The sequence below is a fragment of the Martes martes genome (genome assembly GCF_963455335.1).
Source record: "Martes martes genome assembly, chromosome: 9".
In the NCBI taxonomy this organism is placed as follows: domain Eukaryota; kingdom Metazoa; phylum Chordata; class Mammalia; order Carnivora; family Mustelidae; genus Martes; species Martes martes.
In genome coordinates this window covers 67,006,955-67,149,717 of record NC_137896.1, presented here as the reverse complement: position 1 = coordinate 67,149,717, position 142,763 = coordinate 67,006,955, and the positions used below count along the sequence as shown (strand labels likewise).

Here is a 142,763-nt window from a genome sequence, read left to right as displayed (position 1 = left end):
CTGGATGCCCGAGAGGCATGGGAGGCCGTGAAATCTCCCTTCCCAGCAGTGGAGGAAGCGTATGTGCCTGGAACACACACACACATGCACACACACTAGGAGTCATGTTTCAATGTCAACCTTCCCTTTCCCTGCTCCAATTCATGACCAGAAGGGGAAAATGTGTTGGGATCCGAATGATACTCTAGCTACTTTGGTTAATTTCTCATTGGGATTGGGATTGGGATTGAAACCACAGACCCTAATCTGTGGGTGAGGCAGGGAGGTGGAGTGGCCAGGAGAAAGGTCAGTCTCACTAAATCCTGAAGACCCACACTTCAGGAGTCACAGTGACCATCACTCAGGCCAGCTGGTGACACCCCTGCCTCACCCAAGCCATGGCTGGGGTCACACTGCAGAGACAGTGCACCGAGAGAGGCACATATGCTCTAGACCAAGGCCCTCTCATAAGGCCTAGAAATACGGTGTCATGCAATCCCTCTAAAAGAAGGAAAGATGAAAAGGCATCCAATTAGAGGTGTCACCCAGGCAACAAGCAATAACTTGGGGATCTGAAGCAGACAGAGGGGGTGAGAGAGCCCCATGACGGAGGCATCTAGACCATGAGGACTCATGAGCAGGCAAAACAGCAGCCAATGCAGAGGACATGAGCCCCAGCGACAGCACAGGAAGCTTAAGACCTCGCTAATGAGGTTCTTTGAGCTAAACAGGCCAAGGAGGTGTCCAGGGGATCCCACTGACCAGCACACAGGACTGCACAAAGCTGCATCTACACGGGAGGGAGCAGGACCCGCCTCCAGAGAAGAAAAACTCACAACCTTCCCTGGCAGTCTTCTCTGCCAGCAGTGCTTCCTAAAGTCTATCCTAAATTGCTCATGCTGCAGCCTTCGCTGTTTTCACTTCTCCTCTGCTTTGCCTTGGGAAGGAGACAATTGCGAGCAGCTTGAGCAAGCTTCTGAAGGAGCCATAAGCCTGGCTGAGTGGGGACAGGGAAGGGACCCTTCCCTCTCATCAACCTCCCAGAGAAACACCAGCCCTCCAACATACAAAAGGAGCTTAGGATCCAGAGTCATGCTTGTCTTTTTGCTCATGTTCCCCTAGTGCCCTCACCCAAATTCAGTACATTATTGTCCTTCACCTCCAGCCAAGGGGCTCAGTGTCCCAAATGCCAGGGGCTGCTTCCCATGGGAGTGGGGAGAGGCCGGGTTCCCAAAGTTAGGGGGATTGCTGGAGTCCAGACCCCTGCCTCAAGGCCTCTTTGGCATCCTGCTGAGTGTCGAGAACCAGAACTGGGGTCCTACCATCATTTGGGAATAATAATGTTAGGGACCCCTTTTCTTTGGTGCAGTTTCTTCTGAACCTCAGGCTAAGTAAGGCTCCATCCTCTTAGCTACTGTGCCCTCTTCCACCATGTGGGGATCTCCAGTTGGACCCACAGCCGGTAGCTCCCAGCGGTCTATGACTCCCCCTGCCCCCAGCTCCTGGGGTTGCTGTCTCACCTTATGTCCATACTCACCCCTCTCGGGCTGCAGCTGTGGGGCTCTAAGCAGCCCTGCCACCCGCTGTGGCGACACAGAGGCCAGGGTCTTAGTGAGCAGCTGTGGGACTTCTCTAGGATGAGCAGACAGGTAAGGAAGCCTGCCCTCCGCCCCCCACATCCTTGCTTGCTAATGAGGCCAGGTGGTCAGCCTCCTCTGTCCTCTGACTGAAGCCAGAGTCCCCAGGGCCTGGAGAAAGAGTCAGAAGGCTCAGTCTGTGTCAGGCCCTCAGCTTGTGGAAAATGCTATACAGTCCTAGGCATTTGCCCAGGAGCTTCACACATCACCGTATCATGTGTATGTACATGCACGCATGTACACACATGCGCGCGTGCGCGCACGCGTGCACACACACACACACACACACACACCAGCCTTACCAGGAGCTACTAGCCCCTTTCCCCAAGGAAAAATTCCAGTCTGGATCACGTTGAGAAGAAAGCTTTCCCATTTTTAACTCCCTGGAGATCTACTAGGGCCTGGAAAATTCCTCTCTGCCTTGGGGGAGTTTCACATACACTCTGCATGCATTTGAATCTGTGTTTTACATAGAAGCCAGCGTCCAAACCCAAGCCAAACCGTGGAAGATAGCTGCTAAATTTACGCAGGCTCCTCCACCCCTCAGACAGGCCTCCTAACAGACGCCCTCTTCCTGTGTGCTTCGGGGTGAGGGGAGCTGAGCCCTCACAGCCAAAGGAGAAGCTTCTGGGGAACTGAGGCGGATGGAGGTCCACAGAGGTGGCAGCCCCAGGAGCTGTGGGCCAGGCGGGTTCCGTCTTACTGTAACTTTTTACATTCTTAACAAACAAAAAGCACAATTCCACACGCACACTGTCTGGAAAGCATAGCCAGACAGACTGCTTCGGGTCCTTCTGAGTCCGGAAGAGACACTGGGGCTTCTGGGTTGCAGGGCTGCGGCTGGAGGCTGCAGTCTCTGCGGGATGGGGTGGGGGAAGGGTTGCCAAAACCATTCCTGAGCCAGGGCACACTCCTCGGCATGGACTCGGGGCCTGGACTAGTGCCCCCTTCCTAGGAGCAGCCCGGCACCTTCAGGCGCCTTCTTAAGTGCTGAGAAGCGATGAGATTTCTGTACTCACAGGGCCTGAGACCCTCCTCTCCTTTCCTTCAGCCTCTTCCTCCTCTCCCCTCTCCCCAGGGAAGCTCCCCCTTGCTTTACAAATCATTTTCTATGCTACTGTGTTCTCTCAGGAGGGGGGTTAGAGCATGTGGGGCAAGCCTGCAGGGTTTCTTAAACAATACATTTATTTTTCTGAGCAGTACTCCAAGAGAGGAGTTGAAGGGTGTTGAAATTAACGATGAATAAAATGCAGCCTGCCACCCCTTAAAGCTGTTTGCTGTCTGTCTGTCAGAGCCTCCTGCCTCCCCACATCCCTGATCACACCTCCTCTCAGGGGGCCCCAGGAGACCTGAGCTCCTTGAATCAGGCCCCAGCAGCAGCTCCCCGGGGAAGTTACTCAGCAAAACAACAGTGACATCCATCTGAGCTGGGAAGCACCAATGGACCTTGCAGGCAGCTTGGCCGAATTGGGGCTGGGCCAGTTTCTAAGAGCTGGGCCCGGAGAGAAGATGAGCACAGAGGAAACTGGCCCCATGGTGGCAGCGGTTTCCAACCCTGGTCCTGCACTAGATTCTCCTGAGGCAACTTGAGAAAATACTGATGCCCAGCATCTCCCGCCCCCCCCCAACCCCGGCCAACCTCCTTCCCCAGTGTCCAGCCCCTGTGGAGATTCTGATTTCAGTGGTCCTAGGAGGAGCTCAGACAGACATTGGAATTTTGTGGGCGGTGCCCAGGTACTCCCAATGGGCAGCCAGTGTCTTGAACCCACACTCTAAACACAGAGCACTCTCATGGTGTGGAAAGCAGGCTCACTTAGAAGTTAGGAAGTCTGACATCTAGTTCCACATCTGCAGTCACCCTGCTGGCTCAGATCCTCAGTTTTCTCATCTCTAAAGTGGGATAATGATATCGTGGACACCCCATCTCTCCCCCTACCCCAAGAGTCTTATGAAAAGTAAATGAGAGGCTGAGAGCAGAAAAGTGTCAGATCTCCACAAATGCCAAGGGTCACCCTGAGAGGAACCAGGCAGCCCTGCAGCTTCTGCAGTGCCAACCGGGGAAGAAGGTTCCATCCAGATTGCTTCTGCCGGTGGGGCCATCATAATACTGCAAACTCCACAGACCGTCCCCGGGTTACCCTTCTCCCTTGGGGTGCCCTCCCTCCAGCTGAGTAGTTGTTTATGGGTCCCTCAAGTATGGCCCCGGCCACCTCAATCCACAGAATCACCTTCTCGCCCCCAACCCCAGAGGTTTCATAGGACTGTAGTGACAGGCAGCATCTTATTTTCTGTTCTCTTTTGTTTTAATGCTGGTCAAAGCCATTAAATTGATTTCCTGATGAATCACACCCAGCAGTTTGAAAAACGCCAGCCTGTAGTGGAATGAAAGCGTCCTCTTACCCTGCATCCAGCTAAGGCCCATTTGCCAGCTGTGGCATCGGAGGGGCCCGACTTCTGGTGCCCCTCAACCCTCTTCTCTCTCTGGGCCCTGGGCCCCAGCTGTGTGATCAGCTCATGCGGGGGAGTCACCTGCACAAAGGGCTCCTTACCTTCTTTTCAAATGGGAGGTCTAGGAGTCCTCTGCCGGTTTAGACCCACTGCCAGCCATGCCGATGGGCTGCCGACCCTCTCCCTTCTATGGTCAGTTCCCATTCTGTTTTTCTGAAGGACAAGATAAGAAAAAAGAACTTACATTTACCAAGCCAGGCCCTCAGACAAAAGTTTGCATATTGATCTCACTGTCTCTTACCTACCCTAGGAATTTGGTGCTTTCTCCATTTTGTCCTGGGTCAGAGGGGTAAGTAACCTGTCCAATTTAGGGCCAGCCACCCCCCCGTGTTAGGGATGGTCCCAGAATTTTTTTTTTAAGATTTCATTTATTTATTTGAGAGAGAGAGAGAGAGAGCGCAAGCATACAAACACAAGCAGGGGTAAGGAGCAGAGGGAGAGGGAGAGGGAGAAGCAGACTCCCAGCTGAGCAGGGAGCAGGGAGCCTGATGTGGAGCTTGATCCCAGGACCCCGGGATTGTGACCTAAGCCGAAGGCAGGCATGTAACTGACTGAGCTACCCAGGCATCCCGGGAGCTAGAGAGACATGGGTGAGAAAAACAGCATAGCCCTCACCATCCCCGAGCTCCAGGCTCATGAGATGGGGCACCACAGTAAGCAGGACAGGTGCCTCAGATCCACGGGACAGCCTGGGCTGTGGGGGCACCCGGGGGAGGCAGCTAAGGCCACCACCCTCAGGGACGGCCCTCAGAGGCAGGCTGTCCAAACTGAGCATGCTGATGAGGGGTAGGAAGTGTCCCAGGCAGGAACAGTGGCAAGTGAAAAGACCAGAGAGGGGAAGTATAGTGGAGTGCTCTACTGGCTGAAAGAACTGGAGTCTAGGCTGTCCCTCGACAGAATGGATAAAGAAGATGTGGTATATAGATAAGGGAATACTATTCAGCCATCAAAAAACTGAAATCTTGCCATTTGCAACAATGTGGATGGAACTAGAGGGTGTTATGCTGAGCAAAATAAGTCAATCAGAAAGAGACAATTATCATATGATCTCACTCATATGTGGGATTTAAGAAACAAAACAGAGGATCATAGGGGAAGAGAAGGAAAATAAGACAAGATAGAATCAGAGAAGGAGACAAACCATAAGAGACTCTTACTCATAGGAAACAAACTGAGGGTTGCTGGAGGGGAGGGGGCTGCGGGGATGGGGTAACTGGGTGCTGGACAGTAAGGAGGGAGGGCATGTGACATAATGAGCACTGGGTGTGATATAAGACTGTTGAGTCATAGACCTCTACCTCTGAAACCAATAATACACTATATGTTAATTAATTGAATTTAAATCTAAAAAATAAATAAGTAAAGAAAGAACTGACGTCTGGCAAAGCAAATTATATCCATGGCCTCTTGCTGCTCCATTTGGAGGGAAATGTTCACAGAAGGGATGTTGATGGAATCACTAAAGAAAGGCTTAACCAGAGGCCATGAGTGCTCCCTTCTGCCCTGTGACTGCTGCTCTCGCTGGCGGCCAGCAGGCCTCTCTCCCTCCCTGGGCTCCTTCTCTGTGTCAGCCCTGGGAGGGCCAGGCCTTTGGGCTCTGTCACTCTGGGGCTCAGGAGGAGAGAGGGTAGGGAAGAAGTGAAAGAGTCCACGGGGCTGCCTTCAAGAACCATGCTCCAGAAACACCTGCCAAGTGCCTAACCCAATATGGACCATTTGTACCCCATCTTTCTCCCTGGACTGCACGGAGCAGGACCGGCCATCTGGACACAGGATGGAAGGTAGCGTGTCTGCGGTGGGCTGGCCAGCTTCCTGCTGAAAGCTGCAGCTTCTGCACACATTCCCAAGCCTGTGGGAACCTCTGTGAGCTCCAGGCCTTTGTCTTTCTGTGTCCCTCCAGGACCTGTCAAGGACCGTGCTGGATCCCGCCTGGTGCAGCACCCACCAGCCACACCCAGCTATTTACATTCAAATGAATTTAAGTTACCAATTAATTACCAATTCAGCTCTTTGGTTGCAGAAACCACATTTTAAGTGTTGAACACTCACATATGGCTAAAGGCTACTGTATTGGACAGCACAGATAAAACCTATGTCTGTCGCTACAGCAACGCCCATTCCATAAGCTCTAGGGTCAGAGAGCTCCAACTCCAGGGCAGCCACGGGGCTGGGGGGTGGGGGTGGGTATTTATCAAAATACCCAATGAACATGGGAGTTTATAGACCTCTTCTACCCAACCCCCAACCTCTCTGTTCCTCCCCTATCAGATCGTTCCAGATCAGGTTCTTACAGTCCTTCTCCTCCTAATCAGGTCCCAGTTCTGCTGGCTTTCACTGAGGAGGCACAAACCACAGTAGTCGGTCATACCCATAGTTGGGGTAATACAGCCTGCAGAGGAGGGATTAGGGGTTGTTGAGAAGGCCCATCAAAGTACCTTATGGAGCCTTTGCCTTCATCAGTCTAGGACGCTCTCCTGTTCCCTTCGTCTGGGAACAATATCCCTGTCCTGTCCTATTGAAAAACTACCCCATCTCCCTGTGGTCTAGCAGACCTGTCAATCCCAGGATGCCTCCTGTGTCAGTTAGGAATGCGTTCGGCTGCAAGTAACAGAAAATCCAATAGAGAGGAGTTTAAAGAAGCAGAAGAAGGGGATGGTTTGATTCAAATAACCAGAATCTGGTGGCAGTTACTGCATAAGACAGGGAGGCCAGCTCTTCCTCTCTTCCCACTTGCTATGTTTAGCATGTTGTCTCTGGTTCTCATGCTGGTCACCTCAGTGGCAAGGTGGGAGACCTCCCAATCTTCCATCTGTGTTACCAGCAGCAGGCAGTAGGAAGGGAACCTTCCTGGGAAGTGGCTTTCCCAGGCCTCCCCCTCCCTCCCTCCCTCTTGGGCCATTCTGCTGACATCTCATTGACCAGAACAGGTGTGTCACACAATCACCATCCCCTGCAACAGCTCCTCTACAGGAGGATGTAGGGAGTGAGACTGCCTCCGTACAGGACCTGGCACCCTCCCTCTAGGCCAGATCACCCATGGTTCCACATCCTCAGACATGGTTACTGGTCTAAGGGAGGGCACATGGCCAGGCCAGGGGAGCACCTCCTCGGCATTCCAAGGATCCATTTGTAGGTTACAAGCTAAGCCCAGTGCACCAATCAGGGCCAAGTTAATGCAATAGAATCCAGTTCAGCTGGTTTAAGCAGATGCGATTTATGACCAGGGATGAACTCTGAACTGGCCACCAAGGTCACTGACACTGACAGCCCAGCTAAATTTGCGGGGCACTGGTGCCGTAGCCCCCGGGGAGAGACACCTGGACCCATAATCCTGAGATGGGCATCTCCAGCACCCAGTAGGCCCCTTCCAGTCCCCCATGTTTAGACAACTGACAGATCAGTCAGCATCACTACGAGACTTGGCTTTCCTGCTCTGGGACACAGAATTTGCAGTCTTTTGATTTTAAAAGATGTTACCCATTTCTCCTCCTTAAACCTCATCTGAACAGCCTTCCCAGACCCTGTCCCGGATCGTTTCCTGCTTGGCCGTACCGTGTTGTCACTCTTTTTCTGGTCTAATGGCCTTTACTTTGTATTTAACCTGGGCTATCAAATGGCCTGTGTGTCACCAGGAAAGCCAAAAGGACTCTGGGTGATGCTCTCAGGACTGACTCTTGGGAAAGACACACTGAGACAGCCAGGTCCTAAGAGGGTTGCTATCTCTCCTACAATCAGGAAGCAGCCGTTTGTGTAAAGGCCACCCTGGTAAAGAAGTCACTCCAGAAAAATCAGACATACCCCCTTGCCAGCAGCCGACAGCAGGGGCACAGGCTCTCCCTTCCATCTGCTTTTCACATCTTGTGCAGGTGCATCTAACACGCAGAATCGAAATCTCAGCCAGATCGGTAGCTGCAAGAGAGTCTGGGGAATGTAGTTTTCAGCCTCCTAGTCTCTGCAGTACAGGACAGCCCTCTAAAAAAGAGTGTGGAATGGATGCTGAGTGCCTGTCCACCACATCCTGCCTGCAAGGGCTTTGGGGCAGGGACTGTTCTCCCTCCCAGGCCACGGGGAGCCTCAGCCTGCAAGAAGGGAGTAGGAAACCACTCTGCAAAGAGAAGTGGAGGTAGGCCTGCCTTAGCCTAGCGGTGCCCTCTGAGCCTGGCGCCTGCTTTTCGTCCCCCAAATCCTCAGCTTTCTTCCCACCAGTACGAGCCAGTAATTTCCCCCTTCGTCTATGAACTGAGTTAGGTCACCCTGCAACTGAGAAAAATGTGAACTAACATTGTCCTTACCCAGGATAACTCCTTCCCTGCTCTTGGAAGGCTGGAATGTCTTTTGTAGCAATAGCAACTTTCATGGGAAAATTCGGTCTTGGAATGCAGGCGTCCAGGGAGAGAGAGTACAATGACATATTCTCACTAAAGTGTAAATGATTGTCAGTGGAGTCTTTTCCAAGACCAGGTTCTGATGGAGCAGAAGGAGGTGGAAGCCTAGGCTCCTAGCAGATGGAGATGGGAACCCTACTAATCAGTTAAAGGTCACAGAAAAGCCATTCTAGGGCATCAATGATTCACCTTGCTGACTTCGGGCTTCAGAGGACTGAAGATGAATGTAAGCCCTAACACTCCTTCCTTTAAAAGACAAATTCCTGGGGCCCCTGGGTGGCTCAGTGGGTTAAGGCCTCTGCCTTCAGCTCAGGTCATGATCCCAGGGTCCTGGGATCGGGCCCCGCGTCCGGCTCTCTGCTCAGCAGGGACCCTGCTTCCCCCTCTCTCTCTGCCTGCCTCTCTGCCTACTTGTGACCTCTCTCTCTCTCTCTGTCAAATAAATAAAAAAAAAATCTTTAATAAAATAAAAGAAAATAAAGGACAAATTCCTGCAGCACCTGGGTGGCTCAGTTGGTTAAGCCCGGTCTAATGGGCTTTACTTTGTATTTAACCTGACTTTTGATTTTGGCTCAGATCATGATCTCAGGGGCGTGAAATGAGCCCTGTGTCAGGCTCCACACTGGGCATGAAGCCTGCTTGAGATTCTCTGTCTCTCCTTTTCCCTCTGCCCCTTCCCCTCCTCTCTCTCTCTCTCAAAAAAAAAAAAAAAAAAGACAAATTTCCAGCCATTTCACGTTACATTTCTTTTTCTTTTTTTTAAGATTTATTTATTTATTCATTTGACAGAGAGATCACAAGTAGGCAGAGAGGAAGGCAGAGAGAGAGGGGGAAGCAGGCTCCCCGCAGAACAGAGAGCCCAATGTGGGGCTCGATCCCAGGACCCTGGGATCATGACCCGAGCCGAAGGCAGAGGCTTCAACCCATTGAGCCACCCAGGCGCCCCTCACGTTACATTTCTAACAAATACTGTCTCCAGTGTTGACTTAGTATTTAAGGAACTGGGTCTCTATCAGTCCAGCTTCTGATACTATTAACCAAACACCCCAAGATTCACAAGAGTCTCTCAATCTGTCTCCTTCTTCCATGTTCCAACTTCCCTAGATTCTCTTCCGAGCATCCAGAGCTTGGGGCAAGAGGGCAGGAGGGAGGTTTCTACCAGCTAGAGAGTCTCTCTGTTCCAGAAACTGAGAACATCTGCCCCTCCATAGCCCACTTATCCTCACCTCACCCTCTCCAGTAAGGGATTTCCCTTACCACTGGTTAAAAATCAAAATAATAAAAGTGGGGAAAAATTATGTTTATGTCTATTTTATTCATCCTAAACAAGTTAACGGGAATAATGCAAAAGCCCTGGGGGCGGACTTGAGCTTTCTGGCCAGGAGACGTCTTAGGGCACAGCCTTCTCCTGGACGTTGCAGCTCCTCACCCCCTTTCTCTGAAGGTATCAAGCCCCTCGCTGCCTGCAGTCTTCCCACAGTGAGCACCCCCCGTCCTCTGTGGGGCCTGAGTGCGGACTCCAGGCTGGGCTCACGCCCCGCTGCTCCACCACCAATGCCACTGGGAAGCTTTGCTCCTGCTGCAGAAACTCCAGACAGATCTGCCACCAGAGCCCAGTGCCCCCTTCAGGGCAGTGGGAACGCAAGCCAAGCATTGCTGGCTTCCCTCCAGCTCACCCACTTCGCACCAGGGAGACCAGGGAGACAGGGGACACAGGGAAGGAGCTGCCGCTCCCCACTCCCCCAGCTCCAGAGCCTGTGCTAGTCACCCTTTGCCAGGGTTTAGCCTGCCCTCCTGTGTTACAGATGAGGAGCCTGGGGAGGGGAAGGGAAGTGATCTGCTGTCCTGGTTGTATATGGGAAAAACCTAAAACAGAAGCAGATCTGCCTCTGAGGTGAGATTTCCAGGCATCTCCTTTCTCTTTCACTTAAAGAAAAATAACTAACACTCCCTACCAGCTCCTGGTGCTGAATGCCCGTGAAACCACCTCCTATAGGGCCTTTGAAATAAACATGGGACTCAGGTCCTGGCACGTTTTGTTGAGGTCCTCAAGACTACCCTAGGTTCGATGAAGGACTCATAGAACTCAGAAAATCTATGCTACCCACAGTTGTGGCTTATCACAGAGGAAGGGTAGAGATTGAGATCAGCGAAGGAGAAAAGCAGATTGCCAACTCCCGGAGAAACCAGCTGCAAGCACCCAGTGGTCCTCTCCTCGTAGGATCTTGGGGTTGTGCCAGGAAGAGGCTAGTGGCCAGAGTGGCAAAAACAGTGGAAGCCACAGACACCCTCTCAGCAGAACCAACCCAGACCCCAGCCTCAAACACCCTCTCTCCTGCAACAGGGACCTGAGGGGCTGACATGTTCTCTTTGGTGTCCATTACAATGGTCCTGCTCTGGCCATCTGTGGTGGCCTTTATGGCCCTGTGGAAGCCTCACTACGCCTTGTCCCTTCTCCTCCCTGATGCCACACAGTGAGATGGGGGTGGGGGGGGGGGAACAACACACTTCTCTCCCACAGCCACAGCTGACAACCCTCCACTTTGTCACTTTCACACACATCTTGTTTTCCACTTTTTGAGGAGTTAGGATTTCTCTCCCAACCAGCGTTACAGTTTCTAAGAGTGTCTCCAAAAGGGACCTGGCTGTCTCTTCTTTCTCTAGTTCTCTTGCTAAAGTAGCCAGGGATAACGAGGGTCAAAGGGCACTCATAGGGCACCACACAGACACCTTCCCAAAAGTGCCTCTCCCCACAGAACTACAAGGTCCAGCACGAGTGCCTTCAGCCTCTGCCACCTCATGGGGACTTCCTCCTCTACCTCATCGATTCCCTGGTGGAGGAGAGGGGGCGATCTCTTCATCTATTTTGGGGTTGTGTCCCAGGAACCAAGCACCCACTCCAAAGGACACAAGGACTCCTGAGGTCTCTGTACAGATATGCGCCAATACAGCCTGGGCCTGCCAGAGTGGTCAGGCAGGCAAATGAGTCCCCCACAGAGATGCAAATAAAATGGGGTTATAATCACTCCAAAAGACACCATATGTGAAAAAATAATGTCTACCACTGAAGGCCATATGACTAGAAATGAGAATTAGTATTCTCTGACAAACTTTTTTCTCCTTCAGATGACTTGAAGTGTAAATAACCAGGAAGAACGAGTAGGCTGCACTGGTACCTCAAAAGGGTAGGGAGAGGGGTTTGTGGGGAGTTCACAAAAGCTGGGTAGCTTTGCGGTTTGTCAGAAACTCAGAAGCCCCCCCCCCCCTCCAAAAGAGGACAGAGCAATTGTGGCTGCTTGTCGTCTGGATGGGCCTGCTAACAGAAGCCCTTCCCCCCACCCCACGAGACAGCATCTGTGAGGGACAGGCCCACCAGTGCTGGTTGGGATAGACTCTGGAACCAGGATGCTCCCACACGACAGACGGCCATCATGCGGGCAAGTTACATAAAGGATTTGATCTCCAGAACCAAATCCATAGTCTGGGCTCCCAGCCCTCTCTCCTTTGAGAGAGCTTGAGGCCAGGGCCGACAAACGCTGTTCCGGGCAGCCCCCAGCTGGCAGAACTCAGCCTCCGCTCTCCCCTCCTCTGAGGGCTGCCATTCAGGTAACTCTCGCTCTTAGCCTTTACCCTCTTCAGTAGGCACTGAGAAGGGTACAGTTGTTTGCGGGGGGAAGGCAGGGCTGGGTGACATGGGAGGGGAGAAGGCCACCCCTGGTGGCACACAGCACCTTTTTTTTTTTTTTTTTTTAAAGATTTGTATTTATTGATTTGAGAGGGAGTGTGTGTGTGCGTGAACAGGAGGGACAGGGAGAGAGAATCTGAAGCTGACTCCATGACAGAGCCCCAAGTAGGACTGGAACCCACGACCGCAAAATACTGACCTGAAGTGAAACCAAGAATCAACACTTAGCTGACTGAGCCCCTAGGCTCCCCCTCCCCAGCACACAGCATTCTAGGACAGGTATGCTGAAGGCATGGCCACACCTCTCCTGACTCCTCTGGAACCAATGAGGGCAGCCAGTCTTCCTGGGCTGATACTTCGGTCACCCAGGCCTTGGGGAGGCCGGATCCTCCCTCACTCCCACAGCACACCCTCAGTCATGCCCAAACCGGCTCCACCAATCTGCATCCACAGATTTTTGGGGTCAGTGGGTAAGTCACTGGGTTTACGACTGGGTAAACCACATCATAAAAGCCAACTCTCAGTGCCCACTTGGTGCTGGGTTGACTTTTAGAGTGTGGTGGGTTTTCTATTCAGACCAGTCTAGACGAGGGCCCTATTAAGCGAATTCCCTAGCCCTTGGGGCATTAAACACCTTGAAATGAGAAAACAAACCCACCTGACTGCATTGGTGTAGTGATTACTGAATGGTTATAAAGTGCCAAACACAGTGCATAGCAAGGACATTCATTGAATATCAGCTCCCCTTCTCACCTCCCCTCCTGAATCAGCAAGTTCTACTCTTCTCTTCTCGTGCTAACCTGCCTATCAGGGGTCATCCATCCAACCAGCTGTCCATCCATCATGTGCTTATATTACATCATTCATTGAGCACCTTCCATGCATACAAACCACTGCAAATTGTCCACAGAAGTAGATATAGGGACCATCTAGAAGCAAAAATTAAACACTAAGACCAGACACAAATAACTTGGCAGAAAGTAAAGAGTGTCATAAAGGAGGTACAGAGAAAGTGCTGGGAGATGGAACATTCCCAGGCCTCTCTTCAAGCTCCAATAGAAAGCAATTGCCAGGATTACATACGATTTAATAAAACATTTCTTTCTCTAACGGAGACCACCAGGATACTGGTTTTTCCCTTCCTTTTATAGAAGGAAGAAGCCTCGAATTCTAATTATCCTAACCTGAGCAATGGCTTTGTCCTGCTTTTCATTTTACTCTTTCCAGCTCTTAGTTGGTCCACTGAGGACAATGTACAGAGCCCAGATTCCTTCCAAGACTTTAATTGGACTCTCCATGAGGGATTGTGAAACCAGCAAAATGAGCTAAATGAGAAGATGATGGATATGTTGAAGACAGCTGCCTGGGGCCAGACTGTCCCTGGACAGCGGCACTCAGGTGAGCCGGTGAAAGGAGGCTCAGTGGCCTCAGCACCAACCTCCACCCCTTACACACCTCTACTCAGCACGTAGGTCTGGCCCATACTTCAGTCAACCAAAGGAGGAATTAGAGAGACAGTATCTTGCTATAAAAGTGTCTGATAAACAGCATGGAGATGCATCTCTCAACACAAAGGAGGAAAATCTAACAAATTTTGTTGCCACATTGAGAAAGGACTCACCAACATGAGAAAGGAACTGAAATCTCTGCAGACCGCGCAGACCATGATTCACCCCCACAGGAGGAATTTAACTGCAAGATTCCTACGAAGATGTCGTGGAGCTAATGTGGCCCCGATCCTACCCCCATCATCCCAGTGAGTTTGGGCAAGGTCCTCCAGTCCTCTGAGTCTCCGTGTCCTGGTTGGTGCATGGGGAGTGCTCTCTCGGTGAGCACTTCATGGGGGATAGGGATGAGGGGGAGCAGGAGGCATGCAAGCAGCTGTCCCTCCATCACTCAACTCAGTGACCTCGGGCAAGTGACTTCCCTTTTCCCAGCCTCCATTTTGGTGTCCCCACAGATGGCAGGTCTGTGTGTGGATTAAATGAGATTATGTGTGCAGAACGTATGGTGCAGACTGGGTGCTCCATGGCTTTCGTTCCCTTCTCCTAGACTTCTGCTGTCCATGTTCAGCTCCCCTTGGCCCAGGACAGGGTCTCCCTGAGGCCCCAAGCTACTCCTTGACTAATGAAGGCTTAGTAGCTCTTGGCCTCTAGAGATTTTCCAAAACGCTTCCTCATTTCACTCTAGCCACAAATTCACACTCCCATTCAGCATTCCTTTAAAGACTTGAGAATCATTTTTCCAGCGCTGACCTTTGTGAGTTCAGGGATTTTAGCTCTTTGTGCCTCAACACAAAGACATCTTTTTCTTCCAAGAGGCCACTGCTGCTCATACAGGGTCTTTGTGGGAAAGAGAAGGAGGTGGCCCTTGGAGCAGACAAAGCCTGGCCCAGAGCACAAAGGGGACACGGTGGAGCAGGGCTGGCATACAGCCAACTCGGCCACCAGCTGGCGGCCTCATGAAAGTCTCAGAGCACAGCACAGCCCTCCTCCTGTCCTCTCCATTTCCCCCTCTTTTCAGCCCTTTTTCCTCCCCCCGCCCCACCCACCCAGAGCAGCAGCTGACTCCTTCAGAAGCAGACACTGCTCACCCTTCCCCTGCTGTGTCTCTTTGAATGTTCACCTCCTGCAAAGCAGTACATGGACATGCTGTTCTCAGCCCTTGACCCCTTCTTCACTTCTTTGGGTCACGATGCTCCCCATTTCCTCTAGGGAACTTGTCCTCCCCAAAGCAGGGGGAAGGGGTGAAGCTGGACAGCAGGAGGCAGCCCCAGCAGAGCAGAAGGCAGTAAGTAGCTGGGCTGGGGTGCAATGGGAAGATCCAATTGCTTGTGGTCAGGAGGACTGGCCTCAGCATTCGAAGCAGTGAGAGTGCTCGGTCCTTCAGCTGCCTGGGCTAGCAGGGAGCATCTGGGGCTGGAAAGGCAGAGATCTGGAACATCTAGGAAAGGAACCAGAGGGGGTAGGGGCTACATGTGGACGGGAAGCAACTCAGCTTAGGCCAAGGAGGTTGGGACTTGTTTTCCTTGGCCATTGGGCTGCTAGGGCCTAGGCGGGATATACGAGAATGTCTTAAAGCTAATCAGAAGCTAAGCCCCCAGAGCTCCCAGGGGGCGGTGTCGGAGCCGGTCTCTGAGCTGCCACCTGGGACCTCTCTGGCTGACCACAGTCCCTCGCAGGCGTCACCATGGGACTAGCTCCAGAGGGCCATGTGCTGCCTCTGTAAGGCTCACCAGTGCCCCCAGCCCTGAGGATGGAATTGCTCCCTAGCCCGAGACTCAGAGGGCTGGCTGCCTTTGAAATCACAAGGCCAGCCGAGGACAAACAGGAGACCACTTTATGTAAGAAGGAACCAAGAGACAGGCATGGATTAATTTCAAGCAGTCTGAAGGCTAATATCATTAAGCGAGCCACAAATACCTGAAAAAAGTCAGAAGAAAGCAGAAATGGCCTCAAAAAACCAAAAACAAAACCAAGAAACCCCTATGAGGTGACCCCGGGCCTCTGTCAGTGAGATTCTGGGAAGGCAGGAATTCGGCCAATGACTGTGTAAGTCCCGAACTGGCCATTCTTCCCCTGGAGTGTGTTCTCTGGTGAGGTGTCCTTGAAGCACGATTCCTTCCCCGAGGGGAGGACGGTATTTACAGCGCTGCCCTTTAGAAATATGACACAACTCCTAGAAAAAAGAAACTGTTCTTTCTTCCAGCTCATTTATTTTCTGGCTCCTCAGTTCTCAACACTAAGGGGGAAAAAAAAAACAAAAAACTGGTGGGAAGTCGGGGAGAGAAAAGGATCCTCTTAATAAGTATTACAGTCTTCGGGAGTCTATAAACAAGGTACAAGAACAATAATTACCATTTAGACCTGGTGCTCAAAAAATCACTTCAGGTCCATTATTTCCAGCTAAGCTAATCAATCCCAAGAGGAGGGGAGGAGAGGAACAATTTCCGAATACATAAGAATTTATTATCCATTTCTGTTTTCTTAATGATGCTGTGTGACGAGCCTTTGCCTTGAAATCAGTGTCCGACTGAGCTCTGTGGTCTGAAGAGGTGCCTGAGTGTCGGGAGGCCCACCCACCATCCAGACAGCTCTGCCACCAATCAGCCATGAGACTCAAGGCCCGTCTCCACAGCTCTGCATTTTGGCTTGAACACTCTCCCAGTCTGTTCTGTGGAAGGTCATTTTGTTCTAGCCATGCCCACATCCGAGGGCTCCACACCCTTCATGACAGCCCAGGGGGAGAGGTATACACGGGGCACCCTGGAGTCCATGCTCAAAGGGGCCGATAAGCTGGGTTCCCCTGGAGCTTACACTCTCCACACAGGTATGTCCTGAGAACCTATTCCATGCCTACTATGCTCAGGACTGTGGGCAAAACTGACAAGATCCTGAATTTGGAGCTTAGTTGGATTCAGTGGAAACAGGATTACAGAACAGAGTAGAATCTGAAGAAGTTATTACACAGGAAGGAGAACAGAAACCAAAGGACACTTTGAGAGGAAATAAATATTAAAGAAAAGGAGGAGCATTTTTGAAGATGGTGCAAGAAGAGGAAATAGCATTATCCCAAAGCATTTACCAAGCACCAAATTAAAAATCCCCTGCCATTCCTAAAACACGCTTTTCAAAACGAGTTTTGCTCAAGTGCCCCAATGAGGAAGGGCAAACAGCTAAAGATGGTGTTCCCCACCTCCCTCAGCACAGGCACGTGACTTGATTCTGGCCAAGAAGATGCAAGTGGAAACAATGAGTACCACTTCTCCATTTCCTTAAAGTTAGCAAGAACATCCTCCTAAGCACCTCCTTCCTGCTGTTTGAAGTGTGGGTGCATTGGCTGGAGTCCTGGTGGTCGTATTGCGCCATGAGGGCCTTGAGAAGAGATGTCACACACAGTACAGAAACAAGCTCAAAGAATCCAGGGTCCCTGATGTTCATGGAACCACAGTACAGTACTGAGACTTTCTACCTCCAGATTTCTTTTACATGAAAGAAAAAGAGGGTTTTCAGAAATGAAATTGTATTATCATGAGATTCATAATGAAAACAGCAGTCCCCCTTCTCAGTGCTGTCCTGCTCACTGTCCAGAGGGGGCTGCTTTCAGCTCTTAGAATCCTCTGGTATTTGTCTCCATGCTTTTTGTAACATGCTCATACTGCTATTTCTTTATTTTGCAATTTGAGACATTACCTTACAGAAAGAATGTCAGATTTCCTCTCTTACACCCTTCTTTATCCCAAATATATTTTTAAAAATTATTTTTCTTAAATTACTTGTTGGTGTTTAAATTATTATGACTAACTTAATAAAATAAAACAGAGCGGAAATTAGTGAAATGGAAATGGACAAATGATAGGAAAAATCAAGGAAACCAAAAGCTGATTCTTTCAAAAGTTAAATAAAATTGACACAATGGGGCGCCTGGGTGGCTCAGTGGGTTAAACCTCTGCTGCCAACCCAGGTCATGATCTCAGGGTCCTGGGATCGAGTGCCGCATCGGGCTCTCTGCTCAGCAGGGAGCCCGCTACCCTCCCCTCTCTCTCTGCCTGCCTTTCTGCCTACTTGTGATCTCTCTCTGTCAAATAAATAAATAAAATCTTTAAAAAAAAAATTGACACAATGAGCACTGAGTAATGCACAGAATTGCTGAATCACTCTATTGTACACCTGAAACTAACAGGACACTGTTTGTTAGAGAGACTGGAAGTTAAAAACTTAATAAATTAATATGACTAAATGAGCAAGATTCATAGTTGAAACGGGCAGTATATATTTACTTTTTTAAAAAATATTTTATTTATTTATTTGACAGACTGAGATCACAAGTAGGCAGAGAGGCAGGCAGAGAGAGAGGGGGAAGCAGGCTCCCCACCGAGCAGAGAGCCCGATGTGGGGCTCGATCCCAGGACCCTGGGATCATGACCTGAGCCGAAGGCAGAGGCTTTAACCCACTGAGCCACCCAGGCGCCCCTTTTTTTTTTTTTTAACGAAATTTTGATATTCCCAGAGTTAATAATCCCACCCACCTTTCTTCCCAATCACTTTTTCTTTGTAGCTATTATTCATTGAACCCCAAACTCCTCTGCTACACGCAGACCCAGCAGGCTAGCTTTCCAGGGATTCCCGTCCTCCACCTGGTCGCTGTCTGAATTTGCTGAATTTGAAGTTTACTTAAGTCAGAGCGAATTCCGAAGGTCACAGCCTGCTCTATGTCCTCAACCTCACTCTCCCCAAAACCTGGACTTAAACACATGGAGAATGGAAGTGCTGCTTTGATCCAACCACCTAGCCTTTGCTTTGTCAGGTAACCAGAGGTCCTTCCCCATTCCACATCCTTGGGATTCACTGGGTCTTTTTTTCTCCATGTCCCATTCTAGGGAAGGAACCACCAAAAGAGTTTCAGGGAAAAGCATTATCAATGAGTATTTCTACATCTCGACATACTTGGGTGCTAAGATCACAGCTGATAATAGAAAATAAAGAGCCAAGTGTGCTGTTCCTGATGAGAGAATTACCAGCTGGATCAGAAACCTGGTACTTACAGAGGGAGCAAGGAGGACGGGACCCCACGGGGGTAACAACTGGGGTACTGGCGTAGACTACAACAGAGGCTTGAGCCCCTTTTCAGCAAGTGTGCAACATCCATTTCATATAATCAGGAACTATTAGACCACCCCAACGGACACACACTGGTGGCCCTTGGACAAAATTAGACGCAAAGACATATTCTCTTGGTCAGCAGCATTTCTAAACTTTTGAATGCCTTTAGGTTGGCATTAGCCTTCACCCCACTACCCTCCATACCCCGTACCTGCCTGGCCCTGGGGGTGTGGCATTGGAGAACTCTAATAATCCAGTCCCTTTAAATTACAGAAGATGGGGGGATAGCTATCCGAGGAGGGCCAGCTTCAAGTCACGCAGCTAAGCGGCGAAGCAAGGACGAAGCAACTGCAACAGCTGTCCGGGTATGCCACTTGGCCGCTCTCACTCAGCCGCGTGTCCTGGCCTGTGCAGGCTGAGTCATCAGTTTACTCACTAGGAACAGATTAAGAGCAGACTGAGAGTCGCTCGGCCTATTACCCAGAGGCTGGATCAAACATTCCCAGCTCAAGAAAAGACACCCATAACCTGCAAGTCAAGTGATCAGGACGTCTGAGTGCACCTGCTTCAGTGTCCTGCTAGCGAGGCCGCTGACTTATTTTATTTCCCCACTTTGCATGCTTCTGGCCAACCCTCTCATTTCATTTCAGCCTAATCTTTTGTCCAGTGCAATAGTACAGTGCAATCACTTGATTAGATGGCAGCATTTGGTGATGGGTAAGCATCTGAAACAATGTAGGAGCTTCTTAGCTGCCCAGTGTCCCCAGGCTAATAAGCCCTAGATGGCGGCTGACGGGCAGCCGGGCCCTCGCAGATGGAGCCCTCTTGCTGTGTCCCCAGCTGCCACGAGAAGCCGTCCACAGGAGTACTGGCTTCCACCCCAGAATTAGAAATACCTCACATCTGCAGCACACCTCCCTCTATTTTCCTTAACTCCTGTTCCTTTGCCTACACCACTCGTTTTGACACTAAATAATATTTAGAAAGATTAAATTTATCACCAGTGTGCCTTTCAGATCCCTAACTATATTTTAAGTATCTAAATGGAAAGGGAAAAAAAAGCAGATTTTGGAACACGCTCCTGGGGCGCAAATCCTCGCTCTGCCACTTCCTGGCTGTGTGACCCGGCCGAGTCCCTGAACCTCTGAGGCCAGGTGTCCTCATCTGTGGAGCACAGACGGAAGTGCCTACCTCTATGAGCTTTTGGAGGAACCAGCACAGGACCCTGTCCTTTCAGATACCCACCAAGTATTTAATGTTGCCAAATTCTTCACCCAGGTTAGAATACTCAGGATTCATTGTGGAAAGTCATTTTCATGATGTGGCTGAGCCACACAATGTTTAATAATAAAATATCACATTAAAATTGATACTAAATAGAAGTCCTGATCATTATGTGAAGAAAAGATGGAGAAAATAAAAATATATCTTGCTGGATGGACAATGCATACTGAAATTTCAGATTGGTGGCTGAACTGAAAATAGTTACACTGTCCTAGATTTAACTATGCTTAATTTGGCTTTAAGCTATTTCCATTCAGGATTATTTGTAAAATTAAACTGACTGCTAGTTTTAAGTGTCACCAAGATTCTAGGACATAAACACAATAGTAATAGTGTGATGATATAGGTTGACTGCTATGGTTAAACGTACCAGTTGGTTCCGAACACCAAGGGATTCATAGCTATTGTTCTTTTGTCAGAGCTAATGAATTGTCCACTGACAGAATTTTCCTTTCCTCCTCCTCAATTTAACTGTTTAAGGGAGTTTATAATTTCTTTCACCTCTTTGAAGTGAATCAAAGGCAACAGCAGTGTAGTCTTCTGTTAACCAAGTCTAGAAATAAGATCAGGATGGTCCAGTGACAGCAGCCCAACATCCCATATTGTTCGAGCCATTGCTGAACTTCCCACAGAGCTGGATGAAAGATGTGTGTGGGCACTTCTGTTGGACAAACCACAAGCCAAAGCAAAAATATGCTAACATACATTGAATTTGGACCATGTTCTGAATGTTGTCTGACACCATGAAACATTGCTTCCAGGGAAGTGGGGAAGCTGCTGTGTCAAAGGCAAGGCGAGGTCTCCCCAGTTCCCTCTGCACAGGGAGGAAGGCATTGCTACCAGCGACAAGACGTTTCCTACAAGGGACTACTTTCTCTGTGATGCGTGAGCACGGCTGCACAGTGTTCACAGACAGCTGAAGGACACATGGATAAATCCAATGCAGAATTAAGAGAAAGCTGCAGCTCTATCAAGGGAAGTGGAGTGGGGAGAATATCAGGCAGAAAACTATTACTTTAATTTAGGCTCCACTTCCAGTTTTAGCCTCAAACTGTGTGCATCACTCTGGGCATTTTCACATTGGCCACACCCAATACCTTCCCCACCTCCCACCCAAAGACACTGTACCGGGGAAGGCAGTGTTAGATTTCCTTACAAAATCCCTTTTACTCATTTGTTCCTCTTCAGAAGCTGATTAACAGTGTTTAATTTATTTCAGACCAGGAACCAGTTTTTCTTCTGACTGTTCGGCATACCATTTTGATCAACAGAATGTAACTAACAAGCTTAAAGAGCCACTCAATACTGAATCAGCAGCTCATACCATATGCTGTGGGTAAAAACATACTTCCCAAAAAAAGCTAAATGCAGAAAGACCAAGGATAGAAGATGCATTTAATACTTAAGAAGTCTAACAGGATGTGCTTAGTATGTGGAACACTGAGATTTTAAGGGGAAAAAGTTATTCTTTAAATATATCTATCCTAAAACATCTTTCTTCTGTTCTGTTACAATTTTTATCCTCAAAACAGTATTTTAAGGGAAGAAATAAAATTAATTACAAAAACAACTGCATCTTGGATGGATCCTTAGTGCTAACTTTTAAAAAAATGCAAAAACCATGTATTTTCTCAGAAACATGGTTATGTGGCCCACAGACTTCATGGTAATAGTATGGTTAAGTTCTAAATCTTGGAAAATATCTATTTGACTTTACTCTGGTAATATCCAAGTTCATGTCTAAGGGAAGAAAACCCAAACCACATCACAACTAAAAATTTTAAATGCAATGGTCTTTTGCTTTATATTCACCATTCCAAAAGGAAGGAGACTCACTGAAGGCCCGGTTGCTTCATTAGCATATTCATGTAATAAGCCTAGCTTAGGTCTGAAATCTTAAAGGGCTCCATTTTGTTTTTCATTTTCAAAAACATCTTACAACTAAACACTAAATCTCTCTGAGAGAAATGAAAGCCGCCTGATTCATCAGAGCTTGATAGATTACGTTTTCTTAGCATCAACACCCCCTCCCCGTTTCTTGTAGGGCTAACAACTAAAACTGTGGGCTGATTTCCGTTTTATGCACGCTTTTGTGTAGCAATCTAAAAACACTCTTTCCCGGCTAAGTAGGGAATGAAATATTTCACTGGAATTTTAAAATTGCTTTTTGAATGATATGACAGTCTTCCACTTGGAAGTGACTAAACGATTTTGTCACCAATAAAAATTTCCACATTTAACTTTTTTCTAAGTTTACATTCTTCCCAAGCGTTTGGTATCCAGAAAAGAAATGATATAGAACTCAGCCTAAACTGTTGATGATGAAAAAGAGCACAGTAAATCAAAAGAAGCATTTTTATTAAAGGGCCCATTGGGTCTTAAATTTTCATTTGCTCTCCTAACAAACATAATGGCAGTTTAACAGTAACTATAAAATAGCACCTGCACAACTACCACCCCGGTCGGAAGACAGAATGGTGTAGCACTCTGGAAGCCTCCTAGGGGCCGCCTCCCCCTCAGCACCCCAGTCTTCAGAGACAACCACTCTGCTGACTTCCATATTCCATGTTCTTTAGTCTCATCCCCTATGAATGCACCACCAAACAGTATTTACCTACTATTCAACTACGAATGAGTGGGGAGAAAACTATTATTCCTCTCTCTCATTCCTTTTGCTTATTGTTAAGATTCCATCCAGGATGTTTTGTATAGCTGTAGTTCATTTCCGTAGCTGGGTTGTTTCCAGCTAGGGTCTAGCACAAACATTCTTGCATGTCATCGTAGTACAACACATCCAAGCATTTCTAGAGCACGGACCTAAGAGAATTGCTTGGTCCTATGCGTGTTTTCACCATACTAGATATTCCCACCAGCAGTGCTGTCATGTCACATCCTCACCAACACTTGGCATTGTCACACTTCAAATGAGTGTCCATCTGGAGGGGAGGGTGGGGTAACCCAGCCTAGTTTTCATTTTCATTTTTCTAAATGGTGATCAAAGACCTTTTCATGGGTATGGACTATTTAGATTTCTCTTGGGTAAAGTCCCTAACTTTTTTTGAACGAATTTTTATGGAGATATAATTCATACAATGCACCCACTTACATCTCAATGGCTTCTGGTATACTCAGGGTACAACCATCACCAGTTTTAGAACATTTTCATTTCAAAAAGAAACTTCAGCTATCATATCACCTCCCTAGCTACCCATTTTCTGCACACCAGCCATGTGCAACTGCTAAACTACTCTTTTTATATTCCGGACTCTCATATTAACGGAATCATATAATACATAAACTCCTATACCTGGCTTCATCACTCATGTCCATCCACGCTCATCCAAGTTGTAGCATGTAGTAGTCTTTCATTCCTTTTGTGGCAAAATAATATTCAACTGTACAGGTATCCCGCATTTTGTATATTCCTTAATTCATCCACTGGCCTTGGCCAACTGGGGTGCTTCCACTTTTTGGTTATTATGAATAATCCTGCTATGAATTTTTGTGCACAAGTTTTTATGTGGTTAAGTCTCTCTTGGATATATACCTAAGGGATGGAAATGCTGAGTCATATGGTAACTCTGAAAAACTGCCAGGCTATTTTCCAAAGTGACTATACCAACTACATTTCTCAGTGTATGAGAACTTCAATTCCTCCACATTCTCATCAGTACTTGTTATCCAACTTTTGATTTTAGGTGTTCTAATGGGTGTGAAGTGGTAGCTCACTGTGGTTTTCATTTGCATCTCCCTGATGGTATCCTGTATCCTTTCATGTGCTTACTGGCCATGTGTACATCTTCCTTGGAAAAGGATCTCTTCAGATCCTCTGACTTTAAAATGAATTGTCTTTTTGTTACTGAAATGTATTTACTAAGACTCTTAAAGACCACTTTCTTTGTAACTGTATAGTAGTTCTTTATATATCCTGGTAATAAATCCTTTGATATCTTATGTATTACCAATATATTCTCCCATCATGGATCTAGTCTTTTCACTTTGTGGTGCCTTTTAATGAAAAGAAACACTCAGTTTCAATATAGCTGAATGGATGGTGTTGTGACTTAGCACATCCTTTCCAAAACCAAGGCGATCATGAAAATATATTTCCCTGTATTATTTTCTTTAGAACTACAGAACTAAACATTAAAAGCTTTGCAGTTTCGCTTATACATTCAGGTCAAAAATTCACTGGAGTTCATTTTTATATATGGAGCAGGGCTCCAATTTCATTTTGTTCTTATCTGGATACCTCATCATCCCATCACTATTTATTGGAAAGGTGGTCCTCCCCACCCATATTCAGCAGGGTTAGCCACTCTTAACCATTCCAACTCTTTCCTGTAAAATAAGAGAAGTAGACTAAATCAGCATTCCCAATCTGAAAGGTTTTATTAGAATGCAGATTTCTAAGTGTCCCCACAGAGAGATGTGGGAGAATGGCACACAGGGCGGAGGATCACACACACTCCAGGTTTATAATAAATTCCTAATCTGTATCTAGTCAACCTGGCTCCTGCCAATAAACAGACACTGTGGAGACCAATGGAAATTATTTCCATGGTTCCTTCTAGCTTTAGGAGCCTTTAGTTTTGCAAAGTCTTTGGGCGTAACTTGCTTTTTCCATACCATTTTGCAAACATGTATAAAAGTTCTATTATAAAGAAATACAACGCATTTCAAATTCCACAAACTACATGACTTTATTTATAAAATTCAACACACTGCCTACTGCCCATGTCCATTTAAGTATCCCTCAGCTACAGCTCTCATTCTTCGAAAATAAAGATCCTTGACAATGTACTCAAAGTATTACTAAATATTTTATTAAGTTGATATCCCATGGGTCTCAAATTGCCAGCACTATGAAAACAGGGTTAGTAAAAAACAATACAAAAGTGTTGTAGACAACAGCTTATCAGTATTCTCTTTACTCCTTTGGTGGGATTTTCTCATGTAGTAACTTTGATTCGTGAAATGATTTCATTTACAAAACTATTATTCTTTGCTATTACCTCAGCTTTCAGCTGTTTTAACTTCATTGTGATGTTTTCTTCCGACATTTCAGTAAAAGGCACTTGCTTCACCTTGGATAAAAACTCCTGAATAATTTTTTCACCTTGCTGAAAGATATATGAATGCTCCATTAGTCTTTAAAATGTCTTTTTAAAAAGTCAAAATAAATTGTAATGAATTGTTTCATTAAATTTCAACCTATAACATACCACCCAATAGTCAAAGAACATTCTTTAAATTGTGAGTGTGAACTATCCAATATACAGAAGGCCCTTATTTGACTGTATTTCTCCAAAGCAAGTCATTGAAGGATACTTATAAATACATTTTCAGCTGCTAATGAAAATGGGCTCAATATTTTAGTAGTCCCCCAATCTCTCACATTTCATTATTGATATATAAACGTAATTTTCTGGGAAAAAAAGAATTCAAGGTTTATAAATACTGTAAGGCATAAACAGTCACTGAAAATTCAGTACTCAAATATGGACAGAATTTTTAAATTACTATTTTACTGGCCAATCATTGACATTCTGAAGAGCATGGCCATTACTTGCCATGTGACCATGGGGAAATTCCTTAACCCACATTCCTCATTCATAACAAGGGGATGACAGTATTATCAACATCACAGGGCTACTGGGAGAACTGGAGACTGAATATACGTGCTTGGAAGTGCTTAGGACAGTGCCTGGCAAAGGGTAAGTGCTATGTAAATGTTTATCATCACGTATGAAGCAGAACTAAAAGCCTGCTTTTCATACCGGGAGCTAGTTGGCAGTAAGTACCTTAAGGGTTGACAGGTAGATATCCAAATGGTAAGGTAAAGAAGATATATTTCTCTATTAAATAACAAGTGCACTCTTTTTCAAATAAAGACAGAATCTAGACTGAACATCGATAGTTATACATCTCCTTTAAAGTTTTTTTCAAAAAACTTCAGAATTTATTATTTTTTTGTCCAATGTAATTAATGTTATCAAAAGTACATGGTTTCTGCTCTATTTAGAAATTAGGGATTACATAAAAGAGCCTACCTAACCCCAGACCACCAACAGCTGATAATAAGAGCACTCTACAGCAACCTCCCTAACTTAAACTAGTAACAAGATATAACACATTTCTCCTGCCTATCTAGGAACAAAAGACAAAACTATACCTTTTAAGCTTAAAAATCATACACGATCTGGGGCGCCTAGGTGGCTCAGAGGGTTAAAGCCTCTGCCTTCAGCTCAGGTCATGATCCCAGGGTCCTGGGATCGAGCCCCCGCATCGGGCTCTCTCCTTGGTGGGGAGCCTGCTTCCTCCTCTCTCTCTCTGCCTGCCTCTCTGCCTACTTGTGATCTCTCTCTGTCGAATAAATAAATAAAATCTTAAAAAAGAAAAGAAAAGAAAAGAAAAAAATCATACACGATCATCTATTATGATCAACAACTATCTATCCTTCAGGTAAAAAACTCACTGGTATAAGCTAAAATCATGACAAGAAGTAAATGCTGCTGGGACCCAGCAGTGAATTAATTTTATTTTCATTATTGCAGAGAATTACCCTCTACTTAAAAAAAAAAAATACGTTGAGCATAAGCTGTACCTTTCTGTACATCTAAATTTCACTCATCACTCAGAGAAGGCCTAACTTAAGATATACTTCTCCCATGAGAAGTGCAACATCCTGCCCAAAAAGAGCTGTCCAGAGTAAACATGTCATATACTGCATGAACTCTCTTTGACATGTTCAGTAATATCTTCCCAACCAGATTCTAGAAAAATGGAAGGCAGGAACTGTTTCTTTCTTATTCCCTTAACTAAGCAATTAACTGAGTAAATATACCATTAACTGACTTGACCTATTTGTTTATGAAGTAATCAAAAAAGTGCCTGGACATCTGTAACTCCTTTGAATTACTTTAAACCTAGACTAACATTCCTGTCCTCCTACGTTTTAAATGTGGTACTGACATGCTCTCTTTTGGTCAGAAATCAAAATGATACAGATGAAGTCTTTGCCATGCAAAGAAATCAAAGTGAAAGGCAACAATGAATGATCAAGTAAGTATTAGCATCACACGGGACCTGACACGGGGTTAAATAATTACAAACACAATATGACAAACCTCTCTTTCCAGATAGCACCTTTTTGCTGCTGGTTCCGTATCATCATATCCTTGTGATTCTCCAATATTCTGAAACTCCTCTAGTTCCAGAGCTTTCTGTCTAGCACACTCTATTACATGCCTAGGGAAATTTGCAAGCTCTGCAACGTGAATCCCAAAACTTTGATCACAGACACCTACAAGAAATTTGGGGGTTGTGAGGAGCAGGCAGAAAGAGAAAACAACTGATGTAAATAGAACTTATCCACCTCACTTTGTCATTTGGAAACTTAATTTTGTATTTCAAATACATTAGCCAAATGTTTCAGAGTAACTTAGATGAAGGAATTTTAATTAAGCCTTTAGCGGAAAGTAATTATGACTTCGCACACAGTGTTTTATCTTATCCTTGACAAATGTAGTGGGAAAAAAAAAAAATATCCAAAACAAAAAAGCTTGATGGTGAATCCTCAGAGGTCTGGACAAATATCAGAATCTGAAGAAAAATTAACTCAATTATCCCTCTAACGTTTTCCCATTTCATAAGGGAGGAATTAAATAAAGTATGAAGAAAAAAACAAGATAAATGTGTGTCACTAATAAAGAGCATTTAACTCAAAATATACGGCTTATTACTGAACGGTCCATTCTCTAGATCTGCCTACATCATTTTCTAGATAGACTTCAGGAAATTGGCTCAATAAATAAATTTACAATACTAGTCTTAGAAAAGTTACTTACCATTCTTACATAATCTTTTTTTTTTTTTTAAAGATTTTATTTATGACAGAGAGAGATAGCGAGAAGGAACACAAGCACAGAGGAACTGGAGAGGGAGAAGCAGGCTCCCCGCTGAGCAGGGAGCCCAATATGGGGCTCAATCCCAGGACCCTGGGATCATGACCTGAGCCGAAGGCAGATGCTTAACAACTGAGCCACCCAGGCACCCCCCATTCTTACATAATCTTATTCTGATTCTGAACTACTGCAAACACAGGACAATGTAATTTTGGACCCAAATTATTAGTAAATTTTATAGACTAGGTAGCTTATCTTCAACCCTGTTTGCAGAAAATAAACGGAATTATAACATTCCTTCCAGATGTTTAATATGAGTGATGCTCACAGAGTTATCATGGAGCTTCCACTTTTGCCTCAACTATGTATCAGCTGTAAAAAATTTTTTGGCCTAGTTATATAGCCCATGCATTCTGGGGCTGGATACTCCACACAACTAAGAGAAACAAACAAAAACCAAATAGAAGCAAATGTCTGATAAACACCCATAGTGATGCATAGACATATCACTATCTTCTCCTCGGGTTATCTGGTCTTTCAAAACTCTGAACCCAGGGGAGCCTGGGTGGCTCAGTTGGTTAAGAGTCTGACTTTGGCTCAGGTCATGATCCCAGGGACCTGGATCGAACCCCTCACTGGGCTCCCTGATCATTGAGGAGTCTGCTTCTCCCTCTCCCTGCTGCTTGTGCTTTCTCTCACTCCCTCTGTGTCAAATTAAAAATAAAATTTTGAACCCACTTCTTCAGGCACCTGGGTGGCTCAGCTGGTTAAGCATCCAACCCTTGGTTTCGGCTCAGGTCATGATGGGGCAGGTGGGGCCGTGAGATGGAGCCTCACAGCATACTTCAGGCTCAGTGGGGAGTCTGCCTGAAGATTCTCTCCCTCTGCCCCTCCCCATCCTCTTGCATGCTCATGCTCGGTCTCTCTAATAAATAAATCAAATTCTGAACCCATTTATCATACAAAACACAAAACAAAAAGTAAAACTTCAACTTCATGCTAAATGCCAGGTCCAACTAAAAGTATCTGTATCTTATTTTATTTTTTATTATTTTATTTATTTGACAGAGAGAGAACAGGAAAGCTCAAGCAGGGTGAGTGGCCCTAAAAGTATCTATATTTTAAATCAACAATAATGTAAACAGAGTAAGTCAAAAGGATTCCCACTGAAGCATAAGAACAAAGGATAAAAGAACCAAAAACATTTTTGTACTTGTATCAACCAACTGATGCAATAAAATGTGTTCTTGGAAAATCAGATAGCTATCTGAAAAAGCTATTCCAATGACTGGTGAAATGCTTAGGCAGCAAAAACTTTACAGCACATTAATCTCATCAACTTCGTAAATCTCATTAGCTGACAGACCCACAAAATGACACTTCTCTGAAAGGACAGAATGCCAACAAGTCATTCCCTTTGTAAGAACTACTAACAATTTCAGGATCTCTGGAAACCCTATCTTTAAATGAACCTGTTTGTGGGGCGACTGTGCAGCTCAGTGGGTTAAAGCCTCTGCCTTCCGCTCAGGTCATGATCTCAGGGTCCTGGGACTGAGCCCAGCATCCGGCTCTCCGCTCAGCGGGGAGCCTGCTTCCCCGTCTCTGCCTGCTGCTCTGCCTACTTGGGATCTCTCTCCCTGTCAAATAAATAAATAAAACCTTTAAAAAAATAATAAATGAACCTGTTTGTATAATATGCCATTAAAATTCCAATGAAGTAATTATAATAAATGGTTTCTTAAACAGTAACAGAGCCCTAGAACTTCAAAGCTTATTATTACTATCTACTTTGACAAGAAATCAGGCTGCCATGGAGGTATAAAACCTTCTGTGGTAATGTTTAAGAGTATGGGTTATTCTTTCTGTAACTGTCGTCCTACTGTGAGAGAAATATAATGCACCTTGTCCTTGTACCCAGATTATGAATTAAGGATGCCTGGGAGTGGGTTAAGCCTCTGTCTTTGGCTCAGGTCATGATCTCAGGGTCCTGGGATCGAGGCCCGCATCGGGCTCTCTGCTCATCGGGGAGCCTGCTTCTCCCCGCCCCACCATCTGCCTTTCTGCCTACTTGTGATCTCTGTCAAATGAGTAAAATCAATCTTAAAAAAAATTTTTTTAATTAAAAAAAAAGTAAATGCGTTCTGACAAACATGAATAATTCATACTCAGAAGAAGGCAATGATTCATGATGTCATGGGTGGAAGTTTCCCACTGCCACACCTGAATTTACAGTATACCAGTGGTATATACTCACCTTTCTTCACCTGATAAAGCATAGTTAAGGTTTCTTCAGTAGTTAGTGCTGTGACATGTAGATTATTAACAGTTGGTATGTGATTGGCCAAGGCAGTAAGTTCATGAAAATGTGTTGCAAACATGCAAAAAGCACCAATCTTTGTTGCAATGTACTCTGATATAGCCCACGCTAATCCAAAGCCATCATATGTAGAGGTTCCTCTTCCCAATTCATCTATGATTATTAAAGAATCTTTGGTTGCAGACCTGAAACACACAATTACATGAAAATCGCCCGTGATATAATATGTGACAATGAAAAAAAAACGAAATTAAGACAATACAATGGGAATGATGTGCCACAAAACCCAGATTATCTTCATATATAAAAAATTCAATAGTCAGTTAAAAGAAGAAAATGGGCATGGTCATAAACAAGTGATGGAGAAGTATTTTTTATAAAAATTACCAATCTCACAAATAATAATCAAAGAATTTCGAATCATCTATCATTCATTTATTGCCAATCAAACCAGCCCAGACTTTATGAATACCACATGAAGATGGGACAAGGGTGTCATGTTATGGACGTGCAGCTGGTGATCATGTAAACTGGCACGCTGGCTGCAGCCCTACCAATCAGATATTAGCATTCTTCCTTTTCTCTTCTTTAAGCAAATTTAAGGGGGAATTTTTTTTTTCTCAATTAGAGAATGCAATAGTTTTTTTTTTTAAGTGGCTCCACACCCAGCATGGAGCCCCATATGGGGCTTGAACTCATGACCGTGAAGTCAGGACATAAGCTGAGATCGAGAGTTGCATGTTTATCTGACTGAGCCATCCAGGAGCCCCAAGAATGCAACAGTTCTTCATGTGCATATCATTCATTTATTTTCCTGTGAATTTCCACTGACATCTTTTGCTTATTTAAGTTATGAATATTAGCTTGCTGACCAATTACTATACCAACTCTTTGTACTGCTTCTGTAATTCCCCACAAACAAATAATGAGCAGTAATTTACTAGGGATCTACTATATGTGATGTGCTTTAGAAGACACCAAGAAATGGAAGCCATAGCTTCTCTACCTTTAAAGAAGCGCCTTAAAAATGAAATAAGGAAAAGAGATTTCAGTAACCTCTAAAATAAAAAACCAAATATATGACAGGCACGTCAAAAAGTTCAAAGAAATACCCGTGACCTGAGGCTTATTTGACAAGGGAAGTCATCAGAGAAGTAGAATTTCTGTCACTAAGGCCTTTAAAGATTGGAAAGGACATGGGTAAACATTCCAGATATTGTGAACAGTTTAAGCAAGAGCATGGTAGTGGTGGGGGTTATAAGGTGGAAAAACTACCAGAAACCTTAAGACAAATTAAAAATCAAAGTTTTCCTCAACTATTATGAATTACCCTTTCAGGACAATATGAAGTGTATAAAGTTCCCAAGAAAACTATTAAACTGCATCAAGGTTCGCTGGTGTTTTATAGATGAATCTGCAAATGTACTTCACAGGACAGGGACATTCATTTCCATTTTGAGGGGACTGGGAAAATCACTCACCTGAGAATAGAAGCAGTTTCTAGCATTTCAGCCATGAATGTGGAGACTCCTTTCAACTGACTGTCGCCAGCCCCTACACGGGCCAGGATGCAGTCCACAATGGACACTTCCGCTGACTCACACGGCACAAAACACCCAATCTGGGCCATGAGAACTACCACCCCAGTTTGGCGAATATAAGTGGATTTACCTCCCATATTGGGGCCTTTAAAATAAATTACATCAAAAAGCAAGATTATTAATTTATTTCTGCCACTAATCGCATATTTGTGACTAATCACCTGGTTGCATGGATATGGCATAGAAGCAGCAGAACCATCAACTGCCAGAGTAATACTCTTTTTCCTTCATACATACTTACACTGCACTCTTCATTGAGAGGACTATGAAAAATATACCTCACCTGTAATTTGCCTAAAACAACTACAGATTTTCCCACAGCTCATACAGCTGCTGGCATGGTAATTTTATGTCATCCAGAAAAACAGTACACACCTAACTAATTAACTGAATACTGTAATTCATTAATAAATGAGGCTATTAGTGAATGAGTTAGTATGGTCTAATCCTTTAAATCACTTAAACTCCATACTAAAGCCCTAAGACACAACCTTACTTAACGCTAAAGTACAATTTATTTGTCTGGGTTAGATGCTATGAACAACTTGAAAATCCATTTAGGGAACTAGAATATTATCACTGTTTCCCAAATACATCTGCCCGAAGAGTACCCCCTCCACTTTGGTTTTCTAGAATCTAAGATCTAAAAATACTTCAGCTTGAGACATGCTGCATTAGTCTATGAGCAAACTTTTTTCAAATTTCACACAAATACAGTCCCATGTCTTTAAGAGAATTGCTAGCCTAAGCTGAGGTCATTGCAGCAATCAGTTTTGCTTCACCTTCAATGACCTCACTATTGAAAGGTCTGGCTCAAAGGTAGGCTTTGAGGTTGAAGGGATGTTCATTTTTAAATGCACGAAACCTTTGGAACAGAAGTTTCATATAAAGATGACATTCGCTCCTTAAGGCCTCCCCCTCCTTCCAAATCTTCTCTCTAACCCAAAAGTGAACATATCACTAACTAGGATGAATAACATGTTCTTTTTCTAACATCAAGAACTAGGATTTTCTTTATCAGTTTTAAATAATTCCACTCCAACATAAAAAAATGAAATCATTACCCCCCCAAAAGCCCATAAATTAGGTGTTCTTTTTTTTTTTTTTTTTTTTACCAGTAATGATGTGGAACATCTGTTTATCTTTTTCAAAGTGAACATCATTAGGAATAAATGCAACTTCATCTTGAACTTCAACACAAGCATGCCTGGACGCTTTCAGTGTAATTCTTCCTTGTCCTTTCTCCAAAATGACCGGACGTACATAGGGAACAGGTGCTCCATTTGACACGTGAGCAAAGCTGACAACAGCATCTAGCTGAGCTAACACATCATTGAGTGTCTGCATTGGTTCTACGTATCCTGTATAAAAACAGAAAATGTGCCAAGGAATACTGAACAAAGAAAATACATATAAGCAGTTATAGAAATAAATTTAACTCCCCTATTTGGGAATTTAAAATCCATTTTCTAATTTATTACTTTTCAAAAAATTAACAGAAGTTTGCCATAACCAAACTTGAAAGGAACATCTAAAGCCTTACCACAAGGTTAAAATGTATTACTACATCTTCCTCTACTATGAATAATTTCAAAAATAGAAAGAGTATGATGTCCTCTCTTACCAAAATTCATTAAAACAGAAAACACAGAGCTGCTTATCAGAAGATACATGCAAACACCAGGTTGTAATATAATAATGTCACTGTCAAGGCCTGTGCCTGTATAAACCTGACCATATGAGTTGTTTACTTGAGCTTTTTTTCCCCAATCAGTACCACATGCAGTTGAATTTTAGCAAAATTTAGATCCGTAATTGTCACTTAAAATACTTCCAGTGAGATTCTACTCTTCTAGAACATTAAAACTAAAAGCTATTATGTACACTAAAAAGCCCCTGATATGTGGCAGGCAATTCAGTCCAAATAATAAAAATGGTCAAAATTTATAGAATAGATTCTAAAATTTTAATAGCTTGGAGGGGTTAGTGAAACATCCCATATGTTATGCAGAACTATCAGACAGGCATCAATGTGTCAAAAGCTTCAAAGGACATTCATGAGAATACTGTTTAATTTTAGAAAAAAAAGTTAAGAGTTTAATCAAATGGCAGCCAATAGGATTCATCTTTGATTCCCCTGCTCCCCATAAAAGTGATAAAATGTTTTACAAATAAGAATTAACTTATGAATGGCTGAATACAAATAATTCTCTTACTGTTTCACCACTTCCAATTTATTCCTGTTTTATCTAACAGGTATTCTTTTAAAAAGAAAAAAGAAAAAAAAAAAGGAAAAGAATGGTTCACACCACCCTTTCATGGAGGAACAAGAATCTGCAAGAATTACTTAAACATTAATGGAGTACTTACTGTAACTACTTTAAAAAAGGAAATACCTCTTAAGGTATTTCATATCACCTGGCCCTTAACAGCATCACCTATTCTGGTTTAATAGCAAGATAAAGAACCACAGAAATGATCCATTACATTTTTAAATACAGATAATGTGTATATTAGACCAAGAAAAGGTTTCATTTAAATTCAAGGTAACTCTAGGGGCACCTGGGTGGCTCAGTCCGTTACGTTATGCTCAGGTCATCTGGCTCAGGTCATGATCCTGGGGCTCTGGGATAGAGCCCCACATTGGGCTCCCTGCTCAGCGGGGAGTCTGCTCCCCCTCTCTCTGCCCCTCTCCCCTGCTCGTGCTCTATTATTCTCGCTCCAAATAAACAAATAAAACTAAAATAAATAAATAAATAAATGAAGAAATTCAAGGTAACTCTAAATACAAAATACCCTCCATTTAAATGTTTGAAGCTAGCACCTTTTTTAACCTAGAAGGTGCTTGATGAATCTGAGTTGATACTACATCTTTTTAAGGAAGACTCCCAGTTTGAATATATAGTATTTACAGGGTCCTTAAAAATGCAATCTAGGCATTTTCAACTATAGTTATCTGATACTACCAAGCAAAAAAAACCAGAATATTTACAAAACTCATTCACCTCAACACCAATATATAAAGTGTAATAAAACCCTTTTGGGGTGCCTGAGTGGCTCAGCTGAGCATCAATTGAGCGTCTGCCTTTGGCTTGGGTCAAGATCTCAGGGTCCTGGGATGGAGCGCCCCATCAGGCTCCCTGCTCAGTGGGGAGTCTTCTTCTTCTCCCTATCCCACTCATGTTCTCACAAATAAATAAAATTAAGAAGCAAAACAAAACACCAACCTTTAAGTTTTATGTTTATTTTACTATAAAATTCATAATAGTAAAATAATTCACAGAATTATACAAGCACATAGTTTTTAAATGCATGAATACCTTGGAAATGAGGACATCCTCCTACTTACTCACAATACACACCCCCCAAAATAGGATACCAATATCATGTTATCTCTTATAAAACTTCACCAATTTGTCCTGAGTGTCCCTGATAGCTCTTTCCCACCCCCAACTCCTAGACCTGGATCCATTCGGGACCATCTACTGATCCGCTTGTTGTGTCTCCTTAAGTCTCCTATAATCTAGAACAGATCATGGCCATTCCGTTTTGCTACCATGACACAGACATTTTTAAAGAGTACAAGCCTTAAAAAGAATGTCCCACAATCTAAATTTATCTCCGTTTCCCTTCTTGTTAACAATCAGGTTAAACATTTTTGTCAAGAATACCATGGACAATACTGTGTTCTTCCCTCTACATCACATCAAGATGCATATAAAAGTCATTTGTTCTATTACTGATTATGCCAACTTTGATCACTTGGTTGAAGTAGTTTGTTGGTGTATTTTTGGAAGGCACAATAAAAGTTACAGTCAATATACATGTGATGACAGGCAAAACCTTCCAGTTTAACACAACAGCCCCACCTTGTGCTAAACATACATTCATTCTGTGTCAAGGGCAACACCACAGTGTTAAGTGATGCATTCTTCTCAAACAGTGTCCTCCAGAAGGAAGTCTGAAAATCTACAAAATGGCATATAGAACTCGAAAAGGCTTGCTTCATGTATAATTTCCTATTTGTTTTTCAGTGATATTTATTTCCAAAACTTAGAGCATGAGCCCAAAAATAACCTAAAATTATTAGTGCCTTCAGTCCTTGGTGTTTCTTTTCCTTGTTGCAACTACAATAAATTTTGTGCTTTTATATGGGTCTATTTCTCAGGGTATTCCCACACCTTAGGCTGCACTAGCTTATCTTTCTATGTAAGAGTTATTTCCAGTTACTTTTCCCACCACAATACAGCACATATTATTTTATAGATAGCCTAACATAATAAACAGTGTGTTAACATTTTTTTAAAAAAAACACTCTTGAAACATACCGGTATCTTTTCTATTACTAAAAACCAGGTTACATTCATAACATTTGATGCATTGGTTCTGTTAAATTTACCTGAAGAAATATTGACAATTTCTTTAACAATGGCATCCTGGGCTTCCTCGTACTCAGTTTTATTTTTGGTATACTCTTCATTGAGAGAAGTCAGTTTACTGCAAGTCAAGATAATTACATTATTAAAAATATCAAAACATCTACTGAAGTAATATGTTCCACATAAAATATATCCAGAGCATCTATCCTATAAAGCACCAAAACAATAATTAAAATGAAAATGTGAGTAGAAAATGGGCAACTCATTAGGGGCAGATGTGGATGGAATTCAGTGTATTAACATTTATGCGTTCTGGAAGAGCCTACTGGCACAATTCTTGCTGTAACATTTATTCCCCTGAGTATTGATCTAACCTTTTCTAAAATATTTAAATGGAATTAAGTCTTCATCCTCATTTCAGATAGAGGCCATCTACCCCCCCCCCTTTTTAAAGATTTTATTTATTTGTTTGTCAGAGAGAGAGAGAACAAGCAGAGGGAAAGGCAGGCAGAGGGAGAAGCAGGCTCCCTGCTGAGCAGGGAGTCCAATGGAGGGCCCAATCCCAGGACCCTGGGATCATGACCCAAGCCAAAGGCAGATGCTTAACTGACTGAGCCACCCAGGGGTCCCCATCCCCCCTTTCCAAATTTATACACACCACACAGTTTCTCTCGTTACTGTAGTATATAGCTGCTTTTGATACTGAAGGCTGTCGAAGTAAGAAAATGTTTTGAAAACCAAATCTTACTGAGTAAAGAAAAAAATGAAAACTATAGGTTGAAATAAAAAATGAGGAAGGGGGCACCTAGGTGGCTCAGTGGGTTGGGCCTCTGCCTTCGGCTTGGGTCATGATCTCAGGGTCCTGGGATCGAGGCCCCTATCAGGCTTCTCTGCTCAGTGGGGAGCTTGCTTCCCCCCCTCTCTCTGCCTGCCTCTCTACCTACTTGTGATCTCTCCCTGTCAAATAAATAAATAAAATCTTTTTAAAAAATGAGGAAGGACAAGAATAAAGTAAAGGAAAAATATTCACGGATGCCAAAGGAAGGGAATGAAATAAAAAATAAAAAGACAAGATGGGGGCACAGAGAAGAGACGCATTCACTAGATGGAGGAAGGCACTGATGGCATAACACATATATTACAGCTCAGGAACAGTGCATGGGCAAGCAGCAGCAGCTACAGTAGCAAAGACTACTAGCAAACATGCAAACAGAAGGAATTAAAGGAAGTCAAGCAAGAGGCAAAGACATTGTAAAAATGAGACCACAGTGTGAGGGAAGAGCAAACGAGATGAAAGCGGATGGGGAGGGGACCAGACCCTGCAGGTTACAATAAAGACTGCAGACTTTCCTGGATGATAGACACCAGCAGTTTTAAAGAAGGAAAATTACATGATCAAAGAATCAGATACACAGCAAGGATTCAATTTGCAGACAAAAATGAATTAATAAATGAATCTCCTTCAACTTTTAGATTAAATGCAGTCATTCAGCTCAATCTCATTTACTTATAACTAACCCATGGTGATTCAAAGATGGTTATAATACCCCAAAAGTTCCGTCTCAGCTAAGCCATTACTGAATATAGTTTGGACCAGGGATATAGTTTGCTAGAAAGACAACTACTACTAAGTTGGGCAATAGGAGATCTAGCTATGAGTATCGAATGTTACTAGTTATCTAATCCTGGGGAATGGGGAGTTTTAGCCTCTTCATCTAAATAATGAGAAATAAACCTATTTATCTCAGAATTGTTACGAAAAACAAACCAAACATTGTTTTCATTCCTGAGGTGGCTGAACACCTAGAAATTAATGACTGCACATAATAAACACTCAAAATACTTGCTGAATAAATGGATAAAAGGGGATCATATACACAAAGCTACCGGTAAAGTACTGGGTATATTCAGGATGGGTGGATGTAAGGCCTCCCATAAATTCTAATAGAGTACAGAAGGAAAAAGATTAATGTCCCCACCCCACATCATAGAACATTATTTCAAAATAATTCTTCTTTCACCTATAAATAATTTAAGAAACTTTCTAACATCAGTAGAGGAAAAGAAAAACTTGTAAAATCTTTTTCAACATGAAACAGGATTTTGAACAAGCAATAATCTAGTAAGTGGCCTCACTAAAGCTGGTAGGCATCTCCCGATCCTAATTTATATATCCAACTGATATACCAGAATTTTTTAAATTGATAAATGGTATCAAAGCCTTCTTAGAAAAAGCAAATGTGAAAATAATTATAAACCAGAGATATGATGGGGAACTAATGTTAATAGATACGGAAGTGTAATATAAACCGTAATAAAATCTCGTATTGACAAAAGAATGGTGAGACAGATATGTGAAAGAACAATCTTTTTTTAAATTTTTTTTTAAGGATTTTATTTATATTTGATAGCGAGAAAGCACACACAAGCAGGGGGAGTGGCAGGCAGAGGGAGAAGCAGGCTCCCCACTGAACAAGGAGCTCGATGTAGGACTTGATCCCAGCACCCTGGGATCATGACCTGAGCTGAACGCAGACACTTAACCAACTGGGCCACCCAGGTGCCCAAGAACGATCTTTCTTTTTAATTTTTTAAAAAATTTATTTGAGAGTGAGTGGGGAGGGGAGAGGAGGAGAGAGAGAGAATATCAAGCAGACTCCCTGCTGAGTGGAAATCCTGACTGGGGGCTTTATCTCATGACACTGGGATCATGATCTGAGCCAAAATCAAGAGCTAGATACTCACCCCCTGAGTCACCCAGGCACCCCGTGAAAAAACGATTTTTTGTTTTTTTAAGATTTTATTTATTTGAGAGACAGACAGTAAGCAGGAGAGAGCACAAGCTGGAGAAGGGGCAAAGAGAGAGGCAGAAGCAGACTTCCTGCTGAGCAGAGAGCCTGACTCAATCCCAGGATCCTGTGATCATGAAATGAGTGGAAGGCAGCTGCTTAACCGACTGAGCCACCCAAGTGCCCCATGAAAAAACAATCTTAAAAACAGACTGAAAGGGGGCACCTGGATGGCTCAGTCTGTTAAGCATCTGCCTTCAGGTGAGGTCATGATCCCAGGATCCTGGGATCAATGTCCCGTGTCAGGCTCCCTGCTTGGTGGGGAGCCTGCTTTTCCCTCTCCACACTCACCCCGTCTGTGCTCTCAAATAAATAAAATCTATAAAGATAAAACAAACAAACAAAAAAAGACCCAAACTGCCCCTTCAGTCAATGACGAAAAGAGGAGTTATTTATAACAAGGTGTGTTGGAACACATGATGAGGCTCTTAGAAGAAAATAAAGCTTCATTCTCACCTGATACCTCCTATCAATAAGTAAGGTAAAACTTCCTTAACATAAAACATTCATGTCTCATCAGAGAATAATTTAGTTCCATGGACCTACTGAAGGCTTAACAAAACAATGTAGCCATACAAACCTGTTGGTAAATTTAACACCATTCTTCTGAATGTCCACCGTACTGAAGTTTTTATTGTTACGAAGGACTTTTTCTTCCTTACATGTTACGCGAAAGTAATAACCAAACTGTGCACTGGAATCCAGTTTAATCTGTTTGCCAGGATCCAAACCTTCATGATATGGAAATAAAGACAAAGCATGTCATGGATGCCTACAGCCATCTTTCAATGTAAATGTTTAAAATAATTAACTCTTACTACAAGACAGCACAGTGGAAATTACTACGATGACCTAACCGGGAACTATTCAAACTTTACTTCACTTAAAAACTACATGAATGAAGGCTATCTATAAAATCCTTGAACTCTGTATTAATGGTAGCTTCTGACGTGCAAGTGCTTTCTGGATATGGCCATCCCAAGGCTACAGAGCACCGCAGTAGACTATGTCCAGAGGGATGCACACCATAGGACCCCTGACCCCGAGGAGCTCTGCACCACGGTTCTTTACTTCACTGAAACATTTCTCTGGAACTAACACAGAGTAGGATTAAAATAAACACACTTTCTAAACAAAAACTTAAGTCTCTCACAATGAAACTATAAAACAAGGACACACAGTTTCTGTTAAATGTAGGAAATTTCACAAAATGAGCAATGATCAATCACCTGGACTTTATTTACCTAAAATTTTTGAGTTTTTCTAAGTCTGTCCCCACCCTCTCATTCATCAATGTGATCTTTAGAGTACAAATCAGAAGAGAGAGACCGTATTTACAAAATTTAATTGCTAAAGCATGGCTATCAAATATTAGTAGTAGCAAACAACTAAAGACACACTTCACTGGGCTAGGGAGGGAAGAGATCATAGAAAGAACGTAGAAAGAGCTATGAAATGAGAAGAGTAAAGAAAGGCAAAGATTTTTTACCTGGTTAGTCCATATATGGATTCTCCATGGTAACTATTTGCAAAATTTTTTGTATATGTAGGTATGGACATATTTCTGGGAAGAGGATTCATCAGATTCTCAAGAAATTACTGCCTGAGGGTTCTACTAATATGCTAAGCTATATTTATTCATTCAACATACACATGAGAGATGCTCAAACAAAAAGGTTCATAAATTCAGAACAAATTAGTATGAATAATATGAGACTAATTGGGGAATTAATAATCTAGTATGGGGGGACTTGGGTTGCTCAGTTGGTTAAGCATCAGACTCTGGATTTTGGCTCAAGTCATGATCTCAGGGTCCTGAGATCAAGCCCCATGCTGGGCTTTACTCTGGGTGAGAAGGAGACTGCTTAAGATTTTCTCTCTCCTGGGGCGCCTGGGTGGCTCAGTGGGTTAAGGCCTCTGCCTTCGGCTAGGGTCGTGGTCCCGAGGTCCTGGGATTGAACCCCACATTGGGCTCTTTGCTTGGCGGGGAGCCTGCTTCCCCCTCTCTCTGCCTACTTGTGATCTCTCTCTGTTAAATAAATCAATAAAATAAAAAAATAAAAAATAAAAAAAAGATTTTCTCTCTCCTGCTCCCTCTTTCCCTCCCCGAACTTACACATGCGTTCTCTCTCTCAAAACAAAACAAAACAAAACAAAAACTAGTATGGAAGGCAGACATCTTAAAAAAGCTGATGTTACTGACATGCTTGCGAATACCAAAGCCAAATCAATGAACTAGTAGAATGACGCTTACAGAGGAGGTGATGTTTAATACAGATCCTATTTCAAGGAAATGATGCAAGGGCCTCTTGGTTGATTTGTCCGGTAGGAATGTGGGATTATCCTGGGGTTGGAAAGTTAGTGAGAGACAAATCTGGAAGAGGGTGAAGCTCCAAATGCAAAGCATCCTATATATCAACTTGGAAGTATCTATAATTTTATTCTGTAGAAGAAAGGCCTGGCACTTTAAGCAAGAAGTGGCATGATCCACTATGTGTTCTAGGCAAGTAATTCTGGCACAAGTGGGGACACTATATAGACCAAAGAATTATTCAAACCACCAATGAGGCCTTCTTACCTAGATCTCTCGCCGCACTTACTAATGTTGACTGCATCTTCTTTTCCAAGTCATCCATTATTTCTCTTAATTCACTCAGATTGGGATCAAATGAAGGTTTCACAAGGAATTCATGGTTTTCCACCTACAGACAGAACAAAGAATAGCTAAATTTTACAAATGATGGGTAAAGATGGAAATAACATTGTGTTTTCTTTTCCTTCATTTAAATTTCACTTGTATTTTGAGTTAAACTTATGTTTTAACTTACTCTGCCATTAAGGAGTTTCCATTTATTAGATGTAAAATTCCGTCTATAAGGAACTTAGAGCTCTAGACACCCCAAAATTACTTAGATGAAAAGATGGAGAGCTTATGTCACTAGTAGTATTCAGTATTTTTATTTATACTTCCCCCTAAACAATGTTTAATATGTTCTTCCTGAACATTACTAAAGAATGTTCAATGTTCATAGTCTATAACAAAATGTGTAGTTTTTACCTAAACCAAGGATCCATCTTAGGAACCTCAAAATTAAAAATAAATAAATAAATAAATAATAAAAAAGCTACAGAATGTCATTTATTCAAACTGAAAGTTGATCAAAATCTTTCAGGGTGGTGGTGGGGGCGCCTGGGTAGTTGAGTCATTTGAGTGTCTGATTCCTGATTTCGGCTCAGGTCACGATTGCAGGATCCTGGGATCAAGCCTGGTGTCATGCTCCGTGCACACAATTAAGTCTGCTTGGGATTCTCTCTCCCCACCTCTGCCTGCCGCTCCTCCTGCTCCTGCTCTCTGGCTTGTTCTAAAATAAATAAAATCTTAAAAAATAATCTCTCTTAAAGGCTTTATTTCCCTAAATTCTTACTAAGAGTCATCAAAAAATCATTATGAAAGATTTCACTTACAATGGCAAATGTACACACAAAACATTTAGAAACAAAGTCTTACTTTTTTTTATTTTTAAAATAAAGATTTTAAAATAAAGATTTTATTTCTTTATTTGAGAGAGAGAGACACACACACACAGAGCTTGAGGAGGGGAGAGGAGGCAGAAGAAGAGGGAGAGGGAGAGGCAGACTCCCTGCTCAGCAGGGATCCTAATGCGGGGCTCCATTCCAGAACCCTGGGATCATGACCTAAGCCGAAAGCAGACACTTAACTGACTGAGCCATCCAGATGCCCCTAGAAACAAAGTCTTAACTATTTAAGACTTTGTTTTTTAAAGATAGATTATTTATTCATTTGACAGAGAGAGAGAGAGGAGAGACAGAGAGCGCGTGTGCGTGCGTGAGTGCACAGGCAGGCAGAGTGGCAGATAGAGGGAGAGGGAGAAGCAGGCTCCCCGCCGAACAAGGAATCTGGTGTGGAACTGGATCCCAGGACCCCAGGATCATGACCTGAGCCGAAGGCAGACACTTAATCGACTGAGTCATCCAGGCACCCCAACTACTTAGGACTTTTATTAGAAGTAACCGCTTACTGCAATACTGAAAACTGGTAAGCAAAAAGGTAAACTATGAAAAGAGAAAACCAAACCAAATAACATCTACTCATTCCTATGAGATTGTCCAATAGGAATCCCCTTTTTGAAATAAAACAATTAAAACTTAGACAAAAGTAGGAAAGAATACCTTTTAAAAAAGAATGAGGCATATCCTTACAGACACTAAGAACTATTAAAAAGAATTAGGGGGGAAAAATTAATAAAAAATTTAAAAAAAAAAAGAATTAAGGGAGGGAAGCCCAAATGTTGCAAAGCAAGCAACTCTTACCTCAGGGATTAAGTTAAAGCTCCACGTTGGGTGTGGAGCCCATTTAAAAACATAACAAAATCAAACAAACAAACAAAAACCTACTAAAAATAATTATGTAGAAAAGCACAATAAAGGAGAGTCAGTTTTCTAAGACAGGGAGATTTTTAAAAAACTTTATAAATGGGATTAATAAGATCTCTTGCCAATTACTCCCCACTTATTCAGAGCACACCTTTTTCACATACCAAACACAATAAAGAATTAAAATAACAAAAAGTTAGCAAGAAAAAAAAGAATAAAACATTTATCAAATAACTTTCTAAATTTAAACCAACAAGAGATTTCATCATACTAAAATACAAATTTTTGAATAAACCTAATTGAAAAAAATACAAAAAGATCTGTAAAAATAGCTATACAAAATGTAAAAATGGAAAGATCAACTTTTTCTTTATAAGGGAACCTGGTTTGCAAGTATCTAAAAAATATCAAGGTCGTTAAATAGACCAATATAAAAACACACAATTCACAGAAGAGAAAATAAGTAGTAAACTAACCCACAGGAAAATGTTAAAGCTCAACAATAAAAGATATGAATATTTAAGTAACTTAAGATATGATTCTACAGCCCTTTTTTTTTTTTTTTTTAAGGAAAAGAAATCCTACCACCAGATACTAATGAGGCTACAGTGAAATTAGTATACTCATTCATTTCTGGTGAGAATCTAAGTTGTTATAACCTTAAAAAAAAAGGCAGTATGAGACTAGATTCAGAGATATTTGTTATACTCTTTGACACAGCAATTCTACTCTCAGGAATTCAACCTCAGGAATAATGCAACAGATGCAAAACAACACAGGGATGAGTAAGATCTCTGCAGATTTATCTGTTACAGCAAAATCCACAAATGATAAACATTTGCACAATGATACATCATTAATATTACACATTTGATTCAAACAGACAGTGACGATGATGTAGAAAAAACTAAGACTTACAATAATTTCAAAGAAAAATAATGCTACACTGGTAGCATTCAGCTAAAACTGCTGAAGAACTTGCCTCTTCCAGTCAACTTAAGAGAGGCAGAACCATGTCAAGCTCCTAGCCTTGCCCCATCTTCCAGAAGTCTTCTGGTGAACCAACAAAACCCTGAGAATACTCACTAATAATCTAAATCTGGAGAAGAAAGCAGAACTGGTATCCTTCCATTTTCCATTCTCAGGAGGGGGAATGACCTCTAGTTGTCTGTCCAACAACATCACTCACCTATCACCAGAAACACACACACACTCATTACATCAGACTACACACAGGAGATGGAGAAAAAGAAATCCAGGCTTGGAACTCCAAAATGGGATAATGAAATTAAGAAACAAGGTGAAAGAACAAAGAAAGGAAATTAGGTCATTTAAATAAGAATAAACACAATACACCAAAGAAGAGAAAAGATACAGCTGGATCAAATTACCTGTAGTACAAATACTAAATATTATAAGCAGTTTTTTCAAATAAATGCACAGTTGAGTTTAAAAAAACAAAAAAAACCACTAGAGGTCAGAGCCCCTGCAAAGTAAAGGGTTGCCAGCATAAAGCCAGGTTATAAGGACCATTTTTAATAGCCATCTGTAGGGGGCACATGGATGGTGCAGTAGGTTAAGCATCTGACTCCTGGTTTTGGGTCCAGGTCAAGATCCCCATCTGGGCCCCATGCTGTGGGGCTCCATGCTCAGCCGGGAGTCTACTTCTCTCCCACCCTCTGCTCTTTCCCGCTCCGTGCTTGCACTCATTCTCTCAAATAAATAAATAAATAAATAAACCTTAAAACAAAACAAAACAAAAAACCTCTATCAGGCTGAGTCCCTAAGAAAGGGAAGGAAAAGACAAAATTTCCTCCCTGACAAAAAGTCGGCTTTCAGTGGGGTTGGGATTTCAAATGTCTTTATTTGTTGGCAGTGGAAAAGCCTGCTGATTGTTGCCATTTCTACTATCCTCTCCTTCTACAGAAATAGATCTGAGCACTTCTCACAGGATATGTAACTACTAAGATCAAAGAATCCATCTCCAGCTTCCCTTGCAGCTAGGTGTGGGGACAGGACTAAATTCTGGCCAAGAGAACAATGAGCAGAAATGCTGTGTACCGTTTCCATAACGTGCCCTCCTCTTTCCCTTTTGTCTTCTCCCACTCGCTGCAATAAAGATAAGGTAGTAAGCTGATGTGTACCTTGTCAGGCAATACCCTAAGGGTTCTGTTCTGGAGCAAAAGAGGAGGCAGATCACAGAGACAGTAGGGCTATCCTGACAGCCTCTGCCGCTTCGCTCACACTGCTCTGACAGAAAAGTAAGCCCATATTCTTGCTTATGTCACCATTATTTTATTTGGGGCTTCTTTTTTAGCAGCTAAATCTTTGCTCCAACAAATCAAAAAAGCTCCAGGCTGAGAAATTAAAAGTGTTCCTGGCTTATGGGGTGCTGGGGTGGCTCAACCAGCTCAGGTCATGATCTCGAACCCTGCATCAGGCTTCACGCTCATCTCTCTCCCTCTGCCACTCCCTTTGTCCACACACTCTCTTGCTTTTTCTCTCTACATAAATACACAAAATTTTAAAAAAACAAACAAACAAAAAACAACAAAAACAAAAGTGTTCCTGGCTTACATTGCGGGATATATGGCAAGGCAAATTTTATCTGAGGGAGGGGGAGGACGTATGATTTGCACAGACAGAACTGAGATAGATGCAAATTCATAATCTAAATATACATAACAGACAAGGAAAGAAGCCACCAACAATAACAGTAAAAAAAAAAAAAAGAGACCCAGCAGAAACAAGGGGTAGATTTAAACAAAGAAATTTTAGATATGGAATATTAAGTATATTAAAATATTTGAAGTAATAGAGAATGGAACACATGAGCAAAGAACAAGATGCTACTTATTTAAAAAAAAGACTACACAGAGTTAGAAATGAACAAAATAACTTTTATAAATAAAAAATACAGTCATTGAAAAAAAAACCCTATGGACTGGTTGAACATATCTGCGCTGAAGAGACACTCAGTGAATTGGAACATCTGAGGTAATCACAAAGAGAGCAGCACAGACGCATGGCAGAAAAAGAATGTGAAAGTCTAACATATGTCCGATCACAATTCTAGGAGAAGAGAATGAAGAGCACAACATTTAAAGAGATAATGATTGATAATTTTCCAGAACAGATAAAAGACATGAATTCTCTGATTAAGAAAACACAGCAAATCCAAATAGAAAAAAGAAGTCCACTTCTGGACTCAGCAATAAAAGGAATCAATATCTGGAACCAACACTTCCCAACAATAATAATTCAAGCTAAAGGACAGCACAATACAATCTTAGAGATATTAAGGAAAAATAACTATCTGGAATCATACACCCACTAAAATCTCCTTCAAGAACAAGGGTGATATAGACCTTTTCAAACAAACAAAACCTAACTAAACAGACTGCCAATAAAAGAACTCCTGAAGAATATTCAGGAAGAAGAAATGAATAGCAAAGAAATTGGTAAGCATATGGGCAAATCTAAACTCAACACTGACTATATAGAATGGAAATCTAAAGGGGTAAAAAACACAGAACTAAAATACCAGCCCACAATGAAGAAATGTAATCTGATCTCAGATATCCTAAGACCCTATTATTTTGGTAGCTAAGTGAGAAGATACTGACAGACTTGCTTTTGATAAGACATGTATACATACTTTGTAAAAATCTGTGACTAATTTCCAAACCAGTGGAAGTATGACAGGATGGGGAGGATAGGAAAGGGAAAATGGAACTTTAAAAACCCAACTGATATGTAAGAAAGACAGAATGAGTAAGGGGAACCAGGAAGAATAGGAATCACATAGTAATATGATAGAAATAAATCCAAATTGTCACTTAAAAAAAGATTATCAAAATTTAAGATAAATAAAATCCAGCTATAAGCTCTGTTACTATAAAGACTCACAAAGGATGGAAAAATATACACCATGTAAAAAACTAAAAAGAAGGACTTTGGGATAGCCCTCTATCAGACAAAAAAACAGAAACAAAAACAAAACCAAAACACAACAACTAAGGCAAAAAGCATCACTAAGGACACTGTCTCTAAAGAATGATGAAGGCTCAGTTCACCACAAAGAAAAATACAGTTGTGTGTTGAGAAACGTATAAAGTAATAACGGACTGAACCATAGAAAGAAATCCAAACTTCTCTCAATAACTCAGCAGATCAACGATTAGCAAGCATACAGACAATGTGAACAGAAGTAAAGCTTTATCTAATCTAATGAACACACAGAAAATTCTGCAACCAAAATTAGGGAGCACGCATGATCCTCAAGTACACGGAGAACATTTATGAAACTGGGATGTACCAAGCTTAGAAATTAAAAAAATACACACACACACACACACACACACACACACACACACACACACACACACATTTCTAAACAAATGGTAACAGGAATAAAATTCTGACAAGTGAGTAAGAGATTGTACCTTTAAAAACTTGTAAGATACATCAGCTAAAGCAACATAGAAAAGTATAATCTTAAATGCTTACTGAAAAAGAAAAGGCTGGAAAAATAGTGAGCACTCAACTGAAGAGGTAAAAAAACAAAAACAAAAACAAAAATAGATGGAAAAATATACATAAGAACTGAAATTAATGAAATAAAAAGCAAAGATACAAAAGAGGATTTAAAAAGTCACAAACCAAGTCTCTAAAAAAATACAAACTATGGAAACGAGGCACAAATTATATTAAAAATAAGTGGGAACAGGTGCCTGGGTGGCTCAGTGGGTTAACCCTCTGCCTTCGGCTCAGGTCATGATCTCAGGGTCCTGGAATCAAGCCCCAGAGCCCCGCATCGGGCTCTCTGCTAGGCAGGGAGCCTGCTTCCCCCACTCCTCTGCCTACTTGTAATGGATCTCTCTCTGTCAAATAAATAAATAAATAAATAAATCTTAAAAGGGGGGGGGGGACAGGGAATGTATCAGCAAATACAGCAGTGTTTTTTAAAAATAATAAACATTACTATGAACAACATGAGGCGAGTGGAAAATCTGAAGTACGTGTTTCTTAGAACACGGGTCTAGTATCCAAAATATACACAGAACTCTTACAACTCATCAACAAAAAGACAACCCAACTGTAAAATGAGCAAAGGATCTGGATAGAAATTTCTCCAAAGACAGATGAATAAATGGCCACCAAACATATGAAAACATGCCCAACATCATTAGCTACCAGGGTAATGCAAATCAAAACCATAATGAAATACCACTTCACATCCACCAGACTGGCTATCAAGACAATGCCCAAAATACAAATACGGTGGCTCATTAGTTGGTTAAGCAGCCGACTCTTGATTTCCGCTCAGGTCATCATCTCTGGGTCCTAGGATCGAGCCCTTTATTGATTGGGTTCTGCACTCAGGATTTCTCTCCCCCTCCCTCTGACTGCAAGCTCCCACAAGTGCCACCTCTCTCACTTTCTCTCTAAAATAAATAAATCTTAAAAAAATAATAACTATTAGTAACAATGTGAAGAAACTGGAAACCTCCTATATTGCTTGTGGGAATGTTAAATGGTGGAGACACTTAGAAAAACAATCCGGTGATTCCTCAAAAAATTAAACATAAAATTACCATATGACACAGCAATTCTATTCCTAAATAAATACCTAAAAGAACTGGAAACAGGTACTCAAATACTTGTATATCACTGTTCATAAAAGCCCCAATCATAATAGCCAAGAGTCAGAAACTACCTGAAGGTCCAACAACAAACAAAAGCAGAAACAGAACCATAATACAAAGAACTGGTAACTGCCAGAAGGCAGGGGGATGAGAGGATGGGCAAGACCAGCAGGGGGAATGGGAGGCACCGGCTTTCCATTATGGAATGAGTAAGTTGCAGGGATGAAACATGTAGCTCAGGGAATATAGTCAATGGTACCGTAGGAGCATTGTGCATTGAGCAAATAGCATTACATGTTGACTTCTCCACGTCGTACACTGAAACTAATATTAACATAGTGTGCCAACTACACTTCAATCAAAAAATAAAAAATAAATAAAAAATAGGAAACAAGGACAACTATAAGCAAAAATGTCAACATGTATTTAGAGATAATTCTAGGTGGGAGAATATGAATACTTCCTTTTTTGATATTTCTTTTTCATTTCCAAGAACAAAAATACTGAAGCATTTATATACTACAGTACCTTTACAGTTTATATACACTCACACAATGATATACTTGTATTAAGATCATGCAACTGTGGCTTTTTAAAAACTCTTTCAATTTTTTGTCCCAGTATTGTCAGTAAAGATTTATCTAACATTACTTCTTTTCCAGTAATAGAGAAAATGTCAGTTAATAAGTGTATACGAAAACTAATATTAAAAGGTAAAGTGCTCAAATATGGTATAGAAAGATTTTTAAAAATTTAATGTATCTCACTGAATCACCCAATCTAACTGAAACTATTTTTTGGTGAAAATTCATTGCCTTTTTGAACCTTGTCCTGGGGCAGCACAGATCTACATTTCTATTTACTTCAAAAATAGAAAATTTTTCCATAAGATTTATGGAAAGCAGACACAAAAGCACCTGAAGCATTACATACAAAGCTAAGCCTAGGAAAAAAGGCAATTAACCCAACCATGCATGTAAATTACCGCTCCCTTCATCACTTAAGCTCTTAAGTGCACAGCTGGAAAACATGAGTAAAGCTTTCAGAAATCATACATGAAATGACTGCTATCCTCTGAGGTCTGTTCAAAGTAAAGTAGTTCTGAGTCATATAATTTAAATGTGTAAATTCATTAAAAATATCTACAATGACAGTGAAGGGTTGAATTCACTTTATAACCCAAGGTAAGTTTAAAGGTTTATAACAGAATAAAGAAGATACTGTATTAGGCTGATTCCCTAGAGAATCAAGAGCAGGTTATAACTAGGAATCATATTTATTTAAAAGATAGCCTCACACTATAAAACATGAAAACCTTTAGTTACAGGACAGTATCTTAGTCGACATGGCTGATTGTCTACACCACAGTCATTCCCCTTCTTCCCCCTTTCCAGTAGTGCTCTCACATTTGTCTATCTCCAACAGAGGGATACCAACCACCCCCCAGTTGTCTTAGGCCCACATCATTCTATATCCCTGGCCACAATCACCGCTTAAATGGCCCCATCAAAGCAACCTGCAGGACTCTTCCTTGGAATGTTGCATGAATTGCTACTGATAGGCAGCCAACCTAGGACCAAAGAGGAACCAGCAAGAGTTAAGCTGAAATTCAAATCACAAAGAAAAGATCGAGAAATTAGGTCCGTTGGATGGTGTCATTGAGCTGCTGGATTAAGCAACTCTAAATTAAAGCTAACCCTATTTCTAGACTTCTAATTTCATACACCAGGGTGTACTGAGGTTCAAGTTATGTGCAAAATAAACAGTCCTAACTGATACTGAGTTTAACCTCAAACAGTCTAGTGGGGGTGGGGTGGGATCCACAACTCATATCTTATTGACATAGTAGTTAATGTTGATGAGGGGTCCAGAATATGTCACAGTGGCATAAAAATTACTCCAAGATGAAAGCATCCGAGAATAGACTTTGTTTCTGAACTCTCTTATCTCCCTAAAAGCAGAAACTCCCCAAAGAACTGTTGTTGTAAATCCCCTCCCAGGGAGTTTCACAACCAAGGAAGTCAAAATTATCATAAATCACTCCTAAAAGTCACTTGTTTTCCCCTAAGTGCTCTTTTTCCTCCTCTCCTATTCCCCAAGCAATAGTATATAAGCCCCAAATTCTAACAGCCTCTTGAGTCACATTTTTCTGTGAACTCAAAAATCTGTCCTCTTGCTAATCTGTTTATCAGTTTAATTAGCAGAGCTCCAAACAATGAACAGAAGAGAACAGAAAAAAATTTTTTCTTCCCCTACAAAGAACTTAATGTTCTACTTTCAGATCAAGAAATCAAGGTTTGGGGCACCTGGGTGGCTCAGTGGGTTAAAGCCTCTGCCTTCGGCTCAGGTCATGATCCCAGGGTCCTGGGATCGAGCCTGCACTGGGCTCTCTGCTCAGCAGGGAGCCTGCTTCCTTCTCTCTCTCTGCCTGCCTCTCTGCCTACCTGTGATCTCTGTCTGTCAAGTAAATAAATAAAATCTTAAAAAAAAAAAAAAAGAAATCAAGGTTTGTTAAAATTTTAAGTGACAGCAATGAAATTAGGACAAATAACCTCTTCTTTTCCAGTCTATATCCATATAATTGCACTGCCTGCCTTCCTAAAATCCACTCTTCCCAGACACAAAATTTTACAACACTCTAATTCTATAGCATTGAGAATTAACACTACTATTTTACGGTCACAGTATAGTTTAGTTTAACAGATACGTGTCAAGTATTTCAGATCAAAGTAAAAAATCTTAACCCACAATAAGGAAAGTTAGTATAATGGAGCTGGAGGAAGCAGACCAGACTGCCAACATTGTTCATCTGAAGAGGGAAGAATGGTCAACTTTTGCCTCTATACTTCTTCGTATCATTTTGTTTCACTTGTTCCAATAGTAGGTGTTAAACTTTACGAGCAGAAAAGCTTCAAATAAAGAAAACACTTTAAAGATTCAATTCTGGCATTTTGGTACATCATCATTTTGGCTTATCTGCTGCCAGTATGTATCCCAAGGGCTGGATCTATGCAGTCAAAATACTGCACGACAGGAGGGAAGGCAGGCCAGAAGGTGGGGAAGGAGTAAATCAAATGCATAATATGAAGCGAAAGTATCCAACCTTTTATCATCCTGCTACTTTTTGTAATTATCATAGTAGTGGCTAATATTTTATGTATAATGCAAACAATCTGCTTACTGCATAAGACAGCTTTTCATGTCCCAGAGCGGGAGAGGGAGAAGAGAGGTCCTATTAGGCAGGGTCTCCGCATCTATTGGGCAGGCTATGAACGTGATGACCCAGATAAAAAGGCAGATGCATGGGGTCTTCAACAGAAGATCTATACATTTACATAGGGGCTATAAATTTTAAGAAACTCTTCAACATTCTCAATTTATACACACCAACTTCTGGCCAGATAATGCCCAGTGACTGCCCAAGACCGCAGCACTTGCAGCGGTGAAAAGAAATCACGAGCTCATTCTCACTTTGAAAAATGATTGCATTTCTAATTTATTAGGAGTGATTTATTTTATAAATTCTCAAAGTGTGGTTGCCAGACAAGCAACAGCATCTGGGTACATGTGAGAAATGCAAATTCTCTAGCCTCACCCCAGACTGAACGATTCTCACTCTAGGGATGGAGCCCAGCAATCTGTTTTATAGCAAGCCCACCAGGTGGTTCTGATACATGTTTATATTTGAGACCCACAATATTAAAGCATGGCAACTTTTAGAAGAATAAAGTTGGCCACAAAAGGCAAAATCAACTGCAGTATTTCAGGAAAGTTAAGCTGTGGAGACAATGGAACACTCTGATTCTTGCCTTCCCACCTCCCTATTTAAGACAGTTTTTATTAACCACCAAGAACTATACCTTTACATGCTTTCACTTAACGAATGTTTACAGAAGCATGTGGGTAGCTCAGTCAGTTAAGCATCTGCCTCCTGATTTCAGTTCAGGGTCCTCAGTGAGGAGTGTGCTTGTCCCTTCGCCCCGAAAAAATAAAGACCATTTACAAATATCCAACTCTGCCCCATCAGGGGTAACGTCACATCCTCAGCTCCTGATGGCAGTGGTGGTTCCAGTATCACATGTCTGTGAGCATCATTTCTGCCCCGCACTTATCTGAAAGTTGTACACCTAAAATCATTCCATTAATAGCAACATGACAGAGGTAACAATAGCTAAAATGCAAGTTTTCCCAAATGAGGGTTGAACAATGCAAGTGTTTTGGCTGCCTGGAGCTATCACTGACAAAACAGTACCAGGAGAGTAAAGGATCTATACTTACATACACATATGCATGGACTTCTAAATCCAAAGAGCACACAGTAAATGAGGCTTAACTGTTATAACCCTGGGGTAACAATCCAGTGAAAGCAAAATAAATCCACGTCTCATAGGGCAAACTAACTCAAATCCAGTTATTAAAAATGCAAAGAATCTAACAATTAGCAAACCAAACTATTACCTTAATACAAATATTGTGAGAGCACATATTCTCTGCATGATCTTTTTTTTTTTTTAAGATTTTATTTATTTATTTGACAGACAGAGATCACAAGTAGGCAGAGAGGCAGACAGGGAGAGAGAAGGCAGCAGGCTCCCTGGTGAGCAGGGAGCCTGATGCGGGGCTCGATCCCAGGACCCTGGGATCATGACCTGAGCTGAAGGCAGAGGCTTTAACCCACTGAGCCACCCAGGCGCCCCTGCATGATCATTTTTGACAGAAAATTTAGTGTAGAAAATTTTAAAGATATTGTTTTTAAAAATTGAAAAATTGAAAAACATTACATGTAATGGTCCCATATTAAATTTGTTCTATAAACAAACTTTTGACAGTAAAATTTACCATTCCATAAACTTCACTTTCAAATTAACTTTCATACAAGGATATTTTTAGCTATTTCAGAAACTATTCCCATTTTGTATTTGTATATAAAATTACTGCTTAACACTGTTAAAAACCTGAGGATATAGATCGCTTCTTACACCCTAAATGCTCTTCTCACCTAACAAGAAATTTGGAACTAAACAGTATTTAGAGAATGGTTAACTTTTCGGTTATATCAGCAACTATTTAGGAAATACACACATATTCTAATCTTTTCCCCCGAAGACTTTCCTACATGAAAAATAAACAAAGGAGAAGTTGCATTCTCATGTGTTCCACATTTACCTTTATCTTCGTCTCTTTTCCAGTGACTACAATTTTCCTTCTCTTTTGAAATTAAAACAGAACTCGGCTTGCATATGTGGAATCTTTTACTTGTGAGATTTCCTTTAACCAGGCCAGTTATGCCTGTCAACCAGGCCAGCCATTTCCTATTAATCTTTATTCATCCACTAAAACAACTGTTTTTTTTTTTTAAGATTTTATTTATTTATTTGACAGAGAGAGCTCACAAGTAGACAGGCAGGAGGGGGCGGGGGGGGGGCAGGCTCCCTGCTGAGCAGAGAGCCCGATGTGGGGCTTGATCCCAGGACCCTGGGATCATGACCTGAGCCGAAGGCAGAGGCTTTAACCCATTGAGCCACCCAGGCGCCCCAAACACCTGTTATTTTTAAAAAAGCAACAAACTCGCCCCATCAATTAATCTTACATCCATGGTCTCAAAGGTGCCTCACAAAAATACCAAAATCAAATACTAAAGAAAAAAAAAAACTCTGAAAAGTTTTCTGACACTCATTTCAAAAATACTTTGCTGCTTGAATTCAAGAGTAGATTACATACCTGATCCATATCTAAAGTTGTTTCTATCATTTCCTGAAATTTGGAGAAATCAGAACGAAGATCAATAAGAGGAGTGACAAAAATGGCCAACAATAAACTCTGGTGTTTTCCTAAAAGAGAGCAAAAAATAGTAAATAAAATTCATCTCAGATAACAAACAGCATTTGATCCCAAAAAAAGTGCAGCCGGTCTCCAAAGTTACTATTTACTCCTGTATTTTAATTGAAATGTGTTTAATATTTATTTTATAGGAAGGGAGATAGTCTGGCACGCAATGCTTCCTAATAAAACACTGCCTCCCCTGCCTGTCTGTAATCTCCTTCATAAGGAGCACTAGAGATGCAGAAACATGAAATTAATTACAACTAAATGAACTGTATTTCTCTGCAGATTTAATAACCCAAAGTCAAAGTCATTAAAATAAAATGCCTCTAACTTACCTTATATCCCTAATTTCCACTAATAATACAGTGTTCCAATTAACAAAGGTTAAATCAAGCCAAGTATTTACACTGGCACTTTACTTGATGTTATTTAAGAGCACAAGCTGCGGAATTATATGAGAACAAGTAAGTGAAGCAACAGAGTCTACAGTGTGAAAGGCATGAGGTACAGACCTGGGTGTCAACCCGAACTCTGCTACCTACTGGCTCTGTGAACTGGAGCACGTTACTCTGAGCCCCTTTGCCTTGTCAACGGGAGTAATGACAACAGCGACCCAGAAGAGGAATAAATGAGATAACTCTACATTAACACTTAATATAATATGCTTGACAATTAACAGGAGCTCAGCTACGGTTACCATGTATTGTTACTGGTTACATTGCAAGTATTTTTTTTTCTGACCTCCAATAAATTCTTTTACAAGAATTCTGCAAGTGATCTCTAGCCTACTGCATTTTGCTCCAAAGCAAGAGTTTCTTATCTTTTCTAAAAGTAGCAATAGCTCTTGATTGAGAAAACGATGAAAAGCTACTATGAAGTCAGCAATATTACTGCAAGAATTAATCTTTTATTAATCACAACAGCATCTACACATATTTAGAAAATAGTACATATGTGTGAAACATTATTTAGACAGTCTATAAAGAACACTTTGCCCACATAGTGTCTGTTGTGCTTCAACGCCTGGTTCCTTATTCTGAATTAACTAGCTCATACATTATTGGTAAATAGGAGAATGATGGAAGCAAGGTGAGGAGGTGGCACTGGTTCACAAATGATTTTTTCCTAGCCCACTAATGTTTTTAAGTGATCAAGGGCAAGCTTTCAGAGTAAACTTAGCCATATATGAAGACCTCGGAGTAATTGGCCCAATGGCCAGTGTACTTACCACTATGCTAAGATACCAAGAAAAGCAGAGTATAGATGAAAAGAACAAAAACATCTGCTGGTGTTTAAAAGAATTTTTTTTTTTAAACTAAATTCTGTACCCTGGTTCAGATGTTTAACTTTCATGAAACTGACCTTTTTTAGAAGCAAACAGCCTTACAAGGCATCTCAAAGGAGGAACAAGAACCCAAGACTTTAAGGCTGCATGCAAAGAATCACCTGATGCTCATGCTAGGTACAAAGCAATGGAAAATGTATGCAAGCTACTGTTCTATTAAAATTTACTAATGCTTTTGCTAGTAATCATTTCAAAATTTTCATGTATTTTGAGGTCTACCTAAATTCCCCCTTTTTTCCCTGTAAGTTGTTATGTTTTTCAGCACACAACACTGAAGAAAGTTAAGTTTGCTAAGAATAAACATGTGGTATTTATTATTACAGAAATACCTGTACAACCTTCAAAACCTGTCATCCTCAGAGCTAATAGGCCCCTTCTGAGTTCACCTGCTCCTTATCCTTCAAACTCTCACTAAAATCTAGAATTCTTTCCCCTACCTATAATTTGTACTGAGCCCCAGCTGCCAATATCCAATCGGGTTCCCCCCCCCAATGGTTATGGTTTTTTAAATTAAAAATAATAGAGATGTAATATACCATACATCCATACATCTCTCCATTTTAACGTGTACAATCAAATGGTTTTTAATTTATTGACAGATTTGTGAAACAACCACCACAATCAATTTTCAAACACTCACTGCTCCTGAAGAGAAAGGGAACCCTGTACCCATCAGCAGTAACTTACCATTACCCTCCAACCTTCTGCCAACACCTCCAAGTCCAGGCAGCCTATAACCTACTCTCTCTATTATAGATTTGCCTATTCGCGTATTCCACGTAAACGGATCATATGATACTGTGACTGCCTTTTTTTACTTAGCATAATGTTTTCAAGGTTCATCCTTGTGGCACCATGCATCAGTACTCCATTCCCTTTTATTGATGAATATACTGCATTATACAGATACAGCACATTTTATTTATCCATTCATCAAGTGAGGGACACCAACTGGTTTTTTATAAACTCCATTTTTTCACTAGTTATCACAGCCTAGAAAACCCTACACAGTCTTTTCTAGTGTCTTAACGCAAGGACTACAGACTCTTAAATTCAAAGTACTACATAAACACAGAAAAGAAACAAATTCTACCTTCATTTTCTCTAACCTCTAACCAGAATGTGACATCTCCTTCTATTATTAATGTGTGCAATAAACCACAGTGGTATTCCCAGTACCTACGTCTTTGTTATCGAACAAAATCCCAGATATATTTTCATATCTATTACAGTTTCGGAGATGATTTTAAGTATCATTCAAACTCATTGTTAGTTTGAAACTTAATACCTTAGTAGAACTTTACTCAGATCATGTTATTTAATGCATTAATAAAGAGGATGTATTTATCAAGTTTGTTTTATGTTTTGGTAAGTGTGTTTCAATATACTTGGCTGCCTCTACGAGTCTGTATTATTTTATGCATTTAAAAACACTATTCTGAAGAGGGGTTCATAGGCTTTTTAGGGTCCACAGCAAACAGAAAGTTAAAAACCTCAAACAGGCCTTACCTCTCTGGCCTCTATTCCTAACATGGCCCTTATTCTCAATCTTTGTGCTTGATCATTCTAGCCTTCCCTTGCTCCTTCAACAAGTCAAGCCTTAAGCACTTGGACTAGCTGGTTCCACTAGCCTCCCCCCAGATCTTAAACAGCTGGCTCCTTATCATCATTCGAGCTGTGGAACTCAGAGAGCAATTCCAGAAAGACCATCCCTGATCAATAGTTCGAGTGTCTCCCTGGCCCCAGCCAAGTCACTCTATCATATCAATATATTATACTTCCTTTACTGTACTTATCACTACTTGAAAGTCTTGTTCACTCATGTTTATTGTCTGTCTCCCCCTATCCTTCCAGTATTGCTGACCCTCCATAAAAACAGGGACATTATCTGTCACATCTACTGTTGTACCTCCTAGAACTATGCCTGGAACAAATGAACTAGCTGTCGAATGAATGACTTATTGAAGGAAGCAATCACAGGACTGGTGAAGCAATCACTGGTCATTAGTTTTGATACACACAATGCTCATGTGGCAAGCACACCAAATATGACACAAGGAAATAACTGTTAGCTTCTTAGGTGCATCAAAATATGAAATGTCCAACTAATCAAATAATTAAAATTTCTGTAGGAACGCCATTCACTGCCAAGCACTAAAAGATATATAACTTCTCGAAATTGCTGACAGCATACACAAAAATAAACTTGAAATGGATTAAAGACCAAACTGTGAAACATGAAACCATAAAACTCCTAGAAGAAAACATAGGCAGTAATTTCTTTGACATTGGCTGTAGCAACTTTTTTCTAGCCATGTCTCCTAAGGCAAGGGAAACAAAAGAGAAAGTCAACTGGGACTATACCAAAATAAAAAGCTTTGAAGTGAAGGAAACCATCAACAAAACAAAATGGCGGGCACCTGGGTGGCTCAGCTGGTGAAGTGACTGCCTTCAGCTGAGGTCATGATCCTGGAGTCCCAGTAGGGTCCCATATCGGCTCCCTGCTCAGCAGGGAGTCTGCTTCTCCCTCTGACCCTCACCCGCCATGTTCTCTCATTCTCTCTCAAAAAAAAAAAAAAAAAAAAAAAAAGGGCAACCTACTGAATGGGTGAAGATATTTGCAAGTAATGTTATCATTAAGAGGTTAATATCTAAAATATATAATAAGAACTTCTACAACTCAAGACCAAAAAAAAACCAAAAACTCTGATTAAAAACAGGCATAGCATTTACGACGACGTGGATGGAACTAGAGGGTATTATGCTTAGCGAAATAAGTCAATCAGAGAAAGACAACTATCATATGATCTCCCTGATATGAGGAAGTGGAGATGCAATGTGGGGGGTTTGGGGGGTAGGAAAAGAATAAATGAAACAAGACGGGATTGGGAGGGAGACAAACCATAAGAGACTCTTAATCCCACAAAACAAAATGAGAGCTGCTGGGGGGTGGGGAGGTAGGGAGAGGGTGGTTGGGTCATGGACATCGGGGAGGGTATGTGCTATGGTGAGTGCTATGAAATGTGTAAGCCTGATGATTCACAGACCTGTACTCCTGGGGCAAATAATACATTTTATGTTAATAAAAGTATTTTTAAAAAATGGGTAGAGGACCTAAATAGACACTTTTACAAAGAAGACATAGAAATGGCCAACAGACACATGAAAAAATGCTCAGTATCATTAATCATCAGGGAAATGCAAATCAAAAGCACAGTGAAGTATCACCTTACACCCAACGAATGGCTAGAATAACTAACACAAGAAATAACGAATGTTAGTGAGGATATGGAGGAAAAGGAACCTTTACACTCTGCTGGTGGGAATGTAAACTGGTGCAGCCATTGTGGAAAACAGTATGGAGGCTCCTCAAAAAATTAAAAACAGAAATACTACATGATCCAGTAATTCCACTACTGGGTATTTTTTACCCAAAGAAAACAAACATGCTAATTTGAAAAAGATACACGTACCTCTCCATTTACTGCATTATTTACAATAACCAAGATATGGAAGCAACCTAAGGGTCCACTGACAGATGAATGAGTAAAGAAGATGCGGTGTATACACATACATATACACACTGATTATATCACTCAGTCATTGATCCTGCTATTTGTGACAACATGGATGGATTGAGAGGGTATTATGCTAACTGAAATAAGTCAGACTGAGAAAAAAATCATATGATTTCACTCATACATGGAATCTAAAAAACAAAAGAATAAACAAGCAAAAAGCAGAAAAAGACCCATAAAAACTGAGAACAAACTGATGGTTGCCAGAGGGGTGGAAAGTGGGGAGATGGGTAAAGGGGAGCAGGAGATACAGGCATCCAGTTATGGAATGCATAAGTCACAGGAATGAAAAGTACAGTATAGGGAATCTAGTCAATGGTACTGTCATAGGGTTCAGGGTGAAAGATTGTGGCTCTACTTTTGAGCACAGCATAACAGCAAACAGAGTTGCTGAGTTACTATGTTGTATCCTTGAAACTCATGTACCATTGTGTGTCAACTATACTGATATAAAAAAAAAATTTAAGTTAAAAAAAAAAACCACTATGTGACTGCTAATTAAGTTAGATGACCAAGTAACACTAAAATCAAAACAAACTATAGTCTAGTTCTGGAGAGCAGACAGAAGTGCCTCCTTAGCCATGCCCTACTGACACGAACCTCAGAGTCGAGGCCTGGTACTAGTCACAAGTCTGCTACATCAGAATGTTCAAATAGTCCATGACTACGAAAATCAACCTGAAGTCTAAATTAATTATACAGCTGGCATTAACATTTTATTCTATTAAATATTTTGGTAAATGCTAATAAAAAGACATCAGTTTCAATTAACAAAGATTTAAACATATATTCTATGCCTACATTTCCTTGATTAATTTTACATAAATTCTTTGTATTATTAATTTCAATCTTGAAGTTTGACTAAGCACTATTAAGCTTCACCTGACCCCTTTAATGTATTTACGAAATGTATTTAAAAGTCCAGGTAAGGGGCACATGGGTGGCTCAGTCAGTTAGGCATCTGCCTTCGGCTCCGGTCATGGTCCTTGAGTCCTGGGATTGAGCCCCATATCAGGCTCCCTGCTCAGCAGGGAGTCTCCTTCTCCTTCTCCCCTTCCCCCTGCTCATGCTCACTCTCTCTCAAATAAATAAATAAAATCTTTTTAAAAAATGAAACAAAAAATAAAATAAAAGTCCAGGTAAGTGGAAAAGATGAGGGTAAGATACCCCTAATGAAAGTTTAAGTGTTCACACAAATATGAGGCTGGAGCCAACAAATTCCCAAATTAAACGAAGAAGAGAAGTAGAAGTGCAGGTGAATCATGGTAAAATGGCTAAGTGATTAAACCACTCTGAATGATGACCTTGGGCACAAGGCCATCTCTGCTCTTCTTTCCCTGCTGTCAGCCACTCTGCAGTATGGGCCTCTCATGCTTCCTCATGGTCCCCGCCCACTTCCTTCACTCATCCTCTCTTGTCTGTTTCTCCAGCCACGTCATCCCTTTTGTTAAGCACAGCCACTTGTCTCAGTTCCCCCACTTGCAAGTAATACTTTCTCTGACACCACCCCTCATTTTCCTTTATTACTACTGTCATTTTGACAAAATCGTACTTTTCTTTCCTACAATGTTTTCTTCTTTGGATTCCACTGATATTTGAGTATCATTTTACACTTGTGCTAGCAGGCCCTGTGAGATAATAGAAAACATACTCATCACACAGGCACAGAACTCCTATAAACCCTTGTAATTTCCTAAGTATTAAGAACACTAGGAGCATCTCTTATTCAAAAAGGGTGACTTCTAGGGGCTCCTGCCAAGGCTATGTCAGTAAAGCATGCAACTCTTTATCACTGGGCTATGAATTTGGGCCTGGCACTGGGGCAGAGTTTACCTAAAATAAAAGGGTTGACTTCTAGAACTTTTGCTCTACCCCTTCATTCTCCAGGGACAGGAGAGGGACTAGAAATGAAGTTAACAATTGAGCATGCTTGAGGAAGCCCCATAAAATCTCAGTAATAGGGAGTTCAGAGAGGTTCCAAGTTGAGTAAACACAACCCAAACCAAGGACAGTATCTCCTGCCCCTCCCAGACCTGGTCCTATGTGTCTCTTCATCTGGCTGTTCATCTGTATCCTTTAATGAAACTGGTGAATTTGTTTCCCTGACTTCTGTGAGCTGCTCTAGCAAATTAAGCAAATCCAAGGAGTGGGTATCAGAGGAACCTTTGATCTATAGCCAATTGGGTCAAAAGAACAGGTGACAATCCCAGCTTGTAACAGGTAACTTGTGCCCTTGACCTGTGGGATGTGGTGCCATCTCAAGGTAAATAATGTCAGAGCTAAGTTACATTGCAGGATACCCAGCTGATGTCTCAAAACATTGGTATGGAGGGAAAAGTTCCACACACCTAGAGATCGAAGCGCAGGGCTCTGTGTGACAACAAAGGAGAGACACAGGAGAAAGACTCACAGGAGGAAAAGACAGGAATAAACTGAATTTTCCTTTACTGTCCCAACTTCATAAGATTATTTTTACTTTCTCTCACCCATCACTTACAGCAATTTTCTAATTCTTTTTCTTTTGGTATATATTCTTGGACCAATAGACTGCATCCTGGACTGTATCTCTGTCCTTCCATCCAAATGATCTTACACCCAGATCCCACTAAACATTTCCAACAAGATATACTAACCACTAAAACATACTAACTAACCACCACAATAAAAAGCAAATAGTGCTGGTGAACGTGTAAAGAAATTTTCTTATTAATCTTATGACTGGAGGGGCGCCTGGGTGGCTCAGTCAGGTAAGTAACTGACTTTGGCTCAGGTCATGATCCCAGGATCCTGGGATGGAGCCCCACACTGGGCTCCCTACTCAGCAGGGAGTCTGCTTTTTCCTCTTGCGCTGCCTGCTGCTCCCCTTGCTTGTGCTCTTGTAGCAAATGAATGGATAAAATCTCAACAAACAAACAAACAAACAAAACAACCCTGTGACTAGAACCGTAAATGAGCACAACCTTCTTGGTAATTTGTCAGTAAATAATTACTTGCTGTTAAAATTTAGACCAGACCCCTCTGGTCCTACAGGTCAGAGTAAGTAATTACTGTGTTCTGAACTGAAGGGGAAGAAATGACACAATTAGATGGGAAACATTACTATGGGCTCACTGAGGAGGATGCACGAACCATAGGAGGGAAACGAGCAAATATGAATTTTTTAAGAAGTAATTAAACAGAAACATAATTAATTGGATATGGGAAGAGGAAAAGTTATGCGCCTCAGTGTGATGGCTGTTGAAATAAAATTTATCAATAAAATAATCTAGATATTTAGAGTTGTTTTAAGCATTATCAGAGATTTCCCTAAATGCACAACACCATTATTTTAGGTTTTGCCTCAACGTTTTAATTTTAAAACAAGGAATTTTAATTTTAATTAAAATTAAATTTTAATTTTTAACAAAATTAAAATTTTGTTTTAATTTTAAAACAAGGAATAATAGAAGCCAAGCATACTTTTCAAAAAACTATTCCTTACAGGAGAAAGATGATTCAGAGTAGAGTTTCTAGCACTTGATGCAAGTCGGCTTTCTAGACTGTTGCTGCCCCCTGCTGTCTCTGAACTTACTTTTATTTTTTTCGGGAATAATGTTAAAATAACTTTAAACCTAGACTTAAATAAAAGCCAAAAACAAAGCAGGAGAACATACTCAACTTCTAGCAATATACTAATATACTAAAAAGGAGTGCACATGGGGATGGGCTTGGGCAGAGGGACACAATCTCAAATAGGCTCCACACACAACACTTCATAGATGGCTTGGAGTTTGATCTCATGACCCTGAGATCATGACCTGAGCCAAAAACCAAGAGTTGGACACTTAACCTACTGAGCCACCCAGATGCCCGTAGAAAGAATTTTCTTATATTATGATTCTACTTTTAAGGACAATACATGGGCACCTGGGTGGCTCAGTGGGATAAGCATCTGCCTTTCCCTCAGGTCATGATCTCAGGGTCCTGGGACTGAGCCCCGCATCAGGCTCCCTGCCGGGCAGGGAGTCTACTTCTCATTCTCCCTCTGCCCCTCCCTGTTGCTTGTGCCTTCTCTCTCTCTCTCTTAAATAAATAATAAATAAAAAGTCTTTAAGGACACTGCATTTGGTTTACTTTCCCCAGAAGTCAACCTCAGTTTTGGTTTTCTCCATGCAATCAATCAGTAGGCTAAAGAGCTACATGGAACTCAGCAAAATGCCATGCCTGCCTTTTTTTTTTTTTTTTTTTGCACCCAACATATGGCTCAAACTCCCAACCCCGAAATCAAGAGTTGCATGCTCCACTGACTGTGCCAGCCAGGAGGCTCCATTCTGTTGTTTTTAAGAAAAATTCAGATCAGTTAGGTTCCTAATGACTAGGGCACACCTGCGGTCTCCAATGTTTCTTTTCTTTCTTTCTTTCTTTTTTTTTTTTTTTTTAAGATTTTTATTTATTTCACAGAGAGATAAGGTGAGCGAGCGAGCGAGAGAGAAAGCACAGCAGGGTAGGGGCAGAAGCAGACTCCCCACTGAGCAGGGAGCCCTACAAGGGGCTTCATCCCAGAATCATGGGATCATGACCCAAGCCGAAGGCAGACACTTAACTGCCTGAGTCGCCCAGTTGCCCCATCCAAAGTTTCTTATAGAATGAAGAGGGGTGCCTGGGTGGCTTAGTCAGTTAAGCATCTGCCTTCAGCTCAGGTCATGATCCCAGGGTCCTGGGATTGAGTCCCATAGGAGGCTCCCTGCTCAGTAGGGAGCCTGTTTCTCTCTCTCCCTGTCACTTACCCTGCTTGTACTCTCTCTCATAAAGAGACATATAAAATCATTTAAAAAAGAGAGAGAGAGAGAAAAGAACAAAGCTCTTAGCACCACAACACCTGGAACAGTCTTCCTTTTCTAATATTCTCTAGGCTGGGTGACTTCAAATATCATAAAGCAAACATCAGTTGCCAAACTGATAATGTGAAGCTTTTGATTTAGATAAATGTTATGTTCTCTTACAGATATATACAACTTAAGTGTAACCCCCCAAAGTAGGAAATCATTGACCTGTTGCAAAACTCTCCTCGAGTACACTGAGCCACACATAGGCAGGAGGACAGCCAAGCTACTCTTAAGCTCAATTCCTAACTTCTGTGCTTATTTCAGGGAATGAGGAAGATTCCCCAAAGAATGTGCACAGCAGTATTTTTTATCCTTTCTCTTGGGGGGAAGGGAGTTTTACACATGCTTTTGAGTATCTGATGAAAGCTACAGATCTCTTCCCAGAAAAAATACACATACACAAAATCTTGTATAAAATGTCAAGAAGCTTCTTAGAACGCATTCAAAAGTCCCAGCATTGGGGCGCCTGGGTGGCTCAGTGTGGTGCATATATACAATGGATTATTCAACCATTAAAAAAAAAAAAAAAAAAGAAATCCTGCCATTTGTACAACATGGTGGACCCTGAGGGCATTACGCTAAGTGAAATAAGTCAAGCAGAGAAAGTCACTTATCATCTCACTTATATATGGAATCTAATAACATTAATCTCACAGAAATACACAAGAATGGTGTTTCCCAGCAGCTGGGGATGGGGAAATGGGAGACGGTCTTCAAAAGGTACAAACTTCCAGTTATAAGATTTAAGTTCTGGGGATATAATAACATACAGCATGGTGACTTAGAGTTAAAAAATACTGTATTATGTAATATTTGAAATCTCTAAGAGATTAGATCTTAAAAGCTCTCAACACAAGGGGCACCTGGGTAGCTTAGTCAGTTAAACATCTGCCTTTGGCTCAGGTCATGATCCCAGGGTCCTGGGATTGAGCCCCCACATTTGGGCTCCCTGATCTGCAGAGAGCCTGCTTCTCCCACTCTCTGCCTACCGCTCCCCCTGCTTGTGCTCTGTCAAATGAACAAAAATCTTAAAAAAAGAAAAAGGGGGGGGGGCGCCTGGGTGGCTCAGTGGGTTAAGGCCTCTGCCTTCGGCTCGGGTCATGATCCCAGGGTCCTGGGATCGAGCCCCGCAACGGCTCTCTGCTCGGCGGGGAGCCTGCTTCTCCCTCTCTCTGTGCCTGCCTCTCTGCCTACTTGTGATCTCTAGCTCTCTGTCAGGTAAATAAATAAAATCTTTAAAAAAAAAAAAAAAGTTCAACACCGAGAAAAAAAACTATGTGAGGTGACAGATGTTAACTGAGCTAATTTTAATTATTTCACAATACATACATATCTCAAATCATGTTGCACACCTAAACTTAAACTATGTTGTATGTTAGTTATAGCTCAATAAACCTGGAAAGAAAAAAATAGTCAAAGTCAGCAGTGAAGGCTGATAAGATAATGACTAGACCGTGCTTGCTGGATTCAGCAGCAATAAGTAACTTAGTAAATTGCTAAGGCAAGGCAAGCTGAGCAAACGAAGATGGAAACGTAGGCTTTCAGAAACTTGGCTGGGAACAGAAAGTGAAAAAAGAGATCTAGGTAAAAGAGGACACAGGAACAAAGTTTTTTTTTTTTCCTATAGGAAGGAAGAGATGTAGGAGAGAAAAGGTTCAAAACAGCTGATAAAAGAGGATAAGAGTGAATTAATTGTTTAAAAAGCCTATCTCCATGGAAATCTGATTATTATAGCCTTGCTACCGGTCAGTCCCCTTGTGCTCCCAGTTGATCCTGCTGGAATGGAGCCAGAGCATATGGAATCAGAAAAGCACGAGAGTAAAAGATCTTTTATTGGATGAGGAAACTGAAGCACAGGTAGGGTAAATGACAGTCCAAGCCACACTAAAGAAATGTGGGCACAGGGTAAGACCCATTTTCTTTTCCACTTTGGTGGAACAAAATGCAAGGGCTTTTAAGTGTCATCAGTCTAAAGAGGAGCCTTGGCTAGAATGGGAATACTCTTTATACACTGGTACTTAAGGTAAGTGCTTAAGGTATCTTTCACGCTTTGCTAGATAATTAAGTGAAAAGGCTACCATAAAATTAAAATTAAATCTATGCTTATTTATATCCTGTGATCATAGAGTTGAGTTTTTAAAGTCTGTCTGCAGAAAAAGCTTTCTCATAATACTGAAAGGTTTAACAGTTCTAAAGGATGGTGATTTTTAACTCTGAAACTTAAAATGCTTTACGTATTAGACATATACTCATATAACTTTCTGCAACAAATAATTTAGTACTTACGTTCACAAAGTTAAAAACAACGCCTGTAAGAGAAAGCTGATTTTAGCCACCAATACCATATTGATTAACTACTATGTGACTTTTCATACTTTACTCCGGTAACTTCACTTTGATGTCAACAGTTAGATCATCAAAACCCTGGGCACCTGGGTGGCTAGGCTGGTTAAGCAGCTGCCTTCAACTCCGGCTGTGATCTCAAAGTCCTAGGCTAGAGCCCCACATGGCCTCCTTGCTCAGCAGAGACCCTGCTTCTTCCTCTCCTCCCTGCTTATGCTCTCTATTGCTCTCTCCCTCTCTCTCAAATAAAATCTTTAAAAAAAAAAAAAAAGGGGGAAGGACAATAGGAGCTAGTACCCCGGGACCTCCCTGGACCCCTGCTGCGAGACTTTGGCTGTGATGCATTATACTTCCTTTGGTGTTGCTGCTAGACTATATCTTTCTCCTTTGATAAACTATAGATTTGAGAGCAATGTCGTTTTGCGTCCTGTGAGTCTTTAGCAACTGAACCCTGTTCAACTGCCACTGCTAACGCAATAAATCTAGTTACCCCTATATTCACTACTAAAAAGCAAAAATGCAATGTTGTCTCATGATTCCGACTTCTGCAACACAGCTATAGGTCAATACAAACCCAAATTTAGAAGGATAGCACATTTGCTAAGTATATGGAGAGTGAAGGAAAACAAAAAATCATTGTTACCTTCATATTTTTCCAGAGCCCGAATAACGTTAGGGAGTTGATTTATACCCTGATACAGTCGGTAACAATCTTGTAAGTTTGCTGCTTGTCTCTGAAATTTCTTGGCAAGTCGGTTAAGATCTGGGAATCGACGAAGTAAATCTTCTTGTAAACTCTGCCTCAATTCTGCATCTTCTACAAAAGCTTCCACTAAATCCAGTCTGAAATAAATTGCACTGGAATTAATCTTAATTATTTCAATGTAATATTAACATCTGTCTACTAGGTACATAAGAATCAACTAAATGAACTAAAAAATTCCACGCAGGAAGCCTGAATCTATCCTGAGATGTAAGCTTCTTAGAGAGGATGAAAAGCTCCATAATACTGTGATGAAAGCAGTTTCTGATTAGTTAAAAACCAACCTAATGTTAAATAATATCAGAAGATACTAATACATACCCAATTTCATTTGCCTTTCATCAAATTGCCTTTTCTTAAACCAAAGAATTTTATTTTTGAGACATTGTTGTTACTGACACATTAGTGCACATGTAAACAATGATCTTCCAAAAATTTCTAATTAAAAAGCTGAAATAAATTTATTGCTTCCCTAAAGTCAATATATAAAATCTTGGCCTGTTCTAAGAACTATAAAGCATGCAGCTCATATTGTCTTTTTGCATTTAATTGGAATCCACAGCTTTCCATTTTCTTCCTTGTAACTCACAGCAAGAAATGTTTTGGGGTGGGGAGAATGCGGGAAAAAAAATGTTTTTACATCATGACAGCACATGCATGTAGATATTGTAGGAGGCATAATACAACACCTCAAAACTTGTCACTTTAGAGCTGAGGTGACAACAATTAAGAAGCAAAAACAAAAAGCCCTCTGCCTTTTCTCTATTTGCCCAAAAGCAGGATATAAACTTACAGATGTCCTCTCCCTTCTCTCTTTACCAGAAAGGACAAAAGTTAACCACAACTCTGGACCCTTATCAGCCTGGAAATGGTACCAGAGGAATCTACACAACAAATTTTAGCCTTTATCTACCATTAGCTCCTCATAATTTGCAGCCCTAGGAACTCAAAATCCTTGTCCTTTGTCTTGTCTCTTTGAAAATTTATTGATCCTTTGCTAAGATGCTATATATGCCCAAATTCTTCTCATCAACCCTGGAGTTACTGATCTCTGAGTGCTCCCATGTATAAGCATAAACTTCAGTTTGTTTTTCTCTTACTAATCTATCTTTTGTCAGTCTCTAATTCACAGGGCCCCAGCCAGAGAACCTGAGGGTAGTAGGAAAAAAAGAGATTTTCCTTCCCTACAATATATAACTAAAATAGGCTTCACAAACAATACTTATTACTCTTACTATAAGTAATGTACTGTTATTTTTCTCGCATATTCAACTTATCAAAAAAATGCTAGTTTTCACCCACTAGATTAATTTCATAACTTACTACTGGGTCACAACTTGCAGTGTGAAAAGCTACACTGTAGATGTTATGGCAGTAACACACACACACACACACACACACACACACAACTGAAAAGTAAATTTTAGTAATCAAAGGTAGGGTGGGGGCAGCTGGCTCTCTCAGTTGGTAGAGCATTCAACTCTTGATCTTGGGGTCATGAGTTCGAGCCACACGTTGGATGTGGAACCTACTTTAAAAAAAAAAATAAGGGCAAGGAAAATCACCATGAGCATAGCAAATGGTCCTAGGTTCAGAAGGCTATGTATGAACAACCATTTCCTTATATCTGTAAACTAGAAGAGCAGTAAATTAACCCTCAAATCACACAAGGAAAGGAATCAGCTTTCTAAGTTTCTTAACTATTTACTGACCTCTCCGTCAGCATTTACAACTCCTCCATCATCAAAATGTTAACCCAGCATATTATACGAAGGGAAAATTATGCTGTCCCCCACCGAGTAATCACATAGACAAGATTTCTGAACCTCAAAAATACTGACATTTAGGCTAAACAATTCCAAGCTCTTTAACAGTTTCTCTGAATTCTACATGACACCCCGGTGACAACCCAAATGTCTCCAGGCACTGCCACATGTCCCCTTACCCCAGGTTGAGAACCAAACCTTCAAGAAGCTTGAATAAAAATCCACTTTTTAAAAGATGAAAAGAGAAAAGTAACAAAAATTCTATAGAAATGTCAAGATAATTTCTAGGCACCTGGCAGCAGATATAAGGACCATGGCAAATGTCAAATTAGAGGGGAGAAATCTGCTACCAAGCTGGTATTATAATGTGTACCAGCTCCTGGGGCTACAAAGAAATATCTAGAACACTTTAGGCACTTACTGCTCCTGAAAAGATTCCCATGGCTTGTACTCTAGATTTAAACAACAAAACAGAACTTGAGCAGACAGATGCAGTCAAGTCTCCCCAATAAAGCAAATCTGAGGGTTCCTACCTAAGCCTCTGGCTCTAACTGGGCATCTCTAAGTCTGATTCAAGATCACCAGCATGGAAGTCACTTGGGGGTGGATAGTACAGTATTCCTGGAGGTGAAATTTCTACAAGCTCCTCATGCACCAACAGTCTGATAAAGTCTGAGTCCTAACAATCACAAGAAATCCTTGAGTTCTCATGATAAAGTGGGGAAAGTGACACAATGGGTTGAGGAAAGGATGAAAGAAACCTGATGATTGGCTGACCAACCCCTGACCTTTCTTTTTTTTCCTTCTTTTCCTACAACTTTCATATCCCTTTTTTTTTTTTAAAAGATTTTATTTATTCTTTTGACAGACGAGATCACAAGTAGGCAGAGAGGCAGGCAGAGAGAGAGGGAAGCAGGCTCCCCACTGAGCAGAAAGCCCGATGAGGGGCTGGATCCCAGGACCCTGAGATCATGACCTGAGCCGAAGGCAGAGGCTTAACCCACTGAGCCACCCAGGCACCCCTCAACTTCCATATCCTTAAGCCACTCTCAGGTAAATGTTAAGAATCCACAGAGAAGGTATTTCTGATCAAGAATCTTCCCGGGGGGTGGTGGGGTTATGGACACTGGGAGGGTGTGTGCTATGGTGAGTGCTGTGAAATGTGTAGACCTGGCGATTCACAGACCTGCATCCCTGGGGATAAAAATACATTATATGTTTATTTAAAAAAAATTTTTTTAATGGAAAAAAAAAAAAAAAAAAGAATCTTCCAGGGGTCCCTGGGTGGCTCAGTCGGTTAAGTGTATAACTCTTGGTTTCGGTTCAGGTCATGATCTCAGCGTCGTAGGACTGAGCCCCTCATGGGGCTCCACACTCAGGAGGGAGTCTGCTTGAGATTCTCTCTCTCCCTTTGCCCCTCCCTAAACCCCACTTGTGCTTGCGCTAATAAATCAATCTTTAAAAAAAAAAAAAAAGGAATCTTTGCATGCTTCTTCCCTATTTCAACTATTTTATCACTGTTTCCTCTCAAACTGACCAGGGAATAGGTCCTAAGTCATCAACACCATCTTTCAGCCCTGTAATCCACCAAAATACCAATACAAAGGGAGAGGGGCACACACTATACTCTCTAGGCCTTTGGATAACACGTGGTCCTTTGGCCACAGACAGGCACATCTACAAGCAAGATGATGATGACACTGTGTAGACACCAGGGGAATGGCGCTGTTCAAAAAGTTAACACCCCGGGACGCCTGGGTGGCTCAGTTGGTTAAGCAGCTGCCTTCGGCTCAGGTCATGATCCCAGCGTCCTGGGATTGAGTCCCACATCGGGCTCCTTGCTTGGCGAGGAGCCTGCTTCTCCCTCTGCCTCTGCCTGTGCTTGCTCTCTCTCTCTCCCTCTCTCTCTCTCTGACAAATAAATAAATTTAAAAAAAAAATCCAAAAAGTTAACACCCCACAAACATTACCATGGCAAAACTCGAAGAGTCTACAGTGTTATTCAGCTGTTAGCATTGTTGCAAACAAGTTAAGGGCAAGATTCTTGCCAACAGAATTAGCGTATGTACTGAGTATATTAAGCACTCAGTTTCCCAAACTTGTGAAAGAGAATGATCAGAGAAAAAGGAAGCCGAGAGAGAGGTACCAGGGTCCAAATGACACACCAGCCTGCTCCATGCAGAGAAACACACTTTTTAAGCACAAACAGAAAAGAGCCCAAGCTGCTGGAACCCATTCCCTATGAATTCATGGCATGACAGACATATTAAAAAAAAAAAAAAAACAAACAAGACCTCTGGAATGTAAAAACTATTTCTCTTACTTAAGTAGAAGTGTGATGTCCCCTTCCCCAAAGAAATACTTAAAGAAAACTCTGTGTTCTTAATCAATACCATTCAAGAGCATACAGTTCCAGCAGAACTGTTAGAAGTAAGACAGCAAGGGAATAAAACAGCTTCTAAAACATACAGTATAAGGCAATCTACACAGCCCCCTCAATCTTTGGTCCAGGTATCATTAAAAGCTCAATTTAAAAAAAAGGCTCAATAAATTGCTAGTTTCACAAGACTGTTCAGTATGCCATTTCAGAAATAATTACAGTGTCAGTTTATGTACTGGCTATAAGTTTTTAAAAAGGACTACTCTGCTGTTTCTATGACAATGCCACTCTTAAATCAGAATCTGAGAAGCTCCAAAGTTACTGCTGGCATAACACAATATACCTGTCAATCCTACTCAATAAAATTACTCAGCTGTACACAATTTGACCCACTGGTTTGCAAACTGACTAGAATAAAAGATTTTTAAGGGTCAATTCATCTTTAAAATTCAAACAGAATAAATCATGAAAGTTCTGGTATTCTAAAAAACCCACATTCTGGTCCTTTCTTAGAGGGATGCCTGGGTGGCTCAGTGACTCTTGCTTTCAGCTCAGGTCATGATTTCATAGGTTGTGGGGCTCTGTGCTCAGCATGGGGTCTGCTTGACAGATTCTCTCCCTTTGCCCCTCCCCTGACCCATGCTCTCCCTCTAATAATTAAAAAAAATTTTTTTTTCAAAACTAGCATTTCTGATCTCTTATTGTAAGAACAGCTGACTAGAGTTGCACAACAGCATATTTACATGGCTGAGAACAAATGTGGTCCTTAAAGACTACAATCATAAATTTCTGAGTCTCTTACCTGTTCTTGCATGTCTGATGTGTATTCTGCTAGGCCTGAGAAGATTAAAAGAAAAAGAGCATAGCAAGATATAAAGAGAGGAACATGCTTTTAAGAATTATTCAATCTAGTGGAGAAGGACATGCTCCATCTTACAGTTCAGGCTGATTAACAAGTGAGATACAAAATGTAATGAAATGTGACATGGATAAGAAATCAAGGATTCCTATGGGAGCGAGAAAATTTCACTTTGGGGCATTTTATTGGCCTATATTTTGAACAGTTGGGATTTAGAGAGATAGGACTTGGGGGAGACTACTTGGGATAGGAGGCCACAGCAGAGACATGAAGGGAGAAAAGTAAAACAGGATGCACTGGAAAACTGAGGCAGAGAAAGAACAGGAAAAAAACTATGTCCAAAGGTAAAATGAAGGGGTGCCTGGGTGGCTCAGTCAGTTAAGCAGATGCCTTTGGGCTAGGTCATGATCCCAAAGTCCTGGGATCAAGCCCTGCTTTGGGCTCCCTGCTCAGCCAGAAGCCTGCTTCTCCCTCTCACACTCCCACTCCCCCTGCTTGTGTTCCCCCTCTCACTGTGTCTCTGTCAAATAAATAAATAAAATCTTTAAAAAAAAAAAAAAAAGCTAGAGAGCTCTCTACTTAAAAAAAAAAGGTAAGATGAAAAGGTTGGCTCTGGAAAGGAAAAAGCACTGTTTCTTCTTCTGACAAGGAGCCAGGGAGTAAGACTGAAAATACAGATACATTTTGAGATTATAAGGATTAAGAAGGAAATGATCTGCCTAGAGGCAGGAGTAAGCTGAAGGTTTTCCAGAAAAGTGAAAATTTTGGATTTGGCACTATAATTTGTCATGTAAAAAAATAAGAGGAGACACACTCTGGGCCTGGGGCAGAGAAGGGGACCACAGGTGGAACTGACGCCACCTTGCAGCACTTGGAGGACACAAGGAAGAATCCATCATCGGAGTCCTGTGCACAGACTCACAAGGACTTAATCTAGGCTCCCACGGGTCCCTCTCATGAGCATGCTGGGGTGATTCTAGCCTGACAAGCAGCTAATCTAACCTCAGATAATGGGAAAAGTCTGATCCAGAAACATGACAGCATCTTAAGGGCAGTACACAAAATGTTCTTGTGACATCTCGTATCAGTTCTCCAGCAGCCCCATCACAGGGGCTCCATCCTACTGATGTTAATTATCTTATAAAACTATTACAGTTCCAGTAGTTAGGCCATCTCTTTAGCGTGCACTGAGCACTTTTCTATTAATTCTAGAATAAGCTGTTTTTTTACCCTCAATGAACTGACTTGTCAAAACATTTGTAAGAAAGGATCATGTTTTAAAGCAGCAGGTCCAGATTTAATAAATCTGGTCAGAGGAAAGAAAAAAAAGAGTCAGGTAGCAATGAAAGTCAGCAACTCTTAACTGAGAAGGACAGCTAAGGAGAAAGGCCAGATATGACAAAGGACTAATGGAGCACAAGAAATTCTATGGTTCTCATAAAAGCACTGGAAAAGCAGCTGCCTTGTGGCACATGCCAGACAGGAAGGCAAATGAACTTTGAAGGGCCAAGCAGATCAGCCCAGGACCAGAATAAAGGGTTGCCACTAAATGTGATTTAGAAGCAGAAAAAATAATGGTGGGCAAGCAGTGGCGTTCAAGCCCTCCTGTTCTTCCTCAGTTACAGCAACACTTCACTGTTATAAAGAAATACACTCACTGTATTAAGCCCAGACCACTGTCTCTACAAAATATAGACCATTAACTAAAGATATGCTTGCACAAGGGCACCTGGGTGGCTCAGCCGGTTTAGCAACTGCCTTTGGCTCAGGTCATGATCCCAGGATTCTGGGATTGAGCCCCACATCAGGTTCCCTGCTCGGCGGGTAGCCTGCTTCTCCCTCTCCCTCTGCCAGCCCCTCTGCCTACTTGTGCTCCATCTCTGTCAAGTAATTAAAAAAAAAAAAAAAACTTTAAAAGAAAATTTTATAAGTCAAGGGATGCCTGGGTGGCTCAGCCTTTAGGTGTCTGCCTTCAGCTTGGATCATGATCCCCAGGTCCTAGGATCAAGCCCCACATCGGGCTCCCTGCTCGGCAGGAGGCCTGCTTCTCCCTCTTCCACTCCCCCTGTTTGTGTTCCCTCTCTCACTGTCTCTGTCAAGTAAATAAATAAAATCTTCAAAAAAAAAATGTAGAAGTCTTAAAAAAAAAAAAAAAAGATATCCTTGCACAAAAGGATAATATAACCTAAGTATAGGTACCCTAGGAGTACACCACTGCCTCAGAAGCATGATATTCTATCACATAAGCATCACCACTATTTATCTAAATTTACAGGAGCCATACTTTTATTTAGAGACTTATGTTTCTATTAAATCTGCTACATGAGATGTGCCTGGGTGGCTCAGTCAGTTAAGTATCCCAACTCTTGATTCCAGCTCAGGTCATGATCTCAGGGTCAGGAGACTGAGCTCCAAGTTGGGCTCCATTCTCAGTGCAGAGTGTGCTTGAGATTCTCTCTCCCTCTGCACCCCCCTCTGCTTGTGCTTTCTAAAATAAATAAATAAAACCTTAAAAAAAAAAGGCCGCTACATTAATTGTATTAAATTTTATATAAACACAGGGGTGCCTGGATGTCTCAGTTCGTTAAGCATCCAATTCCTGGTTTTGGCTCAGGTTATGATCTCATGGGTCATGGTATCAAGCCCCATGCTGCCTCTGTGCTCAGCGTGGGGTCTGTTGGGCAATTCTCTCTCCTCCCTCTGCCCCTCTCCCCACCATATCCACTCTCTCTAAACCCAATAAAATCTTTAAAAACAATTTTTATATAAAAAGAAGTATTTCAATTGTAAACTAGAAGACACTAAGAATACCAAATTCAACATATACAAATTATTTCATCAGCAATTTCATGAGTGAACTATCTCACAGGCTACCATATATTCAATGTTCTTTAGAAAATTCTAACTTTAAAATTTTCAAGGGTTCATAAAAATCTATGGAAAGACAAAAAACCAAAAACCTAGAAGACTAAGAGCAGTAGTCCCAGTATATGTGCAAATATGAGGATTCTTGGGACAGATCAGAAAATGAGTGAAAAAAATAGTAATATGAACAAGGTTTTTTTTTTTTTTTTAAAGTATTTTTGTTTTATATACAAAGAGGTAGCATAGGGTAGGTATCTTGGACATCTGTAGTTAGTAAGGTAGGTCTCTTGGGATGACCCATTCAAGGAAGTTCACTTAGACCAACTTAATGAAGCCCATATTCTTCATGCACTAACAAGCACTAGTGGCACATATTAAGGCCATATTTCTTTTCCTTTGAGGCCCTATTTCTGGATCAGATCATGCCAGTTTATGCTGATGAGGGAAGGATAAGAATCCTGGCTAAATTTTTCCTTTCTTTCTTTTTTTTGTTTTTAAGTAAACTCTACCCCCGACACAGGGCTTGAACTCATGACCCTGAGATCAAGAGTTGCACACTCTACTGACTAAGCCAGCCAGGTGCCCCTTGCCAATTTGTTTTTTTTAGATGACTCCAGGAAAGTGACCCATCTTGCTCTCTTGGAAGCAATGAAGCAAAGGGTGGACTGAGTTCTTATTATAATTTCTAAGCTGATTGTTTGCTGAAGTACAAAAAACAAACAAACAAAAAAAACGTAGATACTCACTCCTAAAAGGTAGTAACTTACCATTCTCACTGAAGACAAAAGTACTTAAGCCACTAGTTAAAAATAAAAAGTATTTGTAGTCTCAGTGCAAAGAGGTTTTAGTGAATGGAAACAGGAGCATGACAACAGATAAAGCCATTCCGTGGATATTACTTAAATAAAAGCCAAAATAATATGTTCCATTTCTGATATTAAAGTCCAGTTTGGGAGAGGCAGGCTCAGACCAGCCCACCAAGCTGCAGCAGCCCTCGGCGCCTCTCCTTGCCGACACCATGCTGCAGTTCCTGCTTGGATTTACTCTTGGCAGTGTGACTGGAATGTATCTGCTCAGAACTATGACATACCAAACCTGGCTAAAAAACTAGAAGAAATTAAAAAGGACTTGGATGCCAAGAAACCCCCTCGCTCATGAGGTGGACTCCAGCACTACCTTCTGGATATACTGATTCTGCTGTTCTTGAGGGCTTCCTTACCATCTGAACTAAAAGTTTTTGTTTTAAATTCCAGCCTCAACAATTTTCCTGTTAGATCCTGCATTACCTGAGAGCACAGATGGGGCCACAAGTTAAGAACCACCCTTTTCTGGGGCCACCTGGGTGGCTCAGTGGGTTAAACCTGTCTTCGGCTCAGGTCATGATCTCAGGGTCATGGGATTGAGCCCTGCATCAGGCTCTCTGCCCAGCAGGGAGCTTGCTTGCCCCTCTCTCTGCCTGCCTCTCTGCCTACTTGTGATCTCTCTCTCTGTGTCAAATAAATAAATAAAATCTTGAAAAAAAAAAAAAAAACCACCCTTTTTCAACTTCTCCGCCTCATCCCTTACTCCTTCCAGCCACTTGAGACAGCCTAAGATTGGAATTACAGTGCTAGATTAGTAAATGTGACCTTTAATTAGTAGTCTCTCCTTTATTCTTTGGAATTTCTACTCTTTTCTAAAGAAAACTTGAGTTTTGTATAGCTGATCAGACATAAATAATGCTGATTTCACAGTTTAGCAATTATAATGAGTGTTTAAACATTTGGTACTAAACTATGTTGTTTTAAAGTCATTAAAATTAAAGCTCAGAAGCCAGTTACTCCTGAACTATCCATTTATTTTATACTGTTGTCAGGCAGCTCCATAATTATTAATTTAATCAGTAAACCAATTTATCACTCATTAACTAAGAAACTATATTCTGAGAACCCTGTCAGGAACTATGGAGTTTAAAAATATGTAAAATAATGGCCTTTATCTTCCACAGAATTCATAATCTAGTACGCATGTTTTTCCTTAATTGTGTCTTTGATTTGGCTCTTTTCCCTCAAAAGAATCCTACTTACCAGGGCGCCTGGGTGGCTCAGTGGGTTAAAGCCTCTGCCTTTAGCTCAGGTCATGATCCCAGGGTCCTGGGATCGAGCCCTGCATTGGGCTCTCTGCTCAGCAGGGAACCTGCTTCCTACTCTCTCTCTCTCTGCCTGTCTGCCTACTTGTGATCTCTCCATCAAATAAATAAATAAAAAATCTTAAAAAAAAAAAAGAATCCTACTTATCTTAGGGGATTACAGGTGCATCTGACGTTACATGACAGATATATGACAAATTGTAAAAGAAATTTTATGCCTCTTCACATTAAAAATGTATTTACATTAAAAAAAATAGAGTCCAATTTGGATCAAATTAAGTATCACTGACAGAAGTAATAAATACAGTGCAGCAATTAAGCACATGGGCTCTGCAGTCAGGCCAGCCTGCCTTTAAATCGAGTCTCTACCACATTACAGCAGATGAATCTGAGATGCTTGCAAAATGCCAGGCACAAAGTAGATACCAGTTTTATCACCCTCCACCTTCTAATAGCTTGACAATAATCTAAGAGTAATCCCATTTTCATCATTATTCCTAAAGCTATCAACTGAGCTACTGTCCTTTATAAACGTATACACCAAACTCAAAGATCTAATCACATCTACCTCTGCTCTAATGAAAACAGAAGAAAGAGAAATTTTTGCTCTCCTTAACAGAATTCACCCACAGCAACATAATTAAAAATTAACTCTTGGGTGCCTGGCTGGCAGTCAGTACAGTGTGCAACTCTTGATCTCAGGGTCATGAGTTTGAGCCCAATGTTGGCATTAGAGTTTACTTTAAAAAATAAAAGTAAATTAACTCTTCACTTACAGATTCCCACTATTTACTCTTCCGGAAATCACCCCTATATAATAACAGTAAGAAAGAGAAAACATGATTTCACTGTTATCCTGAAAAAGATCAATCCTAAATGCTTGAAGAGGGAGATAGGAGATTTGCCCCGATGTCCCTGGAAAGTGTTAAAACTGAGGCAGCAGAGCAGGCAGAGTGGAGAAAGGGAGATAAAACAAGGAGACTGTCCAAACAAGCACCTGAATGAGGAGTATAACTTTCTGTCTACTCTGTGGAATTTCAGCGTTTAGTCTTAAAAACCAAGGGCTTTCCTATTTGCTAGCAAACAAAAAAATTCTCACCAAGATAAAGAGGAGAAAGTATGTCTTCTCATCTTACAGGTACAGAACACCAGATCATACTGATTCACAAAGCTCTCCTCACAAGTGTTACTTCTAATTAATGTCTTTTTAGACTACCAGATTTTGGAAGTTATTGCAATGTCTGTGGGGGAAAAAACCCTTTATTTGCCCTCTAAAAAAAAAAACCCTTAATTTTGCTATCTTACTGTCTAAGTAATTTGTTACTCTCATCCCAGGTATCAGAAGAGTCTAAATACATACATGCTCTAGTTGTTAAGCCAGAAGGGGACCACTGACACTTGCTCTGTTCCCATAAGACCAAAGTCAAAAATATAACCAATGACCTAGAGCTTAAGGGTTAAATTACCTAATTTTTCTTAAAAAAATAAAATAAAATAAAATTTTAAAAAAAGACTGGCTGCTCCCAGGGCAATGGTGGCAATTCACAAAGGGTACAATAAGAATGTGTCCCTGGGGCATCTGGGTGGCTCAGTTGGTTGAGCATGACTTGTGACTTGGGCTCTGGTCATGATCCCAGGGTCCTAGGATCAAGACCCATGTTGGGGGGGGGGTCCCTGCTCAGCAGGATGTCTGCTAGTCTCTTTCCCTTTGCCCCTCCCCCAACTCGAGCTTGTTTGCTCTCTTTCTAATAATTAAAATATTTAAGGAAAAAGAAATGTGTCCCTGGACCTATACAACAGAGAGGCTCTGAGGAAGAGGTCCCAGGGAACTGGAGGATAAGAATAGGAGAATTATCACTGTAAATCCCTCTGTTCTGTTTGAATTTTGACACATCTAAATGTCATTACTTATTCACAGGTAATTAAAATTAAAAATTGTAAACCGCCTTGGTGACTTGCAAGTATCTAATCCTTCCTATTTATCTTAAATTACTAAATCCAACTCTTCTTCCCCAACAAACCTGACTTCAGAAAGTCATCTTAGCATCTCAACTTCTGCATTTTCAATAAAATACCAGCACTCCCACAAATCACTAACCTCCTGAGTTATTTTTATTGTAAGCCTCTTTAGAATGCACAGGATTAACAAAATGAGCTTAGTAGTTATGTGTAGGGTGTCTTAAAACACCGACCAATTACTTTATGTTTGCCTGGAAACAACCCAAATACTGAAGAGATCATTGTGCTTTCGTGTATCATCAGTATTCAGTAGGTATTCAACAAATTCTTGAATGATTTGACTTGATAGCCATAAAAATAAATCTTTAACCAATTCTGGCAATGGCAACTTAAATTTACCAAATGGAAAACATTAGGTACAAAATAAGACCATTAGAAAGAGCCCAGGGATGCCTGGGTGGCTCAGTTAAGCTTCTGCCTTCAGTTCAGGTCATGATCCCAGGGTCCTGGGATCAAGCTGTTGCTCAGTGGGAAGCCTGCTTCTCCCTCTGCCTGCTGCTCCCCTGCTTGTGTGCTCTCTCTCTGACAAATAAGTTAAAAAAAAAAAAATAGCCTAATTATTGAGAAAGGTAAAATAAAGTACATCTCGTCGATAAAATATTATGTAATTAAAAATTAAAAACATTGAATATGAAGATAAAACAGCAATGGTAAAAAATGTTTATGATAGGGACGCCTGGGTGGCTCAGTTGGTTAAGCGGCTGCCTTCGGCTTGGGTCATGATCCCAGCGTCCTGGGATCGAGTCCCACATCGGGCCCCTTGCTCGGCGGGGAGCCTGCTTCGCCCTCTGCCTCTGCCTGCCACTCTGTCTGCCTGTGCGCTCTCTCTCTCTCTCTCTGACTAATAAATGAATGGAATCTTTAAAAAAAAAATGTTTATGATAATATAAGCAGAAGTGGGGAAAAATTGGGGCACAAAACTATATTAGGATTTATGATTTTTTAAAAAAAGATTTATGTATTCATTTTAGAGAGAGAACATGTGCACACAAGTTGGGGGAAAGGCAGAGGGAGAGAATCCTCAAGCAGATTCCCCACAGAGCCGGAAACCCAATGCCAGAACCCGAAGCGGGACTCAGTCCTACGGTCTATAAGATTATGACCCGACCCTTAACTGACTGAGCCACCTAGGCACCCCTACAACTATGACCTTAAAAAAAGGACTAATGTAAGAGTCCACCATATAAAATGATTCCATTTATATAAAGTTCATGGAGCACCTGGGCAGCTCAGTTGGCTAAATACCCAACTCTTAGTTTCAAGCTCAGATCATATTTCAGGGTCTTGAGATGGAACCCAGTGTCCAGCTCTATGCTTAGTACAGCTTGCTTCGGATGTTCTTTCCCTTCTCCCTCTGCCCCTCCCCCACCCACATGCCCTCTCTCTCTTAAAATCTTAAAAATAAATAAATAAATAAAATAAAAATAAAGTTCAAAAACAGGCAAAACTAATCCATAATGTTTGAAGGACATTAATCGCTTTTGAAATGAGGAGGGATAGTAACTAGCAGGAGAATCCAGGAGAGTTACTAGGGATGCTAGTCATGTTGTTTCTTGATCTGTTGTTACACCAAAGTATTGCTCACTTTGTGAAAATCCACTGAGCTGCACTGTAGGATTTGTGCTCTTATGGACATTATACTTCACTGAAAAATCTTAAAACTCCTATCTAAAACAAAAGATAAAATATACCCAAATGCTAATCATATTCAGGTGGCAGGATTATAAAACCTTTTCTTTCATTTCCTGAATTTTAGAGATTTTTGGAAATACATGCTGAGGCACCCTTATAACCTTTCTAAAATAATTAAGAGTAAGTGCTTCCTATGTACTAGACCTTCTTCAAAGTACTTAATGTATATATATTAAATCATCTAATCTTCATAACAACCCTATTAAGAGGTTATTACTGTCATTTTTAAAGAAGAAACTACAACACTGAGGTTAAGTAACTTACTCAAGATGACACAGCTAATAACTGGGAGAGCCATAATTTGAACCAAGATACCCAGGCTCCCAAGTTCATGGTTTAAAACACTATCCATTCATCTTCATAATAAAACCTTACTTTTTCTATAGTGAAAAAAACAGTAATTAATAAACTAATTTATTCTATCAATCTGAGTCATTACTACTGTACTACCACATAGGTAGCTCTCTGCGCAGTCGGATGCTAAAATATAGGAGCAAATTTGCATAGTAGAGTAAGTGGCATAATCCTGGAGTAATTAGAAGTTACTTAAAGCTTATAGGAGTGTACATGAGATATATACCTCTCTTCTATTCTGTTCTTATCCAGGAGAGGCTGCTTAATCCACTGGTTGACCAGTCTTTGTCCCTGAGGGGTTTTGCATTTATTCAGCAGTGCAGCCAGAGACTGAGAGCCAGTAGTATCTTCAACAGAACCCTAGCAAACAAAAAACAAAGCAGGAAGAATGGCATGCTCATTAGTAAAAACCTTACTGTGCCATGAAAAATAATTAAAGAATTTTGGAAATAAGAACACAGTATTCTTCAAATACTAAATGAGAAATTTGCACAAAGGTTCCTCTTCCACAGCTGGGTCACTGTCAGGCTGGATGTCAGTCTATACTTCAGCACCTGAGTATTTTGAATCCACATAGTCAAAGCAGTAGCTTCTCAGATGCCATCCCTTGTTTAACCTAGCACATCCCATTTCCATTCTTTTATGACCTCCAAAGTGTGGTGACCTCACTTTAAATACTGTCCCATTTTGGGACGCCTGGGTGGCACAGCCAGTTAAGTGTCTATCTTCAGTTCAGGTCATGATCTCAGGGTCCCGGGACCGAGTCCCACATCAGGCTCCCTGCTCAGCAGGGAATCTGCTAGAAATTGTGTGTCTCTCCCTCTGCCCTGCTTCTGCTCATGCTCGTGCACTCTCTCTCTCTCATGTAAAAAAAAAAAAAAAAAAAAAAAGTCCCATTTTGTCATTCTAACCCATCTCTGGGGAACTGGGACTAATGGCCAAAAAAAGCCCAGCAAACCAGTGATCACTTGAACATGGCACGTGAGAGGCCCCCAGCTGGGTAGAAGCCTAGCCTATGTCTCACAGTGCTTTATAATGTATTTATGTGTGTATAAATCCATGATACATATTCACATGTGTTGCCACGGCCATATGTTGACAGCCAACATAACTGGCACACAGGGTCCATTAGAGGAAATGAAACAGTCTTTTTGGTGGCTATTAAAGCTAAGTGTGTATAAAGAAATAAACATTTTTTCTTAAGAACAAAAAACCCTCTTCCTAAAATCAAATTTTCAACCTACTAATCTGTATTTTCTGTAGTGTATTTTCCATAAACCAAAGTCACTTTATACTACTACAGTTCTAGACATAAAACTTCTTAAACTATAATTTTTTAAAAACTGCTGTTAATAAAACTAGTCATAAACCCAGGACAAATACTATTTATACAGGTGGCAACTAGCAAAATTTTAAAAACTGCTTATCTATTCTAAACAGAATATTTTAAAATATTTAAGCTCCATAACAGTATTCTTCAGTATATAACAAAGGAAACACCTTATAACCATCAAAAAAAAATTTTTTTTAAGATTTTGTTTAATTACCTGACAGACAGAGATCACAAGTAGGCAGAGAGGCAGGCAGAGAGAGAGAGGGAGAAGCAGGCTCGCCGCTGAGCAGAGAGCCCGATGCGGGGCTCGATCCCAGGACCCTGAGATCACGACCGGAAGCAAAGGCAGAGGCTTAACCCACTGAGCCACCCAGGAGCCCCTACCATTCAATATTTTTAATCCATGTGTTTTGTTTGTTTGTTTGTTTTACCTGGAAAAGGTTAAGAGCTCTGACTGCTGCAATATCCAACTTCATGTACTGGCTGAAGTCAAACGTAGTCAGTTCAAACTGTCCGAAGTTCGAATCATCTGATAGGAGATCTAAAAATTTGATTACTGCAGACAATGATGAAGCTGCAACCTAAGATTAAGAATTTAAAATAAAAGATTCTATCACTAGAATCCTAGAGATTTAAAAAAAAGAAGGCAAAATGGAAATAAATTCTAAACATGATCAGTTTCCTTGGTGTTCCTTCCCAATCTAAATCAAGAAAATGAGAAGAGTTTAAATAAATCTTGCTTAAGATTAGAAAATGACTTTTATAAAGTGAAAATTTACTTTAAAAGTAGCACTATTTACAATAACCAAAAGTAGAAATGACTCAAATGTTTACCAAGTTTGGTATGTTCACCCCTATGGTATACTGCACAAAAAAACATAAGCACCAACAATCCAGTGACACATGACAGTATGGATAAATCTCACAAACATAATACTAAACAAAAGAAAACTGGCACAAAAGGCTACAAACTACATGATTCTATTAATATAGACTAATAAAAACAGGCCAAACAAATCTATGCTGTCAGAGTTAAGAACCAGGGTTACCCTTGGTGGGGTAATGACTTGAAGGAAGCATAAAAAAGGTCCTTGAGGTACTGGTACTATCTTGTCTCATGGATACTGATTATTTGGATATTTGCAATTTATGATAATTCAGTTATACACTTACGATATATGCATTTTCCTACACGTGTATTTAATAGGAAGTTTCAGGGTACCTGGGTGGTTCAGTCAATTTAAGTGTCTGACTCTTAATTTTGGCTCAGATCATGATCTCAGGGTCCTGAGATTGGGCTCAGTGAGGTACTACATGGGGTTCTACACTTGGCTTTGAGTCTGCTTGAGATTCTGCCTTTCTATCTGCCCCTCCCCCCATCAGAGCACCCCTTCTCTAAATAAATGAAATCTCTTGAAAGTAAACACGTAAGTTTAAATAAACATAAGAAGTTTCAGGACATTAAACTGATAGCCCAAAGACAAATCCTACATATTAAAGTATACTTAAGGGCACCTAGGTGGTTCAGTCAGTTAAGCATGGGCCATCAGCTCAGGTTATGATCTCAGGGTCCTGGGATGGAGCCCCGCATTGCACCCCACATCACATCACACAGCACGCTGCATCTCATTGGGCTCTCAGCTCAGTGGGGGGTCTCTTTCTCCCTTGCCCTCTGCCCCTCCCCCATTTGTTCTCTCTCTCTGCCAAATAAATAAAATCTTAAAAAATAATGAAATAGGGGCGCCTGGGTGGCTCAGTGGGTTGGGCCTCTGCCTTTGGCTCAAGTCCTGATCTCAGGGTCCTGGGATCGAGTCCCACATTGGGCTCTCTGCTCAGCGGGGAGCCTGCTTCCCACCGCATCTCTCTCTCTGCCTGCCTCTCTGCCTACTTGTGATCTCTGTCAAATAAATAAATAAAATCTTTTAAAAAAATAATAAAAAAAATGAAGTAAAATATACTTGGTATTAGATTGTGAATTATAATTTATTTTCCCTAATCGAAAACAGTCATCTATGTGTCCTTACCAAACTCTAGCAAATGCATCAGACTGTCAGAATTTCCTGCAATGTCACCACACAGATAAAAACACTTTTTAATAACCCTAAGAGCTTCTTCATATTTTCAAGAAGTTTCTAATACCAGTATTACTACTCATACATACTGACTTTTGATTGTGTCACACACACATTCAAATAATTACCGAGTTTATAAGAATCAAATTATTACACAACAGTAAATCACCACAAAATCCCATATCATTAACAGTCCAAGTTCATTCTAGTTCGAAGTCTACTTTCAGAATTCTAAGTCATAAAGCTTGTTCTTTTTTTTTTTTTTTAAAGATTTTATTTATTTGACAGAGAGAAAGATCACAAGTAGGCAGAGAGGCACACAGAGAGAGAGGGGGAAGCAGGCTCCCTGCTGAGCAGAGAGCCTGATACGGGGCTCGATCCCAGGACCCTGAGATCATGACCTGAGCTGAAGGCAGAGGCTTAACCCACTGAGCCACCCAGGTCCCAAGCTTGTTCTTTTTTTTTTTTTTTTAAAGATTTTATTTATTTATTTGACAGACAGACATCACAAGTAGGCAGAGAGGCAGGCAGAAAGAGAGGAGGAAGCAGGCTCCCCGCTGAGCAGAGAACCCGATGTGGGACTCGATCCCAGGACTCTGGGATCATGACCCGAGCCAAAAGCAGAGGCTTTAACCCACTGAGCCACTCAGGTTCCCCCAAGCTTGTTCTTTTTTAAGCATACAATAGAATTTTTCATTTTACTTATCAGGGATCCACCAAATATCATGTAAGAGCTTCCAAAATATTTTTAAATACATAAGAATACATCTCAAACCATACCCACCCCAAAGATTTGAACAAAGAAACACTTCAACCACTGAAAATCCTGTAAGAAATTACATTATTTCCATATTTATTTCTACCACTAAACATACATAACTAGTGCCATTCTTTTAGCCTGTTTAAATGTAATATTTACTATGCACTACATACTATATTTACTTTCACCCTTATTACTTCCTGATCTTTGCAACAATCCTTTAAGATTATCTATTTAACAAACAATGAAACTGCCTCTCAAAAAGGTGAAGTAATTAATTAAAGAACCCAGAACTTGTACATTATAATGCTGTGATAGATCTTTTTTACCCCCTACAACCACTATACTATCTCGTCCATGTAAGAGACAGGGCTCAGGCTCTTTCCTGTGAAATCAATAAAACTCTTTCTTGTCCCCAAAGACATATGTGTATAAATATAATGTGATTATATTTAAGATTGTTTTAATTTTTCTAGTCATTTCCTTAAGTTTTTCACAAGCTTCCTCACAGTAAAAATAAACTTAGTATCAATGATCCATAGTTTAGACTTTGAGAGAGATGAAACAAGCAGCCTTCTAAAAGTCATGATTATAATTTACACAATTTGTATGTAAGAGTAAATTTGTATTTTAATCCACATACCTGATTCTCCATTTCTGGCAAGACAGCACTATTCACCTGCTCTCCCTTTTTGCCTTTCAATAACCGGTTGAGGTCCTGATAGATATCTTTTGTCAAAAAGTCAGCTCTTTTTCTTTCTGTGATCAGAATTCCTCCTCTCTGAATAACCTATTTTACAAGAAATAATTTAAATTACTTCAAGAAAAGGATTTTTTAAAAAAGATTTTATTTATTTATTTGACAGACAGAGATCACAAGTAGGCAGAGAGGCAGGCAGAGAGAGAGGAGGAAGCAGGCTCCCTGCTGAGCAGAGAGCCCAATGCAGAGCTCGATCCCAGGACCCTGGGATCATGATCTGAGCCAAAGGCAGAAACTTTAACCCACTGAGCCACCCAGGCACCCCAAGAAAAGGATTTTTTTAAAGATGAGAAAAAACTATATACCACAAGTACAGTAACAACAGCTTAACCAATTATTAGCCCACATTAAATTTTTATATAATTTGCAAGATACTAGTAATATATAAACATGTATTTTTAAAATCTATAAACTGGGGCGCCTGGGTGGCTCAGTGGGTTAAAGCCTCTGCCTTCGGCTCTGGTCATGATCCCGGGGTCCTGGGATCCAGCCCCGCATCGGGCTCTCTGCTCCGCGGGGAGCCTGCTTCCTCCTCTCTCTCTGCCTACTTGTGATCTCTGTCAAATAAATAAATAAAATACTTAAAAAAATAAAATCTATAAACTAAGTTTCCATGACAATTTAAAATTATTTTCACATAAAGCTTTCAAAAAATAGTCCCAATAGTAAAAACTCTTAACAAAATAAATACTTGTGGAAAGTTGCTTAAATACTAACCTATGCTAACAATGCCCATCATAGATTTACTCTTTCCCAAGCAGTTCCTATGGCATTTGAGGCCCACAAAAAGAAAAGAACTCTTAGGAGACACAACATCCTTTAAATACCTAAATAAAGCATACACTTACCCAAACAATACAATCAGAATTTTTTAAAAAGACTCAGTAAAAGAAGACTAAAAGTTCCACCTGAACTATCAAAAAATAACCCTGAAGCTTTACATCTTACTTATTTGATAAATCCATGCTACATACAGTAATAAACTGTTTTTTTTTTTTAATGGACCTAAATCACCTTCCCCACCCCACAACTGTGAAAGCATTCCTTTTCATCAGTTGTGATCCCTTTAAGATGACATTCTGTCACTCTTTTAGGAAGGAAAGGAGGCTGGGGAAAATGATCTGAAGTAGAACAAGCCTTCAACAAGAAACAGCCTGTTGTAGTGTCCTCAAAGATACAAAGTTTCTGTAAAAGATAAATATCAAGATTATCCTGAAAATACCTTACTGTATTTAGATACAAAAAGTTGAGTTCTGAATTATTTTTTTCTTTAAATAAAGGTGTCTGTTATGTTAATGAGTCTTTCCTAGGCTTAGATTCTCCTCCTTCACTAACTTGATTCCCTTACCTGCCTCAGTTTTCCCATGTCTCCAGCAGTCTCTCCTCCTGGTAGAACACATTCCTTTGGTCCAATCTGAATCAGGAGAGCCTCCAAATTGGAGAACTGATCATTATCAGGGAACTCACAAAGTCCTAGCTTCCTCTGTATGGAGTCAACATACCCAACTCCGACCTGTCTTTGGCCATCAACTATAGACATTTTAATACCCACAACACCAATGGAAGCTGACATATCATTGTTACCAAAGAGAATGTCTTCAAACTGCGAAAGATTGCCTGGAGAAGCCTGAACAAAAATAAAGAAAAATTTTCAGATCTGTTGAATGTACTTAAAATTTTACTAGCAAACAAGCATTACCCAACCTTGACCAATTTCATTAACAAAATGTTCTCTTAAAAAAACCGTTTATAACAATATATTATAATTATTATTATCTCATTTTCTATAAAGTATCCTCCCTATTTTTTCCAATTATTTTCAGGACATTTGATCATATCTAAAAATAAATTTATCAGAACAGATTTTCAGGGCACCTGGGGGGCTCAGTGGGTTAAAACCTCTGCCTTCGGCTCAGGTCATGATCCCAGGGTCCTGGGATTAAGCCCTACATCAGGCTCTCTGCTCAGCAGGGAGCCTGCTTCCCTTCCTCTCTCTCTGCCTGCCTTTCTGCCTACCTGTGATTTCTGTCAAATAAATAAATAAAATTTAAAAAAAGAACAGATTTGCAATTTGAAATCCCAGCACCTGGATTACACAATCATTTAGGTGTCCAAAGTTCCTGAAGGTTTTTATCACTATGATGATAAAATTTATTTTTTTACAATATGAATCTAAGTATCTTATAACTATGGATTGTTGATTAAAGTCTGGATCAAAAATCAAATGGAGGGGGGCACTTGGCTGGCTCAGTCAGAAGAGCATGGGACTCATGGGACGCCTGGGTGGCTCAGTTGGTTAAGTGGCTGCCTTCGGCTCAGGTCATGATCCCAGCATCCTGGGATCGAGTCCCGCATCGGGCTCCTTGCTCCGCAGGGAGCCTGCTTCTCCCTCTGCCACTCTGTCTGCCTGTGCTTGCTCGCTCGCTCTCTCTCTCTCTCTCTGACAAATAAATAAATAAAATAAAATAAAATCTTAAAAAAAAAAAAAAAAAAGAAGAGCATGGGACTCTTGATCTCAGGGTCATGAGTTTGAGTCCCATGTTGGGTACAGAGATGACTTAAATCTTTATTTTTTTTTTTGAAGATTTTATTTATTTATTCAACAGACAGAGATCACAAGTAGGCAGAGAGGCAGGCAGAGAGAGGGGGGAAACAGGCTCCCTGCTGAGCAGACAGAGGGCCCGATGTGGGACTTGATACCAGGACCCTGGGATCATGACCTGAGCCGAAGGCCAAGGCTTTAACCCACTGAGCCACCCAGGCGCCCCAACTTAGAATATTTGAAAAAATATACATATATTTTATTTATTAGTATTTTTTTTAAAGGTAGGCTCCATGGCCATATGGGGCTTGAACTCATGATCCTGAGGATCAAGAGTCACATGCTGTACCAACAGAGCCAGCCAGGTACTCTTTAAAAATTTTTAAAAAAATGAAATGGCGGGGCGTGTGGGTGGCACAGTAGGTTAAAGCCTCTGCCTTCGGCTCAGGTCATGATCTCAGGGTCCTGGGATGGAGCCCCGCATGGGGCTCTCTGCTTAGCAGGGAGCCTGCTTCCTCCTCTTCCTCTGCCTGCCTCTCTGCCTACTTGTGATCTCTCTCTCTGTGTGAAATAAATTAAAAAATCTTAAAAAAAAAATGAAATGGAAAAAGCATCTTGCATTCAAATTTTAAAAGCACTAATTCAATTACAAAATGTAAACATCGTATTTTTACATATATACTTTGGATTTGTACAGATTATGAAGCACACCTTTAAAAAAGTCTCTGAAGAGAACCAGTAGCTAATAAAATTGTGTTCTTGAAGGTCCTTGAAAATGATAAAGACTGGTAATCTGTGAACTAGATGGTATCCAAGGTCTTTTCCTGCTCTGAACATACCACTGAGAACATGCAAAAGAAATCAATCATAGAAATCAACTATTTTAAATATCACTAATACTTTATTATAGACTCAATAAGCTAAAAAATGTAAAGATAAATCAGTTTATGCAGTTTTAGATCTGAACTTAAAATGTCAGGATGAAGATACCACCTTTTTAATCTGATAAAGATATATATTTGAAAAAACATCCCCCTGACCTAAAAGGTAGGCATTAAGAATTCATCTTTAAGGATTTGGATATGGTATAGCATAGTAAGGTGTGATGGACTGATAATCATGGTAATCTCTTGTACACTTAGGATTCCACATTTTGCTGTTAACTAATTGAGCTCTATGAAGAATGAAATAGAAAACATCACTCTGTGGTACCCTCAATTTTCTATTAAAATCTTTCAAGACCTAGGCTAAAACTCTAAGTAAAAGCCCCACTGTTCTCAGGAAAACACCAATGAAAATCCCCAGGGAACTCTATAATGTAGAATGCTATATTCTCCCAGATATTATCTTCAGTAAATGTCTACATTTACAAAGGCTGGCAGGGGGAGGAGGACACACTATGAAACAAGAATTGAACAAAATTACATTTGGGGTAGTACCAAGATCAAATGTTAAAGGATTCTATTAAACCTCACAAGGAAAAAAAAAATCACAGGACTTTCAAGTTGGAAAGCATCCAAAAAAACCTTCTAATTTTACTGTTTATGGAGAAACAGATACAGGAGAAGGTTGGGAAATTTGCCAAGGACACCCAGAGAGACAAGAGGAGAAAATAAAGAAAATATGCTGACTATAAGCCCAGAGCACAGTCACCCTTATCACATATTTATTCCCTTTCAAGAATAAATCTTGCTCCCCAACAACATTCTACCATTAATTTATTCCAGTATTTATTTAGAACCTACTCCCCGCAGGCACAGCAGTTGAACAACCAAAAACAGGACATTAGAGACTAACAATGAAGGTAGTCATTATAGAAAACAAAACAATACTACTATCTCCATGAACGCATAAAATACGGACGTCAATAAGCCTTTCTAGCGACACCAAGGAATAGGATTACCATTAAACAAAGTTCCTGATTTATAAAAAATTATACATTTAATGGAAGAGAAAATCATATAGAAAGATACAAAGACATTACAAACGTGTACAAATGAGGGGCTCCTGGCTGGCACGTGACTCAGTCTCGGTATTGTAAATTCAAACCCTACACTGGGAGTAGGAATTACTTTAAATAAATAAATAAATAAATAAATAAAGTTTTAAAAAAGGGAAAATTTGAAAAAAAAAAAGGGGGAGGGCACACACGTGGGTGGCTGATCCTGTTAAGCTTGGGACTCGACTCCACTCACATCAAGATCCCAAGGTAGCCTGGGGCTCCATGTTCAGCAGGTTGTCTGCTTGAGATTCTTTCTCTCTGCCTCTTCCCTAATTTGCTCTTGAGCATTTTCTCAAATAAATCATCAAAAAAAAAAAAAAATTAAAATAGGGTGCTTGCGTGGCTCAGTCTGTTAAGTATCCTACCTGGTTTCAGCTCAGATCATGACCTCAGGGTCCTAGGATGGAGCCCTGCATTAGGCTCCATGCTCAGTGTGGAATCTACTTGAGACTATCTCTCCCTCTGCCCCTCCTACTCACACTGTGTCTCTCTCTCAAATAAATCGAATCTTAAAAAATAATAATAATAATTATAAAAATCTTTAAAAAGTGTATAAATGAGGTATTTGGGATACAGTTAATCTATGTGATACTACTTTAAAAACAATAAAATCAAATCTTTGTTTAATGCTGGTATTCAATTTTACATAAAATCTATTTTCTTATTTAGGTTTCAGGGATATTGACAAAGCTTCAAGTATTCATACTCCTAATGAGGGATTACTGAATTTCTAAATTGCTATTAAACCATGATTTTAGGGGCGCCTGGGTGGCTCAGTGGGTTAAAGCCTCTGCCTTCGGCTCGGGTCATGATCCCAGAGTCCAGGGATCGAGCCCCGCATCGGGCTCTCTGCTCAGCAGAGAGCCTGCTTCCTCCTCTCTCTCTCTGCCTGCCTCTCTGCCTACTTGTAATCTCTGCCTGTCAAATAAATAAATAAAATCTTAAAACAAAAAACAGAAAACCCCCCAAAAAACCATGATTTTAAAAACCACATGCTAAAGAATATTTCTCAAAGCATTTTATCACAACCTGATTAAAATATTAAAACACACAAGCGAAGTCCCTCACATCTTTATTTTTTCTACTCTTAAAAATAATAACCAAATTAAAGAGGAAAATAATTACCTTAAATGCCAAATACCAATCATTCTCCTTTGAGGCCTTATTTCCAGCTCTATTCTTATAAACTTCGACTCTGTACTGTCGAACTAGAAGAAGATCTTTTACAAAAGACTCAAAATTCATTTTACTAAGCACAACACTCTCCAAGGTCTTTGTTCCTAAAGAAAAATATTAAAAATACATATTACACATTTGAGGATTTAAAGTGGTTAAGTGTTCAGGTACCTAACACGAGGGTTTCCCCCTCCCCACCCCGCCAAGCTACATTCTTCTCTCAGTAATTCATTCCTTCAATAAACTGTTTATCAAGTACTTATTACTCATCCCAGTTGAAGGGGTATAAAAAGATGAATAGGTATAGCACCCCACCTTTTTCTGTGGAACCTATGCATCAAAATAAAAAATTAAAAAGATACAAAGATAGGAGCACCTGGGTGGCTCAGTCAGTTAAGTGTCTGCCTTCAACTCAGGTCCTGTTCTGGGATCCTGGGATTGCAGGGCTCCCTGCTCAGCAGGGAACATACTTCTCCCTTTCCTCCCCACTCATGTTCTCTCTTGCTGTTTCTCTCATATAAATAAATAAATAAAATATTTAAAAAGAAGAAGGAAGAGGAGGGAGAGGAAGAAAATAATACAAAGACAGGGGCGCTTGGGTGGCTCAGTTGGTTAAGTGTCTGCCTTCACCTTGGGTCATGATCCCAGGGTCCTGAGATTGAGCCTCATATCAAAGATAAAAAAGAGTAAATGCATATCCAGCTAAACTTACTTGTCCTTTCTTATAATTAGTTTCTCAGAATTTTGAATAAAAATCTTATAGCTATACGGTATTTGTATGTAATTAAACTTTTCCCGAAAGGCCCATAAAATGTATGTCATTATTCACTGCAAAATGTTCTAGGTAACGCAGGCTAAAAGTCAAAGATTCAAAGAAGTGCTGCAAAAAGACTTCCCTTTCACCAATGATCCCCTACATATCCAATTCACCAGCCAAGTGCTAGCAGTTTATAAAATATATTCCCAAACACAAGCTATACACATACAAGCATTACTTTGTTCCTCTCTTACATCAATAAGGACATACTATGAACACTGTTCTCTATCTTGGCTTTTTTTTTTTTTTAACATTTGAATATATTTTGGAGGTTGTTCCATCATTACAATCAGCTTCTTTCTGTTTACAGCTGCAAACATTCCAATGACCCTGAGGATGTTCTATAATTTAATTAGTCTCTTACTGATAGCCATATAGGTTGTTTCCAGTCTCTACTATTACAACGCTGCACAATCTTGTACATGCTTCACTCTCCAAACAGGTGAGCACACCTGTAAGACAAAGCCCCCAACTGGATTTTATCAAAGAATATGAGTGATTTTGATAAATACTGCCAGAATACTCTCCTTGGTTGGCTGTGCTAATTAGCACCACCATCCATAAAGTATGAGTGCATCTATTTCCCCTCTCCAATCAACACAGAGTTTTCAAACTTTTTGGTCTTTATTTTAGATCAATAGTTTTCAACTGGGAACAATCTTGCTTCTCTAGTAGACATCTGCCAATGTTTGGAAGCATGTGGGTTCTTACAACACTGGGTTTCATTCAGTAGAGGTAATACCAATTATTCACTTAATGGTAATACTTGTTGGGGCATCTGGGTGGGATCTGAGTCTTCCGCTCAGGTCATGATCCCAGGGCCCTAGGATCCAGCCCCGCATCAGGCTCCCTGGAGCCTGCTTCCCTTCCTCTCTCTCTGCCTGCTTGTGATCTCTGTCTGTCAAAAAAATGAATAAAATCTTAAAAAAAAAAATAGAGCATGCCAAGTACAAATATCAAATACAAACAAGCACAAAGATTAATTAAATGACATAAGGCAACTGTTTTGTACAGCTAAGCACAGGTGATACTTCCAATATCCCTTTCATTAGTTACAAGTACTAGCAAGAATTCCCACTGTGTGACACCCTGAAAAAGGGCTCAAATCTTGCCTCTCTTAAGGTTCTTCCCTAGAACATTCTGTACCTCACCCAGGACTGGCAAACAATTATCTACAGCAACCAGTCAGGTATCAAACGAGCAAAGGAAGAGCAACAGACCTGACATGGCAGGTGGCTTCAAAAGAGATCATATGGAGTGGTGGGAACAGTGACAAAAGAAGGAAAAGCACACTGGGGTAAAGGACTATGTCAGAGAGAGCAACCACTCAGCTCCAAACACACTGCTGAACCGTGGGGATATATTTATACCCAGAGTTTTCAACTGTGCGGAATTTTCAAAAGCAGCTCAAAATATGAATTTTTTTCCTGAAATCTCCCTATCTTTAAAATACAGTCAATCAGTTCAAACTTGGAGTAAAACACTATTTAGGACACCAATTTCAACTCAGTAAGTTTAACAGTCACATTTTCTTACAGACTTGAATAGAATGCTGTTTCTTTAGGTTGCATTTAGACAGCAAGTTGCATGAGAATTATGTTTACTCTAGAATCCCACTCAACAAGGTCTGTACTCACGTTCTCAGAGGCATGTGCAAGACTGAAGGCCTCCAGCCTGCAACAGGCTTGTATCTCCCAACTAACACTCACTCAGGATCAGAACCTGATTGGAATGGTCAGCCCTATCTAAAGTATTTCCTGGTTTTGCCTAAAACTCTTCCCATTTTGCCTGAGACTCTCCCAGTTTTAATACTGAAAGTTTGGTGTTCCAGAAGCCCCCTCAGTCCCAAGCAAATGAGAATGATTGGTCAGCCTACCAACCCATCTAGTTAAATTCCCTGTGAATAACATTATTCAAAAGATGAGACATCATAAAAATAAAAACAAGGGGAAAAAAAAAACCTTCAAGAAAAGCAGCAAGGGCACCTGGATGGCTCAGTCAGTTAAGCGTCCAACTCTTGGTTTCCGCTGAGGTCATGATCTCATGGTCTTGAGATCAAGCCCCACATTTGGTTCTGCATGGAGTCCACTAGAGATTCTCTCCCTCTGCCCCTCCTCCTACTAGTGCAGACTCGCTCTCTTTCTAAAATAAATAAATCTTAAAAAAAAAAAAAAAAAAAAAGCAGCGAACTAGAGTTAATACAAAATCAGAGAATTTCTCCCAAAGGTTCTGACAAACACCACTGTGAATTTTACCAGCAACTTCCAGTAAATACAAAGGTGAGTTTCAAAAACAGTTTTTCGTATCATCCTTTAAATTAAAAGGCAAATGTAAAATCCAACTCAACAAAAACAATTCTGAGAGGGGGAAAAAAACAAGATTAGTCTGACAAAATTCTGAAACAGCTCTTAAATCAAACCAGGATATGCCAGCCGAACTGTCTGCCCAGCACAGTGTTTTTAAAGTACTTGATATTGAATGCCATTACAGGATGAACAAGCACTCTCAGAGCCACAAGCCCCACCCCTCCCTATTACACCCAACTACTTTGCACATCAATGTTATCTACCTGGATCCAGAGCAAACTGGTTAAAACTTTCTACCGACACTTTTAAAAAAAAAGATTTTATTTATTTATTTATTTATTTGAGAGCGAGAGAGAAAGAATATGAAAGGAGAGAGGTCAGCGGGAACAGCAGACTCCCCACAGCACAGGGAGCCTATATGGGACTCGATCCTGAAAGTCCAGGATCATGACCTGAGCCGAAGGCAGTCGCTCAACCAACTGAGCCACCCAGGAGTCCCTCTACAGACAACGCTTTGAACAGAAACACAGTCACCACAGTGGTGACTTCTTTTTTTTTTTTTTTTTAAGATTTTATTTATTTATTTGACAGACAGAGATCACAAGTAGGCAGAGAGGCAGGCAGAGAGAGAGGAGGAAGCAGGCTCCCTGTCGAGCAGAGAGCCCGATGCGGGACTTGATCCCAGGACCCCGGGATCATGACCTGAGCCGAAAGCAGAGGCTTTAACCCACTGAGCCACCCAGGTTCCCACCACAGTGGTGATTTCTTAAGAGTGGGTGGGGTGAAGAGACAAATGAGATGATTCCTCTCCCCCATGGACTCCTCTACCTCTATCGCTAATAAGACAGTCAAGCCACCCAACTGCCAAGGTTATCCTGTGAAGTTACTATTTCTCTCAAAGGAGTTTTTATGACACACTGGGTGGGTGCATTTTAAGTCTCATTTACTGATGAGCATCTAAAGTGCTACTCTAAGTTCCTAGTGAAGAGACTGGCATTGTATGCTTTATCTAACCTGCTGGGAAGTAAAACTGACATGGTGTGAAATAAGAGAACAGGAACAGAAAGGTACCCCGCCTCCACCTAGGGTACAGCAGAAGGAATAGCCTCAGGTTCATATAAGATTCTTCAAGAATAATTTGGAGCCCCCCAACCTCATGAGATGACAATTACCATGTGTCTGCTACATGTGGGCATCATGCAAGGGGCTAGAGTTCAGAGGCAGACACTGGTTAAAATACAGGTCCTGCTAAGAGCTTTCAGTCTATTGGGATAGACAGGCAATAGGTAGAATAAATGCTGTGTCTAGGGTAAGAAGGCCCAAGAGCAGCGAATACCTAAGAGGGGTAGGGCAGCTAACCAGGCAGTCTTAACAGGGAAATCAAGAAAGGCTCCCAACAGGAGATGCTTTCTAAGCTGAATTCTGACCAAAAAAAGAGGCAAAACCCAAGTAATTTTCTTTTTCAGTGACTCAGATTTCTCATCCATAAATTGGAGCTCGGTACTAACCCATCTCACAGGGCTTTTTAAAAATAATACTGTGATCATTAAATGTTGAAGATTAAAAGTAGCTTAAAAGACATGAGTAAGTCTACCTACCAGTAGAATGAACCAGAGGAGAGGAAACAGAAAGCCAACTCTGAAAGAGGGGATTGGGATCCAGACCACAGCAAAGGGCTCATCTCTTCACTGGCACAACAGGGAGGAAAGAATGGGTACACATGAAATTAAAAAGTACAGGTTCAAGAAATAACCCAAATGTCTGTGAACTGGCAAATGGGTAAAAACAAGATATGATATGTCCATACAATAGAGTCTTTTTTGGCAATAAAAAGAAATGAAGTACTGATAGCAGATATGAATCTTGAAAATATTAAGTGAAAGAAGTCAGTCATGAAAGACCACATATTTTATGATTCCATTTTTTCAAAGATTTTATTTCTTTATTTGAGAGACAGAGAGATACAGCAAGCAAGCATGAGCAAAAGAAGGGGCAGAGGGAAAAGCACACTTTCTGCTGAGCAGGGAGCCTGATGCAGGACCTGGTCCCAAGACCCTGAGATCATGACCTGAGCCTGAGGCAGATGCTTAACAAACTGAGCCACACAGGTGCCATTACGATTCCATTTTTATGCAACGTCCAGGGCAAGTGAAATCTAGAGAGATGAGAGGTTAGTGGTTGCCTAGCATTGGGAGAATTGGGGGGGAGTGGTGTGTGTGACTGCTAATGGGTACAGGGTTTCTATTGGGGACAAAAATGTTTAAAAAATTTACTGTTGGGGCACCTGGCTGGTTCAGTTGGTAGAGCATCCATCTGACTCTTGAACTCAGGGTCTTGAGGTGAAGCCCACGTTGGGTGTAGAGATTACTTTAAAAACAAATATATAAATAAATAAGATGAACTGGGTGGCTCAGTCAGTTGAGCGTCCAACTCTTAGCTCAGCTCTTGATCTCAGGGTGCTGAGTTCAAGCCCCATGTTGGGCTCCACAATGGGCATGGAGCCTACTCTAAAAAAAAAAAAAAAGAAAAAAGAAAAGAAAAGATGCATTGCCGTGCTGGTTGCTTAACTTTGTGAATATACCAAAATCCACTGAATTTTAAAACAGAACACTGAAATGTTTACATGTGTCAATCAAAAGTAAGTGTGTGAATCATACTGTATGTGAATAGTATCTCAACAAACCTGTTATATTAAAAAAAGTATCCTTTTGGGGTGCCTGGGTGGCTCAGTGGGTTAAAGCCTCTGCCTTCGGCTCAGGTCATAATCCCAGAACCCTGGGATCCAGCCCCACATTGGGCTCTCTGCTCAGCAGGGAGCCTGCTTCCTCCTCTCCCTCTGCCTGCCTCTCTGCCTACTCGTGATCTCTGTCTGTCCAATAAATAAACAAAATCTTTAAAAAAAAAGTATCCTTTTCAGGGTAGGAAATTGAGAGAGTTCTAACAACTTGTCTTCTACAGTCAGAGACAAGTTTGACTGCTAAAGAATGTGGGAAAAGGTTGGAGGCTCTGAGATTTGCCTCAAGTGCAAGTGCCCGCGACCCTCATCAAGTTATTTATAGTTCATCAGGCCTTACAGTCCAGACATAATTTACCAATCTAGGGTCATTTCTCAATAAGCAATGCTGCCCAGAAACATATCTAACCTTAATTTGATCAAGGTTTCCAGGTAGAATAGAGAAGCACAGAAAAAGGTTTTGTTAACCCTTTACCTAAATGGTCTTATATTGAAATGAAGGAGAATTCCTCCCAAGAAACAAGTATTGGCAGCCTCACACCAACATACATTATTTAAAAAGATGCTCAGTTACACTGCACCTTGCACAGTGAAAACTGCAAGACACCCACTTTGGGGATCACCGGGACATTTCTGAGAACCTCCCTCTTTCACTTATTTCAGCCAATTTCTAGTAACAAATGATCAATCTTTTTCTGTTATTATCCAGGGCGCCCGGGTGGCTCAGATGGTTAAATGTCTGCCTTCAGCACAAGTCATGATCTCCTGGTCCTGGGATCCAGCCCCATGTCCAGCTCCCAGCTCAGCAGGGGAGTCTGCTTCTCCCTCTCCACCTCCCTCTCTGCCTGCTTGTGCTCTCTCTCTCAAATGAATAAATAAAATCTATAATTAATTATTTAATTTAAAAAATTTCACTGTTATTATCCCACCCGAACATATAGTAGGACAATCTTTTACCTAAAATGTGTGTTTGGCATAAATGTTTAACCTAAGAACTAGATCCTTAAGAATAACTCACATTTACTTGCTAATCTCTGAAAAGTTAAGTTCACCTTTAATACCATTCTCAATATGAACAGGAAGTCACTATCTAGATTATTCTCAGGAAAGCACCCAGTAAACGCCTACATTTTAACCTTCAAGAGCAATGAAAGGAAAAAAAAAATTTTTTTAAGTCTATACTCCACTATAGAAGATTCTGGATATTCATACTAAACTTCCTTCCCAATAAATGGGTGTAAAGCTTAGCATCCATTATTCGTTTCATAATCTAAATTAGAAAAATAAAACCATTAGAATCATTAACGGGTGCTTAGAAAAATCAGTGATTCAATTTACAGAACCATACAAGTATGTTTAGAACTTTTTACATCATTTTAAATGCTTAAATTATTCTAAGCTGCATAATACAAAAATAGGAGAGCTACATTCACTAGCCTTGAGCAACTTTAAAACTGTAAAGTGACTTAGACCATCGTTAACTATGAAGCCATCCATTCCTCACTATCTCTGGCTGGTCTTCATTGATCCTAACACCTCTCCTCTTGCCCCTTCTAACCCATGCCCCATCTTACAGCCAAACATCCAACACACCTCTCCACCTTTACTTAAGTCATCCAACCTCTGGGCCTACAGCATAAAATCTCAACTCAGCACAACGAAAAAAAAAGCCTTCCATCCTCTGACCACACCCACCTGGGCCACCATCCTCCCGGTTTTCTGCTCCAGCGACACCAATATGCCTTTTTTCAGACCCTCTCTCCCCAGCGAACGCCTAGTCCTTCAAGACCGAAGAGAAATTTAGATTCTCATCCAATGCTGCTTCTGTGGTCTCCAATCGTTGCCATTCCTGCTTCTATGCCTCTTCAACAACTTGCTATGGAGCACACACTTCCACAGTTCTTCACCTTCAGTAACTGATTATTTCTGCCTTGCTCTCCACTAGAGTGAGCTCTGTGAAGGCAGAGATACTGTCTTTCCCAGTGTCCGTAACCCTCTCTGACACAGCAACACTCAATAAATTTTTGCCTGATGAATGAAACATTAACGTCCCATCTGCATGTGGCAAAGGCAGGACTAGAACCCACGACTCCTCACTACCCCCCTCCTCACTCCGTTATGATGGAAAGAATGCTCCATCATAACGGTGCCGGGGAGTAAAGCAATCAACATAAAACATCTAGAACGTCTAGCTCACATAGTGTGAAAAGTCTGCAGCCTTACAGGGAGAGAGAATGCGAGAGACATGGGGCCGAATTACGGAGGGCACGCATAGCCGAGCTGAAGCCAAGACAAACGTGACTAGTCCAAAATCACAGATGTTAAGTGGAGGCGCCGCGACGTGAATCCAAGAAATGTGGCTCCAAGTCCGAGGTCCTGACCACTTGACACTGCTGCCTATCAACAGCAACCCGTTCCAGATCCCGACACTGAACCAGAGTTAAGTGGAGGGTGGGCAAAACCACACTGATGACATGAAATGGTCTTCCAAACCCCCTTCTATTTTATATCTCACTCCGGGACCGGAGTTTGCGGGGAGATCTACAGGGCCAAGGCGGGGCCGCGGGCAGACACCCATGCGACTGCTGTGCAATTAAAAAACAAAACAAACAACGTATTAAAACGCCGGGCAGAGCGGACGCTCCTTCCATGTCTCTTGTTAGTTCAGGTCTAGGGCCGCTGCAGAGGGACGAACTTAGGGCGGAGGCGGGGCAGGGGCGGATGGCGCCCCACTTGGCCAGACAGCGGCCAGAGGAAGCGCCATCCCTGGGAGGCACCGACGTCCCCGCCGCCGCCGTAACTCCTTGCCCTAGAGCCCGCTCGCTGGCCCACCGCCCGAGGGGAGCCCGCGCAGTCCCCGCCCTCACCTGCCGGCCCTATGTACTTGACTACCCCCTGGGTCTTGAACACTTCTCGGGCGGCCAGCAGCGCGTCCTCGTGGTGCGCCGTGTAGAAGTCGCCCCGGTCGAAGAGGCGCACCGTGGTGGTCGGCTTCTCCGGCATGGCCTGGAAGAAGCGCACGAAGCCGACCTCGGCCGCGCTCTCCAGCTGCAGCGTCTCCTTCGGCTGCACCGCCATTTCGGAACCTCCCCGCTGCCTGCCAGAAGAAACTGCGCGACCCCGCACCCTCTAAGCTGTTTCCCGCCTCCCTTCCCTCCCTCCTGTGCGGCGTCCGGCCTTTGCTGAGACGCCCAATCGCCACCCACCGCTGCTTTTCGGTGGGTGGGAGTCCGCCGCGGTAGCCAATCATAAGCGGACGCGGCCCAGCTTCCCGCGCACGCTGGCGACTCTCGTCTACTGCGCATGCGTAAGCCTAGGTCGCGCGCCGACCCTGGCAGACAGCCATCCTGAAAAGATTTCAGGTCCAGGTGCTTCTTTCTGCTGCACTCGCGTGGAATCTGGGTGGATGAATAGTTAGGGAAGGCGGCCAGGTGGGCCGTTCTGGCGGTTTTGAGTTTGTTATGTATCCGGAAGCATGAGAGTGAAAGCAGAAAGAAACTCGAGAACAAGGGAAAACTAGCCTTTCTCCCCATCCTACTACATTTTTAAAAAAAACTTCACCTCCTCTCTGAGCGCTGGCTAATGTACTGAATCGTTGAATCACTATATTGTACCTGTAAGTAACAACACTGTAGGTTCATGCAACGTGGGAGGTTTGGGGGGTAGGAAAAGAATAAATGAAACAAGATGGGATCGGGAGGGAGACAAACCATAAGAGACTCTTAATCTCGCAGAACAAACTGAGGGTTGCTGGGGGTAGGGGGGTAGGGAGAAGGTGGTGGGGTTATAGACATTGGGGAGGGTATGTGCTGTGGTGAGTGCTGTGAAGTGCTGTGAACCTGGCGATTCACAGACCTGTACCCCTGGGGCTAAAAATACATTATTACATGTTTATAAAAAATTTTTAAAATAAAAAAAAATAAAACTGCACCCCTCTCTCCCTTTTCCTTGTTAAGCAAACTGACCAACATCAAAATTACAGGTTTTTCCATTACTTCCTTATTCTGTACTAGCCACGTTCTTGTTTCCTCCACTCCTTAAATGACTGATTTATTAAAAAACGTGGCCTTCTATGTGCCACCCTCTTCTAGAATTTGAGGATCACTAGTAATGTTCAGTTTACACTCAAATAAATGAATTCAGATGATACAGTAAGTAAATGAACAGTAGTAAACTGTTAGAAGAGAACTGTATTGGTGAAAAAGATAGGATGAATTTTTTTTTTCTTTCAATATTGAGCAAAGACCTGCAGGTCAGGATGTGTCTTGCAGTTACCTGCCTTAGGAATGGTATTGCACGCTCCTGTTTGGCTCACCCTTACTCTGTGGAAGCGGCCCCAACCCTGCCTCAGCTGCAGAATTACTGGGGAGTGGGAGTGGAAGGGCTTTCCAAAGGTATTCCTGGGCCCCATGCATATATAAAGGCTTGGAATTTCTGAAGGTGGGGTATTGGGATCTTTTTAAAAACTTCTCCCGGGCGTCTGAGTGGTTCAGTGGATTGGGCCTCTGCCTTCAGCTCAGGTCATGATCTCAGGGTCCTGGGATTGAGCACCGCATCCGTCTCTCTGCTCTGTAGGGATCCTGCTTCTCCCTCTCTCTCTGCCTGCCTCTCTGCCTACCTGTGATGTATCTCTCTGTCAAATAAATAAAATAAAATAAAAAAAAGAATTGAATTAGTGGTCAATGTATAATCCGGAGGCGCTTAGCTATTAAAATACCCAGACAAAACCTTAGAAAATAAATAAATAAATAAGTAAATAAAAACCTCCCTGGGTAGGCCTGACAATCAGCTCAGTTCTGAAACCACTGGCCTGCAAGTTAAAATCCAAATACCTTGGGAAACAGTGGAAGTTTGGATCATCTGACTGCAGACTACTTTCTAACAGACTTACATCCCCCACAGCCTGCAGTACTCCCCACCTCTCACTGCAGCTCTGGGATTTGGGCCAGTAAATTCCCCTTCCCCAGCACCTGGCTGTCTCAGTCCATAGAGCACAAGACTACTTATCTCAGGGTCCTGGGTTCAAGCCCCACGCTGGGCTGAGAGCTTACTGAAAAATAATAATTATAATTAAAATAAATTCCCCTTCCCTTTCGACACTTGCGGCTCCAAGACAAAATTGTCACTCTTCTGGAATGGCCCTTTCCTGCTCTTTGTGTAGCAAATTGCTAGTATTCATTCTTTCTTCAGGCCCAAATGTCTCCTCAGTCAAACCTGCCCAGTTTCTGCAGATATAATTAGTTGCATTATCTTCCGGAGTGTTATGCCCAAATAATGGGTCCGTGATTAAAGGAGTGAGACTGATACAAAGCGAAGGTCAAGCAAAGCTTTATTTCGCCCCAAGCATCAAGAATCAAACTGGCCGGCCAGGGCCACACCTCTTGCAGAGAGAGGGCGAACTTTCTTTGTTTCACAGACTAGTTTTTACGGGCAAAGGCCATGCGGTCGGGCCTGGCTACGCACAGGTGGCCAATGAGATTGTAACACACACAGGAAACTCCACACTGATGCTCGGTGACCAACTGAATTACAATTTACCCTACTAGACATTAGAACCTGCCTATTACACCTTGATTAGGATTGGCGCCAAAAAGGGTCCCAAAGGGTGGGGGCCCATACTCCTTGGTAGCCAGGGAGATAGTATGCAACCCCCCACTGATCGGATGTCTCCACCTGGTCTGATCCATCCTTGTATCTGTGTTTTGTTACCTGAGGCTGGCTTCCGGGACCTGTTTTTAAGTAGGTCCCCTGGGGGAAGGGGAGCAGGGACAGTTTAATGGTTAAACAACGATGTTATTGTTTAACCTCAATGGAAACCTCTGGCTAAAATATAGAAATAAAAAATAGGTCCTTACACGGAGTACCACCTTCTTCATATTCATATTACAACAAAATTCGCTGCATTGTTTTAGAAATACCTATTCACTTTTTTGAGCACTCAGAGAAGCCACCAATGGGTGTTTATGTTTGTAGTTAATGATAATGGCTACTGTTCATCAGCATTCATTGACTGTCAAGTGTTTTCCTTATTTTTACATGTGTTTACTGTTTTAATCTTTGAAACTCTAGGTATTACGTCCTATTGTTATACTTATTCTAAAAATGAAGAAATGGAAACAGAGATGTAAAGTCACTTGCCCAAGATTACAGAGTTAGCAGTAAGCGATAGAGCTAGAGTTCTGTTTTGCTCCAGATTCTGTATGCTTACCCATCTGTGTGATGTAGTTTTTTGAATGTTGGTATGTTGGTGAGGCCCAGAGCCGACAGCCAAGAAAGAATTCCTGAGACATCTTTGGTGCAAAAAGATTTTATTAAAACACAAGGACAGGACCTATGGGCAGAAAGAGGGGCTGCTCTGGGATTGTGAGGGACAACTGATTATATACCTTGGGGCTGAAAGGAGTAAAGATAAAGGAAGTTCTAAAAGGATTTTCATATGCTAAAGACTCAGGATCCTGGAGGAATGTTATAATCTATCTCAAGTATTTGTCAATGGGCTGCCGGTAATAAGGACATTTAATTTTATCTACATTTCCTTCTGCCTTTGTTTCCCACCTCATGTAGGCCATAAGGCCTGGCACCTATTGGGTGTGCAGGAAATGTTTGTAAATGAATGGGCTGTGGATCACAGTAACTGCTTCTATATGATAACTTGTCTTTGAGTGTCACCTCATCTCTCCCCCCTTTCCCAGTTCGTGTTCTAAATAGTTCAGAGGGAAGCAGCATGGTAATAATAAGATCTATCTCCAGGGCTGATGTGAGGATTAATGGAGGTAATAGCTTTGAAAATATTTTGCAATCTTGGAGCAACTGGGTAGCTCAGTTGGTTAAGCGTCTGCCTTTGGCTCAGGTCATGATCCCAGGGTGCTGGGATCAAGTCCCACGTCAGGTTCCCTGCTAAATGGGGAACCTGCTTCTCCCTCTTCCTGTCACTCCCCCTGTTTGTGTGTGCTCTCTCTCTCCCTGGCAAATAAGTAAATAAAATCTTAAAAAAAAAAATCATCGGGGCACCTGGGTGGCTCAGTGGATTAAAGCCTCTGCCTTCAGCTCAGGTCATGATCCCAGGGTCCTGGGATCGAGCCCCACATCGGGCTCTTTGCTCAGCAGGGAGCCTGCTTCTCCCTCTCTCTCTGTCTGCCTCTCTGCCTACTTGTGATCTCTGTCTGTCAAATAAATAAATAAAATCTTTAAAAAAAAAAAAAAATCATCTACCACTATCAAGTGGGATTTATTCCTGGGATGCAAGGGTGGTCAATATTCACAAATCACTCAACAAGATACATCACAACAATAAAAGAAAGGATAAGAACCGTGTGATCATTTGAGTAGGTATATAAAAAAACATCTGGCAAAGTACAACACCCATTCATGATACAAACCCTCAACAAAGTAGGTTTAGAGGGAACATACCTCAACACAAGAAGGGCCACATATGAAAAACCACAGTTAACATCATACTCAATGGTGAAAAACTAAGAGCTTTTCCCCTCAAGTCAGGAACAAGATAAGGATGTCTACTCTCACTTTTATTCACTCACTAGAAGTCCCAGCCATAGCAACTGGACAAGAAAAAGGAATAAAAGGCATCCAAATCGGTAAGGAGAAATAAAACTTTCTTATTTGCAGATGGCATAATACTACATATAGAAAACTATAAAGACTCCACCAAAAATAACTACTAGGCGGGCACCTGGGTGGCTCAGTGGGTTAAGCCTCTGCCTTCAGCTCAGGTCATGATCTCAGGGTCCTGGGATTGAGCCCCACATCAGGCTCTCTGCTCGGTGGGGATCCTGCTTCCCCCGACTCTCTCTCTGCTTGCCTCTCCGCCTACTTGTGATCTCTCTGTCAAATAAATAAATAAAATCTTCAAAAAAAAATAATAACTACTAGGACTGATAAATTAATTCAGTAAGATTGCAGGGTACAAAATCAATGGACATAAATCCACTGTGTTTCTTTTTTTTTTTTTTTTTTTTTTTTTTTTTTTTTTTTTTTTTTTTAAGATTTTATTTATTTATTTGACAGACAGAGATCACAAGTAGGCAGAGAGGCAGGCAGAGAGAGAGAGGGAGGAAGCAGGCTCCCTGTTGAGCAGAGAGCCCGATGTAGGGCTCGATCCCAGGACCCTGAGATCATGACCTGAGCTGAAGGCAGAGGCTTCAACCCACTGAGCCACCCAGGTGCCCTAATCCACTGTGTTTCTATATACTACTAATAAAGCAGCAGAGAAATTAAGAAATCAATCCCATTTACAATTACACCAAAAATAATAAAATAAACCTAACCAAAGAGGTGAAAGACCTGCACTTCAAAGATTTTATTTTTAATTTCATTTATTTATTTGAGAGAAAGAGAGCACAGAGGAAGAAAGAGAGGGAGAAACAGACTCCCCACTGAGCAGAATGTGATTGTCACCTGAGACAAAGGCAGACACCTAATGTCTGAGCCACCCAGGCACCCTGCTTATAGTTTTTAAAGTACAGGTCTTGGGGCACCTGGGTAGCTCAGTCAGTTAAGCATCTGCCTTCAGTTCAGGTCATGATCTCAGGGTGCTGGAATCGAGCCCCACATTGGGCTCCCTGCTTGGCGGGAAACCTGCTTCTCCCTTTCATACTTCCCTTGCCTATGTTCCTTCTCTCACAGTCTCTCTCTCTCTGTCAAATGAATAAATACAAGAAAAAAAAAAAAAACCTATCAAGCAATGGGGGAACCTGGGTGACTCAGTAGGTTAAGTATCTGTCTGACTCTTAGTTTGGGCTCAGGTTATGATCTCAAGGTCATGAGATTGAGCTCCTCCTCAAACTCCATTCAGCGCAGAATCTGCTTGAGATTCTCTCTCTCCCTTTCCCCCTCTTGCTCGTTCTTGCTCTTCCTCTCTCTCCCTTTACTTCTAATAAGTAAGTAAATAAAATCTTTCTTTAAAAAAGCTATCAAACATTGATGAAAGAAATTCAAGGTAACACAAACAAATGGAAGGATATTCCATGTTCATGGACTGGAAGAACAAATATTGTTAAAATGTCCATACTACCCAAAGCAATCTACAGATTTAATGTAATCCCTATCAAAATACCAACAGCATTTTTCACAGGACTTCAATAAGCAATCCTAAAATTTGTATAGAGCCACAAAAGACCCTGAATAGCCAAAGCAATCTTGAAAAAGATAAACAAAGCTGGAGGTGTTAACAATTCCAGATTTCAAGTTATACTACAAAGCTATAGTAATCAAAACACTATGGTATTAGCACAAAGACACACACAGATCCATGGAACAGAATACAAAGTCCAGAAATAAACCCATGATTATATGGTCAATCTTTGACAAAGGAGGCAAGAACATCCAATGGGAAAAAGTCTCTTCAACAAATGGTGCTGGGAAAACTGGACAGCTGTATGCAAAAGAATGAAACTGGACCAATTTCTTACACCATACACACACACACACACACACACACACAAACTCAAGATGGATTAAGGACCTAAATATGAGACCTGAAACCATAAAAACCCCAGAAGAGAGCACAGGAAGTAATTTCTCTGACATTAGCTGTAATAACATTTTTCTAGATAGGTCTCCTCCAGCAAGGTAAACAAAAGCAAAAATAAATTATTGGGACTATACCTCCACACAAAAAGCCTCCACACACAAAAGGAAACTATCAATGAAACTAAAAGCCTACTGAATAGGAGAATATATTTGCAAATGATATCCAATAAGGGGTTAGTATCCAAAAAAAATAAAGTACTTATATAACTCAACACTAGAAAACCAAACAATCCAATTTAAAAATGGGCAGAAAACATGAAGACATTTCTCCAAAGAAGACATACAGATGGCCAACAGACGTAGGAAATGATACTCAGTATCACTCATCATCAGAGAAATGCAAATCAAAATAATCAGATATCATCTCGCACCTGTCAGAATGGCTAAAAAAAACCACACAAGAAATGGGGCACCCAACTGGTTCTGTCAGAAGAGCATGCAGCTTGTGATCTGAGTTGTGAGTTTGAGCCCCACATGTGGTGCAAAGATTACATGAAAACAAAGAGTACATTGATTGTGATGAGCAGAGTAATGTACAAAATTCCAGTACACCTGAAACTAATACAACACTGTACGTGAACTACACTGGAATTAAAATAAAATTTAAAAAAAAAGTTTGATAAGAAGAAAAAGGAATGGTAGCTTGTTAGGGAGGTCAGTGGGAATTTTTAAAGGAGTTTGGGGGGATGTTTTAGGATGATGGAAAAGAGTTGTGAAATTATGTTCCATCTATCAGAAGTGTATTTGTGGAGGACAAACTTTCCTCTACCCTCTTAGATCCAGTTCCTGGGAGTATGTGAATTAATCTGACACCAGGCAGATCAACAGGAGGCAGTTTTTAATACTATATCCACAGGAGCAGAAAATTTTAATAAGGCTAAATCCTGAGAATATCAGTATTTCAGAGTCAGGGGAGACTAACGCCAGTTATGACAAAGAAGAAAATCTGTAAATAACATACCAGGGTAGGAAATGGGAGAGTCATCATGGTGATTAGCTGTGGAGAGATCACATGATTAAACACTGGGGAAAAAGGGCCATAGCTTCAGAAGAGAGGACAGAAATGTGAGGGCATGGATTGAAGAACGTGTTATTATCGATTTATTGCCTCTTAACTGCACATCCACTTTTCTCGCCTGCTCGGCAAAGATGCACCTGAAGCTTTGTCAGTAGAGGGCGCAGCACAGATGGAAAAAGAGGAAAGGGGTTAGCTCCCCTTGCAACACCTAGTATTCCCCATGGCACAGCACCCAGGGCTTCTCCAGCACATGGCTGTTCTGCAGGCAACAGCAGCCAGCAGCAGCCAGCAGCAGCAAACAGCTTCCCTCAGAATCTGCTCCCACTCTCAAATTATAAAAGGCACCTTTATGGAGGGTCTTTGCTGTCTACACCTCCTTAAGAATAGCTTTTGCCCAGCACTGGAGAGCAGGGATCAACAAGCATTTTCCTTAAAGGACCAGAATGAATATTTTAGGTTGTACCAGCCATTGAGTCTGACACTACTCTTTTTCTACAGTGCAAAGCAGCCACACACAGTAAATGAACATAGCTGTGGTCCAACAGAACTTAATAGACACTGACATTTTTATTGCACATAATGTTCACATACATGAGAACATTCTTTTCAAATATTTAAAAATGCAAAAACCATTCTTACCTCCCAGACTATGTAAAAACAGGTGGTGGGCCAGGCTGCAGGCTCGAGTTCAAGGTCTCCTGTGCTGGAGGGCAGGTTTTCAGTGAGCCCCTCCAGTGCAGCCTCACAACAGCAACTTCTTGCTCTTCAGGGAGCCACCATGCCCTTTCCCATGTGGTCTGGATCTCAGTCCATGGAGTAGGGCTTAGGAGAAAGTAGAGCACTTTGGGTGCTCTCTCATCCCTAGGGGTAATGGCTGCTCCTTATTATCTGCTTTTCATGTTCTCCTTACTTCCTACTAGCTGTATCCATTTCTATTGCTGCATAACAAATTACCACAAATTTAGCATCTGAAGACCATGAATCTTCACAATCTCAGTTTCCATGGGTCAGGGGTCTAGGCATCGTGAGAGGATCTTTTCCCCAGGTTCTCAAGATTCCAGCGATGTTGGCCAGGGCTATGATCTCACCTGGAGCTGGGGTCCTCTTCCAAGGTCACTCTGTGCTGGCAAAATTCAGTTCCTGAGGTTCTAGGACTGAGGACCTCCCCTCAGCCCGCTGTTCCCTGATAGGCGACCCTCTCCACAACATGGCAGTCTGCTTTAAGGATAAAGGGAGAACGCATCTACAGTTTCTACTTCTTGTCTTCTACCTTTGGGCACTTTTATAATCTCCCTTTTAACTCAGTCAAGTTATTACGGATCTTAATCACATCTACACCTAAAATCTCCTGGCCATTGCCAAAAAATGTAACTTAATCTTGGGAGTGGGAGTTCATCATATTCACAGGCCCTACCCATACTCTAGGGGAGGGGATTATATAGGGGATACACATCAGAGATAAGAACTCTTGGGTCCCATCCTAGAATTCAGCCTATTACAGAAGGGATAAAAATCTTTGTTCAATCTAGCTTTTACATTTTCTTTAATGTTGTTCTTTTCATAGTGTTTTAAAACATTTCCTACTGAAAGCAAAAAACTTCAGGATACTTTAACTTCATATAAAATGTGTTTGTACTACAATTACTCATTACGTAAGATGTTAAACGACTGGTGCTTTAATTCAACCAAGTACATCATTCATGGTTCACAACATTCTCCATCAATTCTGCCCCAAGGCATAAGTGTTTGCCAAAGTGATTTGTTTAAAACAGAAATTTAGATTCATTCAGAATGAAACTGTTTGATTTTCCTGTTAGAACTTAGGTATTTTAGGTTATACATTTTATATTGAATTCACATGATTATAGATACTCATACAAAACTCTTGTAATTTGTAGTTAGCATTTAGAGCATTTCTCAACTTGTTACCTTATGCATATACTGTGAAATTTGATTCAGTGACTCAAAAGTTAGGAAATTCAGTTTTAAAATGTTTTATTTCACAGTTTATAAAAAAAAAGTGTATGTACAAGACTCAAAGTAAATAGAAAGGCAGCTTTCAATCACAAATGGATGAGACAGTAGTCATTCAAACTCTACTGTGGAAGCATATTTAAGTCACACGCCTCAATGTTAGGCATAATAACTATGCAGTCCAAGTTCTGGGTTTTATATCACATCTGCAAAGATAAGACCCTGTGGTCAAATTGTAAGATTGGTAAAGTCAATCTGAAACTGCTTATATACTGAGTACAGGCTTTACTATTACAAATAGAAGATGTTAACTAACAAAATAGCAGTCCTCAAAGATCTTTGTCCTATGCTTATACACCAGCAATCTACTAATTCTCCTTCTTGTAGTTACTCTTCAAATTGTAGTCATTATGCATTGAGTTCCCTATGCATCTCACCCATCTCCTTTATCTGAAATAGAAGAGAAAAAAATTTTAGGTAATTTTCCAACCTTTTGTTCATCCTGAAACGTTATAAAAAAAGAGGAAAGCAAGATGGATTATTCCGTTTATGAGCCTTATTTGGAAAAAGTAAAAAATGTACTACAAGGAAGCACACACTGAATGCATGACTCAAAGAATCTGGAGGTACGATGGCCAAAGTGATGGGGAAGTAGCAGGTGAGCTAGGTCTATAAGAATGGATACAGGCTTTATTAAATGTATGCCATTTTTACATCCAGTAAGAATCAATGTATTTTCTATGATCAATCTTTTAATGTTACAGATGAGGACACTGAGTTCAGAATTAGGTGACTTGTACCAGACCACATAGTTAGTTATATAGGCAGAACTGAGACAAGATGATGGAAACTACCACTGCTGGCAAACATTCTACCATGTGGCATGCATGGGACCAATACTTTATACCGACTACTTTGTTTAATCCTTACAACAGGTCTGTAGTATCATCCCCAGTTTATAGATAAGGAAACATGGAGGCTTAAAGAAGTTAAATAACTTGCCTGCCCAGCTAACAAGTAGTCAGACCCACAACTGTATTACCATACTATAATACACTGTCATTCCACCTTTCTGTTATGCTTCAGTTCAGGGAGTCTGTCCCCTAGACCTGTGGTCACTAAACCAGGTAAGCCAGATGATCAACTATGATATGGGAAAAAAAGTTACAACTTTCTAGTTCTACTGGATTGTTTTCAGTATTCTTTTACATTTCTGTGTTTCTTTTAAGATATTAGTAAAAAGCACATATACAACTATAAATAAATGCATAAATATGTAAAATGGTGGGTATACTGAAAATGTTATTGACAGGGTTCAGGAACAAGTGTGTTTCACATCCAATTCCAAGTGACTGACACACTAACGATCTGACAGTCTGTTTCCACACTAATGTACATGACTAGTTAGCATGCAACTGATCCAGTAGGACATAATCCAAAAAGTCTTTTTTAATGATTATTTCACTGGCATAGAGACAGTAAGTCAGGTCATCAGTCACAAGGAGCTTCTCCAACATGAATCCATAGAGTATGCCTCAAAGATTCCACTAAAAGCTGACACTTCAGCAAACAAAAATGTAGGCTTCCTATCCACTCCTTTTTGAGGCAGAACTCAGTATTAGCTGGTCTGCTGTGGAACTCATGCAAGAGAATGTAAGTATAGGGCACATGGGTGGCTCAGATGATTAAGGGTCTGCCTTCAGTGCAGGTCATAATCTCAGGCTCCTGAGCTCCGCATCCTGCCTCCCCTCAGCAGGGAGTCTGCTTGCCCCTCTGCCTCTCTCCCCACTTATGCTTGCTCTCTCAATAAATAAAATCTTTAAAAAAAAAAAAAAAAAAGGGAATGTAAATAATGAAGCATTGAAAGACAGTCCCTAACCCTAAGGACTATACTATAAAGGGGCACCAACATAACTGAGTCCTCTCAGTGTCTAGAAAGGTATGGTGATTATCAGGAATAGGAAATTTTAAAAGGAGCTCTTTGTATAAAGTAATCCATTTACCTCAGCCTTCTCATACTTTGCCATTCTGTTCTTTCTGGAAATAACCTGAATGGAAGAAAAATGATTACTATTTAAAGACTGCTATCCAAAGAAAAAGTTGATCTAAATTGACACATAAATGCTTTTCACGGATACAACTCATATCTGAATAAATTTAACTTTAAAAATCTAGCCACAGACATTATTCCTTAAATTAAAATTTCCCTACGAAACTAAAAGAAAAAAAAAGCCTACACTTATCATGCGGTGCACTATGTATAGAATTGCTGTATCATTATGTTGTACACCTGAAACTAATATAACACTGAATATTGTACTTAAAAAAAAAAAAATCAAAAAAACTTTCAAGACCTCCTTCCTCCCAAACCAAAATCTTTTGGAACAACAAAAAGCCTAGCACAACCAGTGAAACAAACCAAAAAACTGCACTGAGAAAACCATGAATAATCTTTAATAAAATCTAACAGCCTGGTAAGTAACTTTGCATTTTCTGTTCCATCCTTATACAAATATACACAAAAATATATGTGCATGAGCTCTGGGGAAGGGGAGGCAGTCTAAAAAAATGGGATCATATAATATCACTTCTCTCTTTGCACAGCCTGTATAATCACTGGAACTTTTCCAGATCAAAAGCTATAGATTATACTCATTCTTTTTAATAACTTTACTCCATAACATGGATATTCCACAATCTATTTGTCAGTTCTCCTACAAATGTACACAAGTCATTTCCAGATTGATCCTTACTAGCAACACTATAATACATAGCCCTGACCATGCTTCCTACGAACCTGTGCTTTTGTTTCTGCAGGACAATTTGATTTCTATGACTCTCTCATGTGTTTATTTCCCATCTGGATTTCTTCTGTAAATCCTCTATCCAGGCCTTTTGCTATTCTTTATTTAAACTCATTATATATTATGCGTAACAACCTTTTTCATTTTACGCATCATGAATATTTTCCCCCAGCCGATCATTGACATTTTTCACTTTCCAGTATCTTTGCCATACAAAATGTTTAATTTCAATTCAGTCAAATATGTATCTTTTTGTTCATGGATTCCAGATTTCTCCCCTTACTTGCTTCCCTTTACCACAAGATTGTACACACATTTCCTAAATTAATTTTGAGACTTGTTCTAATTTTTTAACACTCTGGACTATCATCTACCTGGAATTTGGGTTTGAAAATGGATACACTGCTCCACGATGTGCCTTTCACACAGTGGGCAACATGGCCTGCCGTGGCGGGGTGAAATAGGAACGCACACTTTTTTCCTTCTAGATGGAGAGCCAAGTGTAAGTCCACTGAACCGAAAATCCAAGTTCCCACATATCCTCAAATCTATTTCTAAATTCCGCTACGCTGTTAAGATTTGTAATGCTGGAGCACCCTTACATTTCTAGAGTAAACCCTGCTGTTCAGGTGGTGCTTCTACTGAAGCACTGCTAAATTTGATTTGTGAATCTTCTGTTTAGAATCGCTCTTCATGTTTACCACTTCCGATCCTTTCCATGGTAACGTTAACTGGGTTCTATTATTGCATTTCACTGAATGGTCTGGGAGTTCAGGGATTTTGCACTGATGCTGGCAGGACCGACTTGTGGACTGTTTGAGCGAGAGAACTGATGGACATTTGCTGCCCGACAGCCAGCCACATAACTGACCTGTGAGGGGCTCAGCTACAAGTTTTTCTCAGATTGGTATCCTTTCTTGCTTCAGAAAGGGACTGTTTTATAGAAAAGGACCAGATGCAAGAGATTCGTTCACTATACGGAATTATAAAAAATGAAGCTTTTCTTTCGTGAACATGTTCCAGAACATGGTAGTAGCTCTCTCACGCTGTCACCTTTTCGTGAAAGAATATGCCCTTAAGAGAAAGCTGACTTGTTCTATACTCACCAGCACAACAATTCCAGCAATAACTGCTAAGGTCACGACCACAATGACAGCAATAATACCAGCTTGCAGACCCTGCATCGAAAATTCAGGTGGTTTTTCATCAACATAGTAGATAGCAGTTCGACCGGGATCCAGATCCAACTGTTCCCCATTTATTCTCAGGTCCATTCTGCTGGAATGGAACAAGGATTCATCTTTAACCTATATTGAGAAGGAGAGAAACAATTTAAAATATTTAAGAAAACCCACCATGGGGACGCCTGGGTGGTTCAGTCATTAGGTGTCTGCCTTTGGCTCAGGTCATGATCCTTGGGTCCTGGGATTGAGTTCCACATCTGGCTCCCTGCTCAGCAGGAGCCTGCTTCTCCCTCTGCCTGCTCTGCCTGCTCCTTCCCTTGCTTGTGCTGACAAATAAATAAAATCTTAAAAAAAAAAAAAGAAAGAAAGGAAAGAAAACCCACCACAGCCACACAGAATTACTTGTCAATTATACACCAAAAGAACTGCTGCCAAGGATTTTTGTAGTTTCAGTGGTAACATTCTCACGTGCTCAAACTTTAAAAAACCTTCACTGCAGGAAACTTTCCTGCATGTATTAAAGTAGAAAGAATAGTATAATGAAGTCCTGTTATTCCTATCATTCCGGATTCAACAATATAAACAGGTGGCCAACCTTCTTCAATCCGTTCTTCCTTCCATCCTTCCTCCCTCCCTCTCCCCCAGGCCAGTTTATTTTAAAGCAAATACCAGGTTTCATCAGAAAATGGCTCAATAGAATATATTAAAGTTTATTTTTTATAATAATAAAGTAGAAACAAATTATTTATCTTTTTAAAAAGATTTTATTTATTTATTTGACAGAGAGAGCACAAGTAAGCAGGGAGGCAGGCGGGGGGTGGGGAGCAGGCTCCCCACTGAGCAGAGAGCCCGATTCGGGGCTCGATCCCAGGACCCTGAGATCATGATCTGAGCTGAAGGAAGAGGCTTAACCCACTGAGCCACCCAGGCACCCCCGGAAACAAATTATTTTAATCACACTAGTTCCACAGCATTTCTTACTTAACTTCTTGTGCACGGACACTATAATGGGATATACACACAAACTAAGTAACTATCAAGGATGCAATAGGTCAGAATTATGAGAGAAAATATTCTAGGTAAAAGAATTTGAAAAAAAGGCATAAATATCCAACAAACAGGTCAGAAAGGTGTGTGAGAAAGATGAATGGGTCGGATGAGGACAAAGTTAATTGCAGCATAAGAACCACGAGGACAAAGTTAACTGCAGCACAAGAACCACTCGGAGAACAGAGGGGTGGCTGATGTGTAAGTGGAGAAAAAGATGATGAAAGATCTTAAATCCATTGAGACATGACAGACAATATTACATTTCTAAACACGGGAATAAAACAAAGAAGATTATACTCACATCTTTTTCAAAATAGTAAGCCACATCAGCTATGTCCACATCACTCTGAGTTTTCTGAGATGAATTTTGCATCAGATCAATAGTGATAAGATCATTTTCATACTGCGGGAGAAATGAAAAATGCAAATTATTATCAATACAACCAAAATCATGTAAAAATATCATGTTTCAAAAATCTGAATATTCAGTTTTTTATTTTCTGTAATCCATACGTGTCAGTGTTCCTTTCCATTAGCAGGTAACTGTAATTCACAAATCTTTAGGAGATTTTAAAATCTATCCAAGGGAAGACAGCAATGCAAATAAAGGTAAAGATGATGCGTATTTTCTTTTCAGAAGAGTGTTTTCTTCCCTTGAAAAAAAACTTAAAACAAGATATTAAAGTATCTTATTTGAGGACACCTGGGTGGGAGCTTGGTTCTCCCTCTTTCTGCTTGCCATTCCCCTTGCTTATGGCTCTCTGTCAAATAATTAAATCTTTAAAAAAATTTTTTTTAAATAAATGAAGTACCTTATTTGAAAAAAAATTTTTTTTTAATTTGAGGGTGCCTGGCTGGCTCAGTTGATAGAGCATGCAACTCTTGATCTCAGGGTCATGAGTTCAAGCCTCACACTGGTCAAAGAGCTTACTTTAAAAACAAAACAAAAAATAAAGTATCTTATGTAGTTAGAACTACTTTAAAAATAAAATGCTAGGGGCTCCTGGGTGGCTCAGTTGGTTAAGCATCTGCCTTTGGCTCAGGTCATGATCTCACGGTCTTGGGATGGAGCCCCACATTGGGATCCCTGCTCAATGGGGAATCTGCTTCTCCCTCTGTGCTCACTGCGCACACACTTTCTCAAATAAATAAATAAAATCTTAAAAAAAATAAAATGCTTAAGAAATGCAATCGAAAATGCAATATGCATTTACCATGTTCTGCTTTTAAGGAGCAGAAAAGTATAGTCCCTCCTGTCCTTAAAAATGACATCAATTTTCTGCCTTGAAAAAGTTCCATCACACTGGGGCACCTGGGTGGCTCAGTGGGTTAAAGCCTCTGCTTTCGGCTCAGGTCATGATCCCAGGGTCCTGGGATGGAGCCCTACATGGGCGGGGGGGGGGGGGAGGGTCCTCTGCTCAGCAGGGAGCCTGCTTCCACCCCCCCTGACTATTTGTGATCTCTGTCTGTCAAATAAATAAATAAAATCTTAAAAAAAGTTCCATCGCATTATTCAAGTATTTTTCAACCAGAGATATTACATTTTCCTTAAGGACAAAACAGGTTTTCAAAGATTACGGAAAGAAAACAAGAAATTTGAATTATTAAGTGTCCTGGGTTTAAACAGTTGTTCAAATGCAGCTTAACCACTATCAAAAGTCATACTCTATATTTCACTAAGTTTCAGCTAAAGCTCATTTACTAAAAACAAACATCTTACCAGAATATTTGTGATATATTTTGGATCCAGCTGATAACGAGTTGTGATTATATCCTTAAGTGCACTGCAAATAATTAAATAATTAAAAATAATAAATAATAAATAATTTATAAATAATTTAAAAACGCATACTACATAACATTAAGAAGCACTTTTTTTTTAAGAAGCACTACTTTTTAACTAGGCAGGTAGTTCAAGCTCTAGAACTGTCATTAATCAAACTCGTTTTTAAAATGTTATGCCATTTTGCAACTAACAGTGATGCTAAAACTGCCGAGTTATAGTTTGATTAGAAATAGGATATTTAAACAGGATCCTAGTTCTGCTCACAGATTATAATTATTAATTACAAAGAGGTGAGGCACTTCGGTGGCTCGGTTAACTCGGTTAACGTCTGCCCTCAGCTCAGGTCATGATCCCAGGGCCCTGGGATTAATCCCGTGTCAGGTTCCCTGTTCCGCAGAGTGTCTGCTTCTCCCTGTGCCCCTCTCCCTGCTTGTGCACACTCTTTCTCTCTTTCAAATAAATAAAATCTTTTTTAAAAATTAAAAAAAATTATTACAAAGAAGTAACCAGTAACTCTAGATTACAAACCTGATAGATATCTCCTTAACCACAGTTAACATCACTAATAAAGAAACAAGAAGACATCATGTGCTTCCTGATGTGAAGTACTAAGAAGGACACACGATAACTTACGAAATTTTTCTGTCAAAAATGCTTAGCCTAGATTTAATTATGAGGAAACATCAGGTAAATCTAAATCTGAGGGACAGCCTATGAAATAATCTGCCTATACTCTGCAACAATATCACCATCATGAAGAGGTGAAGGACTAAGAAAGGCCAAGACCATGTTCCATATTAAAAGAGACTAAAGCATCACAACAACTAAATCCAATACATGATCTTAGATTGGGTTCTGGATGAAAGGGGGAAAAATTACCATAAAGATCAATGTTGGGAAAAATGATGCAATATGGTATAACATTAAATCTCCTGAATCTGGTAACTGTAGAGTGGTTATATTAACAGAGTGCCTTCTGGGGAGCCTGGCTAGCTGAGTTGGTAGAGCATGCGACTCTTATCTTGGGGTTGTGAGTTCAAGTCCCACACTGGGCTTAGAGATTACAAGAAAGAGAAAGAGAAAAGAAAAAAAGAGTGTCTTTTATTCCTAGGGAAAGATACACTGCAGCATTTAGCTATAAAGGGGCAAGTCTACAACTTGTTCTCAGATGGTTCTGGGAAAAAATATCTACACATGTTTAGGGAGATATACAAAATACACACAAACATAAAAAGAAAATGGGGCAAAATGTTCATTGGTGACTCTGAGTGGAGAGTACCATAGGAATCTGTACTATTCTTGCAACTCTATTTCAAAATAAGGTTAAAACATTATAGTATACTATTATTTTTCCATAAACACAAAGAAGTATTAAGACTTGTTTTAGTTTCTCTAATGGCTTAGAATGAAAACCTGAATACCATCTGTGCAAATATAATGCACCTAACAGTACGTACGTTCTCAAACTTTCTGTATCATAAGGTGTTTCTCTAGTTTTGTGCTTCAGTTCAATGATGATCCAGCTGTAAGGTAAAAAGACAGTATTTTATGACTATACCAACTCAGCCTTTTATAGTATTTTCCTAATAAGCTAACAGCAAAATTCCCAAGTGGAACTCCAGTACAATCAACAAAAAAGGATTCATGCAATAGGTTTGCCCTTCATTTCTTCCTTGGCCCCCACACATTGCTCATAAAGCACTCATCCAGGAGAAAACACCCTTTTGAACACGTCAACCTCTGGCTTTGGGCCACCATATTCAAGGTCATGTAAAGTCAAGGCTTAGCTGGTCATGCTAGGCCACATTCATGGAAAGAGACAAAAAGGCACTGAGAGAAAGAGAAAAGTGACCATGAGGCTCCAGAAGACCAAAGGAGAGAGTGCCTTTCTAGGTGTGGATGACTTTCCAGCTCTAGCCACTTTTAATAAAGCCTCTTTTGTTTAAGCTAGCTTGAGTGTGTTTCTGTTCCTTTTTACTGTATAAAATAAATATTATTTTAATTTTTATTTAAATTCTAGTTCATTAACACACAGTGCAACACTGGTTTTAGGGGTAACCATACCTCGTTTTAAGACACAATAAATGAGTAAATATATAAACAAAACAACCTAAGTTTTTCACATACACTTAACACTAACTGAACTTTCAAATCTGACGAGTGTTAAGGAAAAATAGAAGAGGAAAACCATGTTTAGTATACTACCACAAGGAAAAATTTTTAAATAAGAAAAACATATTACTAGTGAAGGGTCTATAACAAACTGGTGACATCAGTTCTGTGGAGGTTAACTGGGTAGCTGGGGGAAGGGTTGAGATAAAATGGAAACTGCACTGTATACATACCCTTTCCTCTCTTTTGAATTCTAAACCACCAAATCATATTACATATTCAAAAATAAATTTACTTAAACAAATCTGAAAAGCATGAAAACAAGAATATGAGAGCCCGACTCACTAGGTCCGCACTCGTTCGGAGCAGGATATTTCCTCGTCATTATCCTTATCTGTTCTTCGGACCCCTGCAGTGTTCACACACCAGCACGTGGTGGTGCCATTGCACTGCTTGGCTTTAAAGAGCCCCTTCTCATCACAGTCAGGATCATAGAGCCCATCATTATTCTGGAAAGCCCCCTCAGGTCTCACTCTTCTCCCAGACTTTGAGCTGGTCATTTCCGCCTTCATCACCAAACATTTGGTTGCCACTGTAAAGAAACCTTAATGTCACACTGAAAAGGAACTGCAGTTTTATGCTTAAGGAAAAAAAAATTTAATTTGGGGTGCCTGGATGGCTCAGTCATTAAGCATATGCCTTGAGCCCCGCATTTGGTTCCTTGATCAGTGGGAGGCCTGCTTCTCCCTCTCCCACTCCCCATCCCCGCTTGTATTCCCTCTTTCTCTCTTTCAAATAAATAAAATCTTAAAAAATTTAACTCCAAAGATTATTGCAGACTTAAATGTTCCCATGTTCACTTTCTAAATTTTAAGACGCTTCAGCTATGAGATGATTTTGACAAAATAATATGATTCAAATTTGAGCCCAAAGAATGCTTCTCGACTTGAGATACATCAATTTAAAAAGGCTAGGTCAAAATACAATTTAAAGGCAATGAGGATATTCTACTCACGTTTTGAGCAAATGACGGAATTTTGTGCACCAAGCGAAGTACACTCACACTGACCATGTGTGTTCAAAGAGCAGTTTGTGGTCAGTTTGTAGTTTTCACAGACACATGCTAGATAAATTAAAAAAACAAAATCCCTTTTTACAATGTGAATCCGACTACGAACTCTGGTGTCTCAGCTAAATTACACTCTAACAATAATGCCTAAGTTACAGAGCCACAAAGCCTTAAAATGTTTTATTTTTCAGCTGTAATTTGAGTGGCTGATACTGTGGTGAACGGTTTGTATATATTCTACAGACACATAGTCTAATTTGCATGCATTCCGATTTTTTTAAGCCAAGAATATAGCCTTCCAAAAATCAGATTCAGCTCTGTCTCCATGACACTCCCAGTCTCAGATCCTTCCCTCCCCAGGTACTGCTAGACAAACCCTCGCCTGTTAGCTACTGACTCTTCCTGAAAATCAACAATTGCAATTCTAAGATCAGGAATAATTCGCATTTCCTCCCTCCTCTCAGCCCGTTTCCTTAAAAAGAGATGTTTGCTTTTGAGCTTAATGGTAACACGGCCAACCCTTGGACAATTTTGTGTCTTGGAAAAATTATACTTTCACATGAACTTGGGGGCACTTTTGTTTGTGGCCTTCCTAACCAAATTAAATCCTAGTACCCAACTTCGAAAGTGATATTACACAGCTTATCCTGGATAGTAATGTCAGTTTAATAGTTGTATCTTTGGGCACCTGGGTGGCTCAGTCGGTTAAACAACTGCTTTCTGCTGGGGTCATGGTCCCAGAATCCTGGGATCCAGAGTCCCACCCACATCAGGCTCCCAGCTCAGGGGGGAGTCTACTTCTCCCTCTCCCTCTGCCCCTCCATCTGCTCCTTCTCTCTCTCTCTCTCTCTCAAATAAATAAAATTTTTTAAAAAATGGTTTTATCTTTGACTACCTCAAAAGTTCGTTTTAACTTCAAAATGGCTAGTCCATCTAATTCATTTTAATTGTTAGCTAACAACAAAACCACTGTGACAAACCAAAGAATTTTTATACTGCTTCAAATGTCAAGTGGGCTTTAGTTATTTCCTGTTTAAGTTATAATTAATATGAACCACCTATATAATCCGTCCAGCACTAAACTCAGTATTGGGATCACAAAAGGAGACAGCGGCTGTCCTCAGGGAGTTAAAAGCCTTATGCAGCACTCTACTGTATAGAGGCTCAAAAGCACCTTTTCATGTCCAAGGGATGTGAAATTTAAAACAGACCAATCAGGTATAGATTTTCCTGAACCTATAGCAACTACCATCACTTTAAAGCAATTTAAGATTAAGTACTTAGACTTGGACTGGAGCTAGAAAAACAGGAGTTGATTACACACATTATTTTGAAATTGTAATGAGTTAGACCCATGCTCCGTTGGGGAAGGTTTCCTTTCCAGGAAGCTCTGGCCAATTGTCACTCTATCTTTGGCCACTATCTCACAAAAAAATCAAGAGATGGCAGAGAAGATGTTTATTCCAAACTAAGAAAACCGTGATCAAACCACATGTCCATTATGGGGATAGGAGCGCGGCGACCTTCCACACTAGAGACTGTCCCGTCACCACTTACATTGTGGTTTCCAAGACTAAAAGAAACGGAAAACTCTGGATGTTATGTGGGACTAAAAACATATACACACACAAGATATAGAACTGTGTTTCCGTCTAGGGCAATGTTTACAGCAATGTCCAAAAGAAAAATATACTGGAATTAGTAATGGAATTCTCTTCAAGTGCTGGGATTGTGGGTTTGTTTTGGTTTTGGCTTTTACTCTTTACACATACCGGTATTTCTGGGTTCCCTACAGTAAACCTGGCATTACCTACACATGCTTAAAAAAGGGGAAACACCCCCACTCACACGACAGGTTGTGAAGGCCCACGACTAGCCTCCGCGCGCAGGTGCGTAGCGGCCCCGGCGGCCTCCCTGCAGCCACCTGTCCCGCCCCGAGACCCACATCCGGGGCCAGCCACAGGTGCCGAGGGGCGGGGCAGGCCAGCGGGGTGGGGGTGGGGGGGCGCTGCCAACTCCCCTCCCGGCGCCGGCTAGTTTCCGCCCGCTACGACCCCAAGCGTGCGCCCAGGCCGGAGGAGGTAGGCGCGCACAGACGGCGCCGAAAAGTCCCTGGACATGGCCACTCGGTTCCCTCCCTGCCCCGCTCCCCTGCTCCGGTCCATCTTCTTGGAGAGCAGTGCAAAGCGGCGAAATGAGGCGGCTCCCTCGCGGCCGTGCGAGCGGGCGCCTTCCCGCCGCCTCCTGCGCGCAGAGGAGCCTGGGCTGGGGCAGCCCCGCGCGGTCCGTTCCAGACGGGAAGGCGCGGCCGGCCGCCCCTTCACCACCATCTCCGTCTCGGATGCCGAGGAGCGTCCCCGTCCGGCCCAAGCCCAGAACTCTGTTCCTTACCTTTCTGAGCCACGGCCACCGCCACGGTGGCCGCCGCGAACATAAGCCCGAACGCGAGGACCTGGGGGCGCGCCATACTGCGCGCGTCGTCGAGAGGGGCGCGAGGCGGGCTGGGGGCTCGCGGGAAGGCTCGCGGAGGGAGCGGGGCGCCGGGAGCCCACTGGCCGGCCGGGGACGCGTGGGACAGCGTCGGAAGGACGGCGGCGAGGGCTGCAGCGCGGACGGAGCGAGCTCGCCGAGGGACTGCGCACTCTGCGGACGCGGCGGGGCGGAGCAAAGCAAACCTGCCGGTCCTGGCGGCCCCGCCTCCCGGGCCCGGCCCCACGCTGCTCACCTCCATCCGCAGGTCCCCCGCGATGAGTCACCGCCTGGGGGCGGGCGGGCGGGAGCAAGCGCCCCTCCCCCACACCCGGCGCGGCCGTTGGGGCGCCACCCTCTCCCCAGGTGTTAGCAAGCGGCGCCCAGTCCCGCGCGGCCGGCAGGTGCTTCCTCCTGCGGCAGTCCGTAGGGGCTGGAAGGGCGGTGGGCTGCGACTGTGACGGTTGGCAAGGACCGTTGGTGGCCACGGAGAAAAACTGAGTCTTCCTTTTACCAGAGGAAGCACGACGTTGCACCTTGAAGAAATGGGGCCCCAAGGAAAGAGAGGTCTGGGAAGAGGAAGGTGGAAGCTGAAATGGAGGAATACAAAGGGAAGCGGGAATACCGTCCGAACCACAATTTTTTTAAAAAAGTCGACCTTTGAGCTTCACCTGGCGGCCATACTCCTTTGAAACTAGAAAAGAGAACTCTCCCTGGCTTTGGGGTGGGGGGGAGATGACAAATTCATGTTCTTTATAATCCTCATTCTTTTACCGTTTTTATAAGCACTTTTAGCACTTTTGGATATAAGAAAAGATGTTCCCATAGAGCCAAATGATGAGAACTGAGATGATTCGGGCTTCGATTAATATTGCAGAACAATGTTGATGGATCTTTTGAAGTAGATATGAAGGACAGTCATTTGTTTCAGTGCAAATGAATTCAAATTACAACATGCTATTATTACGGTCTTAAAATAATTGTAATGCCTTGAGGCTTTCTGAGTATTGTTTTTAATGTTATTTTGACTAGCTGTAATAGGATAACCTGGTGTTTTTTTAAAACAACTTCTTTTAAAGATTTTATTTATTTATTTGACAGACAGAGATCACGAGTAGGCAGAGAGGCAGAGAGAGAGAGAGAGAGGAGGAAGCGGGCTCCCTGCTGAGCAGAGAGCCCGACGCGGGGCTCGATTCTAGGACCCTGAGATCATGACCTGGGCCGGCGGCAGAGGCTTTAACCCACTGAGCCAACCAGGCACCCCAGGATAACCTGTTTTAAAAGGCTTTTTTTTTTTTTTTTTCAGTTTTAGAGTTCAAAAGAGGAAAGATGAAAAAGCAATTTTAAGATTCAACTAAATTCGATCAATATTTACAAGTGTATATCAAGTAAAAAATTATGAGGAATAATTATTGAGCAATAATGTAAGTAATGTAAGTAATGTAATGTAAGTAATAATGTAAGTTGCCAGTTGATTAATGTAAATAGTCCCATTACAGTGAGTACCTGTAAAATTTGAATTTTACGTGGACATTAAATAAGCTGTTTAACTACTTAATGGTTAACTTTGTAAGAAAATCCTGTCAGTCTTCTAAACCTGTAAATCTGAGTTACTAGACCTGATTTTGGAACTTCGCAATCTGTTCAGCAATTTCAGGGAAAAGAATAGTAGTATCAAATCAGGAACAAGTTATCAACTTGGTTTTTTGCATTTTGGATATTTTCAGGAAGTTACACACTGCCAGCCCCCAAACCATACATACTTTTCCCAAGAATAATCTCACTGATTTTTGTGGCTTTATTTGCAAAATGTTCCATTGCGTGGTCTAACTCTGACCTAATCAAGAAGAAACTTGTTGGGCACCGGGGTGGCTCAGTTGTTAAGCGGCTGCCTTTGGCTCAGGTGGTGATCCCAGGGTCCTGGGATCCAGGTCCACATCAGGCTCCCTGCTCAGTGGGAAGCTTGCTTCTCCCTCTCTTGCTCCCCCTGCTTGTGTTCCCTCTCTCTCTGTGTCTCGGTAAAATAAAATCTTAAAAAAGAAGAAGAAACTTGTCTTTTAACTTGACGGATGTTTATTAAATTGTTCATCACAAAGTAATTGAGTAAATATGATTACTAAATAAATGACAAGATACCACACTAATCTCTGACTCACTGTAGCTGAGTATATGACCAAGATAGTTTGTTTTTATAGCTCTTTAACATCTCTGCAGTTTGTCACTCATTGCTCAAAATTAATTTTATGCTTTGATTGTGAATCTTATAGGGTACCAGGGCCATACTGAAGAACATGTCTTAATATTTTTTAAAATTTTCATATCCAAGTATACTCCTAAAACTATTCTCAAATTTTACAGATGTTACTTTCAAATGTTGACAGTAGCCAGTTTGCTGTATAATATTTGATTAAGAAATATGACAAGTTAGCCCCATTTTGAGCTCCCTGGTCAGTGGGGAGTCCGCTTCTCCCTGTCCCTTTGCCCCTCCTCCTGCTTGTGCTAGCGTTTGCTCTCTCTCTCCCTCTCTCTCAAATAAATAAATAAAATCTTTGTGGGGACCTGGGTGGCTTAGTTAGATAAACAGCTGCCTTTGGCTTAGGTCCTGGGATTGAGCCCCGAGTCTGGCTCCCTGTTGAGCAGGGAGCCTACTTCCCTCTCTTCCTCTGCCTGCCACTCCCCTTGCTTGTGCTCTCCGTCTCTCTGTCAAATGAATAAATAAAATCTTTAAAAAAAATCTTTAAAAAAAAAGACGAGGGGCGCCTGGGTGGCTCAGCGGGTTAGGGCCTCTGCCTTTGGCTCAGGTCACGATCCTGGAGTTCTGGGATCGAGCCCCGCATCGGGATCTCTGCTCGGCAGGGAACCTGCTTCCTCCTCTCTCTCCGCCTGCTTCTCTGCCTACTTGTGATGTCTGTCAAATAAATAAAATCTTTAAAAAAAAAATAAAAAATAAAAAAAACCGAGATTAAAAATTAAGCTTTTCTGACCAAACACCTGCCATCAATAAGAACCAAATTAAAAAACCAATATCAAAACCAAAGAATGGATGGAAATGGAAAGAAACTAATTAATAAAAATATAATTGGTAGTACAGGGGTAGCTGGGTTGCTCAGTTGGTTAAGCATTTTTTTTAAGATACTATTTGACAGAACAAGTAGGGGAGCAGCAGGCAAAGGCAGAGGAGGAAACAGGCTCCTGCTGAACAGGGAGTTCAGTGTGGGACTCAATCCCAGGACCTTGGCATCATAACCTCAGCTGAAGGCAGAGGCTTAACCCACTGAGCCACCCAGGTGCCCAACATTGGCTCTTGTTATCAGCCCGGGTCTTCATTTCAGGGTCATGAGGGTCACACATGTTGAGCTCACTTAAAAAAATAAAAAATAGAAAAAATGAATGGGATGCCTAGGTGGCTCAGTCAGTTGAACGTCTGTCTACCTTTGGCTCAGGTCATGATCTCAGGGTCCTGGGATTCAACCCTGTATCAGGTTCCCTACTCAGTGCGGAGCCTGCTTTTCTCTCTCCCTCTGCTGCTCCCCCTGCTTGTGCTTTCTCTGACCAAAAAAAAAAAAAAAAAAAAAAAAATTTTTTTACAAAAAATTGTGTGTGTGTGTGTATCACAAAATATTGATTGAATAGGGATTTTGGTTTTGACTTTTTCTTGACTATGTAAGGGGTACTTTTTTTTCTTTTAAGTAGACTCCACACCCATGGAGAAAACTGGGAGCTCAAAACTGGGCTTAAACTCAGAACCCTGAGATCAAGACCGAAGCTGATATCAAGAGTCTGACATTTAACCAGCTGAACCACCCAGGCACTCCAGTGATACTTATAAGTAAACCAGAATCAGCATTGAAGAATCATGTTGCTTAAAAGACAATTAGAAAATTTAAGAAAAATTACCTAATTACTGACCTACTACTTAATTTTCTTTAAGAAAACTACCTAGTTGGGGCGTCTGGGTGGCTCAGTGGGTTAAGCCTCTGCCTTCGGCTCAGGTCATGATCTCAGGGTCATTGATTGATGGGATTGAGCCTCACATCGGGCTCTCTGCTCAGCAAGGAGCCTGCTTCCCCCTCTCTCTCTGCCTGCCTCTCTGCCTACTTGTGCTCTCTCTCTGTCAAATAAATTAAAACAAAAAGAAAACTTAAAAAAATTAAAAGAAAGAGAGAAAATTACCTAGTTAATATCCTATAGTAGCTTCTTCACATAGATTTTAGAGTGTGTGTGTGCACGTGTGCACGCACATGTGTGTGTGTATGGATAATATGTGAATTTAATGAAACCTTAAATTGGATAATTATTATTCTTGCAGATGGCTAAAGGAAAGTATAATGTGTAAACATTTACTACAAAGGATTGCTAGTTTTTAGAATTTTTGTATTTTGGGGAACATGGGTGGCTCAGTCGGTTAAGTGTCAGACTCTTGAATTCAGCTCAGGTCATGCATGAACTTAGGGTTGTGAGATGCAGGCTGGCCCTTGGCTTGCACTGGTTATGGAGACTGCTTAAGATTCTCTCTCTCTGGGGTGCCTGGGTGGCTCAGTCATTAAGCATCTGCCTTCAGCTAAGGTCATGATTCCAGGATCCTGGGATCGAGCCCCGCAGATTAGTAGAAAGGGGCACCTGGCTGGCTCATTTGGTAAAGCATGCAACTCCTGATCTAGGGATTGTAAATTTGAGCCCCAAGTTGGGTATAGAGACTACTTAAAAATTAAAATCTTTTAAAAAAGAAAAAAAGAATGAAGAATGAAAGTTCTTGATCACTCCCTGCTCATGCTCTCTCTCTCACTTTCTTAAATAAATAAAAAAATTTTAAAAAGTTTTTTGTAGACTCCACAGAGATGTCTTTTTTTTATCCCTGTTATGATAATTGGTCTCTTCCTTCTTTAAAATGACCAGTCTAGAGATTCATAAATTGTATTGCTTTTTTCAAAAAGCCTAATTTTGTTTTATTGATGTTGCTTTATGGTCTGTTTTCTATTTCATTGGTTTTCTCATTTTTATAATTTCCTTTTTCCCACTAATTTTGGAGTTAATTTGCTCTCCTTTTTCTAACTTCCTAATGTAAAAGCTTAGATCAGTGATTTTAGACTTTTCTTCTCTTATAACATAAGCCTTTAAACCTAAATATCCTTCTAAGCACAGCTTTAGCTGTATCCACACATTTTGTTCTGTTATAATTATCATTCAATTAAAAATATTTTCTAGTTTTCCTTATGATTTTTTTATTGGCCCATAGATTATTAAGCAGTGTGTTGTTTAATTTCCAAATATTTAAAGATTTTCTAGATATTTTTCTGTTACTGATTTCTGATTTAATTTCAGTGGGGTCAGAGAATAAACTCTGGAAGATTTCAATCCTAAATTTATCAAGACTTGTTTCAAAACCCAGCCTTTCTTGGTGAATGTTCTGTGTGCTCTTGAAAAGAATTTTGGTAGGTGGAGTGTTCAAGTTGGTTGATGGTGTTTTTCAGGTCTTGTCCAATCCTTCTGATTTTGTGTCCACCTCTCTCAAATATCGAGAGAAGAGTATTGAAATAGTCAAACCTAGATCATACCCATTTCAGTTATCGAGGGAACATTGAAATAGCCAAGCCTAGATCATACCATGTATGCTTTACTATACTTGTTTTATCACATACCTATCCATCTGTCTGCCCATCTGTCATTAATCTGATGCATTTCCAAGCTAACTGAAGACTTTGTGCACATTTTTCTCTAATTGCTGCTATATGTGTACCATTAATTGAAGATCAGTGTTTGCTTAGAGCTTGTTCTTTCTTTTTTTTCAGTAAAACAATGAGAAGAAAAAAACGTGTTTGACACATACATACACTTGTGATATAAACTCTTATCAAGATAAATATAACTGGGACGCCTGGGTCGCTCAGTGGTTAGGCATCCACCTTTGGCTCAGGTCATGATCCCACCAGGGTCCTGGGATGGAGTCCTGGATTGGGCTCCCTGCTCAGGGGGAAGCCTGCTTGTCTCTCTCTTGCACTCCCCCTGGTTGTGTTCCCTCTCTCGAAGTGTCTCTCTCTGTTGGATGAATAGATAAAATCTTTCTTTTTTTTTTTTTAAGATTTTATTTATTTATTTGACAGACAGAGATCACAAGTAGGCAGAGAGGCAGGCAGAGAGAGAGGGAAAGCAGGCTCCCTGCTGAGCAGAGAGCCCGATGAGGCTCGATCCCAGGACCCTGGGATCATGACCTGAGCCAAAGGACCCTGGGATCATGACCTGAGCCAAAGGCAGAGGCTTTAACCCACTGGGCCACCCAGGCACCTCTGGATAAAATCTTAAAAAAAAAAAAAAAGATATATTTGTTTATTTGAGAGAGAATGAGCAGGAAAGGAGAGGTAGAGGGAGAGAAAGAGAGAGAGAGGATCTTAAGCAGACTCTGCACTGCGCGTAGAGCCTGACTCGGGGCTCGATCCCACAACCCTGCAATCATGACGTGAGCCAAAACCAAGAATCAAACTCAACCCACTGAGCCACCCAGGTTCCCCAGGCATCTGGCTCTTAATGTCAGCTCAGGTCTTGATCTCAGGGTTGTGAGTTCAAGCCCCACAATCTCACACTGGGTGAGGACCCTACTTTAAAAAAAAAAAAAAAGATAAATCTAACCATCATTTCCCAAAAGTCCTATTTTCCTTTCTTAGTCAATCCCCGCTCCCTGCAGATGTAATCCCAATTTTGATCTGTTTTCCAGTATTCATTAGTTTACCTACTAAGGTGCTCAAGGGCAGCTTTGTGGACATGCAACCTAGACAGTCACATAGGACCCCATGCTTAGAAGGGTAAAATACTTGGTATAATGCAAGCTGTAACAACCTTGAAATTTTCAATATTTTAACAAGGAGTCCACATTTTCATTTTGTACTGAGCCCTGGAATGTATGTGGTTGGGCCCATTAGAGCTGTCATATAAATGGAATCAAACCATCTGTCATTCTTTGTGTAAAGCTTCTTTTACTCATCATAAAAATTTTTGAAATTCATCATATTGCATGTGTTGTCAATTTGTTCTCTTTTATAGCTGAGAAGTATTGAACTGTACGAACATGCCACAATTTGTCTAATCCATCCTGCTATGGGTAGACAGGTGGGATGTTTCCAGTTTGGGGCTATTATAAATAAAGTTGCTATATGCATTGTTGTTACAAGTCTTTTATGGACACAAGAATGCCTTAGACTAGGTGTCTTAACAGGGGGCACTATATTGGACTTTTGGATAGGATATTCTTCAAAATATTTCAAGGAGATTAGCCTCTGCCCACTTAATCTACTCAGTCATTTAGACAACTAAAAAAGGCCTCCATACATTTCCAGTCCTTTGGGCAAGGCAGTTACCACTTCTGATTAAGAACTATAGCCTTAGGGACACCTGGGTGGCTCAGTTGGTTAAGCCACTGCCTTTGGCTTGGGTCGTGATCCCAGGGTCTTGGGATCAAGTCCCACATAGGGCTCCTTGATCAGCAGGGAGCCTGCTTCTCTCTCTGCCTCTGCCTGCTGCTCTGCCTGCTTGTGCTCACGCGCTCTCTCTCTCTGACAAATAAATAAATAAATCTTAAAGAAAAAAAGAACTATAGCCTTAAATTATAGCATATCTTGATTTCAGCAATATATTTTATCTAATTCAGTGTTGCTATAAGATAGAAAAAGTAGACTATGTTAATGCAGTGGATATCTTCTATCTGGTGTTGGGCAGATCCTAGGAACTTTCATCTATCTTTCCTGCGCTAACCTGTGTTGCTCAGCTTACTGGGGGAAAGAAACTGCCCGGAAATGTTGAGTCACTTTAATATTTTTAGACCAATTAGACTTCTTTAACATAAATACTTATTTTTATCAAGAGGATTCCAATAAAATACTTTAAAGCCACAAAATAATAACAACAACAACAACAAAAAGAAAAAGTGGACTACACAAATTCTGCTGGAAGAACAGAATGAGGTCAATGGGACTAGAATTTTGTGATTGAGAGGGGAAGGACCTAAGGGCAGGAGTCAGCTCAGGCAAAGCCTTAAGGAATGGTAAGGATTTTTTTTTCTATTGTAGGGAGAGAAGCAGGGGACAGACATGAGTTATACTGTGGAAAGATCACTTCTGAATGTTTTGTAGAGAATGCACTATAAGTGTGCAGAGTATAAGAAGGAAGATGAATTTACAAGCTATTGAAGTAGTCTCGGTGAGAAATCATGTTAACCTGGAGTGTTGGTACCAAGAGTAGTGGTAGTGAAGATGGAGAAAAGTACCAATACATAAAGATACATTTTTGGAGTTAGAGCAGATAGGACTTACTAATTCCAATGTGGGACATGAGGATAAGTAAGGAATCAAAGATCACTCCTAGGTTCTTAGCTTCAGCAGCTGAGAAGGATAATGGGGCCATTTATTGACAATGGGAAGACAGGTGAAAGAAACTTGGGGGAAAATGTCCAAGTGGTCCATTAATCATCCAAGCAGAGATGTCAAGTAGGGTGTGGCATATGGAAGTCTAAATTCATACAGAGTCATCAGTATAAAGATGGTATTTTAAAGCTAAGTGAGTATATGAAGAAACTAAGGAGAGAGTGTAGATAGAAAAAAGAGGAGTTCAGGAAGTAACCCTAAGGTATCCCATCATTTAGAATTTGAGCTGAAGGGGAGGACCCAGAAAAGAACCTTGAGGAACAGCGGCCAGTGAAGTAGGAGGAATAAGCTTGGAGAAGGAGTGTCACAGAAGCCAAGAGAAAAGGGTTTTCAACGCTGAATGAGAAATCATTCTGAATTTCTGAATCATTCTGAATCATTCTGAATGCTGAATGAGAAATCAGTAAGATGACACAGAATGGTCCGCTGGGTTTTGGTAATTTTGGTAGAATCACAGTGAGCATGGAGAGAAGTTGACAGGAAATAGCAATTGAGGAGAGAACATGTACAGATAAGTCTTGCAAAATGTTTTCCAAGGGGACAAGGAAAATGGGGTAGCACAATGGAAGGCAGAAACAGGGAAGGGACTACTTACTCTGAGACAGCATGGCATGTGTACACAGTGATGGGAGCGACCCAGGAGGAGAGGGGTCACTGATGCAGGAGAGAGGAGGAAGGGGCATCCTTGAGAAGGGGACAATGGAAAGAGAATGGGACATGGAGAGGAAGGGGTAGCCGTGGAGAAGAGCAGGGGCAGCTCAGCTCTTCTTCCAGAAGGACGGAGGCAGATGCATACCAACTAATGTGGTCGTGAGAGAAGGAAAGTTCACTCCCACACTTGTATTTGATCATGGATGTAAGAGGCAAGGTCACTAGCTGAAAGAAGGGTATGAAGATGAGATGTAAGAGTTATTAGTTTATGTTTTTATTTTGACATAATTTTAGATTTATGGAAGAGTTGAAGAGGTGCAGCGTCCACAGTGCCCTGTACTCATTTTCACCTAGTGTTAACACCTTATAGGACCGTAAGAACCAAACAAAGGTAAAATATTACTAGCTAAGCTATAGACTATTCAGGATTTCCCAGTTTTTCCACTAATCTTTTACTGTTCAGGATCTAAGATCCCATATTGCATTTAATCATCATACGTTGTTAGTCTCCTTCAGTCTGTGACCATTTCTCAGTCTTTCCCTTTCTCTCATGACCCTGACACTACTAGTGGAAGTAAGGACGAGAGGAGACAGAAGTATCTGTCAGACAAGGGTGAAGAATGGGGACAATGGAGCTCATAAGGGAGGAGCTGAAAGGACAAGGGGTGACAGCAGGGGATTTGAAGGAGCTGGATGTTTAGAAGGACGAAAGTAAAGAAATAGTTTGGAAAAGTCAAGCAGAACATCTAGGACACCTCCGGGCCCTGAGGTGCCTAGGAGTTGAGGGGAAAAGTAAAAGAAGCTTCCAGCTGTGGGGGGTGGGGGGGGGCCCAGGTTCACTCACCACCTGGAGGCAGAAGGGATGTTCAAGGAAGAGAGGCTACCAGGGTGTTGGATGGTGACAGAGCAGGAGTCAGTGAGAGTGCAGTGGGAGAGTGTGGGGAGGGCAGAGAGGGACTGAATAAGATCTGGTGAGGGGCTCAGGGGTCCTGCAGTGAATGGCCAATGTGACGCTGGGTGGCCTAGAAGTCTTGTTCTTCTGGCAGTCATGGAGGCAAACGGGATATAAGGCATGGTCTGATTAGCCTGACAGGCTCTTGGAAGGAGATGGGAAATCTGCCTGAGGGGCAGATTTTGAATATTAGTGCAAAGGTCAGGGATGACTGCCCTGTCCTGCAGAGTATCCTGGTGGGTGGTGGCAATCTTTGGAGAGGGGTAGAGGTGCTCTCTCTGGGAGGACACGGTGAGGTGGGGGCTGTGGGGTGCCCAGTCTTAGCTTACTAACCACCTGAAGATTTAGTCATGGTCATTAATACGTATCGAGCCTTTACCTTGTGGTTGACTTAACCAGTCAACACCAACAGTGTTCTTAGAGCTGGCTGGTTCCAGAAATGGTATTGTGTCCCAGACAGAAGGAACTAGGGTGTGGCAAACAGAAATGGACCTTTACCCTCGCCTTATCAGGATCAGAGAGGGGTGGGGTTTTTATGATGGGTCATATACAGGGTATGCCACAGCCGTGACGAATCTGAGAGCTTATTTCAGACAGTGTTCAAGTTTAATGACATCTCCGAAGCAACCAGGTGTACATAACATGATTCTGAGGAAGTTCCCTCTCCCGGTAACTGGACAGGGTCAAACAGGACTGTCAGCTGGGTTCTCATATTGCTGGTTGAGAAGGAACATGTTGGCAGCTTGCAAGGCATGAGAAAGAAATAACAAAGGAAAAATACACACTTACGTGGCCTTCCTTTCTGGAATTAAATGTCCCCATAGGACTTGCTGAGATGTCCCTAGAAAATCAAGGTGTGTGATAAGAATGGGCAAAGTATCATAAACTTAATTTCACTGACACTCCTACTCAGTGACTTATCAAGTGTCATGGCCCAGATGAAACTCCTATAACACACATCACTGTGTACAATACTGACTCAGAAGGTATCCAGTTTGATAATGTTCCTGAGAGATCTAGGCTGCCCAGCCCTAGTGCTAAGGACCAGCAGTCATTGAGGACTGACTGCATTAGAGGGAGAATGACTGCCATGAATTAATTGGTAGAAGAATGTGAAAGAAGAAGGAAATAAAGGAATGTGGGTAGAGGACAGAGGAAGGAGGACATGTCCCATCTTTGTTGGTTCCCTGTTTGTTGGGGGGGGGGGGGGGAGAACTTCCAGAAGTCTGTAGAGAAGTCTATGAACCAATGATATCATTACCACATTTCCACTTCCATGCAAGATTTATTAGGTCAAAAAGATAGCTAGGGGGCGCCTGGGTGTCTCAACTGATTAAGCATCTGCTTTCAGCTCAGGTCATAATCCCAGTGTCCTGGGATACAGCCCTCATCTGGCTCTCTGTTCAGTGGGAGCCTGCTTCTCCCTCTTCCTGCCACTCCCCCTGCTTATACTCTCTCTCTCTATCAAATAAATAAATAAAATCTTTAAAAAAAGAAAAAAACCCGGGCACCTGGGTGGCTCAGTAGGTTAAAGCCTCTGCCTTCGGCTCAGGTCGTGATTCCAGGGTCCTGAGATCGAGTCCCACATCGGGCTCTCTGCTCAGCCGGGAACCTGCTTCCCTTCCTTTCTCTCTGCCTGTCTCTCTGCCTACCTGTGATCTCTGTCTGTCAAATAAATAAATAAAATCTTAAAAAGAAAGAAAGAAAGAAAGAAAAAACAGAAAAAAAACCAGAAAAAAAATAGCATGTGGTTCTAAATGCTGCAAATAGCTCATAGAGTATCTCAGACCAGTAAAGGGTTAGTAAGCCATCTAGACATGGAGGACATCACACCTTGCTTGTTTCCTTGGGTACAAAAGGCTTTGAAGGAGAAAGCAGTGGTCCCACTGAACGGCAATGGCTAAGCAGTGGAATTATAGGAGTATAGGGAACACAGGCATAGCTTGGCTTGTACATCACCCAGGCTGGCTCACTCCTATAGAAATCATCTGTTGAAAAGCACAGGTAAATTCATCTGATGAATGTTATTGGGCATAACATGGAAGGCAAAAATGTGAATGCTGGCCTGTAAGTAAGGCTTAAGGGGATCCAAAATTACCGAAGGAGAATCATATTTCAGAACCAACTGGCAAACAAAAACAAAAATTAAAAAAAAAAAAACACAGCTGGCAGGGAGGGGAGATTAAATGATTCTGTTTTAGCCAACAATCAAACTGGGAGGCTCCGCACTAGTTCTGTGGGGATTCAGGTTCAACAAGACGGGGATCTCAGGATTCACTGTCCTCACGCATTCCCCTGAGGAGTTTCTAGCTTCAGGAGTGAGACTCACAGAGAACTCAGTGCACAGAATTAATAGAATCAGGATTGGTCTGGCTGCTCTCCAGTTGTAAATTATTATAAATGTCAGTGAAACAGATTGCTTTCTTTTTTGTCGCTTATTTTTTAGATTCTTCAAGAGTGTTCAGAGCCTCATTTGGCTACTGATCAGGGATCTTCCTCACCAGCCCGTTCATTCAGCTGACTATGTAAGAAAGGAAGAGAAGGGAAATGAATATTTGTCAAGTGCTCCCAGTGTGCTTTTTCACTTTATCTTATTTAATCTTCACAGAGACTGTAGCTCTTATTTCCATTTTACAAATAAGAGGGCTGGTTAAGCACAGTGAGGTAATGCCCTGGATGGGTTGGATGATGGGCTGGTGAATGGCGGTGCTTAAGTCTTCACCCTGCACTGTACAACTCCCAGCTTTCCCCACACCACACAGCTTCCGTGCTAGCAGCCCTCAGGGGTATGTCTTAGCAGTCAAAACTTAGAGAAAAATTTATGCGTGTATCAGATAAGCTTCAGTACTTAATTTCTGACTGATTCCCAAAGAAGCTTGTAGTTAGGTGCTCCCCTTTACAGGGGCCTTCATTCTTTGAAATGAGATATCATACTTTCTAGCCAAAGGGCTATAAAGTATTTGTACTTTGCTTATTTCTTGCAAAAATGCCCAGAAGAATGAAAGCAATAAACCAGCCAAGCCCTGTTAACCATAGGAACCTTCCCTCTCTGCTTCCTGCTGGGGTTGGTAGAGGAGAGAGGACCCGGCCTGGTACCCATGACCACCTCCCCCCTCGCTTTGGGATGCTGCAGACTTCTGACTTTAGCAAACAAGTCACAGAAAAAATAACCTGGGTTTATAAACATGGGAGCGCTGGAGCATTAGATATGTCGTGCGTGGGTGTAGTTATGTTTGCGTCCGGATTGCCCAGAATTCAGAAGCTGTATTGATTGCCGGTCAAGAGCCATACTACATCAACCCAATTTCCCATCATTTTTTTTTCAAGATTGTATTTATTTATTTGAGACAGAGAGAGAGCACAAGCAGGGGGAGGGGCAGAGGGAGAGGGAGAAGCAGATTCTCCACTGAGCTGGGAGCCCGATGCGGGCTCAATCCCAGGACCCTGAGATCATGACCAGAGCCAAAGGCAGATGCCTAACTGACTGAGCCACCCAGGGTGCCCCCATCATTTCTTAAAAAGATTTATTTATTTTCAAGAGGCAGAGGGAGAGAGAGAGAAACCCAACCATACTCTACTCTGAGCACAGAGACCAATGTGGGGCTCCATCTCCCAACCCTCAGATCAGGACCTGAGCTGAAACCAAGAATCAGAGGCTCCACAGACTGTGCCACCCAGGCACCCCACCTCCCATCATTTTTGAGGACAATTCCAGATGGAAGCTTGAGTTAATAAAACCCTCTGATTCCCCTTGAAATTCTTTCTCTTCTGTTACCCCACATTGGTTCTCGTTGAGAGCTCTTTACTACAGATCAGTTCTGGTTGCGTGGAGACCTCTAACCCAGTTAGGTATTTCCTGCCCCACCCAACAGAGACCAGGCCCAGTGGACTCCTGCTCTATGCTCCCTCATCTGTCATTGCTGCCCTTGGGCTGCTCCACCTAATTCACACCCCAAAATGGGAGCCTAGGTTCTCCAGCCCTTTCCCCAGACTCAATCCTAGGCCTAAGTTCCCTGCTAGGAAACTGTAAAGACAAGGTCCTAGAGATGGAAACCTTGCCGGTTAGATATTTACATTTTAATACAGTTCTCTTGGAGACAGTGTTTTATCCAAAAGAGCTGAGGGAAGGTGGGATTCTTAGGCAGGGAAGGTGGGATTCTTAGGCACAGAAGATGGTTTTGAGGGAAGTGTTGAGGCAGCAGATTTCTTTGTTACCTGTCAGATCACCGCGCTGAAGCACAGGGCTGGCTGGGGATTAATTTGTGACGTGTTGATTTAATACATATTCAGGAAGCACCTGAAAGTTACTAAATTTAAGGTGTGCAACATAATGCTAAGGTGTCCGGGAAATAAAAGACATAGACTCTGTTCTCAAGAACCTCCAGTCCAGTTGGAAGAGATCAGGAACATATGTGAAGTTAAAAATTAACAGCTATGGGGGTGCCTGGGTGGCTCAGTTGATTAAGTGGCTGCCTCTGGCTCAGGTCATGATCCCAGGGTCCTGGGATGGAGCCCTGCATTGGGCTCTCTGCTCAGCAGGGAGCCTGCTTCTCCCTCTCCGTCTACCTGCCTCTCTGCCTACTTGTGCTCTCTATCTGTCAAATAAATAAATAAAACCGTAAAACAAACAAACAAAACATGAGCCTTCTCTTAAAAAAAAAAATAACAGCTATGTATTAACAACAGACAATAAAACTAGGGTATAGCACTGAGCTTTCCAGAAGAAAGATAAGTCATGGTGCCAAAATCCATCCTGAGACTGGGGTCTGGGGAGTCCATAAACTAACCAGAAGAATCTCTCAGGGGATGTTAATTACTTTTCTTTAGGCTCCAAATTTAGGTCTGGATATTAATCTCCTGAACACCAAGGAAAATTTATTTGAAAATTTGAACCCATTTATGGCAGACTAGCAAGAAAGCATTTACCGTTTGACTAAAAACTAAGCATGTTATTATTATATTTTAATTTCTCATGCAAGTCCAGTTTTAACAAATGGTAGCAATTTGGACCTTAAGTGACATTTCAGTAATTTGTGAAATCATATCGAGCATATATGGATTAACTCATCAAATGCTGCTGTCAGCCCTAAAGTGTATGTCTTAGTCATGAAAATGGAGAGAAATGTTTGTGGATCAGATGAACTCTGGCACTTAATAACTTCCATTTGATTCTAAAAGGAGCCTGTAACTGGGTGCTCATCTTTCCAGGGGACCTTCATTCTTTGAAATGAGTATTAGCATTATTGACTTATTGCCTCCATTTTATAAATACATGGAGGGCAGTAAGGTAGTTCTCTGAAAGTAGAGGCAGTAAGTGGAGAGATACCGCTTCCCCCAAAGCTAGCTCTACCCAAAATCCACATTTGGTTGGTAGAAACACCATTTTCTTTCTTTTTTTTATTTTAAGATTTTGTTTGTTTGTTTGTTTTGAGAGAAAGAGAGGGAGAGAGATGAGTGAGTGAGCAAGAGATTGTGAGCAGGGGAAGAGGCAGAGGGAGAAGCAGGCTCCTAGCTAAGCAGGGAACCCGCTGCAGGGCTCAATCCCAGGACCCTGGAATCATGACCAGAGCCAAAGGCAGATGTTTAACCACCTGAGCCACCCAGGTGCCCCAAAATCTTAATGGTTTTTAAAATCAATCTTTATGAGCAGCTATGTGACAACACTTTGTCATGTTTATAGACAAGTGTTTTTCCCAGTTTGTTGTTTGACTTGTATTTTTATTTTTGGATTTAGAGAAGATTTCCATTCTCATATAGTCCCAACTATCAGGCTTTTTAAGGTTTTTCTCTTCCATGACTGTTCCCTCCTTCTGAAAGGAGTGTGGAAATTTCTCCACTCTAGTTTCCATAGCTCCACTGTCCTCTGCTAGTTTAGCCCTCCCTTTGTTTCTTCTCAATATTCCTTAAGGGCTATAGTTCCTCCAACTGTCCCTCAAATATCGGGATTCCCAGAGATCCACTGCCAGCTTTCTTTTCTTTCTAGAAAAGCACATAACTATTTGATAAATTTTTCTCCTAGTCCTTAAAAATATTATTTTTGCAGTAATTCTTTAATTCATATGAACTTAATCTCGGGGCATGGCATGAGGTAAGGATTTATTTTATTTTATTTTTTAAAGATTTTATTTATGTGTCAGAGAGAGAGAGAGAGAGAGAGAGAGAGAGCACAAGTAGGGGAAGCGGCCGGTGGAGGGTGAAGCAGGATCCCCGCTGAGCAAGTGATGTGGAACTTTATCCCAGGACCCTGGGATCACTACCTGAGCCAAAGGCAACTGCTTAACCAATTGAGCCACCTAGGTGTCCCATGAGGTTAGGATTTAAATTAATACATTAAAAAATTACCCATTTTCCCAATATCACTGTGGGGAAAGGATATTTGGAACAGAGGGGACAGTTTACACAGAGGTTGAAAGTTGGGGAAGCTGTGTGACAAGTTTGGGAAGCTGAAAGTAGTGGCATAGATCTAGACAATGGTGCATCCAGGGAATGGTGGGGATGGGGCTGAAGGCAAAGGCCGGATGACTGGGGAGTTTGGACTTTATCCAAGTGATAAGTAATCCAGGGAGCCATGTGGTCGGAGATGGGGAGAAATTCCTCTGGTAGCAATACAGAAGACAGATTAGAGGGGCAAAGAACTGAGATGAGAGGGACCATATCACAGGAGAGAGCAAACGGGGACCTGAACTGTCATTGGTAGGGAGGAGGTCCTGGAGAAGAGGATGCAAACCCATGAGGGGCTTAGGAGGTAGAACCAACAGGATATAGGAGATTAAAAAAAAAAAGCACAATTTAGGATGGTTCTACTCTTCAGGACTTGGTGATGGGGTAAATGGTTGTCCTATTTCTAGAGACAGGGAGTGAAGGGGAGGGAGCAAGTTTGGCAATAGATTCCCAAGAGAATGAGTTCACATCCGAGTCTGAGGTACTCGTTGCACATCTAGGTACAGATATCTAGTGTATTTGAGAACACATGTCTGCGGCTAAGAAGAAAGTTTTGGGGTGGGTACATGGAGAGATAGTAGGGTCTTCAGCATCTAAAATCATAATTGGAATTGTAAGTGTGTATGAACCAATCAGGAAGATAAGAAAAGAAAGCTGGCAGTGGATCTCTGAGAATCCCGATATTTGAGGGACAGTTGGAGGAACTAGAGCCCTTAAGGAATATTGAGAAGAAACAAAGGGAGGGCTAAACTAGCAGAGGACAGTGGAGCTATGGAAACTAGAGTGGAGAAATTTCCACACTCCTTTCAGAAGGAGGGAACAGTTAAAAGAAATGATGGGCAGAGGTCAAGCTAAGGCAAGAACTAAAATTGTCCATTGTGTTTGGCTGCCAGGAAGTTGTGGTGATCTTAGCAAGAAAATTTCAGTGGAGTGTTGAGGCCAGAATATGGAGTAGGTGGGAATAAATGGGACATGAAGAGGTCGATGCAGGGAGCACAGCCTCTCCCTCACCTTGGAGTGAAAACTGGAGGAAGATATTCTCTGGGTCTACAAACATTTATATGAGAACCTACTATGCATCAAGAATTAGGCTGAAAACCCTGGGGGGTGAAAAAGCGAGAGGAGTAAAGGAGACTGCTATGGTGAAGTGCTTAGGCTAATGAAAGAGACAATAATAATGCACTAAAATAAGCACCTAGGTAGGGCGAGACCACCAAGAAGGAACAGAGGAAGGACAAAGGTGCATGTGAATGAATGGTGTGAGATGACGCTGCATTTAATCAGGGCACCCAGCAACATCTGCCTCCTGGTCCCAATGAGCAACCCCTTCCTACATCCACTCAGGCCCTCCTCTAACTCATTCTGTACACAACACCCAGAGGAATCTTCCAAAACCCAAATCTGATTACCCGAGTCCCACTCCAGTGGCCTTCTGTTGTTCTAAGGATAAAACCCCAATACCTAACACTGCCAAGGCCCTCGTGGTGTGGTCCCTGCCCTGTCTAGCCTCCCAGGGCCTCTGCCGCTCTAATCCTATTCTTCCCTCTGCTCTTCTAGCACGGTGTGCTACCCCTTGCCCCTCCCTACCCTTGCAGGGCTTTGCATATCCCTCCAGTCTGAAATGTCCTGTCCGCTCAGTTTTGTCTAATCAATACCTACTCATCCTTCAGACACCAGCATGATCACTGCTTCCTCAAAGAAACATTTACTGACCCTACCAGACAGGTCTGATCCTCCTAGAGTCCCAAGTAGCTCTCTTTTGTTGTACCTTTAACCAATGTAATATTGTATTTCAGGGAGTATTTGAACAACATCCATCTCTCCTATCACATGAAGTTCTGTAGAGCAAGGACCAGGTCTTTGTTGTCAATTTTATCTTCACCAATTGTTTATGTAGACAATAAATTTAAGTGAGGCTTTGGCCTCAAAACCCAGGTTTTGGGAAAGTAGAACATACAAGGAACCACTTCTGCATGGGGTACAGGTGACCTAAAGCCAAGAACCAAAACAGATCTGCACTTCTTTCTTCTTTCCTCACTTCTTACCCGAATCTTGGCTCTTTCTGCTCCAGCGGAGCAGAAGGGCCAGGGATTCAAGGTTTGATAAACTAAACAGAACCATGATATTTGTTCCGGATTCTCAGGTCAAGAGGGATATGCTTTTCAAGGTGGGCATAATTTAAGCTCCATTATCAGCCAAGGGGAAGGAGTCAGGAAAGAAGGTGAAGATAGGCGAAAGAGACATAGTCTATGAAGCGACTGCAGAGAGACCATAATTAGGCTCACCCACCTCTGGCTTTGCTGGACACTGTTGGAGGAAAACCACATCACAGAACAGTCTGGAACAAACGGCCGCACGCACTCAGGATGAGTGGTTTGTAGAGCTGGTGCTCCAAATAAGCAAGGGGTGAAGGGGTTGTCAAAGTATAATTTTTGGGGCTCCTGGGTGCTTCAGTTGAGCCACCGACTCTTGATTTCGACTCAGGTCATGGTGTCAGGCTTATGAGATTGAGCCCCATGTCTGGCTCAGCATTCGGCTCAGAATCTGCTTGAGATTTTCTCTCTCCCTCTGCCCTTTCCCTACCAATAAGATAAATAAATAAAATCTTTTTAAAAAAGTATAATTTTCAAAAATTTAAAAATGTGATTCTTATACAAATATGAAATGAACATGCATAAAAGATTCAACAATTAGGGAGTGAACCAGTAAGATAGTAAAGCTTGTTCCAAGAGCATTGAGAAACTGGGTATTTATAGGCAAAAAAAGGAATGTTAGAATACATTTGCTAGGTTAGATATAAAACTGGTTGATGTCCTGCGGTGCAACAAGACT

At 41.5% G+C, this 142,763-nt stretch overlaps 2 protein-coding genes and 1 pseudogene across 3 annotated transcripts; 1 reads left to right on the top strand and 2 right to left on the bottom strand.

The window, feature by feature from the left end:
* Positions 1-24,760: 24,760 nt before the first annotated feature.
* Positions 24,761-101,631, bottom strand: MSH2 (mutS homolog 2). Its single transcript, XM_080813519.1, has 16 exons — positions 101,329-101,631; positions 92,554-92,708; positions 88,233-88,511; positions 86,768-86,914; positions 83,724-83,873; positions 82,186-82,319; positions 67,777-67,976; positions 54,898-55,007; positions 41,712-41,835; positions 39,714-39,864; positions 36,305-36,402; positions 33,021-33,266; positions 31,786-31,990; positions 30,242-30,489; positions 27,211-27,386; positions 24,761-25,203 (listed from the first exon to the last, which is right to left on the bottom strand). The coding sequence occupies exons 1-16, from the start codon at positions 101,537-101,539 to the stop codon at positions 25,033-25,035; spliced, it is 2,805 nt and encodes a 934-aa protein (XP_080669645.1). The 5' UTR covers positions 101,540-101,631; the 3' UTR covers positions 24,761-25,032.
* On the top strand, positions 76,785-76,924 carry LOC308348987 (short transmembrane mitochondrial protein 1-like; annotated as a pseudogene). Its single transcript has one exon. The product of its transcript is annotated as a short transmembrane mitochondrial protein 1-like (transcript).
* Positions 101,632-109,578: 7,947 nt separating the features above from the next.
* On the bottom strand, positions 109,579-123,750 carry EPCAM (epithelial cell adhesion molecule). Its single transcript, XM_080814204.1, has 9 exons — positions 123,399-123,750; positions 120,954-121,061; positions 120,284-120,530; positions 119,284-119,349; positions 117,761-117,824; positions 116,342-116,443; positions 114,913-115,113; positions 113,006-113,050; positions 109,579-111,452 (listed from the first exon to the last, which is right to left on the bottom strand). Exons 1-9 carry the CDS (start codon positions 123,736-123,738, stop codon positions 111,411-111,413), a joined length of 1,215 nt encoding a protein of 404 aa, XP_080670330.1. The 5' UTR covers positions 123,739-123,750; the 3' UTR covers positions 109,579-111,410.
* Positions 123,751-142,763: the final 19,013 nt, after the last annotated feature.

What these genes read in the sequence shown, in the direction of transcription:
- MSH2 (XM_080813519.1), bottom strand. Translation starts at nt 101,539, where the DNA reads ATGGCGGTGCAGCCGAAGGAGACGCTGCAGCTGGAGAGCGCGGCCGAG. An exon ending in GGCTCTGGAAAAATATGAAG is followed by an intron (nt 55,008 to 67,776) that starts GTAACAATGATT and finishes GCTCTCTTTTAG; the next exon opens with GAAAACACCAGAGTTTATTG. An exon ending in AATTGTCAATATTTCTTCAG is followed by an intron (nt 33,267 to 36,304) that starts GTAAATTTAACA and finishes GTTTTTATACAG; the next exon opens with GATACGTAGAACCAATGCAG.
- EPCAM (XM_080814204.1), bottom strand. Translation starts at nt 123,738, where the DNA reads ATGGAGGTGAGCAGCGTGGGGCCGGGCCCGGGAGGCGGGGCCGCCAGG. An exon ending in TCCGAACGAGTGCGGACCTA is followed by an intron (nt 119,350 to 120,283) that starts GTGAGTCGGGCT and finishes TTTACCTTACAG; the next exon opens with CTGGATCATCATTGAACTGA. An exon ending in TTGCTGGAATTGTTGTGCTG is followed by an intron (nt 113,051 to 114,912) that starts GTGAGTATAGAA and finishes TCTTCCATTCAG; the next exon opens with GTTATTTCCAGAAAGAACAG.